This window comes from Pholis gunnellus, assembly GCF_910591455.1.
Source record: "Pholis gunnellus genome assembly, chromosome: 23".
NCBI classification, from domain to species: Eukaryota; Metazoa; Chordata; class Actinopteri; order Perciformes; family Pholidae; genus Pholis; species Pholis gunnellus.
Window position 1 is genome coordinate 4,405,937 of NC_136550.1, and position 140,125 is coordinate 4,546,061.

Below are 140,125 nucleotides of genomic sequence, written 5' to 3' on the forward strand. Positions count from 1 at the left end.
TGAGCACTACTATAATAATCTACAGCACCATATACATTAATGCAGCAAAAATAATAATCATATATAATAGAAAAACACTGACATGTTAATGCACAATGAGTACACATTTGATACTTTAAGCACATTTAGCAGATAATATTTGCATATTTTAGCACTTTTACCCAAATATATGAGTACTTCCTCCACCAGAATCATGCAGTAATACTGTCACCGTTATGATTCATCCCCTCCGTTTGATTTGCAGTGACTGGATGAATTATTGATCACATTTCTGCCTGTTTTACCATCACACAGACTGTGGGTGGGAGCCGCTGCTGCTGCTGTGAGGATGTGAGGATGGGAAACAGGAAGTGAACGTCACTGACACAGGAATGGGACTGAAAAAAGAAAACACCATCATGATGAGGAGAATGTCAAATCCACTCGTGTAAAGGAAACACAAATCCCCCCGTTTCAACCCGACAAAAGGATGAACTGTCGTGTCCGAGCTGTAATTGATGCATCACGAAGGTAACGTGCGTTCTTCTGCTTTAACGGTTATGACGGTTAGATGTGTGTTTCACCGCCCGAGGCCGTGTATCCATCCGATGCCGTGCAGTTTGAGTGATATTTAAATGCAGATTTACCGTAAACTTTACATATTTTGTGGCTATAACTTGTCTTTTTGTGGTTCTCAGGCCTTTGGCTGCTTGTCGAAGGGACACTGAGGCTACACAAACCAACGTTGCATGCTAAACGGTCCTATTTTAACCGTTAAATGTAACAGTCGGCTAACGGCTGTGCGCGTGCTGCAGAGGACTAATCTTGTTGCCATGCTGACTGTGTCGTGGTTGTTTTCCATCATTAGATGATCACACTAGTCTCGTGCATGTGAACTCTCCTCCACAAAATCATCCTCAACACATTCATATTTATTGTGGGATTTTTTGTAACAATGAGACTTTAAAGCAACACTTAACATAAGTTTTTATATATATATATATATATATAATGCAATTTACAATCTTAAGTTAATTCTGAGGCAAAAAGGTAGTTATTTAAAGTGAATTTAGTTGGTTTTCTTTGTCTTTTATGATAGTACGCTGAATATCTGGACATTTTCTTGGATTAATGAAGCAAATTTAAATGTTATATAATATATAAATTGTATAAAATGTTTGAGACCAAACAATTGATTGAGAAAATGTGTTTATTTCATGTTTATTTGTAACGGGACGAGTATATTCACACCTGCCACATGGCGCAGCACGTTGTCGCATGTCTTTAGACTGCGAAACAATACAAAAGTTAGTTTTAACTCTGGTATTTTGTGCATTAAATAAAACTACATTTAGATATGAAGTTACTTCTGCTGAGGTCTGATAAGAAAATGACGATTGACTCTCAGAGGCCTTTGAGTCAATGCGATGAGTTATGACCCTAAACGTGACGTATCCACTTTTATATTCATTTTATTAAATTTCACACAGCCCCGTCCTCTAACCAGGCCCGTACCTGTCGACAAGATGTCACACTTAAAGTAGTTAAATGTTAAACTTAAGTTAATGTTTCCCCACTTTTACCTCTTGGCTCCATCACTGTTCAGTCATTCCGTTTACGTTTGAACCACTTGTGTCCTGTGTTGGCCTCACACAGACGGGTCAAACCGAAGGCCCTCCTCATTTGATTTGCTCTGATTGTTGATTTAATCAGCGCTGCTGATTGTGTTAACGTCTGTCTGGAGTGTTTCGTTTCGGTTAAGCACGACCGTAAGAGTTTAATTCACAGACGGGACGGGCGAGACGCCTCATTTAATTGTTTACCTCCTTCCCCTCCGTGAGGTCACGTAAAGCGCTTGTCTTGACAACAATTACAGCATGATGAGATACCTTTCACTCCATAATGGATATTATCAATAACCTGTTATAGATTTACGTCAGACTCCTTTTAATTCTGGGATTCATCCACTGCTGTCCACACACACACACAGACACACACTGAAGGTTTACTTGAATGGCTGCATTTCTGTCACTGCATGGCTGCAGGCCTGACATGTATTATTCATATTTCAGCATTCATTTTGTAAATGTAGGAGCTTCCCCTGTCTTCTGTGGGGCTTGTTGTGTTTTATTATTTTAATATGTTTTACTTCAGTGTCTCCCCCTCTTAGAGACAGCAGCATATATTGACTGATATTCAGTTTTCCCTGTGTGTTGTTTTCTCAGACTGACACCACCACATGGCTGCACAGCTCCAGGAGTTAGTCAGGGCCCACGTGTTGCTAATTGTGATGACTGAGCGCTCCCTGTAGCGTTGGAGCTGGTGTACGCTGGATGTTTTTGATCCATGTATCGATCGCCACGTTGTCTTCTACAGGAGGAGGTGTGAGCCTGTCGGTTAGAGGGAGGGCAATAAAAAAACCCTGCTGAGTCACGTCCCGGCAACGGTCGCCTGGGCAACACCTCCATAGTGACCAGCCGGAGGAAGATAACGGCCCTCGTTGTTCAACTTTAGTTGCGTAACATCAGCGGTCCCCGCAACGTTTGGTTCACCTCGCTGTTGATTATGCTGCCGTTATCGACCGCCACACACACACACACACATGCAGAGACGCAGACAAACACACACACACACGCACACATACACACACACAGCTTATCCACGTCCTCTATCCACGGAATCTGACTGGTCGGATAGTAGCTCCTCAATAATCAACATAATTAGTGTTTTGATTACTGTTGCAAACATGTGAAGGGAAACATGAATAAGTGTACTGCAGGCTTTTCATAATTATAGCTTTCTGTTCAGAGAAGCAGCACAAAAGACGACGAGTCTAATTAAAGCAGCCATCGTTAAGAGGCTCAGAAGCTTCATATCAGAGCTGTCTGTCTGCAGGAGCGAGTCCTAAAACCTGGACGTGTTTAGTATTTTTGCCCCTCCGGTTCCCTCGTCTCAAAGTCAATGTTTTTTGGAGGTTAAATGCCTGAAATAAGGTCTGTGGGTAACGCACGCTTTAGAGATTTTAACGTCTACAACATAAAATACATTCCCACTTGTGGATTTTGCCTCTCTAACATGCTGAACAATCGTCCGCCTTCAGCTTAGTTGTGTCAGTGTAAAGTCATGCTGCTGTGGTGCAGTTTGTTCACAGCGCAACGTTAGCTGTTTACTTCTGCCGACTGCAATAACACTTTGAAAAATCCTAAAAGTGGTGTTCATTTGTGACGATTGTCTTGAAGAGAACATTTTTGCCGTGATTTAAGAATCAGGAGGGGCTTAAAGATAACCTTTCTCCAAATCATGATGACTGCACGATTCTTCAGTGCAACTAGAAGTCAAAGGGCAACCTAGACGACCCCGGCCTCCAGATCCACTCTGCAAACGAGCTGAATTAGATTTCCTGGCTGCTGCCGATCTGATATCGCTCAAAGAGAAGTCCTGTCTCTTGGTGAATCACGGGGAGAGTTTCTCTTCCCCCTCTTTGCCTCACATTAGAGAGAGTTTGCGCCAAAGAGGATTAACGGTGTTCGGAGAGGCCTTTTGTTCATGAGAGCTTGTGGCGTTGCCGTCATAACAAAGTGTCTGGATTTATTTGTTAGAGGAGAGCGACTTTCACCGCAACACCCTATACATCTGAATTAGAGCTTGAACTCTGAATTGTTTCACGTTTCTTTGAGAAATCCACTTCCTAAATCAGTCTAGCTGACTCCAACGTTTCTTATTCTTCACTTCCTTTTCATCGTGCTGCAGGAGAAAGAACAAGTATGAAGTCTAATCCATTCAGGTCGATATGAAGGGAGTTTATAAATCCTCCATTGCTCTATATCTTCAGAGATATGGAGCCGCCCGTCAGACCGTAAAGGATTAGTGAAGATCAGTCAGGCGGCGGCACATTAAATGTCTATCTGTCTCCTAAACTCTCCTCCTCTTTGTTACTTTGAGACGGATATTCTATAAATATCTTCAGGTTATCTTCTCATTTTCATGACATTGTGCTCGGGCAGGATCCGTTCAGGTCACACATTCCGGTGTAGTTTCCACCTCCTCCACAGGGGGGCGGTGTTTGAGCACAGCTGAGGTGCTGTGTTGACTCCGCTCTGCTCTGTAACCATCCTCCCATGCTGAAAACACATCTTCAAACTTTATGAATAATCTAAAAAGAAAGGAACAAATTAAGAAACAAAGAAGTATAAAAAGCTGTAAAGCTCATTCCTGGTTATATGCACTACTTCCCTAACGGGAATTCAGATATTTTTAGATTTTATTGTGTTGAAATAACTTTTATAGCATTTTTTAAATTGCAGACAAACTCCCTGAACTGTGACCAGTTTACCTCATTATATTCTCTTTTTAATTAGTACCAGATTACTTAGTTTTTTAAAGGAAAAGTCGAGAAACGTATTCAGAAATCGCGTTTCAAAAGGAAAGGGCGTCAGTGTCATAGCTGAGAGATCGACTGTCATGTCGGCTGCTGGGCTCCGTAGCCCACTAGTGATGACTCACAGCTGGACTGTGTTCTCGTTCCGCTCCTTGGATCTCTGCTGAAGTGGTCCAGATGTTTGTTCTCGATCACTCCACCTCCTCGCTGACGGTTCATCTTAAACTCTGATGGATGTCCTGAGTCCCTTCCCTCTCATTCCGTCCACACCTCGTTCCCTTTTGTGTGTTACTTCATCTCCCATCACCGGTTATAAAACAATACTGTGACAATTTCTCTTGTAAGAAAATAGACAAAACTTGCTCTTTTGGTTTCCCAGTGAAGACACCAGTTGCCTGATTCTCCAAATATAACTGGACAGATATTGTGACGGATGATTGTTTGTTTGTCTTGAGAGAAAGCTCTGGAAGCCGGTTCTGTTTTGGTGTTTTTTTTGCCGGACCATAAATGTATGTACGACTATAACCTCTCCATCACGGCCTCACCGAGCGCCCGTCTGTCAGTGCGCACGTTACCATCCCACCCTGACCCACTCCACCTGGCAGACTCTCTAATCCAGCATCCTCACAACACGGTGTGTGTGTGTGTGTGTGTGTGTGTATCTCCACCACTCCCCTCCTTCCCTCCCTCCCTCCTTATCATCCAGGGCACCGGTGTGTTGCTAAATGGAGTCGGAGCAGCTGTACCACAGAGGCTACTGCAGGAACAGCTACAACAGCATCGCCAGCGCCAGCAGCGACGAGGAGCTGCTGGATGGAGCCGGCGCCATCATGGACTTCCACACCACCGAGGACGACAACCTGCTGGATGGGGACGCTGCCTCCCCAGGTAGGGAGAACAGGACACCTCCAAATCCCCCTACCCCCCACCCCCTCCCACCCCCCAAGCTGTTTGATTGGTCCTGGACCTTTGTGCGCTTCCTCTGCGTGACCCGGGGCCTGACGAAAACAAACCCGATAGGACCTTTCCTTGAACTCTCAGTGAGCTTCCCACCGATTCTCCCCGTTGCCGCGTCTTCACCGCCGATGTCGGGACGCATCAAGTGTGTGTTCGCTCGTGTGTGTGTGTTGCTGTCGCTCTGCCATCTGCCCCCCCACCACCTCCCCACCTTTCCACCCCATCATCTCCATCCACACCCATCAGCTGCTCTACGTGCCGTCTTGTCACACCCTGCAGACGCCGTCATGAATGGTTATAAAACTATTAAATATTTAAATGGAAGATGAATATGGCTGTAAACAGCCAAAGGCTCTTTGCATTGTCCAGTTAAACACCAATTAATGAATTGCTTTATAACCATTTTTAAGGCTCTCTAAGGACAGTTTGTTTTTGAGTATTTTAAGTTGTTTTTATGTTTTGCACACCTCACTTTTCTTGTCTTAAGTTCTGCAACAATGACTAAACGTTTGCTCTGCTCCTGGTTCCTGTTGATTCTCCTGTTTCCATCCACTAGCTTGAACCTGGTCACCTTTGTACTCTCCACTCTATGTGTGCTTTGGCTTTGCTCCTTGTTCCTCCTCTTCCTTTGTCTCTTGGCTTACGTGGATTGGTCTCTCCTGTCAGGTGGCAATGACATTCATTCATTCATTCATAGTTAGACGGCTACTACGAGTGATCTCTGCCGTGCCTTCATCCTCCCCTGGCTGCCATCCATGCTCCATGATTACAGTCATTCCTGTCATTCCACTGCAGTCACCTGTTTCTCATTCATTCACAAACTCCGTGGCGCTCTTTGACGGATACATCTGGCGTCCCATCGACATCCCATCTGCAGCTTCCTGTTTGTTGCTCCTCGTCTTGAGTCAAAAAACACTGGCTCGCGGCGGATTGGACAGAAAGCACAAAGGTTGTTGTCGGAGGAAATCGTTGATTTCCAAATGTTGAAGGAATCTGAACAGCTGTTAACCAGGTTGTAACAAAGGCCAGCAATCCTTTACAGCCACTGCTGTATCTGGCTCCACCTTTATTTGTGTGTGACACCCGTAGGTGCTCCGACATTCCCATGAACCAGTTTGGCTTCCAGCCCGTGTGAGCTCTAGCGTTTCAGGAAATCCCTGTAGGCCTGGGTGGTTTCTCCCTTGAAGCCGGTGTGCCTCCCGGGGCTATTTCTGTGTGCAGTAGTGAGGGAGTGGGTTAACTGGAGAGCTTGTAAAGCCCTCCTCCGGGTGAGCACGGGGTCTGGTGCTCCCGTGGAGTCTGTTTTCTAAAACTTCTTTTTGTTTGCTTGGAGGAAGGAAAGCTTTGGGAACTACGGGTCCTTGAACTGAAAGAGATTCAGTGTTCTGTTTCCTTTTTAACTCGCTGGATTACATAAACTCTGGAGAATTTTTCGGCTTCAAACTTCATGTTGTTTTTCCGCCGGTTTGACGTCCTGACTGGGACTTGTGGAGCAGTGACGGTAACACACTATGGCTGACCTCACCTGTGTCAGGAGCCCTGCTGAGAGGTAAGGGAGCACGGAGGTCTCACATATGACGGACTGCTTATAGTGAAGACAAAGTTACAGCGTGTGAAGAATCCGGGTCCCGTTCTTTAGGCCTGGAGGCTGCATTGTTTCATACGTTTACAAAACACCCTCTGTCTCGCTTTTGATTATTTAACCCTTGAAATCCGCTTCAGTTCAGATGGGTTGGAAAGTAGAAATTGAAGAAAGCATTTTTCACAGAAAGGGGGAAAAACCCAAAGTCTCAGTTTAGCATTATATTAGATAAAGAAAGCAGCAAAGTCAACTGATTGACTTCTATTTTCAGCTCTATTTCTCTATTATCCACAGCAGAACTTCCAGTACTTCTTACTTTACCCCCCCCCCCCCCCCCCCCCTGCACTTGCTCAGAATAGAATACTCCATTATAGAGCTTGCCCTATCAAGCACACACCCCTCTGGCCCGCCAGCATGGTCTCTCCCATCTGATCTCCCCTAGTAACCGACCGGACTGGTGTGCTCGTCTTTCCCTTTGAGTGTGTGTGTGTGTGTGGTGACATCATCAGTCAGCTGCTGCAGTGGAGGGAGAGTGAGAGAGAGAGAGAGAAAGAAAGGGAGGGGGAGGGAGAGGGAGAGAGAGGACACACACACACACACACTCTCTTTCTCTTCCACTCAAACACACACACACACACACTCACTCACAGCCCCTCTTGTCTTCCTCTGGTAAACATGGCAGCGGCGGCACAGTGCGTAGTGAAGCCTAGCTTAGCTTAGCTTAGCCTAGCCTCAGCTGTCAACATGGAGGAGGAGGACGCAGCGGCCGACCCCTATCTGCCCTACGACGGGGGAGGGGACACCATCCCCCTGCAGGAGATCCCTAAAAGAGGTACGCCACGTCCTCTCCTTCTTCTTCTTTTCCTCCCTCTTCCCCTCCGTTTCCCTCCTTTCCTCACGCTGCTGTGATGACGGAGGCCATCCTCCTCCTCCTCCTCCTCCTCCTCCTCCTTCTTGGACAGTGAGTGCATGTCGCCATACGGTGGCTTCACCATGTTATTGGCGTCTGAAATCAGGGTGCCAGTATGGATTTGAAAGCTATCGACTGCATGTTCCTTGGGAGCAAAACAGCCACCTGCCCAGCTCACCATTCACCTCTCTGTAGATGATCAACCAGCAGTGTGTGCATGTGTGTGGGTGTGTGTGCACGGCAGCCAGAGATAATGAGATAAAGAGGGAGTGTGAAGGCTTGTGCTCGGGCCTGTAAGCAGCAGCGACTGAAGGCAGACACCATGGGCATCCATTTTAATTCCCCCCCCACACACACACACAGACAGAGAGTGAGAGAGGCACAGTCAAGGCTTTGGAACGGGATGTTCAGTAGACGTAGGCCGTGTGTCGTTGAGGAGTCCGACACCTGTTGGCCAGATTCAGGCCGCCGCCGCCTTACATCACATCACCCATAACGAGGTCCTCGGGGGGGGTGACGGCGTGCTGTCATCATGTTGTGCCTGCTTGTTTCCCTCCCGTGTGGCCTTCTGGGGGTTTTCTTTCACTTGCCCGTGCGTAGGTTCCTACAGGCCTTGTTGGATTTCTTACGGTGAGCGAGCAGAGACAAAAGGCCCCCAGTGAGGCCACTTTGTCCAAAGGGATGTCCCTGAATCCAAGCTGCTCTCCTTGCAGACGCACAGCGTCCTCTCCTTTCTCGAAATCTTCGTCACAAGAGGACCACATCCAACCGCACATCCACCCCATTATATATATACCTCTACCTATTATTATATATGTTTCTGTGACAGTTTCCTGCTTTAATAACCCGTAAACCTCGTCATAGTGTTCGTACAATTCAAGGTCAGTTACCTTAAACACTGTGTCCTGGTCTCAACTGTCCTGAAACCATCACGTCATTATGTAAACAAACACAGGTGGGCTTTTTTTTTCAGACTTTGATTCCACCAGTCTGGTCAACAGGCCCGGCGTCTGTCTATAACCGGGGCTTGTCGGCCTGTAAGGAGGGTTGTCGGGGTCAGTTTATGAAGCCGATCACATGACTGCTGAGCAGACTAACCCGACTCCAACCGGGCTGATCCCAGGTCGGCCCAGCCAGCCGCCTTTCCTAAAGCTCTCTGATCAGATTTACTCAGCAGTAGTAGAGTAAACACAAAGGAACGCTGGAAACCTGGAATGTCTCCACCCCGCTAGACACAGAATCCACCCTCATTGATCACAGCGACACAGGAAGGCTGCGTCATCGTCGTCATTTAGAGAAGCGCCGTTCTTGACCTGCGTGTGCACTGACGTGGCTGTTTCTCCCTGATGAACAGAATCGCCGCGTCGCTGCTCTAATGGGGAAAGAAAGCGAAGCCTCATCTTCACACGTGTGTCTTTCTGTCAGTGCGGCGCGATGCTGGCTAAAGCGCTCGTAACGCAGTCGCTTTTTGGTGCTTTCTGTTTTCCTCGGCGTCACCCTGATGGGTGCCAGTAGTGAAGCATCATCAGGATGGTCTGATACCCTTTCCAAATAAGCCATTCTGATCCTAACATGTTGCAGTAGTTGCTTCAGTGTTATCGTTGTGCTGTGTCGTCTTCACAGTCTTTCACAGGTACAAATGTATTCAAACCAATGAAATCACACATTACAAGCACTCAGTTTGCAGCACGAATATGTTCATTGGCACCAGACTTTTGCAGAAATCTTAAGTTAAATGTTTTGGCACATATTTTTGTGTCTGTGTCAGCATTTCTGCTTCTACTTTACGTATAGTGCGCTTCCTAGTGGATATCCTGTTGGTTTGCCATCAAGTTCGTTCCACTTTCGACATCGAGAGGCTCACTTTATGATGGGTAGTGATTCTTTAAATAGAGAATGAGTGAATTCTGTCATGTACATGAAGGAATTTGTTACACACACACCTTAAAGGTTCCAAGAAGACCGTAGAGTCACTGCCGTCACCATGAAAATGGCAAAGAAATCAATATAAACTGCATTCTCTTCAGTCCATATCAACCCCATGTGATTATTCAGTAAACGGTTTAGATCCAGCACACTTTTATACCCTGTTCTGGTCTCTGTGCCCGCTTCCTTTGGACCAAGAGACCCTCCTAGCAGCTGGATGTACAAAGTCATGATGCTCATTAAGTAACCAGCCACGCTTCGAGTTTAAGACTTGGGAATTGGCCTTTTTTTTTTACAGTTTTCACCAGAAGTAATTGTGAAACTGAGATAGAGAAGTATCCAAGCATGCATTTTGAACCAACCAGCGAGGCAACTCTTGTCATTTTTGTTGCACAACATCCAATTCCGTTTTTACTTGCAACATGTTCAACTAAAATATGAATAAATAAATGTTTCCCTCAATAAACCAGAATCCAAAGCAGCCACAAGACATGTCGCACATTTCTTAAGGGAGTACGTTTATTCTGACTGAAGCGGCTCCCTCTCTTGTGCTTACTGTGCAGATGTGCAAACTGATGACTCGAAGGAAAGTCGGTCTTACAACCACGTAAACATTTCCTTTGAAATAGTTTGTTTGGGGTTTTGTTTTTTTGCCCACAGATGTCCAGTCTTTCTGTTGATATGTTCAAAAAAAGGTCAGATCTCAGTCCTGTCCGAAAATACAGACCTCCATATCAGACTTCCCTGCATCCCCTTCACACACACACACACACACACACACACACACACTATGCCTGGACATCTCTGCCAAGCCTGGCGCTCTCACTGCTGCTGACTGTTCAACAGTTGCGTACACACACTCCCTTCCTCCTCTCTGAACAGGATGCTCTCTCACCGAACTTATTTCTCCTCTCCGAACATCAAAGGCCCCCCGATAAGAGCTAATAAGCTGCACTTTCTTTTTCAAAGGCCGTGTCATGGCCCACATTGGTAGTGTGGGGAAACGGGGTTTATCTTCCGCTTATGTCTCAGTTATTGAGGATAAAAACAATGAAAACTAAGATGTATGTGATCTGATACAAAGCTCATTTATTATATATGGTAATACCTTTTGTGTTGTTGCTGCAGTGTAGTGATGCTGGGGGAGGATGCAGATGCATTGGTGTCATTGTATGATCTGTTTTAAGGGATTTTTAATGTTTATTTAAAGGGTTACCATCTATGAATGAGGCCTTGTTCGCCGGTCATGCCTCTCTGCTCCAGTTGTAGTTATGCTCAGGAGATTATAGATGCATTGTGGACTGGAATGTGTACGTTTGCTGCTCAAACGGCATTAGTATTAATCCCAGTGTGTCGTTACTCTCGGACACATTTCTGCTTCCACATCTCGCGTGAGAGCCGCTGAATGAGAGCACGTTGAAGGTGCTTTTGTTTCAGATCACACCGGTCACAAAATGACATGCAGGGAGCGGAATTAACATTTGAAGTTTTACCATTTTTTGTTTGCGTTCTCTACGCTTAAGTGGCTTTTTGGCAGGAAACCAACAAGGCATTCATTGGTTCCTTTCTTCTTCTTTTTTTACTCTACGGTTATCTTTATCTGATGGTTGAATTTCTACCCTCGGTCACATCCTCTGCTGTCAACATCAGTGTCTTATCACAGGATGCTGCAAAGCTCGGCAGCGACGCGCCGGACTGATGTGTAACGGACCGCGTCGAGACGGACCGTTACAAACCGACCGTGTAAGAGCGTTTGACGTCGGTTTCAAAGGGCGAACCGGAAATATTTGTTTAGGGAAACAAACATTTGTTTGTCTTCCGGTAATTTCAATTGCAGTTCTTCTAAGGATCACTCAACACTTTCACACAGCGACATAAGACTTGTTTTCTAGCTCGTATCTCTTGTTCCTGTGGTAAACGTTCTGCTATCTCTTGGTAAACGTCAAAATTGTACCTCATCCTCTGACGTCTGATCTCTCCAAGTGATAAACTGAACATGTATTCCCCCTTTTGAAGGTATAAATGTGTCGCATTACAGAAGCTTTAAATGATGCTTTTAACCATATTTGTACGAGTGGATACTTACTTTGTTCGGTGCGTTCACAGAGCAGCGTTTGTCACTATTGAGCTTCTGTTAACACATCGTAGTTACACCTGTTTTCATATTAAAGAATCTGATATTTCTGAATGTGCACAGACAGGAGAAACAAGTTGTGATGCGTCACGTAATCCTTCGGACAATTGCAGTATGTTCCGACTGTTGCTCTCTTGTTGTCTCCCTTTTGTCCGTGTTACACACTGAACTGCCTTTGTGTTGCAGATAAAGACGTCTCGCATATTTGCGTCGTCACAAGTGGGAGGATTTCAAATGTCAAATGATCAAACGTGTGCCAGTGCAAGTTAAAGTTGATGAGATGATGATGATTTTGGTTATCCCCTTGTTGTCTCAGAGCTATAACATAGATTTTCTAATCATGCAGCCAGGAAAGCCACGCACATCCTGTGAGGTTTTCCGGATAACGGGCAGAGATAATTCTCCTTTCTCCTCGCTCTGTTATATTGTGTGTGTGTGTGTGTGTGTGTGTGCTGATGTGAGTCTTATGTTTTGCTCACCCTTTTTATTGAATCTGTGCATCCCTCCAGCCGGACCAGATCCGATCAACCAGAGACATTCAGTGTCTCATGCTGTTGTTATGAGCGTTAGATAATAATCTATTTATAGTACCTGGACAGCGTGTGCATTGTGTGCTTTGTTGTTTCATGCGATAACGCAGCCTCCGCTGTGACTAATCGTACTCATGTCGAAGTCATTACTGAACTAACCCAATAACTTACGGGCAGTCACGCTGTCTGGCAGCCTAGAGGCCGATGATGAGACATCCAGGTTCTTTATTTAGGGCTTCAAGAAAAAGCCTGAACAGCTGTTAAGGTTGAGCAGCTTACTTCACCGCGAAGGCTCCTGCGTAGGTGTGTGGATAAAAGTTGCCCCCCCCCCGTACATTTCAGGGTATAGTTTACGCATCCAAATGTTCTGGCGGTGCAGATAAATGTCAACTCCCTCGTTGCTTTTCGTTCCACATGAGGTGATGGACTGCAGGCCTTGCAGGAGCTGTGTCGTTATCTCTCAGCAGTGACTGTGTGCTTTCTCTCATGTACTGTGTAGGATCGCGATAGCGCTACGTTGTTGTACCGTGAGCTCGCTCTCATCGCCCTTTCTTTTCCCCCCTCAGGGTCTAACTACGTCATGTCTAACGGGGGCGGGGCGCCCAGCACCACCACCCACCTGCTGGACTTCCTAGAGGAGCCCATCCCGGGTGTGGGGACCTACGACGACTTCCACACCATCGACTGGGTCCGTGAGAAGTGCAAGGACCGCGAGAGGCACCGGAAGGTGAGGAGGCCGAGGCCCGGCTGAAGATATTTCACCTCAACCGTCTCAGTCTGCTTCATACCAGCTAGTGTGTACGACGTGTCCAGTGTCCTCGTAGTTTCTGCCTTATTGCAGTTCTTAAAGCCACATTGGCGAAAAACAGATCCTCTGCTGAACAGGAAGTGATGTATAACACAGTTCCTGTGGCGCAACAGTTTGTTTGGGTTGCACAAATGGTGGGTAACTGGGTAGTTATGCAGCATCAGCAGTTCTAGATAAGGGGAATAGTTCAATCAACCTACAGAAGCTGCAACAATCAACAGAAAATCCAAAGATGCATCGTTCAATATCTACAAAATTAAGACATTTAGTTTTTCACTAGCATCTCTCGAGTGAATCAGAAAATAGACTGTCTGCTTCTTGCCCTTCATGTCCAGGTCACAACCTCTCTCTGTTTATCCAAATATTGACTCAACGTTGCAGCGTACGCGCTCTCCTGGAAATGATAGCTCTGAGAATTTGAATGTTATTTGAATACTCGAACACGGTTTTACCTGCTTTACAGGAATGTTATCGTTTTGTTGAAGCAACAGTGGAAACGCAGCCACGGGAGTAGATAACTGAATTGCTTATCATTGGGGAGGAGTTATAAACCTTTGACCTACTTGCATTACTTCCACTATAAGTCAAGATTATAAATGTAGTTTTCTGTGTTGTTTATGTATTGCATTTAGCTTTTATTTAACTGTTGTGTGTTTTTTAGATCAACAGCAAGAAGAAGGATTCGGCATGGGAGTTCACAAAGAGCCTGTACGACGCCTGGTCCGGTTGGCTGGTGGTGACGCTCACTGGCTTGGCCTCAGGTAACACACACATGCACACAAACAACACAAACACACTCCCGGTATCTCCTCTGCTGGTGACTCTCTCATATGCTTTGCCTCGGGCAGCTCGCGCTCAGTCTCTCTCTGTTTCTCCGTCTTTTGCCCTCATTATGTTATATTATATTAAAGAAATGGTAGCCTAGCAAGCTAACTCCTCCTCTTCTTCCACTTCCTCTCTCTCCTCCCTGCCTTCACCCCTTCACCCCTCCTTTCCTCCCTGGTTCCCTTCTCCCGTCGCCAGGTGCTTTGGCTGGCCTGATTGACATTGCTGCCGATTGGTTGAACGACCTGAAGGAGGGCGTGTGCCTGAGCGCCATGTGGTTCAACCACGAGCAGTGCTGCTGGACGTCCAACGAGACCACCTTCGCTGAGCGGGACAAGTGCCCCCAGTGGAAGAGCTGGGCTGAGCTAATACTGGGGCAGGCCGAGGTAGACTTAACACGTTAGGGACGTCATCGCCGCTACCGCAGCCTCAAAACGTCCTCCCGTGTTTACAGTCAAATGTACATTTACACGAGTTTGAAGGAGTTGACGCCTCTACTTCCTCTCCTCTCTGCAGGGCCCCGGCTCGTACATCATGAACTACTTCATGTACACCTACTGGGCTCTGTCCTTCGCCTTCCTGGCTGTCTGTCTGGTCAAGGTGTTCGCTCCCTACGCCTGCGGCTCGGGGATCCCTGAGGTGAGGAAAAAAAAAACTTTTTCAGGTACACTTGAAAGACGCTCGCAGCTGCATGCAGGGACCTTATTTACACCTCTTGTGGGGAAACTCCAACATCCAAGAGAGTTTGCTTTCAAGCAACATTTCAAACATTTCTTTTTTTTGACAGATATTCATTCGGTAAAATTTGTCTTTGTTAAGTCACACAGCCCCAAAATACTTTCAACCACAGAGCAAACTAATGAGGTTAGCAGGCTCTCTGTTTCAGAGTGAGGGAACGAGCTTGTGCACGTTATTGATGTTCTGCTTCTATCTCTCGGGGTTTTCTCATTTTCTCATGACCAATCAATTCGCTCTGGGTGACAGGAACTCAAAGTAGCACATGAAATAGAAAGCCTATAAATCTCTGCAGCTGCCTCCGTGAAAGCGGTCTAATTAGTCCCGTGTACTCTCTGGGGTCCTCGAGGCGTGTCTTCATTCGTATGGGGTTTCCCTTTAATGTCGTAAAGGGACTTCAAATTGTTCACTCAGTGGGCAGCAGGGAGATGTGACCGGTTTGGAGAAGAAAAAAAAAGCCGTTTTGAGTGGAAAATCCAACCTACCCTTGTAGCTAGACTTCATTTTGAATCTTTACCTCTTCCTCTACTCCCCAGATCAAAACCATCCTGAGTGGGTTCATCATCCGGGGCTACCTGGGCAAGTGGACCCTGTTGATCAAGACGATCACTCTGGTTCTGGCCGTGGCGTCCGGCCTCAGCCTGGGGAAGGAGGGCCCCCTGGTCCACGTGGCCTGCTGCTGTGGGAACATCTTCTCCTACCTGTTCCCCAAGTACAGCAAGAACGAGGCCAAGAAACGAGAGGTGGGAGAGAAGAAAATGAAGTCGATGTTTTTCAGCTGCGACATTAAATTGTCTGACAGTCTTTTGATTTTTTTCATTATTAAGATACATTGAGGTGCGTTTGTTTTGTTCTCTCAGGTTCTCTCGGCTGCGTCGGCGGCCGGGGTGTCCGTTGCTTTTGGAGCCCCGATTGGAGGAGTGCTCTTCAGCTTGGAGGAGGTACACTTCACGTCGACTGTTGAACTCACAGTAACGCTCACTCTAGATGGCAGGATGACGATTTAAAGTGATCATCTCTCTCTCGCTCTCTCTCTCTCTCGTCCAGGTGAGCTACTACTTCCCCCTCAAGACGCTGTGGCGCTCCTTCTTCGCCGCCCTGGTGGCGGCCTTCGTCCTGCGCTCCATCAACCCGTTTGGGAACAGCCGCCTGGTGCTGTTCTACGTGGAGTACCACACGCCGTGGTACCTGTTTGAGCTCATCCCTTTCATCCTCCTGGGAGTGTTCGGAGGCCTCTGGGGCGCCTTCTTCATCCGAGCCAACATCGCTTGGTGCCGGCGGCGCAAGTCGACGCGCTTCGGCAAGTATTTCATATTTAGGGATGTGTCAGCCAGCTCAGGTCTCGAAGATGACTAAGGATGTTGAAGTTCTCTCGCAAGCAGTCATTAGAAACACTTCAGGTGGTAAGAGAGGGACATATGGAGAGGATTTTATACACAGAATTCCCTTGTTTTGTTTCCATAGACCATCATTAGAAACATATTAGGGATCTCTTAATGCCTCTGAATGAAAATGCATCAGTATGTGATTGGAGGTCCAGGTTAAAGGCCCGGCATGCTTAACCGCCTCACACATTGTAACATGTTGCATTGTCCGTGTCTTTAGGCAAGTACCCGGTGTTGGAGGTGATCTTGGTGGCGGCCATCACGGCCATAGTTGCTTTCCCGAACCCGTACACCCGCCAGAACACCAGCGAGCTAATAAAGGAGCTGTTCACCGACTGCGGCCCGCTGGAGTCCTCGCAGCTCTGCCAGTACCGCAGCCAGATGAACGGCAGCAAGGCCTTCACCGACAACCCCAACAAGCCGGCAGGGCCCGGCGTCTACGCCGCCATGTGGCAGCTGTGCCTGGCGCTCATCTTCAAAATCATCATGACCATATTCACCTTTGGACTCAAGGTGATGCCTGGATGTTTGTTCCTAACGGGGGTGCCGCAGATGTCTTTATCAACACTAACGCCACTTCCTGTCTCTCGTCCGTAGGTGCCGTCGGGTTTGTTCATCCCCAGCATGGCCATCGGGGCGATCGCTGGGCGAATCGTCGGCATCGCCGTGGAGCAGCTGGCGTACTATCACCACGACTGGTTCATGTTCAGAGAGTGGTGCGAGGTGGGAGCCGACTGCGTCACTCCGGGGCTCTACGCCATGGTGGGGGCCGCGGCATGTCTGGGTGAGTCAGCGGATTACAAAGCGATGGTGTATACCAAAAGTGAGATTTCTTCAGCTCGAGGTGTGTTCATGTTCATGTCTTACTCTCTTCAGGCGGTGTGACCCGAATGACCGTCTCCCTGGTCGTCATCGTCTTCGAGCTGACCGGCGGGTTGGAGTACATCGTCCCCCTCATGGCCGCCGTCATGACCAGCAAATGGGTGGGCGACGCGTTCGGCCGCGAGGGGATCTACGAGGCCCACATCCGTCTGAACGGGTACCCGTTCCTGGACGCCAAGGAGGAATTCACGCACATCACGCTGGCCAGGGAGGTGATGAGGCCTCGACGCAGCGACCCGCCGTTAGCGGTGCTGACGCAGGACGACCTGACGGTGGAGGAGCTGCAGAGCACCATCAATGAAACCAGTTATAATGGTTTCCCTGTGATCGTGTCCAAGGAGTCCCAGAGGCTGGTGGGCTTCGCTCTGCGCAGGGACATCAATATCGCTATAGGTAAGTGAACTTCCTTCTCCGCACAGGAACGGTACTCGGTAAGGCGCAGCCTTTTTGATCCTGGTGTCTTTTTCTCGTCTACAGAAAATGCTCGTCGCAAGCAGGAGGGCATCATGCTGAACTCCAGGGTGTACTTCACCCAGCACGCGCCCACCCTGCCGGCCGACAGCCCCCGGCCCCTCAAACTGCGCTCCATCCTTGACATGAGTCCCTTCACGGTCACCGACCACACGCCCATGGAGATCGTGGTGGACATCTTCAGAAAGATGGGGCTGCGCCAGTGTCTGGTCACTCACAACGGGTAAGTAGGAAGTTAAAATCGTCCAAAGAGGAAGGGATGTGCTGTAAGAACGGAAGGTAAATCCTTCTCGCATCCTTTTTTTTTTCTTCTTCTGGTGCTGTTATGATTGACTCACCCGTCTGAGGTCGACAAACTTTCCACCGACATGTACACACTGACCGGTGTTGCATGGGCTCTAAAAACCCTGGATTTCCCCTGTAATCTGCATGGCCTGGCCTAACCGCTGTGCTGCACCTCCCTTACCCCCCCACACCGAGCAATAACTGAGCTGCCGAGACTAACTAACTACATAACAGGTGTCGCGTTGGGAAATATAGTTAATAACGTCTGTTGATGTGTGCTCTCATTCTGAGAAGTGATAAAGACACTAGTTGAGAACGGTTTCTACAAGACGTATTGTGTTCAATACTCCTTTATTCACAGATCACTGTGACAATCGGTTTGTTTTCATTTACGTCCTTATGTTGAACTATTGTTATTAACTTTTAAAGGCACACGTTATTCTATATTTTTACTTTCTGTCAATAAATCTGATTATACAACCAAAGAGGATAAGCTATATACATTTTTGATAGACAGACAACACTTACTAGGATTAATTAATTGCCGTCGTGTTTTATTTTCATCGGATTTATTGACAGTAAGAAAAATATCACGAGACGTATTTTTTAACAAGTTTCCATCCAAATTTTGTGCAATTTTTCAAACAAATTTCCAGAAAATCTGCAAAATAACACACAAATAAAAGTGCATCCTGTTGTGTGAGTATTGGGAATCCCGTGCATCGAGATAAATCGTTACATAATGACTTTAACCTTCAGATTAAAGACGTAATAGTTTAATAGATGAGTCATAAACGATCCATCACTATACATGCAAAGTTCATTTATAACACTACGTTTTGTTGTTTTTGTGTCAGTTGAGTTACATTTTGAGTTCTATTTCATTTACGTTAAGTTGCGACCTGTTATGTATGTTTGTGTGCTGCTGCTGTCTGTTCTCTCCCTGTCTCTCTTCTGTTTGTTGGTTTTCTTTATTTGTTGTTGTTGTTGTTTGTTTTTTTGGGCAGTTTACCGAGTAACGAGTGTGTGTTACAGGATTGTTTTGGGCATCATCACAAAGAAGAATATATTAGAGCATCTGGAGGAGCTCAAGCAGCACAAGGAGCCCCTGGTGACTAGCCCCACCCCTTTACACATGTGACCCCCCCCCCCCTCCCACACTTTCGCACCTGTCTCGTAGGCTCCGCCTCTTAAGAGGGCTGCATGAAACTGTTGACAGTTCCCGGCTACACATTTAGCCGTCCTCCTCCTCTTCTTCTCTCACCTGCTGTTTGCTCTCTGTTGTTCATGGGTTGGTTTGGTGTGGATTCACCTCTTAGTCGTCCATCGTAGAGAAACATCTGTAGCTAGACGCCCTCTGGCCTCCATCTTCATCGCCGGCTGCAGTCTTCACCAGTCATCCTATGTAGAAGTGCTTCCTTGTGTTTTTCCGGGTCCTGCAATGTCGGACCTCTCTGGGGGAACTGTCACCCGCGTCACTCCAGAGCCCCTTTCAGACATGTGCCTCGTTAACGGAACTATGCTGGCACATTCAACACTTTGACGTTAACGTTGCGACGGCGCTCTCTACCAGCATTGTTTCCCTGCTTCCATGTCTGAAACGGGCTCAGTAGAGTAGAGCAGCTTTGCAACTCATCCCCATTAAAGTGCATCTGTAGCTCCCGTAGCTTCTGCTGCTTAGTGTTGTGTGAGCTGCGTCATGCTAGCACCTTTTTAACAAGATGTCCACCAAACGTCTTTCTCATTAGCTGTGGTGTCGCTGTGATTTATCTTCCGTAGACTCCGCAGTAGATGTAACATGCACGTCTTGTAAGTTGTGCGTTTCCCCATCTTCCTCTCACACACCAGTCATTTCATTTTGAGAATTCACCCTCAATTTTCTACCTTCATTATTGACTGCTTTTTCTTCTTCTTTTGTGTTTTTGTTTTTAAACCCCCCCCCCCCCCCCCCCCCTCTCGGCCGCTCCGTTTCGCCCTGGTTCTCCACAGATTGGCGGCATCTGACTCGTCGCCTTTACACCCACTTGGCGAGTAGCTAGCGGACCACCGTTGTCTTCCTATCTTTAGAGGGTGTTTGTTTCTAGGAGGGAGGGAGAGGGAGCAGGCCTCTAGTGACGCCACTCATCCCCGTGTTTCCCCTCATCCTGTAGCGGTAGTGAGCGCTGTGGTGCAGTGACGTCCTGTTGACTGGTGCTGGTATAGTGATAACCTCAATGAAGTAATTACTAATCCCGGGCTTTAACCCGCCAGTGTTTCCTCTTCGCCAGCCGTGTCCTGTCCCCTTATCTTCTAATAGAAACGTTGATTTACCTTATTTATTCTGAAACACACACGCAGTTCACTCTCCAGGATTTGACCATATAAACCGCTCTGGACTCTGCTGGCTGACGAGGAATGTTGCGTTCACTGACCCTTCACAGTCTGATCTGCACCCGGCATCCCGAGCGCTTTACGACTGCTCTTGTTTATTTCTCTGTTTGTTTGTTTTTTTTAAAATAAGCGAGACAGTCGTAGATCTCAGCAGCTCACCCCGGGTCTGATCTGTGTGTCGTCTCCAGTGTGTTTTTGATTTCTCCTGTTGCTCCCGTAGCTGTAGCGCTAATGCCCCGTACAGGTCAACTCCTCTCCCTCAGACTTGGGTTCAAATGGGTTCTTTTCTCACTTTGTTTGCACTTTATTGTCTTGTTTTTAGGGTTCAAATGAAGCTGAAAGTCTAGTGAATACATGAACATATGACAGTGTTAAAACAAAGCCTCCTGAGCTTTTCGTTGGACCCAGCTCTGCTCCCCTCTGGCTCTGTAGCAGCTTCAGACGCTTCTCTTCACTTGACCTCAGACTACGTTTCCAGCTGCGTTCAAGAGCACAAGAATCCTGTTTAAACAGCTGGCGAAGTCAAAGCCATTTTACATTTACGCAGCCCGCGATGTGCTCTTGAATCGGCAGGATGAACGTTGAGTATTTAGAGACGTGTAACTGATGTGCTTTGATAGGAGAGGGAGAAGAAGAAGGAGGCGGCTCCGTCACACGAGTCAGAAATCTTGTTCCATAAGAAACACAAAAGTAGCAGATTGATAAGTTCTAATATCATTAAAAGCGGTACATCCTTAAAGATGAAACACCCGTCTCCACATCCATCCTCTTAAAAAGCTTTCTGACTCCTGTGACGAGGTCGTCTCCTCTTCTCCTTCTCAGAGGTTCTAACTCTTCTCCACGTCCTGTTCACTACTTCCTGTCTCCTTGTAGGATCGAGGTTTTCCTTCCTTGTCAGCCTTTTTGGACCGATATCATAGACCGGTTGTGGCAGCGTGTGAAACGGCACCCTTCCCTCCGGTAGTTTGGTGCCGTTTCAGACCTGCTCTCACTCCTTTTTTTTCCCCTTCTGGTTACTCACTCACTCCTCTCCTGCGGCTCACTTTTGTTTCCTCAGGGACTCGTGTTTTTGTTGGCTTTCCGATCGATCAATGTCCAGAAATGTATTTCATGATTCCAATAAATCCATTTTAAATCTCGCCATTTGACCCAAACTTGCCAACAAAAGCATGACGTTTTCTCTCCTTCACTCCAAAGCACCGGCACCTCCTCACTCCTCTAACCCTCCTCCTTTCTCTCGTTCCTCCCTCCCTCCTTTGTCTCCCTCTGCAGGCGGCTTCTTGGTATTATCACAAAAAAAGATATCCTCCGTCACATGGCTCAAATGGCAAACCTAGATCCCGAGTCCATCATGTTCAACTGATCCGCTCCTTCCAGGACGGCCGGGGGGGAGGAGGAGGGGACGACAGCGAGGAGGAGGTGCACCTCCTGGACGGCTCCAATCTCTGACATTCGGACCCCGTTTTGTCTTTTTAGTTTCCAGCTCTGTAGACCCTGGACAATGCGGACTGACTGTGGCCCCCAGAGACTTACCGGCCGTGCGCGATAGCAGACCTAATATGAGACTTTGTTATCGTGATCCTGGTCTGCTGAGGACACACGGAGTTCACGGGTTGACGGCAAACACATGAGGAATGCACTTTTTACACACAAACACACGCGTACAAAATCACACAAAAAAAACACACTTTTGCACTCGCAGACACCTCAGACATGCATGCGCTCTCTTCACATACACATAACCTGTAAAGAGACACCCATTTGCACTCTTCATGTGCCTCACCCTTGTCTCCGCTGAGGTCGTGGTAGACGTCGCCTGGCAGGGGTCAAAGGTCAGAATGAACCGCCGACGAGGGACGCGATGAGGGACCTTGAAACCTCCCAGGCGTCTGTTCAAGTAAACTCACTTTCCTCTTCCCCAGACCCGTCCGTCCTCCAGAGAAATACATTGTTTACCTGTGATTTAAGTGTGTGTGTGTGAGAACTTGTGTGTGTGTGTGTGTGTGTGTGTGTGTGTGTGTCACCTAGCGCCACTACATTCCAGCCAGGTTACCATTGGAACTGAGAGGACGTGCACCTGCTCCTCACCTCGTCCCTACAAAATGTGGCAGAAAGCCTCAAACGCATGGCTGCTTCTCCCGGTGCACGTTGGTCTAGATGGAAAGGCTTTAACAAGGGTGTGTGTGTGTGTGTATATGTGTGTGTGTGTGTTGGGGGTCAGAAATCGATGGGTACTGTATTTCAAGAAGAAAAATGTTCCCTGTCAGAAGGAAAAGAAACGGAAAAAGTAAGACCCTTGTGAGCATGTGATTTCCTTTCTGAGCCAGCTTCAGGTGTGTGTGTGTGTGTGTGTGTGTGTGTGTGCGTGCGTGTGCGTGTGTGCGTGCGTCATTCTTGTTGAGTCACTCAGTGTGAAGGCAGGTCGAGTGTGTACGTAAAGGAAACAAACAAAAAAAAGAAAAAGTGTCCGTTGAGTTCTTCTGTGTTCTCTGTTACAGGAAACTAAATATATCAACTTTAATTTTTCTCCTCAAAGTCTGACTCTTGCTATTCTTTAGACCTTTGATCGTGCTGTAATCAATGAAGTTTTTATGGCTTGAAGGAAAACAAAACTGGAAATCTGCACTGATTTGAGTGCGTGGTGGCGGTGACTTTTCTTCCTCTGAAGTCTGTCCACGTCTTCGGGTAATAACGTCTTTTTATTTTCAAGCAAGAATTAGTGTTTGTCATATATTATATTCCCCTTTTACTTTATCAGAGGAAACACTCCAGCTATCAAAAATGTTCCACTCACTGAAAAACAAAATGTAAAGAGATATTGTATCTTATCGCACGTTGATTAAATGGCATTTCCCAACAGTTGATAATGTTTGATTTGAGCCACAGTGTGAGCCGGATGAGTTGAAATAGACAATAATAACACTTTGCTTTAAAATGACAAGATACAGGAAATCAAATCCAATATAAGCGGTCACTAAATGTTCAAACAAAAACACATTGAGATTTTGAAAGGTTTGGATAAATACCCCAAATTAACGTCTCTTAAGTTGCTTGTTTTGCCTGCTATAATTCCTCACATTTTATATATTATAAATCAACATAAATAATTAAGAGTTGAAGACCCACAGACCAGTGGACCTTAATTAGAAGAGTGTTTTGGTCAGCTGCTGTTTCCGAGGTCAGGAATCATCTTTTGAGCTTTTGTGTAGAGCAACATGTGTGATGTCATATCCTGTCAATCATCTCACCACCACTGATGTAAAACAAACCTGGCAAAAAAACACCTGTATTTGAATCCCCCAAAACTGAAAAAGAAACACCTGCTACTCCCACATGCATTTCCCACTTTGTCCTCAGAACACGTAACGTGTCGCGGTCGTTTTTTTAGTGCAAACGATGAAGGAATTGAAGTGATGGAGAGATGATGAAGCGGGGACAAACGGTAGCACTTTACCTGTGAAGTGGCAGCAGTGTGTGTATATGTGTGTGTGTGTGTGTGTGAGTGAGAGGAAGGTCGGGTTCATCCTGTGTACTTGTTTCCGTCATGTTTCTACAGGCAGCAGAACATTTGTTAACCGGTGGTGTTGCCTAACATTGTGTTTCATACTGATCTCGATGTTTTCTCCTTTTCTTTCTTTAATTTATGGGTAGTGTCGATAGAGTTGTGCATTATTATGAAGAATCTTATGTATGATTACATTGATTGTTTGATTGTACATTTAAAACAAAAATATGTAAAGATTACATTTTTGGTTTAAAATTAAAAGGAACAAAACGTGGCACAGGGTGGTGGTCTTGGTGCTTAAAGGTGCAGTGTGTGTGTGGGGGGGGGGGGGGGTTGGCGACATCTAGTGGTGAGGTTGCAGATTGCAACGGAGACTTCTCCTGTGGGCCGAGCGTGTCAGAGCGTGTCCATTCTAGGCTACCGTAGAAAAATGGCGGACGTATGTGGACACAAACGGCTCATTCTAAGGTAACAAAAACACGATTCTTATCTTCACGTGATTACACACTAAAGAAAACACTTGTTAATATTCTATCTGCCAATAGATTCCTCTAAATACACACTGTACCTTAATTGTTTGCTTTTATTGGGTATTACAATTTTACAATACTGGTGGCAACAAGATATCCATATTTCCAAAATAATTTCCACTCAAGATCCACTTACTTGCTTGTTTCTGGAGCTTTTGACTGCATCGTGTGGTCTTCATCAGTAGATAGGTTTGCTGCTCTTTTCAAGGTCCAGAATAAAATGTCACGCTGAACATTTAAGCTCAGGATGAACGAGAAGTCTTGAACGTGACATAACTGACTAAACTTCATCTGCTGAGGAAGACCGTGTGATGCGCTCAAAAGCTCCGGAAAACGAGTGAGTGGAACTTTAGTGGAGTCTTGCATAAACTCTGCTTAAAAAATATTAACAAAACTATAATATGAGGAAACATTTGATCAAAATAATTAGTTAGCAAAGAATCGGACTGGTTTAGATTTTCGGTCCCACACATTTTATAGGAAAACTTCCTGAAAAAGTTCATATTTAAAGGAACAGTTGACATGAAGGCCAGTTTACCCATCATTCCCTCTGTTTTTAAAAGTGGGAGCATGGAGTTCAAAAGTAGTAGGCTTGTAGCATTCAGTATTTTTTAGGGGTTTTACCATTTTTTAAGAGACTAAAAGTAAAGAAAACTAGTTCTCCTGCTTTGAATTTGAAGATGTATTCTCTAATCTGCATTTCTCAAGTCCCACAACTTCATGTAAAAGCATTAGTTTACCACTGAAGTGCATCTTTAACGCAGATATCATCCTGCACCAGTAGGGGGCACCAAAGGTCTACCGTTCTTTCAAATCAACAAGCCTTCATTGTCTCAACTCCTTCCTGTTTGTTTGCAGTTCATAATCCTGTTTTTAAGGGAAATACTTCACACATTAAGGAAGAATGTTTTACTGTGGAGTCTGTTGTACGGTGTTTCTATAGTTTTGTCCACCTTTTGTTCTCATAAACACAATAGTTGTCTTCAGTCTCGCAGAAGCTCAACAGTGCCGTGCCTTCATTAGAGTTAACAGAGGCTTTACTGTTGGCACCCAGGAGTGGGAGTGAGTTAGGAGAGGTGACGGGGTCCGCCACTCCCCAAACACAGACCAGCTTTTGTAAAACTAAAACTCTTGAGTTTTCAGAGTCAGAGAGTCTGACTGCTGCTCGTCTTCTCCTCGTGTCCCGTTACAGAACATCAATCATTCATGATGTCTGAACCTGAGACTGGATTTATTGGCTTTAGTGAGCCACCGCTCCGAAGTGTTCGTGGAGTTAAAGAATCTTTGTTGATCTAATATTTCTTTCAACAACAGGCTGCATGTTGTGTAGTGTCACGGTCACGTTGTATCACAGCTGTTGTAGTGCCAGGTTTGAGTCTTTTAAGGAGACGTTTTACCCACATGTCCAAAGTAAGGATTGTACATCTTCAGGACACTTTTCAGAGGAGACATTTGAACCTTTTTCTCCTGCAAAAATCTTTACTCTCCGAGACGCAGATCTGTTTCCTGTCACCTTAGTGTCGCATGAGAAGAGACGAGCTGAAGTAATACTAGATGTACTTGTGTTTAAATCTGGGTGATACTAATATCTAAAAAACAAATAATTAACTGAGGTATAGCAGACATTTCTGACCAGGTTTTAAATGTGTGTGAGAGACTCAAACGGTGGAAACAATGTTTGTTTTTTAACACAGCACTTTCATTTTATTCCACTACAAAAAAAAAAAGAAGCCATCTCAAGCGGACCAGAAGAAGCAGAACAGCATCCAGTTCATCTCCTCCTCCAGCAGACTGGAGCCAAGCAAAGAAAGAAAGAGTCCTTTAGTGCCGCTTAGTCTGTCCACCTACACATGCAGCACAAACGCAACCGCACTGTGAAGCAAGACGATGATCGGGAGTTAAATAAACAAAGACCTAAAACTGCACATGGCGGAGAAAAAGAAAGCTACTAGAAGACAAAAGATCTGTTTTTTGTTTTTTTAAAACTGCTTAAGCTAGCTGAGAGCTAAATCACACCACAGTGGGTAATAATACTCAAAGGAAACAGACAGAAACTCTACCCAGAGGTGTGTTTGACCCAATCAGGAGATATACTGTACACACATAGATTTACCTGGCTTGCTTACTTACTTGTTGTTTTTTTTTGTTGTAGAAATACAGTAGGCCGTACAATCGTGAAATGGTGACCAAACTTTTAGTTTTTGCCAGTCCAGCATGCATCTCTCTGTGAGCAGGATGTTGCACAATAACAGTAGCTGGATGTGAGTTCTTGAGCGGATGAAGGAAGATTTCATGAAGAGCAGCTTGAGGCAGATTTCTGGTGTCATAATCATAAAAACCCGAGAACTGTTAAGAAACTAAAAGTTGAAGAATCATTTTCCCCGTTTGAGTCAAGTACCCTTAGTCTGAGCTATGAAATGTCCCTTTACAAACCGCTGCTTATTACATTATAATATTATTGATTACCTCTCGAGTACATTCAAGCATGATAGTCTGGAGTGAACGAGCTGCTCGAGGCTCTGAACACCGTATGATTTATTCTGAGCAGCCTGAAAAGGCTTTTGTTCCGCTTCGGAGAAAAAGATGAGTAAAAATGTGATTTTCTCTCCAAAATGTGAAATTAAAAATGTTTTGTTGACCTTTTTTGTTTTGTTGTTGTCTTCAAGTGGAAATGCATAGCAGGAGAAACTCGTGGCTCCTCCGGGGTCGGGTGGTCTCGTCACACGTGGCTCTCGTAGAACACCTGGCAGGGAGGGGCGGGGTTATTTGCTTCTGTCGGTTCGGGCGCAGCCTGCTCGACGTCCGGCTCCACCTCCACCTCCGCCTCCACCTCCACCACCGCCTCCTCCTCCGCCACCTCCTCGGGCTGCTGCTCCTCCTCGTGGTCGAGGGGGGCGAGCGGTGGCGGTGGGGAGGAGGAGGGAGGAGGTGAGCAGGGAGGAGGCGAGCAGGGAGGAGGCGGGGCCTCGATGCTGCAGTAGTTGCTGATGGCGAGCTGCGGGTGCACCGACACCTGGATGGCGATGTGCTGTGGCTGCTCCTGGACCGAGGAGTTGTCCGAGTCGGCGGCGGGGGACTCGCTGCGCTCCCTCCCCCGCTCCAGCTCCCTCTCCTGCAGGAGGGTGAAGACGTCCGGGCCCCCGATGGCCCGGCTCACCGTGTCGCGGAACCCCTCGGGCGCCTGCCTCACGAAGGTGTGCCTCATCTCCTCCACCCCCACCACCTCCAGGATCTCGTCCATGAAGGTGCGGCAGTTCATGATGAGCGGCGGCAGCGGGATGCTGCGCGCCAGCTCCTCGATGTACCGCGCGAACTCCATGGTCTTGAACTGCGTCACCTTGGCCAGCTCCAGCGTCTTGGCCGAGGTGATGATGGGGATGCGCTTGGCGATCTCGAAGGCCTTCTGCAGCTTCTCGGCGCCCTCGGTGCGGAAGAACTCGTTGATGGCTTTCTCCGTCTTCTTCAGGTGGCTGCTCATCATGCAGAGGCGCGTGATGTTCAGCGCCATGATGATGGTGAAGGTGACCAGGCAGACCACCATGTAGTACACGCCCATGTCGCCTTTGGTGATGACCACGCGCAGGGTCACCGTGCAGTTGGAGCTGCCGTGCACGTTGGACGCCATGCAGGTGTACTTCCCGCGGTCCGCGAACTCGATGCCGGTGATGTTGAGGATGCCGGTGTCCAGCAGCTCCCACTTCTCCCCTACAGAGAGAGACGGAGGAAGGCCATGAGTACGGAGAATCCCGAGTAAGATTAAAGGAACTAAAACCAATCCATTACTCTTGGTACCATGCGGTAAAAAAACAACTGCTGACCTGCTTTTAAAACCATTTGTATTCACAGCTGCTACATAAATAGATACACTACACTAAATACTAACTCGCTCAAAGTATAAATCCTCTGAACGCATCTGTTCCCCTGTGATTCAACAGTAAACTCTCTGCTGTGGCTCTGCAGCTGATCGTGCGCTTTATGAGGAACTTGCTTACTCGGATGTGCTTACGTTGGACTTCTTCTGCGCTGTTGTAACTTTACGGAGTCTGACGGCTCAAGAGAACACATTGTTTTGGTCACACGTATTTATTAACCGATGAAAAACCAACAAACGTCTTGTAGTGACTTAGTCATCAGCAACGCCAGTCAGTCGACACCTGTGGTTAGAGTTGTCTAGATCAAATGTGCGCTATAGTACGTTTATATTGTCAATGGTTCCAGTACCAGTGTGTGTGTGTGCAGTTTATACTGGCTGCGGTGTGTTTGGTGAGTATTCCAGTATTTGCTTTGGTTATCAGCTCTTATCAAAGTGATGAGGTAGTGATTTTGACCGATAAACCGATCGACCTATTAGGTGATTCAAATGAATAGTCCGACATGTTGGGGTTAGTTAGATAAGAAGATTGAGGCCGTTCTCGTGTCTGTCTGTTCAAAGATAAACCTGCAGATGGTTAGCTTAGCTTAGCACAGAGGCTAGAAACTGGGGAAACTGCAAATAGTAGTTTTTACACTTTGGTTTGTGAACGGAATAAACAAACTTTAAAGGGCCCGGTATGCACATTTTGGTACCTTCGAATGGAGCCATGCCAGCTGTTTCCCCTCGTTCAGTCTTTATGCTAAGCTAAGCTAACAGGGCTGCTGGCTGTAATGACTAAAGATGGACAGATTTCACAGAAGGCGTCTAAAATAAATCTGTAGTCTGGAAGAGGCCATGACAACATTTCTCTACAGCCTTCTACGCTGCTCGCACCATCAATTCCCCACATGGGCGGTCAGGAAATGCAGCCCGGCCGACAACAACAACCGTCCCGCCCGTCCGCCTTTTCCTGTGAGAGCGACATTTTCTCATTTTACCTCCGCCACTGGATCATGTGACGTGACTGATGTGCTGCCCAATACTTTGAGCTAGTTTGTAGACAAGACATCTGCAGAGGAAACCAGCGAGGGCAGGTTTGATAAGTACCGTTTACTGCTGTGGGTGAAAGTCTCCCCTTCCCTAATTCTGTTCCTGTGAGAGGCCCCGTGGTAGAGCAGACGCTGCTCTGGGTTTGTGGGTCATAACAACAACGCAGGTTTCAACAGGCCGGCTCAGGAGAAGCACCAGAAGCACTCTTCACTCTGCTTCTCTTCAGGTGAATCACAAGTATTCAAAACGAACATGAGGACTAAAGATTTTTAAGAAAAAGCAGCATATATCAGGCTGGAACCAGGACTAAAATCATCCCCGTACAAAAGGTCTTCAGTTCCTGTCTTTTCATATCTCTCTTCCCATTTGTCATTATCTTGATCCCTTGAATACACAGTATAATATCTCTTTCCCCTGCAACAGAAGATGGCTTCTCAGGACCTGACATGAATGTATAAGCTCCGATAGCTGCATTCGTGCCCCAGCACAATAACTGAAGACGCTCCACCAGGACTTTACCATGTTAATATGTCTTCTTTTGTCTTAAAAATGGACATACGAGGTGCACTGAAACACCTGCAAGTCTTGTTTTCCATGTCAGCTCGTCTCTTCCTGTGCATCACAGCATCGGGATGCACCACCGCCCTATTTTCCAGTGACGCAACCATATTTTCCACATTTATGTGAGCATCCTTCGCACATTATCTTCCTATTGTATACATTAGGTCTGACATCAAACAGACAATCTGTTTTCCTTACCACCTCTGAGACACTATTCCCTGAGGGAAACCAACCTTAGTGTGCATGTTACCGTGTACTGACTACTAACTAACTTGCTCCGATAGCACATAAATGTCTAATTCTTAACTCGCACAGTAAATAATAAACCCGTCTCACCGTTTATCTCCGTGTCCAGACGCTCTCCATGGGAGTTGAACCACTGAACACTGGGGAACGGCTCTCCAGTGACGTTGCAATCAATCACGGCGCAGCTCCCCTCGCGGGCAATTATCTGGTTGACTTTAGTGAACACAACCGGGACAAATCCGTCGTCTGTCCCGTTGATGTTCTCAGTGTGGTTTCCGTCCCCGTCCCCCGATAGTAAGGCCCCAGTGGTGCGGGAGGCCACGAGGGACGCCAGGACCAGAAGAACGTATCCACCGGCCCGGTGCATTTTCTCCGACTGTCGGTGTGTCATTCCTCCTGGGTCTCCATCCAGCTAACTGGCTATCTCTTGGTGGTAGAAGGCAGTTTGGTATTCAGCTCTGTGGCTCGAAACATCTCACTAGAAAACAAGAGCAAACAACCCGTTCACTTGATGCTCTGCAGCTGGATAAGCAACCGATAAGGAGGCTTTTATAACTAGTCGTAAATACAGGATTGCACCTCATCATCATTAATACCCATTTAGCCTATAAGTGAGAACAAGTCTCCAATTTACTTGTTTTGTGTAACCAAAAGGCCCAAATCCATAGACATTCAATTTGCAATGATATTAAAACAGAAGCAATAAGTCCTCACATGTTTTCCTTCTCAAGTTATTGTATTGATTACTGATTTAAGATAATTATCAAGCATAAATACCCTAAAAACTGTTGTTTTGCACACAGTTATTGCAATAATTCCCACCCCTTCCCTTTAAAGCTGCCAGGTATTAGACTACACCTCATTAAAAACAGCTTATATTTGAAGCATTGTCACCCACGTCTTAGTCAGCACAAAAACAAAAAACGGACTTTTATATTTGACCAACAAACAGATCATTCATAGTTGTCAAACATTAATATAATATATATATAAATCACGTTTTAGTCTAGATAACCTAGATAATACGTGTTCACACTGCAACATAACGGAGCTGTGTGTGTGGGCTCCGTCTACTTTCAGGTTCGTTTCGTTGCACAGACGAAAGATAGCATCGATAGCTATTTGGTGTAAGTAAATTGTTGTAAGGACTTATTAGTTTATAGTACATATTAGTCATATGTGAGATTGCTTTAAAGACTCCGTCGCCTCGAACGGCGCCGTTTAATAAATAGACATCACGAAACAAGGGCGTGGGACACGGCTATGTGCTGGATTTTATATCACGGGACCCTTATACAACAGAGGTTGCGCTTTTAATATTTAGCGACACAACTTAACATTCTTTAACGTTTAGCTACACGTAAAGATAAATATTACCACGGATATAGTGTATAAAATAGTCGGTATCATCGGTAGAGAGCGTTAAAAAAACACTGAATTTAACCCGAGAAACGCAGTAACGTCCTCAGCGCGAGACCAACGGTCCAGCAAACGGCCGGTTTAGTGTCGACGTTCGCGGCTCAACCGTCGACTAGAACCAGTTAAATGTCACAACATTCCGGTGGATTAATAACGGGTTACATACTCGCATCATGGTCCGTCGCCGTTAACGTTTAGTGGGGGGGGACACCAGACTCGATCCGTCGTTAGCTGTTGTTCCTCCGCATCTCCATCCTCCCCCTACCGCTAGTCCACCTCTGTGTAACCAGCAACGCGGCTGCGCTTCAGAACAGACCGGGGTGGCAACATCGCACAGTTGCTTGGGTTGCATTGCCAGGCTATTATACTATTACGACAGCTAATTAGAATCTCAAAACTATTCAGAAATAGTTCAACATCCATGTAAATACTACAGTAGAGTATATTTCAAGAGGAAATACTTGTAGTTTGCCCTCTGAACAGATAGTTAAAGGAGCTGTATTTAACATGCTGAACATTGATATAGCAGCAAACTGCTGACCAGTGACATGTTGAGAGCCGTTTAGAGGCAATCGAAATGCTCCCAATAACCTATAAAAGACGACTAAAGTTGTTTTCCTATCTAACAGGTTTAAAGCTAGATTAGTTTACTTTTTGGCCACTTGGAGGCAGCAGAACAAGCCGTAAACACAACGCTGAAACATTACGCACATTAAAACATTAATTCAGAGTCATGTTCCTGGCCAGCTGATCACTGTAAGTCCAATATTCACTTTGTGTTTAGTATGATTTACTGTTTAACTAAGTCCTGGGGGGTGATAATGTCCTTTGGGTTTGTCATCATGAGCAACCCCTATCCCACTACTAAATGCAATTTAAAGTCGCCCAAATCTCCAAGAGATTTTGGACCCTAAATCCTAAAAGGCTATTCCAAAGACTGAGGCTAACTGTGGCACTTTCGGGTTGTTATGTAACTTAATTTGTCACCCATCTGTATTCATGTTGTGTGTTTGTGCAGCCTGGCCTTGAGGCCCCCCTGGAGGATTTGGGGCCGCTTCCCAGTGTGCCATCGAACCACTACAAAGACAGAGGGGCTTGAAACGCTGCTCACATAAAAAGGTAAAAGTGCATTTCATTTTCAAAAAACGACAGAAACAACACAATTCCCTTTTGAAACAAAACCCATTCCTGGAAGAAATGAAGGCAGAAGAAAAGCACCTCTAAATAAGGGCTGAGTCGGGGTTATCGGGCCGCTTGTTAGTGTGCCAGAGTTGATAGCTCACTGACCTTGAAGCCACAGTTACAGTCTGAAATCGACACTCTGTACCAAGGCCTCAGCAAACAGTCAATAAATAAGTCAATAATGATCCGTCTATGTATGGAAATATAGAGGGAACGTTTGTGTGCTGCTGTTTATCAAACATTACATAATTTGCTTTCACTGTTCTTTCCATTTTATGAGATATTCTTCTTCTTCTCTTCACAGTTAATAAGTGTTGCAAAATCCAGATTTTTTTTTTTAAGCCAGCCCTTCCTTCACGGGTGAATGCTTCAGCTTTACACAAAGGGCCACAGATTAACACACCGGGGAGAAAGTCTGTACAAAGGAAAAGGAAACACACAGACTATTGTTGTCAGCAGGTACTGTTACAGTTCATGATCGCTAAACACGCAGGTTTGTTTTTCTTCAGGTCATCACGAAACAAAGAGGGTCAAACACCCCAAGATGAACGTCTACTTCAATCATAACTCCAGGAATGACCCTTGTGTCCGTCTCTCAATACAGTCATTCTTGATGTTAAGCATTGTTAAAAGCATCTAAAAGATGAATTAGTCGAGTGGAGTGCTTTTTGAAATGACACCTTTCATTAACACGCCTGTTGAGCGTCGATAGATTACAATAAAGCGACATTTGATCACTGAAATTGAACCGCTAAAAAGAAGAAAACATCATTACACTTGAACAAAAGAAGTTGCTGTACAATCTATCACTGATGTGGTGGGAGATTTAATTTGTTGTAACTGTAATAAACATTTTTAAGGGTTCCTGTGGAGCAGCAGTCACAAAAACACTCAAAAGACAATATGATTTTTTAAAAAGTTTACTCTTTTTGTAAATGTAAGACATAAAGACATCCTCCCTGTGTAGTGCAATTCACAGTATTTTTCTTCTTTTTGTAAAACTCATTGATCTAAGTACAGTACATCCAGTTCCTCCTCTTGACTATATAGACATAATCAGAGGTTACACAATATCAAAATATATTAAAGCTTAATAATATATTTGAAAATAGAATCCTTTCACAACAAATACAGCATCTTCTCGGGAAAACTACATCTTTGATCACAAAGCCTCTTTGATGAGAGACGAGAGTCTTCTGAAAGCCTGTTGAAGTGATCGTGAGAGATTAGTCATTATAGAGTGTGTGTGTGTGTGTGTGTGTGTGTGTGTGTGTGTGTGTGTGTGTGTATATATATATATATATATATATATGTATATATATATATATATATATATATATATGTATGTATGTATGTGTGTGTACCTCGTCCATCTGCTCTGGTGTGGAGAGAGAAAAGGCCGCTCTGACGTAGGGACAAGGGTCACTGCTGTTGATCATGAAGACACCTCCAGGAACCAGCAGTACCTTTTAAAACACACACGACTCAGGCTTTGTACAGAGCAAGGCTAGCTGTTTCCCCCTGCTTTCAGTCTTTGTGCTAAGCTAAGCTAATCCGCTGCTGTGCTGTAGCTACGTATGTAACCGACAAATACCAGAGTGGTATCAATCTTCTCATCTAACTCGTAGCAATGTCAAAACTATTCCTTTCAAATCTTTTCGGAAATATTGCAATTTAAAAATCCCTGATCTGCTGTTACGACAGAGAGGCCTGAGAGCAATTATTACAGCTTTGAATCATGGGAAGGATAAAACACTGACAAAGACTCTCTTCAAATCTGAAGTGTCGGTTTTTTTCTCCTCTGTTCGAGAGAGACTGGGGAGTCTTAAAAACTGCTGTGAGGAAACTGTGCAGAACCTTGGAAAAGCCTGATTGTACCCACTCATGTTTATCCTCGGCTAATCAGCTACCCACTAGCAGGGATTTACAAATGTGTGTGTGTGTGTGTGTGTGTGTGTGTGTGTGTGTGTGTGTGTGTGTGTGTGTGTGTGTGTGTGTGTGTGTGTGTGTGTGTGTGTGTGTGTGTGTGTGTGTGTGTGTGTGTGTGTGTGTGTGAAGGAAATCACTCCGTTGCTAAACCCACTCACAGTGCACACAATGGCCACTTTAAATACACCATCCTACACTCTATTCAGACACCAAAACCAGCCTGGTGCGAGACACAGAAAAGCATTCTGGGTACCTGCATATTCTTTGCATATTAGTAGTACAGTGTGTGTGTGTTAACCTTCAGTGGACAGAGTTAATTGGGTTTTGTTCCGTATTAAGCCACAAGAAGAGATTAATATGTGAGGCTTTAGACTGAAACACAATAAGGACACAACGTGTGCTGACCTCTTTCTCCAAAGCTCTCTGCATGATGAGCTGTTGGGTATCAGCTATGCCCTTCACTTTGATCCACAGGAACATACCTGCCGACGGGGTGTGCCACTCTGCTACATCTATTAACACACACACACACACACAAGGAGAAAAACAAGAAAAGCCTGGGTGTGTGCTTCCTGACACATCAGGATTTCCCTTCTGTGGTCTTTGTTGTCAGCTCATCTCTGAAAATGATCATCGCTGTAACTACATCTGGACTATTTAGGTAGTTTACACTTTCACAAATGTCGTGGTTGTTGTTCCATGTGACATAAATCAACACTTCAATGTGGAAATGACTTAACGTGTAGTTCCTATAATGGCCACTAAGTGCGTCTTTACAACAGTTATGTTTACATCAAGTGTGTGTTCCTTTCTTTTTACTTTCTTCACAAACCTTTGAGCCACTTGTCTGCAGAGCTGATCATGGCGTCGCGTTGTTTCCTGTAAAACTCAATCACCCTGTGAGAGGAAACAGAAACAGAGTGAATGACTTGTGTTATTGGCACTGTGGGCGTTAAGAAACGGATCTAGTTGCTTTTCTTTCACCAGTCAAACCAGTCATGCACGGATGCGACGTACCCGTCTATGTGCTGGAGGAAACCCTCTCGGCCCCAGCTGTGCAGCAACTGAGACACCATGAGCTGGACGGATGAAGCACGCAGGTTATGTAATGCAGTGACTGGCAAAGGCTGAAGAAGCCACATGATTTGACTGTAAAATGAGCCTTTCTATCAGCACAGTGCAGTTGGAGCACGACACACCTTTCTTTCTTGATAGAGCATAAATATTTGTCATTGAGTTATTGCCAACGTTTAGTCCAGATTAGAAGAGAAAGCAGCAGCGAGGATTGAAACACAGCAGATCTTTTTGCAGATCCTAATTAATCTCCCTCATCTTCCTCATTTAAAACTCCTCTGCAGCTGCTGCTCATCCAGACGCGCAGCAACGTCCTGTTTGGCTTCAGCCGTAGCGTGACGACACACACACACACACACACACACACACACACACACACACACACACACACACACACACACACACACACACCTTCTCGCTGGTGAGGCTATACAATCCTAGCGTGCCTGAGTGACGGGAACAGAAGCTGGAAAGACTCCAAAACTGCACCGCCCTGATGTGTGCTTACTGCTGCACGATGAAGTAATGCATAATAAACTTATGTTGCGTTTTTGGTTTTAGATGCCAAGTTGATGGAGGATTCACAGAAAGCGTCAAAGACGTTAGACAACAGTAGACAAGAGTTTAAAATGAATAAAAGTAAACGACAAAGTTACTCAACACAGGAACGCAAGATGTTGACGGAGCAGGATTAATGTTTCATTCACCTGCGTGAAGGTACTCGTGTGCATTGTCGAGGCCTGGATGTGCAGCTCCACCCGGTGCACCAGCGGTTTGGGACCGGTTACGAAACCGATCCTCAGCCTGGAAGGCACAGACACACATCAACATGCTGGTGCATTTCTGCATAATGTGGCTCAAAGTTAAGATTTACCTCAACTGGAGAAAAAAAAAGATGTGACCGGTGGGGAATTACACGAGCACATTAAACCGATAGACACAGACGCTCACCCTGAAGACAGGATCTTGGAGAAGGAGTCTGTCCTGATGACCCTCCCGTCAACGTCCAAGGAGAGAAACGTGGGAGCCCACGGCTGCCAAACAGTAACAATATTAATGAAAAATCGTGGATCAGTTTGGATCGTGAACGAGGTGAGTGAACTTTGTACCTTGTCAAACTGCAGGAAGTAGTAGGGGTCGTCCTCGATGATGAGCATGTCGTACTGCCTGGCCAGCTATTAAACAGACGGGAGGACGTTAGTGGAAACCAGCCTTGTAACAAGCTCTAATTAGCAGAGTCATAAATCATATGCAGTGTGTGCATCTAGGGCTGAGGGGGGGGAAGACAAACCTCGTACACTTCCTGCTTCCTCTGAGTGGTCATGGAGGCCCCGGTGGGGTTACCTCCATTGGGGATGGTGTAGAGGACCCTGGGGGCGGTGCTGCCGGGCTTTTGGACCTCTGAGGGGTCCCACCGAGACAGAACCTCCTTCAGGGCTGCGGGTATCATGCCGTGCTGATCGCTGGGAACGTTGATCAAGTTGCAACCGAGCGGCTGGAGCTACAGAGGAACGACGAAAGGGGAGAGGGTCACAGAAGGTTGAGCAACTGTACGTGTGTGTGTGTGTGTGTGTAAAAAGAAAGCGCTCTCACTGCTGCCAGTGTGCCTGAATACGTGGGTGCATCCAGCAGAACGTTGTCTCCGGGGTTCACCAGCATCTCAAACACCTAAAACATAAACAAAATCTGAAATCACTTTTAAAATCATGTTTATAAGCAATTAAACGATCCTTTTGTTTTTAACATTTGACCCTGGCTACACAAACAGCGTGAGGCAGTAAAGGGCAGCGTTGCAGCTGGTGGCACCTTGCAGAGTCCTTCCTGGCTCCCCGTGGTCACACACATGTCCGTCTGGGTCGGCGGGTTGTGGAGGTCCTTCTGCAGGCTCTTCATCCACGTCAGCAGCTCGGGTACTCTACACAGGAACGGAGATTACACTCACATCTCTCTCACTGAACTGAATCTGCAGGTGGAGCGAGTCACTCGAGGCTTTGGAGTTTACAGAGGTTGTAAAAAAAAAAAAAGAGATAACGGCTGTTTGCAGAATGATAACGATGTTTACAGATCGTAAAGCCCTCTGAGGCAAATTTGTGATTTTGGGGCGATGCAAAATAAATTGAACACACTTTTCTGGTGTAGCTAAGTGTCTCTGTACCGAGGGTTCCTGTGTTGATGCCTCACCCGTTAGAGGCAGAGTACTGCAGGGCCCTCTTCATCGTCGTCTCGTCGAAGGTGAGCGTCGCTCCGTTCTTCATCTTGAAGGATGCCGACTGGAAGGGGAAGGTGTTGGGGTTGGGCGCTCCTCCGGCCAGAGAGATCAGGGACGGAGGCGACCGCTGCTGCAGCTCGGCTTCACGCGGGTGGAGAAATAGATTAGATGGAGAAAAAAAAATCTAATACACGTTTAGGCAATTAATGTATTTATTAATTGTGTTTTAGCACTTCAATGACTGCTTCTCTGTGTGTGCAATCAAAATATGGCCCAGTTTTAGCCTCCTGTGCTCAATAAATTGACATGTGTTAGACATTATGCATCACTAAAGCCTGACATTAACCGACATGGTAATGGACTTCAGGTGCTCTGCAGAAAGCTGCATGCACCGCACCAGTGGTGTATAAAGTACCCAAAAGCCATACTTGAGTAAAAGTAAAGATACCTTACTGGAAAACGACTCCAGTAAAAGTGAAAGTCACCTATTAAAATACTACTTGAGTAAAAGTCTTAAAGTATCTCATATTTACTGTACTTAAATATCAAAAGTAGTTTTCTGATATTAAATGTACTTAAGTATTGAAAGTAAAAGTACAAGTACTTTACGGGTCAAAGCCCCCGTGCCGGTCAGTAGTGGGATCGCGCCTGAGAATAGACGCTGTAGTGCAGCCTGAGTAACACAGCGGGACCCAGTCTTTATACACTCTTTCTACTGTTCAACAAACAGCTGATACTACAACAACAACGTGTTTTCTTGTCTGTGCGTAATGATCGTCTCGTCTGTGTAATGAGACGACTGGAGTCATTATACTGGAGCACGGCAAAATAACACACGTGAAAGTGTTGTCTCAGTTAGTCATTTTTCTATTTTTTAAAATAGATTTTATTTTGTAGCGAGTAACGAAGGTTTCAGGGGAAATGTATCGGAGTCAAAGTATCAGTTTTCTTTGCAAAATGTAGTGAAGTAAAAGTAAAAGTCAACAGAAATATAAATAGTAAAGTAAAGTACAGATATCCAAAAAAACTACTTAAGTACAGTAACGAAGTATTTCTACTTCGTTACTATACACCACTGCACCGCACTAGTAATAAATAAATACTTACTCAGCACCCGGATAGGGGAGGTCTTTCTAGCTGCGCTCACAGCGGTGAGAAACCGAGCGTAATTCATGGTTCCTGCGAAATTATAAAAATGATAAACATTTAACCCTCACATATCGATTTATACACTGTGTTTTGTGTTTAGTATAAAACGTTGCAACTTAATAACTACAAACTTATAATGGTTTCCACGATGCACAATGATTGCGTTACTCAACTGTAATCCCTACTTTGAGAAGATAAGAGCAGCAGCACCGTTACGTTTGATTAATGTACAATAAGATGTGTTAAAGTGAGACACGTGCACACTACAACGAGCACGTTAACGTCAAGTATACTGAACGAATTACGGGTTTAACTCGACCACATTCAGCTGTGTAACTGACCTTGCGTATCTCGGCTGAAGCGCCCAAGTGGCTTCTGGGTAACGTATTTCTTGAAACTAGTGAAGTGTCGGTCGCGAACGAAACGGCTCTGAGAGCCGGCTCTTTGACGTGAACGACGGGAGCCGGCTCCTGATTGGAGCCGTTTTTTGTTGTTGTTTTTTTTCTCTCTCTCTCTCTCTCTCTCTCTCTCACTCTCGCTCTCTCAAGCCGCATTTGATTGGTCAATATGTGTGGTCCTGTGCCTGCGCTGAGCAGATGGGGGAGGGGCGGGAGTTACACAAACAGCACAGCACACAGCAAGCACACGAACAGAAAAAAAAACACATTTATAGCTAGCAATTCATTTACTTCGCTTATATTTTGTAAATGTTCTTGTTGGAGTCGATGTCACATAACTCGTTAGATTCATTCACAATAAAGAAAACTGATTAAAACCGCCGGTTATTTAATGTATTTGTTCTCCACTAGATGGCAGAGAATCGAATGTAACGGTTAAAAACGACCGGAAGTGACGAAGAGGATGAACTTCCGTGTTGTTTTCTTAGCTCAATCGAGCTAACTAGCTACTCAAGACAAACCGTATAACGAGAGCTTCGTTTAAAATCAGTTTCAGTTAAAAATTGCCTCAGATTTACAGTTTGTGTCACGTCTTTTTCTTTCAACGTGAATGTTTTTATTCGATGGGAGTTTTGTTCGGGCGTTGGGTGCATGCTAGAGACCGAGTGAGCGCTCTCTCGGCTAAATAAGGTAACGTAAAGCTAAATAAGGTAACGTAAAGCTAACGGCCGTGTTCACAATTAACCGTACGCCTGTATCATTTAAATGGAAAATAAATGAGCCGTTATGGCTTAGCTAACACAACAAATACAGAACATTTGCATGCACTTAAATCCACGTAAGTGTTTCCTTCTTTATCAACGCTGCATTAACTACATCCAGTGTTAAGATAACAGGTGTGTTTCTCTCCTCAGGTAAATAACGTTGAGATGTCTGCTGCCACGTGAAGCTGCAGACTGACGGTCCTGTTCTTGGCTTTTACATCCCCGGCGTCGTTTCAATGGGGAAAAGAAAAGACATGATTCACCCCAGGTTCCTTGGTGAGTATATTCCTCCATTAATGTTATAATGTTGAAGCTGTTTTATGTGTTGGTTCAACTTTATGGTCGTTTTGGAGGTTGTAGTTGCTGTTTTATTGTATTGCAGTTATGCTGAGAGGTGTTTCTAATATTTTGTCCACCCCGTATGTATCAGGTTAGAGGGTTGGCTGAATAACAAACACCTCTCACCTGTATAATACAGTTTAACATCATCACTAACTGCACACCAAACAGTTGAGTCAACACCTGTTTAAACAGCAGAATTACTGGTTATGTTGGATGCATGTAAATCTAAATGAGCTGTATCACATCATCTAGTGTGGCTGAAATTTAATTCAATTCAATGTGGCTTTATTGGCGTGACTATTATGCAAATTCCTGATCTCTGAGTGGGTGTGTGTCCTATACTGCTCTACATGCATTTGCTGCAATGGCAAATCAGTCTAAAATCATTATTTACTAGTTTATTGTATTCATGTGTTGCTTTCCTCTCGTCCTCTGCAGGTGAAGGCGGCTCCAGCCTGCACAGCGTTCACAAGCGGAAACACAAGAAGCACAAGAAGCACAAGAGGAAGCACCACAGCTTCCCCGAGCTCCCGGAGCCCGTCGTGCTTCCTCGTCCTCCTCCACAGCTCCGCCTCAAGATCAAACTGGGAGGCCAGACGCTGGGGACCAAGAGGTGAGGCGGGGCGCTGAGCGGGGGCCGGTTTGGTAGTGAACCTTCGTGTCGGCGCTCGTTTCCATCTAAACCAACAATCACTCGCTTCTGTTTCCCCGTCCGTGACAGCGTTCCCACCTTCACCGTGCATCCCGGTGTGGCTTGTCCTCCCTCTCCCTTGATGATTATTAATAATGTCGATGATGACGATGACGACGATGATGAGGACGATGAAGACGACGATGAGCCCTCTGTGCCTTTGGAGCAGTATCGGGCCTGGCTGGGTAAGTTACAATAGTTTAATACTGAGATACTTTACACTGGAGCTTGATGACAAGTTATATTCTGTTGTTGAGATTTTGATTCATGGGTCAAAATATTAGTGAATGCATAGTTGTCAAGCTGTTACATTGAAACAAAATAAGACCAAAAAGCCAGAGAAACAGGCATGCAGGACGTAGTTTGTCCTCATCAGGAGGAGTGTGCCCTTCTCCTGGTCTTAAAGGCTTCGTTACATCTAAAAGAAGCGAGTTTCTAAATGTAGTTGGAGCTGATGTGAACAATCCGTTATCTGCTCTCACCCCTCGTTCAGTTAATTTTCTTTACAGGTTGAGTCAGTTCATACTGAATTTATTATTTCCAACACAACCATCTGAGACAGAAAACTCTCTGTACCAGTCATGTCCACACGGAGGTCGGGGGTCAGGAAGTAACATTATTTAATAGTTGTACATATTTACATTAATGAAGACAACGTCCCCTGAATGCTAAATATAATTTCTAATGGATAAATGGATATTCTCCTTCATTCAAATCAAGAATGCAAGTTAACTTCATACTAGTGGTTTTTTTATGTAGCATGGTCGAGACAATGTTCTGGCCGTGGTTAAACGACACATTCATGTTTGTCCTGTATCAGATGAAGACAGTAACCTGGCCACATCCCCTATGCCAGACATAGACTCAGACTGCATGCTGAGGGTTCCTGTGGACGAGGAGGAGCGGTGGCTGGACGCTCTGGAGAAGGGAGAGCTCGACGACAACGGGGAGCTGAAGAAGGAGTTGGACGAGTCTCTGCTCACGGCCAGACAGGTGAGGAAGCAGGAAACGCGTACTTCCGTCCACCATAATGTAGCTGTAATCGTATATCCCTGAGTGTTTGTGCTTGTGTACATGTTCAGAAAGCCCTGCTACACAAGCAGCAGAGCCAGCCTCTCCTGGAGCTGCCCATGGGCTACAAGGAGAAAGAGATGACCGTAGAGATGATGCAGAAGCGGGAGGAACGAGCCCGGAAGAGGCGCCTGCAGGCGGCCAAGAAGGCGGAAGACAGCAAGAACCAGACGATAGAGAGACTGACGAAAACCAGCAAGGCCAAGATCAAGAGCATGCGAGAGAGGAAGTCCAAGCTGAATCAGTGTCCCATGATCCGGTACAGCGACTGCGTCCAGGGCATTGCCGTCTCCTTCCCCTCGGGGGTCACCCCGCCGGCGCCAACGGCTCCCCGTCCTCCACCGGCAGCCCCGGTGAACTGCGGGGTCAGCGGCTGCACCAACCTCAAGAAGTACTGCTGCTCAAAGACCGGGGTTCCTCTCTGCAGCCTCCAGTGTTACAAGAGGAACCTGCTGCTCGAACTTTAAAGGGACGAATAAATTACAAATGGACGCAAATGTAGTTCTGTTACTGCGCCGAGATGTGATGAAGGTGATGGAGGTGATGAAGGTGGGTACCGTCCACGTGGTCATATTGATAAAATGCACACTGTACAGATGTGTGTAATTTGGACTTTACATTGACGTATTCATAATAATGGTTTTCCAAGCAGAGACGCTGGCGACACAATTTAATTATGTACATTATTAAATGTTCAGAACTAGAAACCGTAGTACCAAAGACATTATAATTTCCATTTGTGCAGTGTCCGTTTGAAGACGACATCAAATTTATATTTTTGTCAAGTTGGGAGAAAGAGTACCATTATTTCCACTTCCTTGGTTTATTTATCATTTTGTCAATAATGTAAAATTATGTTTAGAGGCGCGTGAAGGTTGTTAAAGAATAAAAGAGAAACGGCTTTCCTTCTTTAATCTCAATTTTGTAACAAGTGACTCAAATTCCATACAAAACTGTACATCTTAAATTAGGTAACAAATGGTGACAATATCAATACAACCTTATTTGTCCGGTCTACATGGAGACTCGTGCTTAGTAAACTTTACAGCCGCTGACTGCTCTGAGCAGAGGTTTACACCAAAGTGTCTGAGGTATTCATGAACTGAGTGGCTTTCCGTCTACACACAGACTCTTGCACACATCTATGGTGAGCAATGAGGCCCAAAAAAAGCAGTTGCTATTTGCGACAACCATCGTAAAAATTCCCCACATTTGCGCTCGAGTTCTTTCAGGAAGCGCCTCAGTTTGATTTGTTTTCCTGAGAGTGGAACAGAAGAAGAAACGTTGTAGTGTGAGAGTCCATTGTCACAGATGTAGTAATCACAAGGCCAGGCCAAAGGAGAGTCTGAAGGCCATCTCTACTGGAACTTCTGCCACCGAGTCATGGAAACACACGTAGAACTCCTGAGGGACGGGCTCGAGCAGCATCCGTCTGGAAAAACAAGATTGGCACATGAGGAAAAAGGCTCAAACGGTGCAGTTTGTGGATAAAAAGCTGACGTACCCGATGACCCAGTAAGTCATGGTGGGAGCAGGCTTCCTCTGGTCGGTCCAGTTCTCAGGTTTACACTGAAACAGGACCCCGTGTTCCTTCACGGGACCCAGACCCCAACCACCGCCCTGAGGCCGGTCTGCAGCCCGACGGCCCTGCAGGAGAGAAAACAACACGCCTCAATCGGTTGATTCATTAAAAGCATCAACGTAGAGAAGGTTCTTTCTCCTTGAATGGTGACGGAGGAGAGTCGAGGCTTCTCAAAGCGTGTCCGACCTCAGGAACTAATTTAGATTATTTTTGAATCACATACTATACTATGACTTTAAAGGGAACATCGGAGTATCTCAAGGAGATTAACATTAATAAATACTGTTAGATGTAGTCCAAATGTCATTGTCCTATGTTGTCCATTTTTTTTTGCTGTCCCAATTGACATTGGCATCCCTCCTCGTTAGTATAGTGGACAGTATCTCCGCCTGTCACGCGGAAGACCGGGGTTCGATTCCCCGACGGGGAGAATTTATTGCACCAAGAAGCAACTTTACCACTAACCATGTTGTTTTTATCAGTTCTCTTGGTTGCAGAAGTAAAACTAGAAGACGTAGGAAATTCTAATTATTTCACCCTTGAGTCAAAGTGGACATTTGTGCTAAATTTGCTACATTTCCCTCATGGCGAGATTCTACTTTCTACATGACAATGGGGTAGACGTTCTTAGGGACAGATGGATATATAGACAACACTGAAACATTAAAAGAAACAAAAAAGAGCTAATGTAAAAAAGTGAGTTTTTAAAAGTGATTGATCAGGAAATTCAGTTTGCTCCCCTGATGTCCAGGGACAGTAACAGAAAAGCCTCTGTTTGCCACCTCTGGATTTAAAGGGAACATTGTAGGATCTCAGGGAGATTAATATTAATAAATACTGTTAGATGTAGTCCAAATGTCATTGTCCTATGTTGTCCATGCATTTGTTTTTTGCTGTCCCAAATTACATTGTCATCCCTCCTCGTTAGTATAGTGGACAGTATCTCCGCCTGTCACGCGGAAGACCGGGGTTCGATTCCCCGACGGGGAGAATTTATTGCCCGAGGAGCCACTGACGCTGTTATTCTTGATCACATTAGCATTTCTCATGGTTGCAGAAGTAAAGCTAAAACCACAAGACAAAAAAAGAAGGAAGTCAAACCTTATCTTCATGGCGATGATTAATGTGTTTGTAGGGTATGTTAATCTCCCTGAGATCCTACAATGTTCGTTCCATTCAAATCCAGAGGTGGCAAACAGAGGCTTTTCTGTCACCGTCCCTGGACTTTGGAATGACGTACCTGAGGACATCAGGGCAGCAAACTGAATTTCCTGATAAATCACTTTTAAAAACTCACTTTTTCAAATTAGCTCTTTTTTGTCTGTTTTAATGTTTCAGTGTTGTCTATATGTCCATCCGTCCCTAAGAACGTCTGCCTCATTGTCATGTGGAAAGTCAAATCTCGCCAATAGGGAAATTTTGCAAATTTAGCTCAAAGTTCAACTTGGACTCAAGGGTGAACTAATTAAGATTTCCTACGACTTGTAGTTTTAGTTTTAATTCTGCAACCAGGAGAACTGATAAAAACAACATGGTTAGTGGTAAAGTTGCTTCTTGGTGCAATGAATTCTCCCTGTCGGGGAATCGAACCCTGGTCTGTAGAAGTGCAATGGATTATAAAACTCACAGTTTAGATCATATCACGGTTTTTGAGTCACGGATCGGATAATTTTTCGGATCAGTAAAGAAAGGGGGGGGGGTCGACAAATATAACTTTGCTTTCCATTTATTCATTAAATAACTTCAAGAACACTTAAAGCAAAGAACTTAGGGCTATAGTCTTACATGAGACGTTTAGCATTAGGACTACACTTTTTTATGTTTTTGGGTTGTCTATATTTCCGCATGTCCCTACATATGTCCATCCCATTGTCATGAAGGTCATATCTCAGGAACGCCTTGAGTGAATTTTTCATTCAAATATTTCATTTACAATACTGTAAGACAAAGAAAAGCAACAAACCATCACAACTGTGAAGCTGGAAGAAGCTAATGTGGCATTTTAGCTTAAAACATAGTTTTGCTGCCAATTTTCTATCAATCAATTAATTAATTGAGTAATTGTTTAAACTCTAGTCCCATGTTGTAAGAGCCTAAATTTTGACTTTTTAATACATTTTTCTGACATACTGTACTATGACTTTTCTCAACATACTTTACTATGATGGTGGGGCGCTGGTCATAGAGTGGAGTGTATGAGGAGTGCGGAGGAGTCAGTGTCAGTGGGGTAGACGTTCTTAGGGACAGATGGACATATAGACAACACTGAAACATTAAAACAAACAAAAAAGAGCTAATTTAAAAAAGTGAGTTTTTAAAAGTGATTGATCAGGAAATTCAGTTTGCTGCCCTGATGTCCAGGGACAGTAACAGAAAAGTCTGTTTGCCACCTCTGGATTTAAAGGGAACATCGGAGTATCTCAAGGAGATTAACATTAATAAATACTGTTAGATGTAGTCCAAATGTCATTGTCCTATGTTGTCCATCCATTTTTTTTTTGCTGTCCCAATTGACATTGGCATCCCTCCTCGTTAGTATAGTGGACAGTATCTCCGCCTGTCACGCGGAAGACCGGGGTTCGATTCCCCGACGGGGAGAATTTATTGCACCAAGAAGCAACTTTACCACTAACCATGTTGTTTTTATCAGTTCTCTTGGTTGCAGAAGTAAAACTAGAAGACGTAGGAAATTCTAATTATTTCACCCTTGAGTCAAAGTGGACATTTGTGCTAAATTTGCTACATTTCCCTCATGGCGAGATTCTACTTTCTACATGACAATGGGGTAGACGTTCTTAGGGACAGATGGACAAAGGGACGGATGGATATATAGACAACAATGAAACATTAAAACAAACAAAAAAGAGCTAATTTTAAAAAGTGAGTTTTTAAAAGTGATTGATCAGGAAATTCAGTTTGCTGCCCTGATGTCCAGGGACAGTAACAGAAAAGTCTGTTTGCCACCTCTGGATTTAAAGGGAACATCGGAGTATCTCAAGGAGATTAACATTAATAAATACTGTTAGATGTAGTCCAAATGTCATTGTCCTATGTTGTCCATCCATTTTTTTTTTGCTGTCCCAATTGACATTGGCATCCCTCCTCGTTAGTATAGTGGACAGTATCTCCGCCTGTCACGCGGAAGACCGGGTTCGATTCCCCGACGGGGAGAATTTATTGCACCAAGAAGCAACTTTACCACTAACCATGTTGTTTTTATCAGTTCTCTTGGTTGCAGAAGTAAAACTAGAAGACGTAGGAAATTCTAATTATTTCACCCTTGAGTCAAAGTGGACATTTGTGCTAAATTTGCTAAATTTCCCTCATGGCGAGATTCTACTTTCTACATGACAATGGGGTAGACGTTCTTAGGGACAGATGGACAAAGGGACGGATGGATATATAGACAACAATGAAACATTAAAACAAACAAAAAAGAGCTAATTTAAAAAAGTGAGTTTTTAAAAGTGATTGATCAGGAAATTCAGTTTGCTCCCCTGATGTCCAGGGACAGTAACAGAAAAGTCTCTGTTTGCCACATCTGGATTTAAAGGGAACATCGGAGGATCTCAAGGAAGATTAACATTAATAAATACTGTTAGATGTAGTCCAAATGTCATTGTCCCATGTTGTCCATACATTTTTTTTTGCTGTCCCAATTTACATTGTCACGCGGAAGATCGGGGTTCGATTCCCCGACGGGGAGAATTTATTGCCCGAGGAGCCACTGAGGCTGTTATTCTTGAGTACATGGTTGCAGAAGTAAAGCTAAAACCACAAGAAATGTCAAACCTTATCTTCATGTGTTTGTAGGATATGTTAGGGATTTAAGTTGTAAATTGAATATCTTGGGTTTTGGTTTATATAGTTTATATAGATACTTGTATCTACTATCTATACTTTTATACTTGTAATCAGATGCAGATGAGGCTCTGAAAGACTATTTTGACTCTACTGTGGGAAGTATTCAGTGATGCCCATGGGGAGGACACTGACACTCTCACTCACTGCATAACAGACTACATCAACTTCTGTGTGGAGAACACCGTACCCACCAGGACTGTACGGTGTTTTTCCAACTGAAAACCTTGGATCACTCCTGAAATAAAGGCCCTCCTCAAGGAGAAGAAGAGGGATCAGTCATCCACCCCTCCCCCCATCCAGTCCTCCCTGTTGCTGCAACCTCCATTGTCTGCACCCCCTGCAGATTGCCAGGCCAAAAGTAAAACTAAAACCAAAGTAAAACTAAAACTACAAGACGTAGGAAATTCTAATTAGTTCACCCCCTGAGTCCAAGTGGACCTTTGAGCTAAATTTGCAAAATTTCCTGAATGGTGAAACACATTAATGACTGACATGAAGATAAGGTTCGACTTCCTTCTCTTGTCTTGTGGTTTTAGCTTTACTTCTGCAACCATGAGAAATGCTAATGTGATCAAGAATAACAGCGTCAGTGGCTCCTCGGGCAATAAATTCTCCCCGTCGGGGAATCGAACCCCGGTCTTCCGCGTGACAGGCGGAGATACTGTCCACTATACTAACGAGGAAGGATGACAATGTAAATTGGGACAGCAAAAAAAAAATGAATGGACAACATAGGACAATGACATTTGGACTACATCTAACATTATTTATTAATGTTAATCTCCTTGAGATCCTACAATGTTCCCTTCAAATCCAGAGGTGGCAAACTGAGGCTTTTCTGTCACCATCCCTGGACTTTGGAATGACGTACCTGAGGACATCAGGGCAGCAAACTGAGTTTCCTGATAAATCACTTTTAAAAACAAACTTTTTCAAAATAGCTTTTTTTGTTTGTTTCAATGTTTCTGTGTTGTCTATATGTCCATCCGTCCCTTTGTCCATCTGTCCCTAAGAACGTCTACCCCATTGTCATGTAGAAAGTCGAATCTCGCCATGAGGGAAATTTAGCATAATTGGCACAAAGGTCACAAGGGTCATTAGAATTTCCTACGTGTTGTAGTTTTACTTCTGCAACCAGGAGAACTGATAAAAGAAACATGGTTAGTGGTAAAGTTGCTTCTTTGTGAAATGAGTCCTCCCTGTCGGGGAATTGAACCCTGGTCTGTAGAAGTGCAATGGACCATAAAACTCACAGTTTGGATCGTATCACGTTTTTTGAGTCACGGATCGGATAATTTTTTTGGATCAGCAAAGAAAGGGGGGGGGGGGGGGGGGGGGGGGGGGGGTCAAAAAATATAACTTTGTTTTCCATTTATTCATTAAATAACTTCAAGAACACTGAATGCAAAGAACTTAAGTATTAGGACTACACTTTTTTATGTTTTTGGGTTGTTTATATGTCCGTCTGTCGCTACGTAAGTCCATCCCATTCTCATGAAGGTCATATCTCAGGAACGCCATGAGTGAATTTTTCATTCAAATATTTCATTTACAATACTGTAAGACAAAGAAAAGCAACAAACCATAACAACTGTGAAGCTGGAAGTAGCTAATGTGGCATTTTTGGCTAAAACGTAGTTTTGCTGCCAATTTTCTGTCAATCAATTAATTAATTGAGTAATTGTTTAAGCTCTAGTCCCATGTTGTCAGAGTCAAAACCAATGTGTAGACTAAACCTGAAGATAAGGTTTGACTTCCTTCTCTTGTCTATTGGTTTTAGCTTTACTTCTGCAACCATGAGAAAAGCTAACGTCATCAAGAATAACAGTGTCAGTAGCTCCTCTGGCAATAAATTCTCCCCGTCGGGGAATCGAACCCCGGTCTTCCGCGTGACAGGCGGAGATACTGTCCACTATACTAACGAGGAAGGACAATGTTCATACAAACTGCCATCATTTTCGTATGGACAGCATAGGACAATGACATTTGGACTACATCTAACAGTATTTATTAATGTTAATCTCCCTGAGATCCTACAATGTTCCATTCAAATCCAGAGGTGGCAAACAGAGGCTTTTCTGTCACCGTCCCTGGACTTTGGAATGACGTACCGGAGGACATCAGGGCAGCAAACTGAATACCCTGATAAATCACACAAATAGTTAGATGTAGTCCAAATGTCATTGTCTTATGTTGTCTATTCAAAGAATATGGCTGTCCCACTAGACAGTATCCTTCCTCGTTAGTATAGTGGACAGTATCTCCGCCTGTCACGCGGAAGACCGGGGTTCGATTCCCCGACGGGGAGAATTTATTGCCAGAGGAGCTACTGACGCTGTTATTCTTGAGCGCATATGTCATTTGTGATGGTTTGTTGCTTTTCTTTGTCTTACAGTATTGTAAATGAAATATTTGAATGAACAATTCACTCAAGGCGTTCCTGAAATATGACCTTCATGAGAATGGGATGGACATACGTAGCGACAGACGGACATATAAACAACGCAAAAACATAAAAAAGTGTAGTCCTAATATTCATCGTCTCATGTAAGACTATAGCCCTAAGTTATTTGCTTCAAGTGTTCTTGAAGTTATTTAATGAATAAATGGAAAACAAAGTTATATTTGTTGAGCCCCGTCTTTGCTGATCCGAAAAATGATCCGATCCGTGACTCAAAAACCGTGATACGATCCAAACTGTGAGTTTTATGATCCGTTGCACTTCTACAGATAAGGGATGAGGTTGAGACTATATTCATTTAACTCTGACTCACCCTGGCTGGCAGGCTCTGCTGGAATGCGGCCCGTATGGAGAGGCAGCAGTGGTGGAAGTTGCGGATGAGCTGTGGGTGGATGGAGCCGCTGAGCTGAGCCACCTCTCTGTGAGTCGGAGCGATGAAGATCCCCTGAACCGTTTCCATCAAGACATAGTGGAACAAGGTGTTCTCTGCACCTGAAGTCAGTCTGTCACAATAACAAAATGTAGGTTTTTAGTTCTAGCCAACATTAGTTATACATGCAGTTAGGATGAAAGAAAATTATTGTTGCCCATCACCCACTTCATGGTGTTGTACATCTCCTCTGTCTCCCTTTCAGTCAGGGTCTTCTTTAGGGTGCCTAGGTAGAATGGGTTTGGGTGCTTCATTCTGGCAATCTGATGTCAAAGCATGCAGAAAGCATAAGATAAAACATGACAATACCATCTATCCATCTTTCCACTTTCGCTTATCCGGGCCCGGGTCAGCAGGCTATGCAGCAACGCTTTCTTGCTCTTCCTGGGAAACCCTGAGGCGCTCCCAGGCCAGACGAGATATGTAATCTCTCTTTAGCGTGTTCTGGGTCTACTCCGGGGCCTCTTACCAGTTGGACGTGCCTGGAAAACTTCAAAAGTGAGACGTCCAGGAGGCATCATGATCAGATGCCCGAACCACCTCAGCACTCCCAACCCGGAGGGTACAATCCACCATTTTCCGGCAGAGAACCATGGCCTCAGACTTGGGAGGTACTGATTTTCATCCCGACCGCTTCACACTGGGCTGCAAACCGCCCCAATGCGTGCTGAATGTCATGTTCTGAAGGAGCCAATAGAACCACATCATCTGCAATAAGCAGGGATGCAATTCTGAGGTCCCCAAAACAGACACTGTCCTCCCCCAGGCGAAGCCTTGAAATCCTGTCCATGAAATTCACAAACAGGACTGGTGCCAAGGGACAGCCCTGGTAGAGGCCAGCGCACACTGGCAACGTGCTTGACTTTGTGCCAAGTATCTGGACACAGCTCTCACTTTGGTCATACCGTATGGCTCGTAGCTACGACCCAGGTACCCCGTATTCCCGCAGTACCCCCAAGAGGACTCCCAGAGGGACATGGTCGTAAGCCTTCTCCAAGTCCACAAAACACGTGTAGACTGGATGGGCAAACTCCCATGACCCCTCCAACAGACCTGCAAGGATAAAGAGCTGGTCCACTGTTCTAATTTGAGCACACTCTCCGGTCGCCCTTTTTTAAAAAACGGGTACCACCACCCCGGTCTGCCACTCCACAGGCACCGTCCCCGACCTCCATGCGACACTGAAGGGACATGTCAACCAAGACAGCCCAAAAATGTCCAGAGCCTTCAGCATCTCAGGGAGAATCTCATCCACCCCCAGGGCGCCTGGCCGCTGAAGAGCTTTTTGACCACCTCTACAACCTCTGCAAGCCATATGGATGGGTCTTCCCCCTGAGTCTTCAAGCTCTGCCTCCTCCACGGAGGACGTTTTGGTCGGGTTCAGGAGTCCCTCAGTGTTCTTTCCACCGCTCGACAATATCCCCAGTCCGGGTTCGCAGTTCTCCTCCCCTGCTGAACACAGCCTGAGACAAGCCCTGCTTTCCCTTTCTGAGTCGTCCAACGGTTTGCCAGAACAACCGAAAGTCCTACTCCATGGTGTCCACGAACTCCTCCCACACCCGGGTTTTTGCCTCGGCAACCGCCACAGCTGCAGCCCTTCTGGCTAACCGGTACCTGTCTGCTGTTTCCAGAGACCCATGGGCCAGCCAAGCCCCAAAGGCCTCCTTCTTCAACTTGACAGCCTCCTTTACCTCTGGGGTCTACCAGCGAGTTCTCTGGTTGCCGCCATGACAGGCACCGATTACCTTTTCGACCACAGCTTCTAGCAATGGAGGCCCTGAACATGGCCCACTCTGAATCCATGTCCACAGCCTCCCCCGGGATGCACGAGAAATTCTACCGGAGGTGGGGGTTAAAGACCTCGCGGACAGGGGCCTCAGCCAGACGTTCCCAGTTCACCTTGACCACACGCTGAGGTTTACCAGGTCTGTCCGGCAGCCTCCCCTGCCATCTGATCCAACCCACCACCAGGTGATCAGTTGACAGCTTTACTCCTCTCTTCACCCAAGTGTCCAAGACGTATGGCCGCAGATCTGATGATATGACCACAAAGTCAATCATAGAACTTTGGCCGAGGGTGTTCTGGTACCAAGTACACTTATGAACCGCCCTATGCTCGAACATGGTATTTGTTATGGCCAATCCATGACTAGCACAGAAGTCCAACAACAAAGCACCACTTGGGTTTAGATCAGACAGGCTGTTCCTCCTAATCACCCCACTCCAGGTTTCTCCATTGTTACACACAAGAGTGTTGAAGTCCCTCAGCAGAACTATCGAGTCCCCACTCTGCGCTCTTTCCAGAATGCAAACCAGAGACTCCATATAGGCCGGGTACTCCAAACTGTTGTTTGGTGCATATGTTTGGTGCATAAGCACAAACAACAGTCAGAGACCTATCCTCAGCAACTCGCATGGAGGCAACCCTCTCGTTCCCCGGGTAAAACTCCAACACAGCAGCGCTCAGCCGGAGGCTCACGAGTATCTCCACACCTTATTAAGTTTTCTAGATCACCTGCTAACTAACAGTTTAACAAAGAAAAGAACCAAACGGGACCAAATATTAGAATTGATAAAAGACTGCAAGTGTACCTTGAAGAGGCCTCCGCTGCCTCCACTCCCATCCGACCCTCCAGATCCCAGCGAGTCCCGACGCCCCCCCAGCTTCCTCCCTGAGTCTGGGGTGGAATGTGGACTGAGGCCTGGAGCCATTGAAGAAACAGACCCTGACCCAGCATCCATCTGTCCCTCACTCCCACTGTCAGACAGGCTCCTCTGGGGGCTGGACCTCCGGGCCTTCTCCCCAAACAGACTACGGCCTCTGGACCCGGAGGAGGAGCCTTTGACAGCCCCTGCTAGCTTGCTGAAGACGGAGGAGGAAGAGGCCAGGCTGTCGCGGGCTGTGGCAGCAGGGAGGAACCAGTCAGCACAGGACAGGCAGGGAGCAGGCGGAGCATTGAGACGCTCCTCAATACCTGCTTCCAACACCTCCAGTTGCAGCAGGGTGGCCTTCACCTGGATCCAGGATGTAAGAGAGTGTACCTTTATACTGTAGTGATCAACAGATTGTTATTTTCTTCTATAAGGAGAGGTTGTCATCTAGCACATTGACCTTCCTTGTTATTGTGGTGGGCAGTATTTCCGTTGATTGAGCAGAAGATCAGGGTTCGATTCCCTGACAGGGAGAATTCATTGCACTTTACCATTAATAAATATTGTTTAATGTAGTCCTAATGCTTTTATGTCATTGTCCTATGTTGTCCATATAAAAGACATGGCTGTCTTTTTGGACATTGTCCCTCCTCGTTAGTATAGTGGACAGTGTCTCCGCCTGAACAATAGAGGATCTTAGGGAGATTAACATTAATAAATATTGTCAGATGTAGTCAGAATGCTTGTATGTCATTGTCCTATGTTGTGCATATAAAATGGACAACATATTTATGTACAGTATCCCTCCTCGTTAGTATAGTGGACAGTATCTCCGCCTGTCACGCGGAAGACCGGGGTTCGATTCCCCGACGGGGAGAATTTATTGCTCCTGGAGCCACTGACGCTCTTATTCTTAGGCACATTAGCATTTCTCCTGGTTGCTGAAGTAAAGCTGAAGCTACAAGACAAAAGAAGTAGGACGTACTAGCTTTTGTTCAAGTAGAGGATCAGTGTGTTTGTATGGTATGTTAGGAATTTTCTGTAAAGTTCACTAAAGTTCACCTGATCTACGTAAACACAATCGGGTCCTGTAGAGCCCAAAGCTGCGGAAGCACAGCCACCTGCCTCCAACAGCACACACTGCATGAAGTGCCTCTGAGGTGGAGAGATAAAGACATACAAGCAAAGATAAACAACTAATACGATGAATAGATACTGGGCAATGACGACGAGAACAAAGTTAAAAACATCCACCAATCAGTGATTCGTCTCCTTACCAATCCCACTATGAGGAGGAAGTGACGTCCTTGAGGCTGGCTGTAGCCCGGCACTGTGCTGCTGCCGTTAGCTCTCTGCTGGGGAAACACCTCCCTCCAGATGACCAGCTGACCCACCCGCTGCTCGGACGCCAGCGGCAGCAGGCAGTAGTGCTGGCAGTACAGGCACACATCCAGCAGGTCCTCTTTAGGCAGGTGGTTGGCAATCAGGTAGGACTGAACGGTGAACATGTGGATGATGTAGTAAAAGCGTTAAAAAAACATTTTTCAAAATACAAAAATCTACTTCTTCTCTTCGTGTAAAGTTTGAATTTCTATTTTTACCGACACAGTTGCAGACCGAGGACGTTCATAACAGATTTTGGAACACCTTCACTGTAACAACACAGTGTGCTGCTCACTGCCCTCCTTCTGTCCTTGGTTAATATTTTAACAGAGTAATTAGGTTGATGAATTGTCACTGAGCCACAGAATAGGCTCCTCACGCTATCATGTTTGAAAGGTCGTGTTCTGTCACCTGGGTCTTCTATTGTTGTCTAGACAGTGTGGTACCATCAGGGGAGGATATAAATAGGATACGGCTGGCGGCACTGAGGCCTGTGTATGTTTCTCTTGATTGAGATTCCTACCTTGTAGAACAAACAGGAGCCAAGAATTACATACAGACGCCTCAGGCCAAAAAAGTCCTCGGACTGTGAAAGGACAAAGATAAAAATACAAGACAGTAAACATATACACGGAAGGAGGACATTGTTTTAAGATTGACCAATAAATTGTGAATGAATGTCTGTATGTCAATTGGTTGTCATCTGTATTATTTTAGGAATAAAACTTGATAACAGTGAACCAAAGAAATAAGAATACTTCACAAAGCTTGCCATGAGTGTAATTTGGAAACTGAAGTTGTTAAACGACCATCGACTTGACTTAACTAGCTCCTGCATCAATAATGCTGCTCTCTAATTGTAATAATCCTGCTCCCCTCCCCCCACACACACACGTCTAAAAATAGCCTAACCTTCTCCTCTCCCCTGCTGAGGCCAGAAGACAGAAAGCTGCTCAGCTGACATGTATCTTCGGGGGTCACAACGCAGCATGAACCACTGATGTGACTCTTTAGCCTAACAACACTTATTTGTAATTGGCTATTTTTTTGTAATTGTTCATCCCTAGCAGGTTTAAAAAAGTAAATCCATGCTTCAAGACAGCAGTACTGAAGTGTTTTCTCACCATTTCTCCAAAATCAGAAGACTCGAAATCAGAGAGAACTGTATCCACCTCCATCTGGGGACAGAGAAAATGAAATATAAGTTTAACAGCATTTAATTATTATCACGACAAAAATACTAAACGTTTCATTTTTTGTAGTGTTCTCAAGAGTCTTTGCTCCTGCATTCATTCAATATATTCATGGCCATGGACAATTTTCATTTTGTGTAATGTTCAACAGTGGACACTAGAGGGCGCCATAGCATCAATTGTTGAGGAAACGCGGACAAAATGATATTCAAATATCTGTTATTACTGTATTTACTTATGCTACAACACTAATATTGAACTATAAATAATATTCTTGTCCCAGTCTTTACACACACACACAAACACACACACACACAGGACAGAAACACACCTTGATTTCCGGAGGCAGCGTCAGCCATCGGACCGCCGGCAGCCCGTCAAGAAAAAGGGTCCCTGAGACATCGGGGGCCGGCGCCGAGGAGCCGTCCCTCAAGCGAGACGGCTGGATGAGCTGCTGGAAGAACAGGCAGAAGAAGTGGTCCAACCTGGGCGCATGGTCCACCTTACAGAACGCACTGCAGAGGACACGAAGAAGATTACAAAAATAGGCGTAATGACAACACATAGAACTAGAGAAGAATGATTACATTTCAAGAATAAAGAAATGGAAGAAGGGAAAGATATTTGAGAGCAAAGAAAAGGGAGTTAAAAGAGTGAGACAATGAAAGCTTTGTGTAAAATTCAGCTGGAAAACCTTTTGCTTTGAATTGGTGAAACACATTATCTTTTATTTTTCAGTAATATAAGTTTCAACCAGCTGTCTCGGCAGGAGCACAGGAAAGCAAAGAGCGACTCACTTGTCTAAGGAGCCGTACATCACTTTGAGAGTCCGGACCACGTCTCCCACCACCGTCTGCAAATACAGCAGTGGAACCCTGGAGGGAAACGGAAGAATGTCAAACACAGACGTGAATAAACTTCCAGCAGATCTTATCAAATATTTGGACTAACTGCCAGGAGCCGTGACGCAAAAACATTTATTAGTCAGTTGTTTTTTCTACGGGTGGGTGTTCCTCAAAAATCAATCTGTGAATCAATGACTCATCTCATGAACAACCACACGCTCCTTAAAAAAGGTATTCATCCTGCCAACAAAAAGGACGAAAAGAAGCGTGAACGTTGAAATTGTTTTTACAGATTGTGCTCTTAAATATGTTTCCTACTCGACAAATAATAGTTAATTCCTCGGGCACACGTCCTGCTCAGAGAATTTATCACCGCACCAACATCGGCACCTTGATCGTTAAAAATGATCTCTTGACAATTAGTTTTTTTCGGGTGTGTTTGATGCTGCCTCCCTCTACCTCTCAGCAGGAAGACCGATGACCAACAGGTTGTTGCTCTCCTTCCAGTAGCCCACGTGAACCAGCTGCTTCCCGAGCAGGAGAGAAGAACTGAAGGGGAGACAAAAGAACAAAGTGACAAATAGAACAAAACAATGAGGATATATGAGATATATGAGAAAATAAAACAATATTATAGCCATTTTCAGGAAGAACATAGTCTGATTTGATAAAGAACCAGTTGGAATCAAAGCATCTGGTTGGTTTAATAACTAAATTGGTGATTAAATCCTCCACAAGTAACGAAATAAAAGTTGCATTTCTATTCTATCTCCACGCTGCTTCTCCTACCTGAGTATCTGCCCTCCTGTGACGTTCTCCAGCATGTCACACAGAGTGAGGAAGATGCCTCTCACACCTTTCAGCTGACCGGACGCCTCAGACACGGGGTACTGGTACAAGATCTCCTCCTGCAGACATAAACACACATACAAATATCTGGTTAACTGTGTCATGACAATGATGTATTCAGCAGAAGGATACCACTCTGGTGAGTCTCTCAACAGAAAAATGTCTCATAAAAATGTGAAATATCTGCTGTCGGATGCTGCAGTCACCAAAACACATGAACCACTGGATGTTTATTCTGTCACCTCATCAGTGTTTCAGTTCTACCGTTCTTCTGGAAACTACTGCACGCACTTTTAAATAGCTTTCAACCAAACTACATTGTGATTAATCTTTATCCCCGGACGAAACACAAGCACTTCACAAGAGACGAGGGAGTGCTTCGGGCCGATTCAGTGAATCTTTGGTGGCATAAGTATTCGTCCCGGCATGCTGGAAACTTTAAAGGAAACAGGGCGGATAAGAGCCGCTGAGAGGATCAGAGGAGGTGGTGGGTGAGGGGATAAAAAACATTAATGAACGGGTCCTTGTGGGCTTGCCAACCAGGACAAAGAAACAAGACGAACGACCAACACGGTACAACACTTCAGTTACATCTCGTCTGTACACACACAAGCAAAAAAAAAAGGCTCGGATCACAAAATCCTCACACAGCCAAGACTCAAAAATACCACTGCGGAACCGCTCCAACTTCTGCTACCCAGCAATCAAAGGACTAAAAAAAAAATAAATCAAAGTCGACGTTCATACACGACACTGTCATTTAGAAAATAAATGACAGACAACCCAGCACTCTGCACCGCTGTTAAGCGCAAGAAAGAAAGAAAAAATCTGGCGGGCAGACACACAAACTGGAACTGCAGATCGTGAAGTACAACCATAAAGAAAATATTAACATGCCAATCGACGTCCACGGGGAAAATGTGGTTACAGTGGAGGAGGTGTCGGCCAGGAAATGAGTGTCATTTGCAAGAAAACACGCACTGTGGGATTAACACTTGAATACAAGTGAATATAAAAAAAAGATATGAAACAGGGCGCTGTGCATGGATCCAATACAGAAAGGATATATTATTTTGTTAATAAACTGCTGCACTACAGCCAAAGGGACGTGTGGATTCAGTCTAGAACAAGAGCATAAAGTTCACAGCGTTAAAGTGACAGAACATTTATTGACGGGAGGTTTGCTCGGGGCAGAGCGCCCTAACTTCTCCCCGGTCTCTCTGTTTTTTCGGTCAGTGGCACCCGCAGGCGTTGGGAGTCCAGAGCAGTAGTTTACTGAGAGACTCTGACTCACGTCAGATCAATTCAAGGGAAGCTTTCCATTCCTGGACGTGGGGATTTCCTGCACACCTCGGGTCATTCTTAACACTCAATTATCAGAACCCTTCAATGTTTCAAATACAGCTTTTTTTTTAACGGCTGCTCGGAGTCGGTGTGCTATTGACCACAAAGTCATGATCAGGTTTCCCAGAGACCCACTGTCTTTCCAAAGGGATGGAAAAACACGTGGCCATCCAGGGTTTAGATCTCAACAACAGTCAGTTCTATTTATGTTCAATTTAATGGCAATATTTAGCTTTTGTTTTTCCACTGTCAGCACTCACTGCACAAGAGGCTTGCTCCTTTCAAAGCTCCCTCCTCGTTGCTCTTTAATAACAGCCTGTTTCCACCAAGGACATTTTGACTGTCTAAATGCAAAGAAAGCAGTTACACTCTTGCTCCTGGTGTATCTGATCACTGACATCAAGTTACTTATTTACACGATGTTGTCTTTTGTTTAAAAACAAAAACTGAACGTCCCTGGGTGGGCTTGAACCACCAACCTTTCGGTTAACAGCCGAACGCGCTAACCAATTGCGCCACAGAGACGGGTCTGCAGCACCCTACTGGTGGGGATCAGTATAAACTTTTACAAATTATGACGTGCACTACAAGTGAAATTATAAATCATTTATAGCTTGCAGGAGCTTTGGCGTGGGGTTTCCAGCATTGAATGTTTGAATGATCAAATACACTCCACTTTTCCACAGCAAACACAGCGTTTTGTTTCAAAGCTCTTTGTTTTAAGTCCAACATTAACCATAAAGGAGTCAAAGAGGAGATTTATGATCTCGGACTGCATTTCTAGCGTTTTAAATGTCTCTCTCTCTACTGCTCGACATCTAACTTCAATCTCAATGGCACTATTGTTGTTGCTTTATTGCTGCAAGTAAAATGGCGTGCATTGGTCACTTTTTGATGTGTCAACCGAATAATAAGCAAGGACTTTGTGGGGCTTAAGACGCAGAAAGCAGTACGGTGAAGCCTGGACTTAATTTCCTGAGACGTTTGGTCAAAATGGCTAAGATGAGGTTTAAATACCCACACGTGTTTCATGACACGTTTTACACAAACTGACCTCTTCCTGCGGTGATGCCGAGTCCAGTTTCAGTGAGAGGTACATGACAACGTGCGGGATGTGTCCTATGGACATCTGAAGCTCGGCGGTGTCCTCTCCCCACAGCAGACGCACCAGCTGGCTGACTGGAGGAGACGAGGCCTTCGTCTTACGGTCCGATGAAGTGTCGCTCGCACTGCCGCCGTCGCCCTGAGCCGCCGTCTCCAACGTCAGCCTCACCTTGGAGGAGGAGAGGAGAAAAATAAGGACATTGCATCAGCCTGCCTACCAGTCCTTCTCAGAGTTCATTCATTTCTAAAAATCAGCCACTATGGAACCGCATGATTATACTTGGCAAGACATTTTAACAGTGCTCATGTGTGTGTCGTAGGAAAAGAGGTGTGCTCGTGTGCCAAAAACTTAAATCATTACACATTCATTCAGGAAAAGGCTGAAAAGCTGGACGGTGACTGTCAGAGAGAAAGTGACACCAGCAGCCAGACCTCACCGCAGCATAACAAAAAGCAGGGATCTGTGTGTGTGTGTGTGTGCTTGTCTGAGCGTGTTTGACTAATTATAACCAGACGTCTGCTACTCAAAGAAACAGTGGCAGGACAACGAGACAGCCCATCTTCTCTCGTTCATGCAGTATCAAATTTGTACTACTTTCCATACGCCACTTCCTAGAAAGTCACCGTAGTAGAGAAAGTGTGTCGGCAAACAAATTCTCACAAAAAAAAACTCACAAATTCAGATACTATACATCACAAATGACCCAGTATACTGCTACTGGAACTACATCCCACGCATTATTATTGTTTAAACTTGCACATAATTGATGCAAACACATTTCTCTAACAACAACAAAACAATGTACACTGTAGACACGCTACTGTGGGTATATCTATACACATTGTGCTGACTGGGCTGAAACCTGTCAGTGATTCAAGGATATCAGAACCAGAGTCCAGATGTGGAAAAACAGCAGCTATGCACGATCCACGTAACGAGGTCAGCATCTCTAATCTGAACCAGCAACCATCACTGCATTTGGGTTTGATGCAGGTTTTATTTCTAGAAGGAATAACGCCACGTAACCCTGACACAAGGGGAATGTCCAATAAAGACAACACAGTAGGTCTGAGGAGTTTTATGGAGACATTTAGGGGATAAAACAGCGGAACGAAGGCAGAACTGTGGAGGTCCAGGTCCTAACCCGAGCATTGTTCCGAGTCTGTCTCTAAACCTAAGAAAAGCCATTTGGTATGCTCCAAGAAATAAACGAGGTGTCGTGGTCATTACTTTCCAACAAACGTGGGTAGTCCTCGATCATACGGTGCCTACTAAATATGTTGAAGAGGAAAAAAGGGATCGTATTCCCCCGGTCAAAAAATGTTGAAACTGTATTTTTCTAATCCAGCGATCGCTCCCAGAACCCTCCAAGGTCTGTCAGCAGTAACCACAGGCCACCCGCCGCCCCGGCAGGCGCCTGCATCTGGGCTGTCCGCCATTTTAGCCGATTTTAAGGGGTATTATTAAAGAAGAGCAGCGCAGTGGCGGAACAACCATGTGATGTACCTTTCAAATCGGTGACTCTTGACTAGTTCACTCAAGAGGTAAATATTTTTGAATTCACGCAGGATGCGAGAAATGTCGATTAGATTTGAGCTGAGGCCTAACTTTGAGAAGTCCCTGGGTAAAGAGGCTGAGTGGGCTAACTGCAGCACTTTCTCTCATCATAAATAACAAGGATGTGGTTAGACTGGAGTGCGCTCCCACTGGAATTCCAGCCCGTTGATGTCAGTCATTATAGGTGGACACACGCACTCGAGCACACGAGTGAGGGAGTAACTGGGGCTTGTTTGGCTACGAGGGTTAGCAGAGGGCATGGTGGACTAACGTTGATACTAATATTTGTTCCTCAGAACATAATAAGTACCGTCTGCGTAACATCTGGGAGGGCTGGCACACAGACAAACTATCCTCCAACACACACAAAACAATCATTCTGTCACCAACACAACTCTATTTACAGTTTTCTGAGAGAGGAAACTTGTATTTTTCCCAAAAATAAATAAATCTTCCGTCGCTCTTTCCCTAGAATGTAATTTAGTTTTCGACTACATCTTCTAATCAGCTGAGCTTCCAAATCCCACAACAGCTTCCTGTGGCCCCCGGGAAAAAAAAAAAAAAGAGTCACACCACAGCCGCGTCTATCCGCCGTCCACCCAGACGCACTCTGTCATTTGCAAATTCCTGCTTTTTGATGGTCTGATTTTTTGGTGAAAATGCACGACTGAGGCACAGACTGTGGATTTATTTTTTTGTTACTTCTCAAAGGATCATTTCTCTAATGTTAAACAGCAGTGACTTATGCTTTCTATTCCCATTTTAGCAGCTTAGAAGAAGCCAAAGTAACTTAACCATCCTAGTTTGTGACGAGCCAGGATCCTAAAAGACGTAAATGCGGCATTACAAATAAAATAAAGGAGCTAAAAACCACTAACACTGACCTGTGTTGGTCCGGGGATGCAGGACAGAACCCTCTCGATGTTTTCAGACGTCACGTCCACATCGTCCACCGCTACAAGCACGTCACCTGAACACGCAGAAGAGACACATCAACAGCTCAACTACGTAAAATACGGAATAGCAAATAAGTAATGCAAATAAATAATCTTATTAGTGTATATTTAACCATGAACTTACATTAAATGTGGGTTTGTAAAATAAATTGAAGATTGATTGTATGACTTGCGATGTGCTGCTGACCCGTGCACCTGGCTGAGTAGACCCACTAAAAGGCCATTTAAGAGCTTCACCTGACCCCCGTCTCAGTAACAGAGCTATTTCAGGTATTTAACCACTTTAATTGTTCTTGCATGGAGCCGGGCTGCACAACAGCTTCTACTAAGCAGTAACTCATGTGGGCAGTCGCTTGAGGCGAGTTCCTCCGTCTGCTAGTGAAAGCTGTCCGATCGTTGGATAGAAGAAAAGAAATCACTTCAGAGAAACCCGGCGTTCAAACAGAAAGATTAGCATTTTTACAGAACCAGACCTGAGCTTAAGAGTTTCATTCACTCTACGAAACTGTGTGCTGAAAGTTACACTTAGACGGAATATACCTTTTTGTTTTATAGGGCTTCACGTGCCTTTTCAAAACTGTATAGAAAATACTGTGACATATTTAAGATGGCCACTGACACAAGTAAAGAAACTGATATTTTGTAGATTTGTATTGTAGTAAATACGAGCTAACTGTTGGATTTATAGTCTTACCGATCAGAATTTGGCCACATTTGATGGCCGGGCTGTTGGGTATTAGTCCATGAACAGTCAGTCTCTCCTCCTGGCTGACCACGGCAGTGTTTCCTCTGCTCCAGGACGGGCGATGCACCACCCCCAGCAGAGCTTCCAGCAGGCCTCCGCTGTCAGACAGAGGCGTTGAGGAACCTCCAAGACGTTTAGGGTTGAGGTAGACGCACACTTCCTTCAGCTGCTGCTGCTGAACCGTCACCCCCTGCCTTTGACCCGGCTGGTTCTTCAGGATGGATGCCGGAGGAGATGACGTTGAGTTGTCTTTACCTCCATCCTTCCCTCCTCCTCTGCGCTGAGATGGCCGGCGTTTCCTCCTCAGGATCCTGGCTAACCTCGTCAGCGCGGGCTCACCTTTCGTCCTCGACCCGCATCGCAGCTTCTTGTTTTGCTCGGTGATGATCTCGGCCTCCTCCTCGCTGAAGCGAACGTGATTGGTGGACACACCTTGGCTGGCGGCGGCTTGGGCCAACGCGGCCTCCTCCTCACCCTCACTCAGCTCCAGGTAGAAGAGCTCACCATTCTTCTGGATGTCATCAAGCCATTCTGGTTCCAGGTCACTGAGAGAACCAAGAGAGCATTGAAAGACATGTAGGGTCAAAGGTACAGTGGTATCAGACTAGGAAAAGAGGTGCACTGACAATCAACATAAAAATATGTGACGAGATATAGAATAGATAAGGCTGACATGTAAAATAAAGGCCTCTACTTGTTTGCCATCATATCCACATTAATAATAATTTCTGTCCTGAAAGGAATAAAATATTATCCATGTGTTTATAAGCCTACAGTAAAAACTATATGTTGTTTTTTTATAGCATAATCCCATGGTTGACCAAAGGGGTGGGACTAAAAAGGGAGATATTTTTGGTTTCTCTCTTTTTAAACCTGCGGTAGTGATATCCATAAATCTACTGAGGATGACGAGCAGCATACAATTATATAAGAAGGTTTACCTCCCAAATTGAGAACACTCCCAAAAGAGAGATGACAACTGAGTGGATGGGATGACACTGCCTGGCATTTAGAAGCACTTATATTTAAAAACAACGTATTAAATGTGTAGTAAACTGGATGAATCTAAAGTGTTTTATATCTAAAATGCACACCATCATAGTGACTGTTTTAAGTGTCAAGTTACAGCTCCTCCTCACAAACTGTTCCAGTTCGACTTTATCTCACGCACAACCTTCAGTAGCTCCACGTGGTCTCACATTACCACGTGCACGTGCGGAGAGGGTTTGTTTGTTTACTAGTCGCGCGGAGTCAAACTATCTTCTTACTCAAAGTAGTCGGAGCTGTTGACACTCGATGATGTGGATTCGCGGTCGGTGTCGTGCCCGTGCTCGCCACCATCCTCTTCCTCCCGACCGCTACAAAGAGTTTCTTCGGTACACGTGCGCGCGTTCGCAAAGGCCATTTTGTTCACGCGACGTGTTTTTTATTTGCGGAGGTCGTAGCTACAAGTTTAACTTTAAAAATAAAAGAAACGAACGGAGACGCTCGCTCGCCATGTTGGAAGAAGCGCCGATGAGCGCGCTGGGAGTGTGTGGTCACGTGACGAGTGAAGGGGCCAATCTGATTGGTGGACGGCGCAGTTGCCAATAACAACGCAGAAACTTTGGGTGACTCTTCTTGCTTACCTGGCGGCACGAGACTCTCGACCACGTTAAATAATGCAGCAACCACACAGACAACACCACATACCCGCTCATATTATAGTTACAGGGACATTTTATTAAATGTAACCGTTTGAAATAAACACCGACATGGTATTAATTAAATGAAATAAAGGACCCTTTAGTGCCTTCGTCCACTGAATTTCAAAATAAAAGCACATTTACACTTTTGTTTTGTTGCCCCCTTTCTCTCCACCTCCCTGCAGACTTGCACGAGGCTTTTTTTTTTTTTTTAAATCCCCTCCGGTATTTAGCAAACGTCTGCACCTCTGACCAAACAACAGCACGCTTTAAGATAACGGTACTCATACTTTACTGACCTGTAAAGGAGAACGCTGCGAATAGAGTCAAAATCCTCTAAGTTTTTAGAAAATGAACCTCCGTCTGCAGAAATGTTAAACATCATTTGTGTGTTTCATGTTTTCTCCGGGCCAACAAACACTGCAGTAACTTAAATTGTCCGTTTATACAATTTAAAACTCCAAGAGGGTCCAAAAAAAGAAATGCTTTTAAAAAACACAAGTTGTCCAAATAATTCCTCTCCTCTGCTCGCATGAAGCGTCCGAGTGTTTTTTCCAGGCACAGCCGAGTGGAATTTGTCCCAGCGGTCTTCTTGGCAGGTGGACTAAAAACACGCCTACTACCAACGAAAAAAGCTCAGCTGACAAACCCACACGTGTAGGCTACTTCTATTTCTAAAAGACTCAAGTGTGGGGGAATAACGTTTACTTCACCGCGTAATTTCCATCGGTTTTACAAACAATATGAACGGTTAGTTCATTTTAGCTACTTTGAAGTTGTTTATTCTATTGACCAGTAAGTAGAGAGCTCGATAGATAGAATAATAATGGTTTGATATTAACAGTATTGTACTACCACTCTGATCATACTCTCTCCCTCAGTGTCCCCGAGGAGACAATGAACGGTCATCAAAGACAGACAGCATATGAACTTAATCATGACTATCCGCCCACTTCACGCTCAGGAAAGAGTATCACCATCTCATCATCATGGTTAGCGAGACCAAACATTTTAGAAACACATTTCTCAAGTCAAAAACTATAGAAATGATCCCTGAAAGTATAGTCTTAACCTTATCACTGCTCTTGTCCTACTACTAGTATGACGAACACAAGCTTCTCTGTCATGGTGCTGATGTTTAACAATGGCCACCAGATGTTTTATACTGAGAACATGATCACAAATGATCACAAACAACATCCAAATAGGAGCTGACAACACCGAATAAAAGCCACACAATGCACATAAATCTATTTTTGTTGAGAAGATATAGCAACATTTAAAACACACAAGTATAACCGAAATATATCAATATACATAATATACATTTTAACACTGTTCTGATGACAGTACAGAGAACATCGTATACATGAGAACTGTTCCCATGATAAAAGCTTGTTGAAACTATTAAATGATCTATACAATATATTTATTTACCCACAATGCCCTCTGGTGGCATACCCTGGAGAGAATGTCCAAGCATTTAAGATGTTATTATTCAAGGTAAAAATGAAGTTTCTACAGCTGTAAGGTACACGTTGTGGGGGAGATGTATTTGTAATGTAGTATTAAAGTATTAAAGTATTAAAGTATTAATAGTATAGGTATTAAATTGCACAAAACTAATCAAGCAACATCTCTTTAATTTTGTTTAAAGTAAAGTCAGTGGTTCCACTTTTGAATGTTGCCGTAAGATGTTTAATAATGGAGTCAATGCAGGAAGTACCAATATCAGATTATAGAAATAAAAATACTGCATTCAAAATCATGAGTTAAAGTACTTGTACTTAGTTTAAAAAGTACTCCCTCAGTGCAGAATACCTCTTTCAGGGATTACGTCATTACCAAAACATCTCCCCACAACATTTATCCTACAGCTGGAGTAACCTTTTGGCTTTTAATTATTACTGATTCAAGAAATATTTAAGAAAATTCACAAGAGATTAAGTTCATTTTAGCTACTTTAGGGTTGTTTATTCTATTAACTAGCAACAACATAGAATAATAGATTAATAATATGGTAATTAATAAATGGAGTGGAGCAAAAAACAAAGTGTCTCCCACTGAAATGAAGTTTTAAAGTACCATACATTTAAAAATTTGGATGACAAACAATTGTGTACACAACTAATCCCCCTAAGTGATGCTAGATTTGATATTAACAGTATTGCAATACCACTCTGATCATACTCTATCCCTCAATGTCCCCGAGGAGACAATGAACGGTCATCAAAGACAGACAGCATATGAACTTAATCATGACTGTCTGCCCGCTTCACGCTCAGGAAAGAGTATCACCATCTCATCATCGTGGTTAGCGAGACCAAACAATTTAGAAACACATTTCTCAAGTCAAAAACTATAGAAATGATCCCTGAAAGTATAGTCTTAACCTTATCACTGCTCTTGTCCTACTACTAGTATGACAAACACGAGCTTCTCTGTCATGGTGCTGATGTTTAACAATGGCTACCAGATGTTTTATACTGAGAACATGATCACAAATGATCACAAACAACATCCAAATAGGAGCTGACAACACCGAATAAAAGCCACACAATGCACATAAACATATTTTTGTCAACAAGATATAGCAACATTTAAAACGCACAAGTATAACCGAAATATATCAATATACATAATATACATTTTAACATTGTTCTGTTGGCAGTACAAAAAACATCGTATACATGAGAACTGTTCCCATGATAAAAGCTTGTTGAAACTATTAAATGATCTATACAATATATTTATTTACCCACAATGCCCTCTGGTGGCATACCCTCGTCAGAGTCAGAGTGAGAGTAAAAACACACCCACTACCAACAAGAAGCTCAGCTGACAAACCTAAACACGTGTAACCTACTTCTATTTCTAGAAGACTCAAGCGTGGAGGAATAACGTTACTTCACCGCACAATCCCGACAAGTAATCACTCACAATAGCGTGATTTACATCAGTTTTACAAACAACATCCTAGAGAAAATGTCCAAGCATTTAAGATGTTATTATTCAAGCTATAAAAATAAGTTTCTACAGCTGTAAGATAAATGTTGTTGGGGAGATGTATTTGCAATGTAGTATTACTGCATTAATAGTATAAGATTTGATATTAACAATATTGCAATACCACTCTGATCATACTCTATCCCTCAGTGTCCCCGAGGAGACAATGAACGGTCATCAAAGACAGACAGCATATGAACTTAATCATGACTGTCCGCCCGCTTCACGCTCAGGAAAGAGTATCACCATCTCATCATCGTGGTTAGCGAGACCAAACATTTTAGAAACACATTTCTCAAGTCAAAAACTATAGAAATGATCCCTGAAAGTATAGTCTTAACCTTATCACTGCTCTTGTCCTACTACTAGTATGACGAACACGAGCTTCTCTGTCATGGTGCTGATGTTTAACAATGGCCACCAGATGCTTTATACTGAAAACATGATCACAAATGATCACAAATAACATCCAAATAGGAGCTGACAACACCGAATAAAAGCCACACAATGCACATAAATCTATTTTTGTTGAGAAGATATAGCAACATTTAAAACGCACAATTATAATCTAAATGAATCAATACACATAATATACATTTTAACACTGTTCTGATGACAGTACAGAGAACATCGTATACATGAGAACTGTTCCCATGATAAAAGCTTGTTGAAACTATTAAATGATCTATACAATATATTTATTTACCCACAATGCCCTCTGGTGGCATACCCTCCTCAGAGTCAAAGTGAGAGTGTAAAAACACACCCACTACCAACAAGAAGCTCAGCTGACAAACCTAAACACGTGTAGCCTTCTTCTATTTCTAGAAGACTCAAGCGTGGAGGAATAACATAACGTTACTTCAAAGTAATCACGCACAATAACGTGATTTACATCAGTTTTACAAACAATATCCTGGAGAGAATGTCCGAGCATTTAAGATGTTATTATTCAAGCTAAAAAGAAGTTTCTACAGCTGTAAGATACACGTTGTGGGGGAGATGTATTTGTAATCTAGTATTAAAGTATTAATAGTATAGGTATTAAATCGCACAAAACTAATCAAGCAACATGTCTTTAATTTTGTTTAAAGTAAAGTCAGTGGTTCCACTTTTGAATGTTGCCGTAAGATATTTAATAATGGAGTCAATGCAGGAAGTACCAATATCAGATTATAGAAATAAAAATACTGCATTCAAAATCATGAGTTAAAGTACTTATACTTAGTTTAAAAAGTACTCCCTCAGTGCAGAATACCTCTTTCAGGGATTACGTCATTACCAAAACATCTCCCCACAACATTTATCCTACAGCTGGAGTAACCTTTTGGCTTTTAATTATTACTGATTCAAGAAATATTTAAGAAAATTCACAAGAGATTAAGTTCATTTTAGCTACTTTAGGGTTGTTTATTCTATTAACTAGCAACAACATAGAATAATAGATTAATAATATGGTAATTAATAAATGGAGTGGAGCAAAAAACAAAGTGTCTCCCACTGAAATGAAGTTTTAAAGTACCATACATTTAAAAATTTGGATGACAAACAATTGTGTACACAACTAATCCCCCTAAGTGATGCTAGATTTGATATTAACAGTATTGCAATACCACTCTGATCATACTCAATCCCTCAATGTCCCCGAGGAGACAATGAACGGTCATCAAAGATAGACAGCATATGAACTTAATCATGACTGTCCACCCGCTTCACGCTCAGGAAAGAGTATCACCATCTCATCATCGTGGTTAGCGAGACCAAACAATTTAGAAACACATTTCTCAAGTCAAAAACTATAGAAATGATCCCTGAAAGTATAGTCTTAACCTTATCACTGCTCTTGTCCTACTACTAGTATGACGAACACGAGCTTCTCTGTCATGGTGCTGATGTTTAACAATGGCCACCAGATCTTTTATACTGAAAACATGATCACAAATGATCACAAACAACATCCAAATAGGAGCAGACAACACCGAATAAAAGCCACACAATGCACATACATTTATTTTCGTAAACAAGCTATAGCAACATTTAAAACACAACTATAACTTAACAGTATTTGCCACCGGAAATACATGTTAACCCTGTTCTGCTGACATTACAAAGAACAGCGTATACATGAGATTTGTTCCCATGATAAAAGCTTGTATAAACTATTAAATGAGCTACACAATATATTTATTTAGAATACCCACAATGCCCTTTGGTGGCATATCCCTCCTCAGAGCCTCTTATTGGCTGCTGTGATCCTGCATGGTAGCGTGTTAGCCTCACATGCTAACAACAACAAGGGGATAACCGTTGTTTTTAAAGCCTGTATTTTAGACAATCATCAATATATGTACATTAGCTAAATGCTGGTGCCACATTGAGCAAAGCAACTTAATACGAAACTAATTTCACATTGGAAGAGAAGAGGAAATTCAACTTTAACGTTAGGAAGTGCTAGCAAGTAACGCAGTCTTAGTGTGCACCACTGTTTGGCGTCCGACCTCAAACGAGCTTACACGATAGTTCCTTTACGTGACCAAATAAAGGCGGCACGAGGAAACAGTAAAGAAATCGTTGCACAACGTTTTCATGACTAATCAATACATACGGGACATATTTTAAAACGTTGTCTCACTATAACAACATATTTAAAATTATGAATATTTGCTTAATATGTTCAGTTAATTTTACGGTTTTTTTAAACAAAACAATTAACTGTTTTGGTAAATGACATGCTGGTAGCAGAGACACAAAGCCAATACCATATGGATTATTTTCAACCTTTTTGGATGAGTTTAGGTAGAAAAACAGAACAGGTTGTCTTAAAAAGCCCACCCGTGTTTAGGACATTAGTCTATTAAATTAGCCTATTCATTTTAAAATTAATAAGTGGCACCAGGTGGATTGGACCCAATAATGTGTTTATCACAAAGTTTCGCTGCAACGTTTTCGAAAAAGTGAAACTGAATCAGTCTATGAACAGAAAGAATGAAGAACCCGTGCCACGCGGTCATTCCTCAATTAGTATGACCACCAACACAGGTGCGCTAACTTAGCGTACATTTTCATAGCGTTAGCTGCTAGGTAGCAGTCCGCCACGACCGTGACGTAGCAAGCATTACGTAACTTAAACGACAACTGAACAACCGTCTGAACTCTAAGTATTGTATTGTCGCTTTAGCTTTAAATGCGACATACGTTTTTGAGTAGTTATACATATCAAATAATAATTAACGGCATTTACTCACCACCTGTTACTTGATTACGATAAAATGGCCGTCACTTAATCGAGCCCCATTGCGCATGCGCGATTGAGACAGGAAGAGAACGTTTACAAAGGTCAAGTTAAACTTGAAATTGTATTATTTTCATTCTGCGCTGTTTTTGTTAAGACAGTTAATTATTTGGTGTTACTTACAAAACGAGCTGAAGATGCAGTTTGGAGTGTAATAAATCACTATTATAAAATAATAATAACAACTATATTTGATGCAATTACTTTTAAATCGCAGTTTTTATTTATTATGGAACACAGACTAACTGTTCTTTATGGAGCTTCTCCTCCATGGAATATGCTCCATAACACACATGTTCTAATCCTTACATTTGGCCCGTTTCGTCTTTTCTTGTTTTATTGACACCGTTTGATTTTAATATATTTTTATAGTTGTTGTTTTTGTGTGGACCCCCAGGATGAACCCAGCACTTGTATGGAAGTTAATCAGGATCCAAATAATGAATAAAGACTGAATGAATAACAGCAGCATGTGGTATAGTAACTATGTATGTGTTACAGAACAGATTTCTGTCCAGAGTATTGACATGCGATGTCTGGCTGCCTGAATGGACCCTTACTGTTCCTCCAAATTCATCCTGTTGTCCCCGCCCCCCGCCACTTTGTTTACTCTGACGTCATTCGCATGCGCCGCTCACATGGAACACCGGAAGCGACACAATAGGCATGTTTTTGGCACTTGAATCACTAATACACTGACTTTAATGTGTCGTTTAGTGGCTTTCAGAAAGAAAACACACGAAGATGATCACACAATTTGCCGTTAGTCACAAATAACTATTTTTTTCTTTTCTTTTAGGTGATGCATCTGAGGTCAGTGTTGCAGAGGAGAGCAGCTCCAGACTGAGATGGCTCAGAGAGGATCAGATGTGTGTGAGCCGCAGCTGAATGGAGTCTCAGAGGAGATGGATCTGCTTCGAATAGACGTGGAGACTGATGTATGGGAAGACAGGCCAGGGAGAGAAGCTGTACCGTTTTCTGTAGGTTTGTTTACTAGTCCTTCATTTTTTAATACATCTCTTCAAGCTTGCATGGGTTTCCAGGGTAGCAGAGTAACTATTCATTATTTCATTAATTCATTATTTTGTTAATTACATAATTGTTAATTCAAATATACAAAGAACTAAAGTGTGCAGGTGCATCAAAAACCTGAATTTTAGATATAATCCTGTTTTTAGATCACTTTGACTGATACAATTCTGTGTGATTGCAGAAGGTAAAAGTGTAGTTTGTCTTAAAATACTGTAAATGTCTGCATTGCCTTTATAACAGAGGAACGTGTTGAGGAAGCAGCGACGCTGGGAGAGGCAGCTGGCAGCGAAGAAGAGCAAGAGGAAAGAAGAGAAGCAGAGGAGGAAGCTCAACCGTGAGCAGGAGTCAGGTACAGATCCAGTGAAGAGAATCAAACACTCATTTTGCTTTTGCGTGGAGATCGAAAGGGGAAAATAAATTACACTCCAGCGCCTCTATAACCAGAACACCTGTCTTTCCTGTGTTTGTTTTTTTGTCACACAGCTGCCAGCGCAGATAATCCTCAGTTTACCAAACGGGTCATGAAAGCGATCACCAAAGAACGTTTAGCCGAGGCTCAGTCCACAGGGCTCAAACTCTGTGTTGACCTGAGTATGACCGACAACATGTCTGACAAGGTAGGGGCCTCAAAACACCATCAATGACTCTCAAAAAAGCCTGTTTTTAAGAATGTTAGAGCACTAAACAACTGGTTCTGTTTCAAATAACAGTTGTACTGATCCCCACAGAGATGCATTCACCTGTCTGCATTCATTTAAAAACCTCTACTGTGCATGTTTGTGTGGTTCAGGAGGTAAGTCGCCTGGCTGGCCAGTTAAGAAGGCTGTATGGGTCCAACAAGAAGGCGACTCGGCCGTTTCACCTTCTCCTGACGGACCTGAGGGAGAACAGCCGGCTCTTCAGAGAGTGCCTTCGAATGAACGAAGGCTTCCTCAACTACGTGGTGATTATTGTTGTTCACGCTCTGAATTCTCTGCTGAATATTTCAAGGGACGGATAAAGCAGGAAATCCCTCTTAACGGTAGTTGTTTTGCCTCATTAAGAGCTTTAAAGTTAACCTGCAGACAAGTATTTTAAGTGCTTTTTTATTCTGAAACTGAATACATAAGATTTTATTCCCTTTTGCATGTTTATTTCAGATGGACATAACAGAAGAAAGCTGTCTGGACCTTTTTCCTCCAGAAACTGTCGTCTACCTCACACCGGATGCTGAACAAGGTTTGATGAACTTCTCAAATGTTATTATCATAACTATTATTATCATTTATTGCCGTTTTTTCCTTTTTTTCCTTTCTTTATTTCATGGTTTTTTTGGTTAGGGTGAGAGGGATATACAGTAGCTACTCTAAAGTTGTTTTCATACTTAATATTCTTTTCTTTTCTGAGAGATAACCTCTGTAGAGGGTTCACAACTCAACAAATAGAGTATGAAAAAAAAGATTTAATTTGAAATGCATCTTTTGGCCAGCAGGGGTCACATTCTGACCACATGTATGTGTCCATAAGTGATCACTACTATAAATACGACTATGAGCACTTTAGTAACTGATGTCTTTATACATAAACATAGTACAACAGAGAGGTGATGTAAGGTTCAATGAAAGCTAAATGAATACATGGAAAACTAGACCAAAATAAGCAAAGCTACACAATGCAACATATATTCACATCATGTCCACATTCAGTGTTCGGTTTCCTTTGATACAGTTTTTCAAATCTTTTTTTTATTCCAGCGTTAGAAACAGTGGACGCTGACAAGGTGTACGTCCTCGGTGGCCTTGTGGATGAAAGCATCCAGAAGGTATTCTACATGAAGACGGATTATAACCACACAACACAGACGTCACATCGCAGCAACTCATTACATTCGACTGATTAGATGCTAGTTTTCTTCTTCTTTTTTTTGAAATCGGTATACAACCCTCATTTCAGTTCAGGTCAAATAAAATCCATGAGCTGAGTTTTCGTCGGTGCACACGTGGGATATGTCATTTATTTTCTCCCGTGTCTCTTCTGCAGAAGCTGAGCTTCTTGAGAGCCAGAGAACTGAGCGTTCACACGGCGCGGCTGCCCATAGACGAGTACATGGTGAAGAAAAACAATGCCAAGAATTTCCACTCCAAGATCCTGGCTGTCAATCAAGGTGAGCAATTCTTTTTTGTTTTCCAGACACCTGAAGCAGTTCTGTGTTCATTAATGATCCAGTCTCTCTCTCTCTCTCTGTCCACAGTGTTTGACATCTTACTGACTTTCTGCAACACCGGCAGCTGGACAGAAGCCCTGCGGGCCTGGTTCCCCCAGGGGAAGGGTTATGTTGTTGCACCAGAGGATTGCTCACCACTTCCTGTCGCTCAGTCAGAAACCTAGCATGTGGATTGATTTTCATTCATGCTTTGTACAGAACTCTTTTTCCGTCCATTTCAAATACCTAAGGGGAGTTGCTACAATGTGATAAGTGCCTGTTTTTAAAAAATGGCAAACTTTTGTTCAACATTCCTTGGTGTTGTTTACATTGAAACAAAAAAAATTTCATATTTTGATGCTGGAGATGTTTATTAGTCCTCATCTGAATTCAAGAATTTTATAAAACGGAGGAACTTTTGTACTTTTTAACGTTCTCAGGAGTCTTTTTTTCTTTTTTTAGTTCATTAGTGAACGACAGCATTGTGAACAATGACATTTCTTTATGGTTGATGAATCCCTGAAGCTTAATCAGATACAAATCAAAGCCATAATTATCTTTACAGGGAGATTGCTTCTTTTGTTTTCTTTGTGCGTCCCTTCACAGAATGATGTCCTTGGATCACTATTTGTCTCATCAGTTTTCATTTTTGTGAAAGCTGCTTGTTAATTAAATGATTTAAAAGCAATGATGTCATTGTACATCAACTATTGTATATTTTGGATGTCTACTGTAATCCCTTGTTTTATCTTCTAGTATGTTTTACTGTGAAGCAGCGCCGTTGCACTTTTATAGATTTTTCAGTTTGCTGATGAACTTGCTAGACCAACACTTCTGCGGTTTATTTTTCAAAGGGTTTTGGTTAACGTGACGGTCACGGCCTGAAAGGAGGGAGACGGAGCTGGAGAACGACCTTCATGAAGGCATGTTTTCCAAAGAACGTTGGATTTTTCTCTGTACATGGCCCCAATTTACATTCCTCGTTGGCTAATTTGTTTGAAATCTGTGATCGCCTAATTAAAGGGGAGATTTTAATACCACAGATAGAACAGGAATATTGAGACCGACTTTTTTTTGGTGTTTTCATCCAAACCACAGAACCTCTTATACGTGTTATTTCACTTTGTTTCCAATACATTGACGGTTTCACAGCTGGTATTTTCAAAGCAAAGGTGGCGCAGGAGAGAAACCATTTTGAGGGTTTAATATGGAATTATTTAAATATCCATATTTTATTGTACAGGTTTAAAACATTACTATAGTTGAAAAGGTTTCCGGTGGGAAAGTATCTTCCACTGACGTCAGAAAGCTCTTCATCCACGGATGTTTGTTTTAGTTCTTGAGCCTGAAGGCTAATGATGCTTTCTTTAGCTGGAACAGATGTTAATGCTCTGCTTGTTGCGTGGGACAATGTCGGTAGTTTTTGTTTTTACTACTTGTCTTGTCAAACATTTAGTTCTTAAGAGTTTCGGATATTTATGTGTAAATATTAACACATCCCTAAATGACTGATACTTTGCACTGAATTCCTTCTATTCGCATTTGAAGAGGGGATTATTTCCCAATTCAAACTTAAGCACATAACATATCAGTCAGGATAAAGGGGAGGAACCAGAGGAAAAAAATAGATTATATCTTGAAAGTTGATATAGTATGTGACTGTGAAAACAGAGCCGGTCATCACATATTTTCTTATCAAAGCAACAGCTAATTGGGTTGTCAGAGCTCTGGTTTTCTCAGAGAAGAACTTGGCCCAGTGAGGAACAACGATAAATAATAACCGCTTTACTGTTCTCTGGAAATCTCCCACCATGCAGCTAACCCTTACATCAGTGGGTGACGGTGCCAATTACTGGATTCACTGATAATGGCTGAATAGTGCAGGCTGTATACTGTAGCGTCACTTGATTCACATCGTTTGAAGCGTGTGGTTTGTTTTAGCGTATGTTTTATGTCTGTTTTTTTTCGGCCATGCTAGCAGTGTAGCTCCAGGGATTGCCATAAAGTTGAAGCTGAAGCACAGCTTTGTTGCAAAAACCGCTAACTTCAACATCAAAGTACGGTACAAGAGGATCTACAGAGCAAACGCAGCTGTAAGAATTCAATGCAAGAAAGTCTCATTTTACTTTTAAAACATGTATTTGTTTATTTGCTATTGCTGGAGAAGGCCCACACAGTGTTACAAAGAAATGATGTTACATACTAGAATATTACAGATTTCATGCTACATACAGTCATCTGCTTTCAAAAAAGGTCATACAGTCAAACTTTCTACGCGGAGTCACACAGTTAAATACCTTCCGCACACAAAGTCTTCCAACTCTTGCTTACTTTCCATTTACTTCCATAACATAATCAAACACTTATCTTTCTAACGCTTAGACAATATAAATCCAGCATCAATGCATATATGGTATAACACGAACAGCAAAAATAAGTTATATAAATGACACAACCTGTGTGTTATTCTTTAAAGTGAAACAGCATGGCTCATAGTTGCAGAAAGGAGTTCAGTCTAAACAGCTTCAGCTGCAACGTGTTTTTTTTTAAATGTGTATCATGATATTATCCTCGATTTTTGGGACGTGCTTCACCCTGCTTAAGGACAAATTGGATCAGCTTCTTCACCCAGGAGGACCGAGGGTTCAGGCACACCTTCTCCCCGTTCGCCAGTCCAGCTCTGGTCAAAGGAACAAAAATGTATCGCAATTAGAGCCACGTAGAGACACCGACAACTTCCAGGAAGCTCTGGCAGGCAACCAAACATGTTCAGCTTATCTGTGAGCCAAAGTCCAATACAAGTGCCCATGATTGTTGTTTTTTTTTTTTACTTACATGACTTCTTGGACTGGGCAGTGGGGCCCCTCGGGGACGAGCTTGATGCTCCTCAGGTTGTCTGGAGGGATGATCCTCGACTCCACCTGGAGGCACCGGCAGTGTGTGTTGTAGTCTCTGCTGATCGGCGGCATTCCTGTCGTCAACATCGACAGTCAGTGAGATTTGTGCACTTGAAACCTTTGACACATACCACCTGGCTTCTCATTCTTGGCAGAGTTTTTCTAAATCACCCGTGAAAATTAACTTGAACTCCCCAAAAATGGCTTTGGTTGCTGTTTTATTTGAGGGGTCAGAACATGCAGATGTTTTCAATTTGCAACCTGTCATCCCATGGCAGTTGCCTCGTAATGATGGTGTTCGACTTGATGTGTGTGTGCCTACGTGTGTGTGTGTGTGCTCATTAATCCATGAATCAGATGCTGACAAGACACTTTCTAACGGAAGTCTTTCTTCACAACCACCAGCCTTGGCATCGTGACGCTGTTACAACGGGCACTTCCTCCTTTCTCTTCCAGTAATCTTCCTGTTCACTACAACTAAAATTCTCAAAGTCAGGGTGCGATAAAGTTCACTGAAGCGTTTGGCTGCGTTACCGTAATGTACAGCTATTGCATTCATTCACTTATAGGTAGAACATTAGTGAACGTCGTGCCTGCATCTTGTTTTGGTCTAATATTTGGTCATTCAAATATGACTAAATACATTTATTGCAGGACACAATTTCATACTATATTTCCATGTTATGGTACTTTGTTTCCTTCTGAAATTTAGTGGAGTTGAAGTATATTGTGCTTTTTACCGCTTTAAGATTAGTTACTATGCAGATTACGATTGTACATAATCATGTAATTAAATATGATGCATATTTATAGATAAAATGGTGACATTAGCTCTACCTCCCTCCATTCTTCCTACAGATTTATTTACACAACAATTATTTATTTTAGCAATATTCAATATTACAGAATATAACAATAACATACCAAACAAGATAATTCTGATAAACGAGTACTTTTACTTTTAATACTTAAGGTACCTATAGCTGATAATAGTATAGTACGTTTACTCGAGTAAAGTTTTGAATGCAGATTTTGTTTTTGTGATTTAGTCATTTTGTCACTAAAGGATCTGAATACTTCTTCCACCTCTGGTTACCTTATTTTGGTGAAATAATTCAACAATGTTCTTTTAGATCAGCGCGTACAATAAAACGACAAAAACAATAAAGCAGACACGATGTTCATGTGATGCAACAGAGCCACGTTTTACGTCTCTGCAAGTTGATTTTCATAAAACAAAGAAAAGAATAGAAACTGGTCTAGGCTTAAATGTCCCCGTTAAAGTATGGTTTCCAGGTTAATAATAATCTATTCTGGCACAACTCTGCAGGAAACAACCTCCAACAACTCATTCCAAACTCCTGAGGTGTAGTACGCTGCCATAGTAGTACGCTGCCACAAGACCAGTCACACAGAAACCATCCCATCATGTAATTGTGATCTTACCATCAGCGAGGACAAACAGGGTCCCGAAAATGAGCAGGATGCAGAGCTTCATCTTGTTTCAGCAGCTGTTTGCAGATAGATATCATACAGCTGTTGGGAGACTGCTTATATACATTCTGCTCTCCAATATTTATGTACACAGCGATCATGTGCTCTTCTTAAACCGTGTGTGTGTGAGTGTGTGTGTGGGGGGGGGGGGAATTATGGTTTCACTTTGGTGCATTCACATGTGCAGCAGAAGGTAGTCATGGGACGGTGAGCGAAGGGACAGACAAGAGGCCCCGTTGAGGTTAAAACGCGGCGTACTTGCGGTTGTCGGGCAGAGAAATGAGTCACACAGACGGAGCGTGCCTGTCTGGACGTGTCGGTCGACAGCTTCATTTCTGTTCTGCTCGTCACGGCTCTGCAGACAACTCTGTGTTCTCCCTCCGACTGTGAAAGAGGAAAATGATTAAAAATGATCAACGGACACTTTTCGGTAAACAAACACAGGCTGTGTGGCTGCTGCACATGACACTGTGAGGTCGTCGTGTTTTACTTGGGGGGCTTGTTCTGACCTATACAGCATAATGGACACACTATGTGAAGTAGATCATCAGTCGTGCTGTAGAAACACGACTCTAAATGAATTATAATGAACGTCTAAAGAGGCGACTGTTTGCTAAGACATTATAACTTTAGAAGGCCGTAGAGTGACGTTTAGCTCGTTGTGAAGTTATTACGTTTTGAAGCCCTAAAAAAAAAGAGTGAATAAATCAGCTTTATGTAGTTTGGTAGTTCAGGGGATGAGTTGTTGTTCTTGGCCTATTTTAAATGAGCATTGTGTGAAAATCCCCCCAATTTTTTCACAACTGCACATGAGAATGAAAATGAAAAACATTTCAGTTCAGTTTTTCATGTCATGTGTCATTTCTATTTTAGTTTACGATGTTCAAACTGTCATCTGGTATTTGTTTTTTTTAATGTTCAACACTTTCATTTCAGTTCCATCTCACAATAGGACCCATGATCACAATGTGTGTCACGCTGAATCGGGTAAACATAAAAGTAATTACTGTAAACTAGAGCATCCATTTGTTTGTAAAGATAAGTAAAAGAACACCGTTGTATAAGCTGTGCGAACACTCATTGGGGGACAATGAAATACATTCATTTTTATGAACATGATTGTTAAAAGATCTTATGTGGATTAAGATTAACTGCCATCCACACTCGGGATTACATGTATTTGTTCACCAAGTATCATGAGAAACATATAATATAATAAGTGATAAAGAAAACAGCTGAAATCCTCTTTTTGCCGACAAAGCGCTTTCTGACTTGACTTGAGAAATATTACTCCCTTATGATTGAAGGCATGTGTCTTTATCAGACGTCGGGACATAACTGTGGGATAAAAGTGGGTCATCAGGCGAAGCCTCAAGGGCACATGACCGTAAAAAAATGAAATATTACAGTATGACTCGGCAAAATTGTCATCTTTTGAAAAACAATCTTGGGGACTTTTAATGGGAATTGTACAACACAAAGCACAGAATGACTATAATATTCTACATACTGTGTACAGTGTATCGGTAGAATATAAATGCCGTAATAAATAAGACAATGACGATCCTTTTACAGTTTGTTCTGTCCTTAAAGATGGAGAATACTTGAATTTTACAACGCCGTCATGAGCTAAAAGTTTGTTTCTATTGATATAATGTGACTTTGTTATTCATCTTGATTTCAGACCAAAACCAGAAACCTGCTTGGGGGCAAATATGATTTATCAGCATTGTTCCAATAACAATTGCAACACAAGGTGTCAGTGATGATAGATTTGACGCTTTACTTCTCCTTCTTCCAAGAAAGCATGACAGCAAGACAGACAGACAGCAAGACAGACAGACACAAAAAGAGACAGCAAGAGTGACTGTCTGTCTGAAAGCGAGACAGACAGACATGAAAAACAGACAAGAAAACGACATTGTTGGTCATTCGGTGCACCACTTTGGTCCAGACTGAAATATCCCAACAAGTATGAACGGTTATAACATTTTGTAAGACATTCACGGTCCCCAGAGGATAAACCCTAGTGACGTTGCTGACCCCCTGATATCTCGTCTAGCACCATCAGCCAGTTAACATTTCTGGTTTTGTGTGGAATTTTTATTAACTAAATTCCATTGTTGTGATTTATGACCAAATACTGAACTAACAGCATTCCCATCTGCTTCAGCTGTATTTCATATTTATCGCCAATTGGCAATTGTTAGCTAAAGATAGTGAACTTGGTAAACATTACACCTGCTTAACATCAGCATGTAAGCGTTGTCTCTGTGTGCTGACGTTTGCATTAAGCTCAGTGAAGCCTCACAGAGCTGCCAGCACTGCTGTAGACTCGTGTTTAGTCTCTGCGTTTGTCCTTTAGATCTGCTGTTGACTGTGACGCCTCAATGTAGCTGGAAGCCTTCCCACGGGCTGCTTTGAAATGTTATTTAAAATAAAATGCCAAGATGTCTTTTTTTTTTTTTTTTTTACAATCCCATATATTTATTGCAGTTTTGCATTCCTTCATCTAGAGTGTCAAGAGTCAGTATTGTACATTGATATGTCAACCTTAAGAAAATACATACAGTATGATGTATACACACAGAAATACAAAAATATTTGTGATATAAAAAACATAGTTCATCATTTTTATCTTCTTTACTAATCTTCACATTATTAGCTGCCAGCTTGAAACACATTAAGTTTGACAGATGTAGATGTAGCAAATACAATGCAGTCACAGTAAAAAAATAACACTTCTCATTAATTGAGTCTTAAGGTATATTTGACGTCTCCTCAGTGTACATAACACCATAGTATACCTCAAACATGCACCCTGTTCACCCGGATGAATATTCTGGCTAAAGACACTTCCCTGACTTCACAAACTGTCTCCTAAATGTGCCAACGCTCAATTATGGCTGCTGGAGTATTACATATTTCACACTTTTACATCTTGCCGTCACTTTTAGCTCCCAGTGTGCAAAGCTATACGAAAACAAGTGATGTGAAACAAGTTCGCCTCTGCAGGAACAGCACCATCCTTTACTTTGGGAAGGTGTGCGAAATTACAAATTGGATGCTGATAAACAGTTTTATTATGATGATGTTGTGGCTACTTTGTTCAGCGCTGGGGCTGATGTTGTGGTTGTTTTGGGGCTGGTGGTGTTCATCTTATCAGCACGGAGCGCCAACTGCCTGTAGAGAAAGCATATCACGTTTAACCATTGATTGGAAAATGACATTCATCTGAAACAGTGGTTGGTTTACAGCCTTTTTTTTGGCTTGTGACCCCTTAAAAAGAGGCTATGTCTACTTGTGATATTTGGTAGTACACTAGAAAACTGCATTGCGGAAATGTTTTTTTTTTAAAGCTTAAAACTGCTTATTAGAAGCCTTTAGCTACTTAAGTAGTTGCAGGATAAATTGCCACTTCCTCCGTCTTCCATACGCACTGACAGTGATGTCACACTTATGTTGTTCAACCGTCCCGTGCACTTTATTTGGCAAGCTTTCTCGCATCTAATTACATCAGTTCACGCTGTGTTGAACAATCGGCGAATGAAAGTGCACCACGTGAAGAAGAAAAGCTTTGCACTTACTTTTGTTTTGCTCGCAGGATTAATTGGGCGAATTCTCCATTGGGGTCAAGACACCGTGAGCTCCTGTCTTTCAGTATGACACTGAAGGAGAAAGAAAAAAGCCTTAAATGAAAAACAACTCTATGAACGCACACTGCTATTGGAAAGTCAACAATTATCAACAATGAAGAATTAAAAAAAAAAAACGACCATGGGGTCTATTTGTTGTCATTACTGTCGATACTTACATGACTTCTTTCTTGCTGCAGTAAGGACGAGGCTCAATCACTTCTACACCAGCGATGCGCCTGCGCAACACGGCCTTGCTTGTTTTTACACATCGGCATTTCAGAATTGCTGGAAAAAAAATGAAGACAACAGTGTAAACAATCTATGGAAAGCTAAAGTTCACATTTCATATTTTACTGCTATTTTAAGACCAGCAAAAGAAACACAGAGAGGGAGATGTGTTTTGTCAAAGTTTACCTCAATAGAAGCCTAAATGCATAAATACAGCTTTTCATATTCAAAAAGAAATAGCACACTTACACTTTGAAGTGCAAATGGTAATGCAGGCCAGGAGAATGATGCACCGGATTGCAGGAGTCATCGTTGTCTTAAATGGTGGAGGTTAGCGAGTTATCTTCAAAGACGAATCCCTGTGGCTTTTCAGTCGGAAACTTTGTGAAAGCCTTTTTCTTTTTTGCGGTGATGTTCTCTTGTCAGATCTGATGAATCTCCCCCCTGCTGTGTATTCTTCTCTGACTGTGCAGGAATATGAGCCCCATGTTTTCTGCTCCTCCGTTTTATACCCTTGCAGTTGTGAGGACACGGTTTCCAGAGAAGTGGTTGAAAAAAATAAATCAGAAAGCCTTATTGCTTCACTTTGAAACAGATCCAGCTTTTGTCATGCGTCCATGCGTCCTCTGTATCAACTGTTGTCACGTTTCACTTCCTGCGTGTCATCTTCTTTGCAGGTTCTTACATGATTGGAACTCACTTTGCATGCCGCTCAACAGACACTTTTGAAAAACTGCCCTTGGGAAGAAATCTTTCTCTTTTCCTCGGAACTCAGAATGTTCATAACTGGGATTATTTTAAAACCACGTTGAAATAGTTTCTTTGGAGCGATAAGGCTTATTTCTTATGGGAATTTCATTCTAATTGCTCATTCATATTAATTGTTTTGTATATGCAGTTTATACTTATGTATCTGCCCATTCAAAATAAACCTGATCAAATATGTAGACGTAATTAGCCATGTCGGTTATATATTTGGCAATAGTTTTGAATTAATGCTGTTATAGTAATAGTGGAGACCATCTTTGACTACTGAGCAAACTCCATCTGCTGAGGAAGAGACTGCAAGATGTGATGGAAAGCTCTGGAAAAAGCTAGTAAATGGACCTCTTGTAAAGATACGTTCTTGTCTAACTTCTCCCTATTTTCCTTGGACCTACACTCGGGTACAACGTAACAGGTTGGAGCAATACCGAGTTATTGTGTGTTGCAACATGCTGTCATGTTGGGAAACACTCAAAACCTGACATGTCTTGACGTAAAAAAAAAAAAAAGAAGACTAACTGGCAGTAGAGTAAAGGGGGAGTGGCTGGACAGCGTTGTGTGTCGATGTGGGAATGTGAACGTGTGTTAATCATGTTGCAGTTCAGCCTAGAGTTCAGCTAGGAGTTAATCGTTCAAGTTGCTTTATCTTTGCTCTTCACGTGTCTTCAGAAGCCCCCAAGAATGTGATAATCAAAGTAGACGTGTAGCAAAATATCAAGATTTAGCTCCACCTCACACCTCGATAGGGATAATGATTGTAGAAGAAGAGTACAACACACAGCACAACCACAGCGAGTTAACATTTTGTCATTTGGATTTTTTTCCAATTTTATTTCAACACATGGGAAGCTCTGTAATGTTTAGAAACATAGTACCGGATATTTATTAAAATAAATCAAATATAAAATAACATGTTGCTACTTCCTTGGCTTCAGTAGTTTAAACACCACTACAAGTGTGCTACAAGAGTCAGAATAATATTACCAGACTAACATAAACCTAATGGTTGAGTTGTTTGTAAACTTCTCACAACAGGGGCCTTGTCCAAGTTCCCCCGAATTTGGCCCCATATATGCCCCTGTAGTCAGCCTATAAGTGCCCCCCCCCCCAAAGTGTTGCTGTATTTGGTCCACGTTCCCTCTAGTCAACCTGACTGCTCCCCAAATACAAATGTGGTCTGGCCAGGTGTCCTAAACTGCCACTGAGGTGTCTCCACTTCATTCTCCCTCCAGCTTTAAGTCAGCTCAATTATCTCAGTGAACAGATAAAGCATTGTCAGCGAGGAAACTTCTGCAACATTCCTTTGTCCAAGTATACAGGACTGTCTCAGAAAATTAGAATATTGTGATAATCCCCATATGTGTGATTTAGTTTACTGAACCAAGCTGAGTGTTTTTCAAGGCTCAGGAAACCCTTGCAGGTGTTTCGAGTTAATTAGACGATTCAAGTGATTAGTTGAATACCCTACTAGTATAGTTTTTCATGATATTCTAATATTTAGAGATAGGATATTTGAGTTTTCTTAAGCTGTAAGCCATAATCAGCAATATTAAAAGAATAAAAGGCTTGCAATATTTCAGTTGATTTGTAATGAATCCAGAATGCATGACATTTTTGTTTTTTTAATTGCATTACACAAAATAAAGAACTTTATCACAATATTCTAATTTTCTGAGACAGTCCTGTACGCTCGCATATTACACCACTGGTGCCAGACACCTCCAGGGTGAATTTAATTGCGCAATGCGTGCATAAGCCTGTATTGCTTCAGTAGAAGTGAAGTATGGATTGAGACCTGCCCATAAACGACAACACTGATGCCAGCTTGACGAGCTGAGAAACATTGGCAGCAGGAGCCCACACATGTAGAGTCCTCGTGTACAATATCAGGAGGATTTGTCTCACCAGAGACCAATTCCCTCCTGACCAGAAACACAGCGCATGCATCCAGTCTGGTGTTCAAACTCACCATCATTTCTTCTTCTCCACATTGGCTTCCTTTACCTCACATCCAGATGAAGGCCTCTAGGGAGTTATTTCCACCTCTGAGCCACGATCAAACCCTACACTCTGAAGCCATTAAAGCTGTTCCTGCCTCTGGACCTTTAAAAACACCCAAAAAACAATGAATATGGTCTTGGTTTTGAAAAATACGAAAAAATACGAAGACATTGTTGAATCTGGAAAAAGCATGTGTGTCAACTTGAAGAGGTACTTATTCATTTTTTTCTGAGCTTTACATGTGAACATGTAAACATAATAAAACACTAAAATACTGGTTAACCACACAAGACCACAACATTCATACAAAATGTAAAAAAACATCATGAACCATAATTTTTTCTGCCTTAGTGTTAATAAGTGGATATAATATGTTTATCATCGTCTGTACACATTTCACTGGGCTGTTAAAGTCCCGATATGAGTTTGTAAAGGTTCATTGCAGTGGCAGGCTGAAAGCTGCCGCTCCGTTGCAGTCAGTGCACCAGTTTAGTTTTTAGTCTAAGTAGGACATCTAATGGTTTGAACTGGTAATGCCGCAGGATGTTTGTGTTACTTCCTGTAGTCTCTTTTTTGTTTGTTCCATTTTGCTGTGACGTGAAATCACAACACAGAAACTATTGACAGATACTTTCCCTTCAGAGTTCATATTTCAATGAGGAGCTGAGTGACAGCTGCCATACTAGATATTGAGACTTTGGAGGTAAAATTGATACATATCGGCACCCATTTTTATAAGTTACGTAGAGCGTAAATTAAAGCACTACTCTAAAAAGTTTTTGTATGACTAAGATGTAACACTGAATACAATGATGAACACACAAACAGATATCACCCAACTCTGCTTTTTGGCCACTTTCCGCTCCGATTTTTCCCGTTTTATGGCTCATTTACTGCTTTTTTAATATTAACTCTTGTGGATTTATTTTTTTATCATGTGAAACCAAATGTGTGAAATGGTGCCATCATCACAATTACCGGAATTGTTACTATTTCTGTAATTAGGTGTGGCAAATGCAAATACTGAAACATGAGAACATATGTGAAAGAGAAAGTGAAACAAAAATAAACCGCAGATTCACCAGTGCCGTCCGAGGCACGGTCGCATATGAATAAGTGCTTTACATATCAGTTTTAAGATTTGAATTTACCTAAAATGGATGAATACCAGCATCCGTTGTTCTTTGAAGCGAAAGATCTGACAGACAGAGAGAAGGAGAAAGTCAGGAGGCACTTTCAGAAAAAAAGAGATTCAGGTGGAGGTGATTGTGGGTTGATTGAAAAAGCGGAAGGTAACACCTATAAAATCTGTTTCAAGGAAAAAGAAGGTAAGGAATCCCATTTACTTCAAAGGAATTATAGTTAGAATATACTTTGCAGTAAGTTTAAATGTCGGATTTTGTTGAGACCTTCAGCTTTGTTTTTTACAGACCAGGAAAGGGTTTTGCAGAGGAAGTTTCACACCATTTCCCTTCCTTGTGGGGAAGTAGGTCTGACGGTGAGCCGAACCATTTCACCACAGACCACCGAACAGCCATCCTCCAGTCACTCACAGGTGATTTAATATTGCTCTCTAGACACTTTAACTGACTCATTCATGATTGCAGGAAACACAAACGCCACAGCCAAATAATCTGGATGGACCAGTTTGGGGGGGAATTTCTGAGCAGAGTCAACATCTCATAAAAGAAAGTTGACATGATACATTTTTAGATATTATAAAATATCATCTATGTTTTTATCACTTACATTACTACAAATTAATTCATTTGTTTGATAATGTTTTTCTTCGACAGACATTCACAAAAGCAAACACAAAAGGCCTTGAGAAGATTTTCAAGCTAGATATTTTCCTCCTGTATTTCCTGAGAGATAACCAGAAAGCAAATAAAGTCTTACAGAAGCAACTCTCTTCTATTGGCTGCACGGTGGAGTTGGATTTTGTCGAAGAGGAGGCAGTGGTTAGGGGGGATATTGAGAAGGGCCCTGGAGGAGCCTTCGGTGCGGCAGAGAAATGGGAGATACAGGTGGATCGGGTCTTCATCGGTCTTACCGAGAGCTACCTCTGCTACACTGTGGTTGAGCCAAAAAAAGTCAAAATCCTACTGCAGGACCTCTCTTTTGTGACAGATGATATCAAAGTGTACAGAGAGAGCGGTTATGTTGTGGTTGTGGGAGAGGTTGAGGCTGTCAATGAGAGGATTTCAATCCTGGAAAAGAGCCTGCAAACCCGGAAGGAATTGCCAACTGCGGAGAAGCAGTTCAAACTGGTGGAAGAAGAGTTCTGTCGAGAAATGCGTGCGCATTGCCCAAAAGTAAAAATCCACATAGGACGCGCTATGATCACCTTGGACGGCCCTGACATGGAGGTGCAGTTAGGAGCTACGAAACTTGATGAACTAATCAAAAAGGTAAAGGAAAAGAGAGTTAAACTCTGCCCAGCTTTAATGGACTTTATAACGTCCAGTGATGTCATCTCTAAGTACGAGGCTCGCTTCCAGCAGAGACTCAGAAGTCCCGTTTCCCTAAAGGCGGGGTCCGACCTGGTCCTGTCCAGCTTGTCCTCTGATGCCCTGGACGAGGCCGAGGCAGCGATGAAGAGAGACCTTACTGTGGACGATGTGCCGCTGCAGGGATCTGCAGCTGTACCTCCAGACCTAAACATCGTGAAGGACATCCTCAACAAAGCCAAGAACAAGACCAACTCTCCAGATCTCAGAGTGGACGTCAGCTTCATCCCAGAAGTCGGTGGAACCGCAACCGCCAAAGTACGACTGGTGGGCTACAGGGAAAATGTGAACAAGCTCAAAGAGGTTCTGCATGACTACCAGATGAAGCAAGTCGAGACACAAGAGATGCTGAACCTACCGCATCCTGAACTGCTTGACTGTTTTCATAAATGTTTAAGCCTGATTGGCATGAAGCAGACCAAGGTGACCATAAAGACCTCCCCAGTCCCACACCCTTGTGTGCTCGTGTCTGGTCCCCGTTGTCTGGTCCAGGAGACCAAGCAGGCCCTAATCTCAGCTCTAGCCAGTCTGACGTCAGACACATTGGTTCTAGATGGACCAGGGGCTCAACGGTACTTCCAAGCAGAGGGTAGAGTGGGCAAGGAGCTGGTAGAGAGCTCCTGTCAGGTTCTAATCAGGGAACAGCAAAGTGTGTACTCTCCGATTGTGGAAACTAAACCACGAAGCATCAGCAGCCCCAACATCTTTGCCAGCAGCACCAGCCTCTTCCCCAGCAGCACCAGCCTCTTCCCCAGCAGCACCAGCCTCTTCCCCAGCAGCACCAGCCACTTCCCCAGCAGCCCCAACATCTTCCCCAGCAGCCCCAACATCTTCCCCAGCAGCACCAGCCACTTCCCCAGCAGCCCCAACATCTTCCCCAGCAGCACCAGCCTCTTCCCCAGCAGCACCAGCCTCTTCCCCAGCAGCACCAGCCTCTTCCCCAGCAGCACCAGCCACTTCCCCAGCAGCCCCAACATCTTCCCCAGCAGCACCAGCCTCTTCCCCAGCAGCACCATGAGTTTAGCACCCCAACCTATCTCCAGATTGCGCAGCAGTACTGTTGGGAGTATTGCAGTAAACCAGACAAGTCTGGAGATCCGGCTTGGCAGTTTGGAGGAAGAGCAGGTATGACAATTTCTGTTCTACTTTACTTTAATTCCTACAGGATTAATGCAGTCACTCACATTGTTTTTCTCCCCATCTTTCCACAGGTGAATGTGTTAGTGGTGCCCATGCTCAACGGGCAGCTAACTTCTACTAAAATTGGTGAATGCCTGTTGCGTAAAGCCGGAAATGCGATCAGGTCAAAGTTTGACTCGATGGCAGCGAATGTTACTCTCGCCCCTGGTGATGTTCTGCAGGTCGATGCACCGCCATCTCTGGGCTGCACCAAGCTCTTCTTCGTTGAGTGCTTGCCGTGGGATGGAGTCAGAGGGCGGAGTGTGCAGGTAAAGTGAAACATCAGAAGTTTTGAACACACTATGGGTGAGGGCAAAAGATGAGTTCAAATCCAAGGTTCACCTACTGACATAAAACCAATGGGAGATGTTAAAACCCAATGAGTGGCTTAAAAACTTTACTTTTAGTCGAAGTTTAACTCCACAAATCTTCTCTATGTTAGCTTACGTCACACATTTTAGAAAGCAATGTACAATGCAGTGGTATCTTTTGAAAACACAAAAGGAAATGTCTGATTTTTGTTTTCCAGGTGCTTAGCGATGGGCTGAAGAGGTGTTTGGACCTTTGTGTACAGCAGGGCTTGTGCTCAGTGGCCTTCCCTGTTATCGGACCTGGAATTCTTTTCAAATACCCGCTGAGAGAAGCCATTCAAGTGCTGACTGACAACATTCGCCAGTTTGGATTAACTGCATCCTCTGGGTCTCTCTCCACCATCCACATCGTCATTAAACCAGACTACCCTGACTCTGAGGAGGTGACTATCAACACTCAACAACTGGTTCGTACTATGCGTGCATTTATGATTAATTGATTGAAGTGCTTAATGCTGCCGCTTTTATTTACAGTGCTACCATGAGGTCTACAGGCACCTCAGCTTAAATATGAATCAGGGAGGCCAAGGTAAACTGCTTAGAATACTAATTCCACCATTTACATTTACAGTTTAAATATCAGACATACAGTACATATGTGGAACATATTGTGGCCGTTCTTCCTCTTAGCGATCTTCAGGTCCCTCACCAGTGACCTCGATGACATCACGATGACAGTGGGAGGCGGGGTTAAACTGCAGCTGGTATTCGGTGACATCACTAATGAGACGACAGACGCTGTGGTGAACACGACCGACTTCATTCATTTTCAGAACGGTGAGTGATAACCGAGGACAGGGCTGGGCAGTATATCAACATTGTATTGATATTGTGATATCAGACCAGATATCGTCTCAGATGATAAAATGACAGAAGTGTTTTCTTTTACGGGTTTTAAAAGCTGCATTGAAGTAAATTTATGTTATTATCTGTACTTAATAGACAGTAGCTGTTCTTCACCCACTTAGGCATTATATCCACATTACTGATGATTATCAAACATCTCACTATGTAAATTGTAAATTGCAAAGTACTGGCTTCTGACTTTTTTATAAAGTCAGAAATGTGTACTCACCGGTCACAGAAGACCGCTGTCACAGCCTCCATGTCCAGTTCTGTAGTCCTCGTGGAGCCGGTTTCTCTTCAGGTGTGTCTGTCGACATAAAGCTAATATGACAGATAATGCCAAAGAGATACACAACAGCTTGAATAAGTCACGGAAAGCAACCTGACACTGCTAGCAACCAGTTTTTTAATATAGTGCTTAGCCAAGAAGGGCTTTGGCAATGTTAGATTTTTGTCACTTAAAGTTAGCTTGCTCCATAATACTGTGATATCTACCGGCAACTTGAGTAAATTCAATGTACAGTTTACAATGTACTTAAGTTACATTCCACCACTGATTAGAAATACGATCTTTATTCTACAGATGGTGTGTGCAAAGACATCTTAACTGTAGCTGGACCAGCGGTGGAGGCTGATCTCAGAACAGGTGAGAAAAGAGGAGCAGCTAGACATTTACAAGCAACACACACACTTACAGCTCCTTACTCATCTCGTCTGTTGTGTCTTGTGTAGCAAAATGGATCCGAGGAGACGTCTTTGTTTCCCAGTCTGGATCGTTCCCCTGTTCAGCCATTTTTCATGTCTGTGGTGAAAAGGACGTAGTCCTCATTGAACAACTGATGTGTCGCATCGTTGATTATTGTGAAACGTATCAGGTCAAGTCTGTCGCCATTCCTGCCATCTGTGCTGGTGAGTATTTTGAAAGACGTTATAGATTTTTAATTAAAAGAACACACTAAATGTAAATGTCTGTCCGTTTCAAAAATGAAATTATTTTGCAGGAGTTGGTGGGTTGGACCCTGGTGTCGTGGCAGGTGCCATCCTCCGAGGGGTCGTGACGGCCACTTCGTCCACTCCTCTTCACTGTCTCACTAACATCCGCATCGTCCTGATTAAAATTAAAGTCTTCTTGGCCTTTAAAGAGGAAGCAATGCAAATGTTTCCCACTCCTGTAATCAACAGAGGTGATTCACAAACAGCCTTCTTCTTTTGTGGTTGCTTAGAAATCTGTCGTTTTTTAATCATAATTTTGTTAGAATTTCCACTGACTGCTATCGTTTGACCCACCCTGCAGTGTCAGTACCTCAGTTGCCTCGTGTACAACAACAGCCTCCTTTGTCTAAGAGCGCAGATCCAAGCACCCTCTTCACCAGCTCTGCAAGTCAGCAGTCCGCCTTCTGGTTCCTGGGTCTCTCCAGAAAGGATGTTGACGATGCCATGACAAAGCTGACGCATCTCTATCACGCTCAGTGCTCCACTAAAACCTTCGAGAAGGAGGAGCTGGCAGGCCTCACCCAGGACAACATGAAGGATCTGAAGCAGCTGGTGGACACCGAGGGTCTGTACATGCAGAAGGACCAGTCCGGCCGGGGCACCTTGACAGTGAGCGGGTTAAAAGATGGGGTCAACATGGTGATGCAGATGATTAACGCCTCCCTGCATGGCAGCCTCAGAAGAGAGGTGAGATTCAGGGAGGAGGATGATCTGTTCGCCCGTGTGGCTTGGTGCCTCCTGGGACATGGCGGTAACTGGGAGAGACTCCCCAAGACAGCCAATCACAACCTGGAAAACAATCATGTGGCAGGAGGGATAGTGGACGCACAGAATGTTCAGTGGTCCGTGGATCTACGGAGGACGGAGGCCACAAGTCAATTAACTAGACAGACGGCAAAGCTGAAACGACTTGAGCATCTCTCAGGTGAGATATTCCTTTTGATTTGGTTGCAACTGAGAAAATATTGCAGTGTTATACATTTATTTAAAGAAACAACGAACATTTACTTTGATCATTTTTCTAACTTTTTTGTCAGACTTCTCTTTCCCTCTGTACTGGGACAACATGGCCGCCAGTGAAGCTTTCAAGAAGGTTGCACTGCAGCCGTCCTCGGCAGAGTACCGAACAGTGAAGGAGGCCTTCAAACGAACGGTCCAGAAGACTGTGATGAAGGTGGGCAGCTCAATAGCTTCCATCTATATGAATGGAGCTTTTACTTAAACATTTTATTTCCATATAGTCTAATGAACACAATGCATTTGAAAAGTTATTTATATCCTTCCAAGGTCACTTTTGCAGCTCATTATTTTCTTGTTTTTGACAGATCGAGCGCTTGCAGGATGTCCATCTGCGACGCGTCTATGAAGCGCAGAAGCAGCACATCTCTGATAAGAACAAACACCAGGGTGGAGCGGGGGAAAAGCTTCTGTACCACGGGACGACTCAGGACAATTGTGACTCCATCATGAAAACTGGGTTCAACAGGAGCTTTGCTGGACAGAACGGTAAAGATCTGCTCGTCGTCTTTGCTTCAGCAGACTAGGATCAGAATGTGGCTGCTTACATGTCCTCCACTTCTTTCTATTCATTCAGAGCAAATCACTGCTGTTGCATCACTTCCTACTGTATGACGCAGATAACCTGTTTATAGGAGTTTAAAGGAGAACATGTTTGTTAACCTATGGACTAATTATTAGTTGGTGACAGAGTAGGGTTTTAGCAAACATTTTGGTGTACAGTTGGAATTTTCTGCGGAAGATCTGGACTCATGAACTCAGTGTCTCTAAAAATCCTGGCTAGATTATTGATTAAAAGCAGTTACAGTGACACTTATTTCTGCGACAAACTTCTCCTCTGAGACGGTCGTTCAGAGATTGTCCTTCAAAGTCCTTCTCCTCACTCATAAAGCCCTCCACAATCAGGCAACCTCCTACCTCACCGACCTGCTTCCGAACCAAGTAGTTTGCCTTAAACAAACCAACCATCTATAGACATGGCGCTTTTGTTTTTAGGTATGAGGACTTGTTAATTGTCTATTTCCTCTTATTTTCAGCGACCGCACTCGGTCACGGAACCTACTTTGCCGTGGACGCCAGCTACTCAGCCCAGCCCACCTACTCCAAGCCAGCTGCTGACGGTTCCCAGTTAATGTTTGTGGCGCGAGTCCTGACCGGCGTCTACACTCAGGGTAACAGCAGCATGAGGTTTCCTCCTGCTCGCAGTGGCCAGCAGTCCAGCGACCGCTACGACAGTGTGGTGGACAACACAGCCAACCCCAGCATGTATGTAGTGTTCCATGATAACCAAGCATACCCAGACTACCTCATCACCTTCAAGTGACTATGAGGGAAAAGTGATGCATTTTACACTGTGCAAGTTAGATAAGTGTCTGCAGAATGAAGTAAAAGATAAGCTTTGATTTTTAGATATTTTTGTGTATGTTTTGAATTTGTTTTTGGAAATCATTGCTTTAGTGGTAAGATTGATATAGTTCAGAGTCATTGATGGTTGCTCTTTAATTGTATAATTTTAGTCTTTGCTGCACAGGAAGTAAAGATGGAATGATGCCAACCAATTATGAGCACTGACTCACATAGACACACATCTGAGGAATATATTGTCACAAACGAATGCAGTTATTAATCTTTTATTTGGTTGATATTTGCATATGTTCTTGTACAAAGAAAAATGGGAAGAAACAGAATTTATAGCTTGATATTAAAAAGGTGTAAAGAGCAGAAACTGTAATAGTTACATAGTGGGAGTACATCTTGAAAATTAAGTTGAAGCTGCATTAATCCATATTTTATTTATTAAATGAAACAAAGCATCACATGGGTTGCTCATATCTCATATCCACAAAAATTATCTGTCAGCTTGTTTTTGTGTAATTCTGCCTCTAATGGACAACAATGGATTAATGGAGCTAAATCACAGGCTGTGTCTGAAATCCCTCACTATTTACTCCATAGTGCATTTACTTACTGCCTTTTTATTTGAGTGTCTGAATTCTGAGTGTGAAATTTCTGCACCAATTAATCAATGGAACATGGATCATTTATTATTGTCAGAAATCTCTGTTTACCACTTCACTGTAGAGTAACATATGGAAGGTCTTTATTGTCCTTATCAGGAGTATTGAATGATTAAATGAGGGAGTGATGTCAAACACAGCTGTACTCACGGTGTACTGGTGTATTTTTGAGTTAAAATTAATAAACTAAAAAGAAAGAAAGTAGTAATCATCAATGTACTTTTTTCCACCACAAATAAAGAGAATATCAATTAAGCGTTTGGATTGATTCTTTGCAGTATTTGGCATCTAGTAACTGAGACTTCTCTTGTGATTATACACAAAAGAAAATATAACAATAGAGCCCCCCAAATGCTACACACTGTTCCTTTTAACTGCCAAAATATTCAATATGCTTGCACTTTAAAAAAAAAATCTGTATTTTGTAGATCAAAGATCTTTTTTCTTATGACTAAAACTTATTCCCATCCTTATCATAAATGCTGAAGCTACACCAGTTAAGCTGTTGTAAACCTACCGTTACGTAACTATGTTATAGGTTTATATCTTTTAAGTGAGTCGAATGTCGTCTGGCGTCAGTGATCCTTCAGGGCGCGATGGTGACGGACGCCGTGCCGTAGACCTGCCTGAGAGCAGGACAGTCCAGAGAAGCGATCACCCTGCTGCTGCCGGCCCTCTGCGGGATGAAAAACTCGCTCCAGGTCAGAGAGGAGCCTCCTGGGATCAGACTGAAACCAGCAGAGTGAAGAGTTAGAGGCCACATGGACGGCGCAGATTTTTGGTGTCATATCATAGATAGTCAAGACATCAAAAATATTGTGTCAAGAAGCAGTAAGACTTAATTATAAGGGTACAAAAACATGGCTGATATGCATAGATATGAACAGATGAATGAAAGCTGTGACGTTAAAATAAGATGGTGCTTTTATGTGAAAACGTGACTGGTTTTCACTTCAGCTGCAGGTTTGTGTGGCTAACACATTAAACGAGAAAAGGACAAAGATTACACCTGATTCTTCTGGGCTGAACTCACCTGTAATACTTGGACATGGGCAGCATGATCCCGGGTCCCTCCATACGAATGTAGACGCCCTCCAGGCTGTAGGTGAAGGGGTTCGTAAACTGCACAGTCGCCGTCATCTCTTCATTCACTTTACCGCCGTCGGACACCTTAAGAAAAAACAAAAACATTACAAATCCATTTGCAAAAAGGTTTTAAAGCGGAAAGAAAGTAGAAACTTTTTGCACGATATATAATGCAAGATGCCAACGGATTAAGATTTGTTTTTACGTGTAGACAGAACAAAAGCAACAGACCGTGACGGTGAGTTTGGGATTGTGCAGGGTGACGACTTTCATGGCCGTGACGATCTGGCCGGTCTCCTTGACCTTCCCGGTGGCGATGAAGTGGAGGTTGGCCTGTTCCACGAGATTCTTCATGTATTTCTTTGACTCGACCGTCACCGACTCCTTCACACCTGGAGAACACAAAAACACAACTCTGCTCTCTCTGCATTGACCTTTAATGTTTGTTTTTTTATAATCCGAGAGACGACTGAACTCTATTGAGTGCTTTCATGTGTTCAATTATGATACTTTTACTGCTTACATATTCTTGATCATTTATTTGATCCGTGGTTGCTGAATGAATATAATGAAAAAGTCTATTTTTGCTGGTGAGAAATAAATAATTCCTTTCTCACTTTTGTTGGGGTCAATCGTCACCGTGGGATTCCTGAACAGGAACTCGGAGCTGGTGACTCCGGTGTAATACACCACGCTCCCGCTGATGTAGGCGTCCACGGTGCGGCTCTGGTCGCTGCGGTTTATGAACTCCAGGCTCAGCTCGAAGTCGTCGCCCACGCTGACCTCCAGGGTGGGCAGGACCAGGTCCACGTCAGCCTCAGGGAGGTCGGACTTCTCTCGCTGACAGCCGTACTCCTCCGCTTTTTCCAGGACGGTCCGCTCCTCTGTGCTGCCTAGATTGGAGGATCGAAACACATTAGTTTGTTTGCACATTTCTTTAATTTAAAAGGATAACATCAATGCGTTTATCAACAGGTTTTGCCTTCCTGGATATCTGCAAAATGCCAGCCTATTTGGAGATATCTGGTCCTCCAGTAACAATATGGCTTAGGCTTAAAGCAGTCTAAATCCTTGTTGCCAAATTCATGCCAAATTTGTGGGGAAAAAGCACCAGAACTGGCCCGGGTATTCTTGGCCTTTTTTAGAGAACTCTCGCCCAAACCAGACCAGAATGATGCCAACTGGGACTGATTTCCAGTCCAAGATGTCCACGCCTCAAAAACCGAGCCAAATCTGGCAGCGACGCAGGGGCACATGGCCGGATGTCTGGTGCCAGAACACAGCCGACTGCGCCACCACCATCCCAAATTAACTTACCTGGCATTTCTGCACGGTATGAAAATTGAATCATAAATTTGCCTCAGAGGGTTTTACAATATGTACAACATAGAACGTCGTCAGTCCTTGGAGACTCGCAAGGAAAAACTCCCCCCCCCAAAACTTCAACAGGTAATAAAAAAGTAAGAAACATGAGGGAGAGCAACTGAGGGAGGATCCCTCTCGCAGGATGGACAGAAGTGCAATAGACGTCATGTGTACAGAATGAACATAATCCAATTGCAACATATTCAATCCATATATGATACATATAATGAGAGTAGTAATAGTAGTAGTAGCACTAATAATAGCAGAAATAATAATAGAAAAATGAATACTACAGCAGCAGCAGTGGATGTAATAGAATGATAATGATACTAAAAGCAGTAATAGTAGCAGAACAAAATAATGTGACTACAAATTTGAGATTACTCTTACTATAAATTTATAGTCACAGAATTATATAGAAAATATTTGTATATAAAACTTGTTTTTATCTAAATCAGAAGCTGAGGCTGCAGCAGAGAAAAACATTCTCAAAACACTGATTTGTCTCTCGATTCTGACCTTCAGGAAACTTGTATTGGTCGGTGATGTCTCGACTGGTCATGTCTCCTGGAGTCTTGGTCAAAACCTTGCGGCCTATATGAGTCCGGTTCACCTTGACTGGCTCCATGGCCCCGTCTTTACTCCGGGTGTAAAACACCACATCGCTGTTGACCTGTCGGGACACACACAGAAACACTGGCGCTCAGCAACTACAGACAAAATAAGAAACTTTTTTTACAGAACAATCCCACTGAAATAATGTAATTTAAAGACTCACCTCAGCAAACACAAAGGCAGCATCAAATGGGAAGCATATCTGCCCATGTTTTATGGCCTTGACTGACGCAGGACCACATCTGTACATGCCTTTAAGGATAATGGAGAATAAGATTCATAATCTGTGATTTCTGGGAATAATTGGTTTAGCAAATAATATAACTCTTAATAACCCATAACCTGTTTTTATAAAGCCAGCAATTATTTTATATTATTATTATTATTACTTACCATCGCTGGTCTCCTGTGGTGTTGCATCCACAATCTGCCAGCCTCCAAAGCCAGTTGGGAGGTCTGGTCTGGACATGTAGCTCTCATTCCAGCAGTGATAGTTCCTGATAGAAACATTATTTCAAATATCACTACAGACATTAATATTAAACAAGTCCTGTTTTGTTATTATCTAAACTTGTGTGTTACTAATGGAGGCCTTTAAATAGAAAGGAAAACAGAAGAAAAGCTAGAGATATCTTGAGGTTTGGCTCTGTGGATGGCACTAAGAGTAGAGCGCTCAGCATGTAAGGGGTTCATCTTCTGAGGAGCATGAACATGCTGAAAGAAATCCCATAGCAAACTGGTGATTGTTTTTTATATTCCCTTTAAGCACGTGGACATTTTGGCCTGATGCTGACGTTAAAGAGAAAGTCAGGGAGTCACCGAAACCAGTAGGATTCATCCCCTGAGGACCATAAATATTCATAACAAATGTTATGGCAGTCTAAGTCTCACCGCTAGTTGCTGAGGTCAAAGGTCAATATCTCTGCATTATGGCGAGCCGCATAGAAGATGTTTTACCAGACAGAGTCTCTGGTGCGGCCGCGGTCAATCCTGCCGTCGTCATCCAGGATGATGTCGGTCCTCAGGTTTCCATCGTTGTCGTGAGCGGAGAAGTAGTTGGTGACGACCCGCGATGGGATTCCCAGACAGCGCAGGACTGGAGGCAAAAAAATGTATAAGCAAAGACAGAAATCGAGGAGCGGATACACTAAAATAGAAGTCATGATTAGAGCATTTTCTCCTTCTGCTACTTGGATCCAGTAAAGAGCTCACAGGTGTTGAAGACGGCGGCGTAGACCCAGCACTGAGCGTAGCAGACGGGCATCTTGCTGCTGGCGTAGGTGAGCAGGATGTCCGTGCTGCCGGTCCAGGAAGTGGGCGCCACTCCGTAGGTGTAGTCGCCGCTCCAGTTCCCCACCAGCACGCCATCGTCATCACGAGAGTTCAGCTGAGTGCGACAGCGAGCGGATTTCAGACATTTATTATTTATTATTATTTTGAAAATGCTGGGATTGTCTGAAGAGGCTATTCTGCTCAAGTCTAGCAGATAAAGGACAACTATTTAATGAGAGAAAACACTGAGATAACAGCTCGTCATATTTCAAGCTGGTGTCTACATTTAAGCGCAGGATATTATTCACGATATCAGCAATATTGTATGTTTTACTGCACAGTAATGTTCTGTGTGTATTGATGCATCATTTAACTGCATATCTCATGTATCTGTAAACCCGTTTCCTGTGTTTTAGTGGATGTCCATGAATAGGTTCTCACCATAGCAGAAGCCTTTCTGGTCACCCTGATGGGGTCTCCTCTGTTGGGGATGGGCATGTCAGCCCGGTCCATGATGTACAGACAGGCGTCCAGGACTCCGTAGTTGAACTAGGAAAAAAGAATTAAGTCCAAAAATAATTAGGAGATTCAGTCCTGAAGTCTTCTTTAAGTGTTTATTTCTTTTTCTTCTACCTGTCCATAGTTCCAGTTTCTCTCAGCGACGTCGTCGTTGGCGCCGTGGTAGATGATCCCCATCTCAGTCATCACACACTCCTGCCTCTCATTCTCATCATCCAGAAACACAGCATCGTCTGAGGGAAAACAAAACGTTTTTTCATGGCCTGGAAAGTGAGACAAAAGCCAATAAAATGTGGTCAAGAAGCCTAAACTGACCCGACGCCCAGGGGTTGAAGAGGATGTAGAGGTCTCGGCTGTTGTCCCGTCTGGTCCTGCGGATGCCGAAGGGCGTCATCACGGCGATGTACATGTGGTACTTCCCCACAATGCAGTTTGCCGTGGGAGTGATGCCCATGGTGACCGTGTTGGCGGCGGTGGCTGTGATGCGGCCTTCCCAGGAGCTTTGACGCTCCTTGCTGGTGAAGACAGGCACATAGGTGCCCTTGCTGTACTGAGGGCTGGAGCCTGAAAGAACAGGGACATGTATGCAAAGGACAAGACGTCACATGCGAGAATGTGAACCGGACAGACCACAAGATCCAGAATTAAAACCATTATAATTACAGTATGCTCAGCTCACCGATGACAAACTCCACAGCGAACTTGTCTGTAGCGGGTGTGTAGGGACGGTTGAACTCGATCTTGACCTGGAACTCTTGTCCTCGACGGACGATGAGATTGTCGGAGTTGAACAACATGGTGTGGTGCTGCATCTTGTTGCTCTCCTCCGGCCTCCTCATCATGTCCACGCCCATAATGTCCAGATACTCTGAATGGACACAGAGAGGAAGAGACAGACGGAGCGTCTCAAAAACATGTAGATGGGAATCATTGTTTTCTGGCAGTAGGTTGAGACTTTTTGTTAAATCCTATCTTCCGACGCTCTCGGTTGTGAGTTTCAACAGTAAACCACAGTGACGTGTGTGTGACTCATCCTTATAAACACTCATTCGTGATTGTTTGCAGTCATATCACAAAATTCCAGTCACTGCATTCATAAACTTCTGTCACATCTGGATATCTGTCACCGAGCAGCTTTCTCACAATAACACAGGGTGGAGAGTAGCGACAAGCTGCAGGAAGTGAGCAGAATTTATCCTATTTGGACATCATTCATGTGTCAATCATGTGCAAAAACTACAGGAAACTGTGTCAATGTCGGGGAAAAAGACTTTATCTTCTCAAACCAAGAGGCGACATCTGTCTTCTGCCCTTAAAAGGAGAAGTCTTAGTATGCGAGACACCCCAGGAAAAGAATGTATGGTCAATTTTGAGATTTTGGGCTATTTTGCGTCTTCTTTCAGGCGAGTGGAAAGAAAACAATAATACAAATTCTTTATACTTAAAACATAAAATGTCACAACACTTGTAATACAAAAAAATAGATGTCTTAATGTAAGTAATCAACTGGGAAAGTTTCATTGTGATACCCATTAGTTAATGGTTTCAACCTATAACTTGCATATTGACTTTCATGACTCCTCTCGTGACGTGTCACAGTGCTCTTCCTCACCAGTCATGGGTGGAAATCCTCTCGGGCCCGGGAGACCAAAGGGCTCAAACTCCGGTATGTCCGTTGCCTCAGAGTTTGAGATGGAGAGGGGAACTGCGGTGCGGCCGCGGTTCGTCATCTTGGGAGGGGGTCCGCTGGGAGGAGGGGGGGCAATGGAGGAGGTCGGGGCGCCACCTTGATCAGACATGATGGCGATAGCTCAGGGTGGAGGATCCGTCGCAGGGCTGGAAGAGGAGAGAGCGGATGGAAAACACACATTTTTTTACTTACTTTTTGTGTGTTTGCAATAAATCTGACTTCACATTTAAAGTATGCCACTAGTTAGTGTCTCCAGAGGGTCGGCGAACTGTTTTAAAACCCATCTGCTGTGCATCTGTGGAAGAACTCCTGAGCTTTTATTCAAGAAGGACGTATTTAAATATTGGAAAGGCCATTATAGCAAAGTGAATGAAAATATTAAAGCTTGTGAATAATAAAATAACAAGTGTGGAAAACTTGTATACCACATGTGGTTTCCATGTGTGTGTTTGTGGGTTGGGTGGAGGGGAGTTTACGGTCGCTCCTCTTCCTGTAAGATGCTGGTAAAGAAAGACACTTTCAGTGTTTGGGGATTTATTTTCACTTCACAAATATTGTATTTGTATATTATTATGGACCTACTGATGGTGTTACTAGCAGTAGAGTAGTCTAAAAGTATTACCAATAATGATCAAAGTTGTATTATTGGTAGCAGTGAGAGAACTCTATACAGTATGTATCAAAATACAGACATCACTCCTACTCCTATTATACCAAATGAATATTTGGTGGGTTATTAGTCTCTTTAAGATAATTAATTGAATATATTTGGGTTTTGGACTGTTGATTGGACAAAAAAAAAAGGATATTTAAGAATTTACCTTGAAAATTGTCAATATTATTTGACATACAAGACCAAACAATTCATCACTTAGTTGAGAAAAACACTTCACAATATGAATGATTTGCATGTAAACAATAGTGCGTACATGTGCGTAAATGTAGCACTTATTATTATTATTATTATTATTATTATACGTGTGTGTGCCTAAAGGCATCATTACAACCCCTCCCCATTTATTATTATTTTCTTTGTGTCTTCCTATTTCTTATTTAGTATTTGTTTGTTTTTTTTAAATTGAATTTTACACATTTATTTATTTTCATAATGTTTTGCTCGATAATTAAAATAATTGTTAGGTGCGGCCCTAGAAGTGTTGAATGTGATATTGATTAAAAACACAGAAACGTTGCCGCTGACTTACAGCACTTCTACAGTACAAGTGACAATAGCAGGTAAAAAGAAGACCGTTAAAGTCTCCCAAGCAAGTTATTTCTAAAACCAAAGGAATCATATTAAGTTGAAAACAATCCACAAACTGACCACGATAAAAACCTGGGTGTGAACGCATCAAACTGATGTCAACAAAGAACCCTCAGTTTACTCAGAATGACTCATTAAATCCAGAAACAGAACTAAAATGACATCAACCCTTCAGCCAGCATGGGGTCCACATACGACACCCAGCAGCATGAACTCACTGCCATGACGGTTTATGTAAGCATGATGTAACCTTTAAATACACAACAGCTGTTTTCATAAGGTGCGAGCAGAAAGTACGCCAGGTTTGTGTTACAGACACCTGCCCGAGAGCGAGGCTCACTGTTGCGCAATGTGTCCGTGCGCTGGTCGAGGAGAGAGGTTTGGCTGCATGAGTCATCATTTAACACAGAGAAAGCTCTGTTTTCACCTCAAGCACAGAGAGACATGCTTATACCTTCTGCAGTCAGACAGACGGAAACAACTTTGAGGTACTTGTACTTCACTTGAGTATTTCTGTTTCATTCTATACTCCACAGAGGAAAATATTGTGTTTTTTTTCAGCTCTGGTTACTTTTCAGATTTATTTACGTGAAAACACACGATGAGCTTCTTCTAAAATGTAACGTACTATTAAAGCTCATTGTCACATTTGAGGTGTTTATGAGGTGTTAACAGTGATTTTCAGATGGTTTCATTAAAGTAAATACTTGAGGTCCAAAGAGGTAAAAACCAAAATAACTTAATCATCTTACGATCACTCAGATTTATCTTTCACTGGACAAAAACAACCTTAATATTGTTTTTAAGTAGTTTGAACTCGCTCCACCGCCGGCCAGCTGTGGGAAAAGTTAAATGTTGCTTGTAAATTGATTCATCAGTATCTGCAATATAATAATGGTATTCGTCACAGGAGCCATGCTTCTCCAGCACAAGTACTTTTACTTCTGTAAAGTACTTCTTCCACCACTCTTACATCACATCACATATAAAGTCCAAGGTTTAGCAATTGCTGATTTCACAGAACCACGCAAGTCCTAGATAACCTACGAGATTCACGCTAAATAACGTCAAGCAGATTCTGTATAAGCATTGGTGGAAGAAATACTTCCACAATTTAATTAAATGACATTACATCACTTTACCAGTTCTGAGACACGTTTCATATACATGCACACACGTGTTTTTAACACTGTGAGAAACATCCACTCACATGTTAACCAGCAGGACTGAGCCTTTTTGTGCTCACCATTAAACTCTCTGCCCAGACCGTACTTTCCCCGGCAAAAGAGTTAATGAACCAGGTTTTGCATGTATCATAAACGTTTTGGACACAAACCTTTTTGTTCTATTGTTAGTGTTACCACTACAGTAACTATAATATTCAGCTAAAAGCCTCTTGACTCTTCAGTCCACTGTCACTACTGCTAGTAATCAGGTAGTAACATCTGGATTGTTAGGACCTAAAGCAGCCATTCCATTCAAATTAAATGACAGAAAAGTGCATCAATATTAAAATAATCCGAATAATGCACAATAGGTTTTGTTTGAGTTAAGATTGTACAACAACAAACGCGGAATGTTTTAAAAGACTTTCACATGTGGCATCATTTAGTTGCATCTTCACATCTGGAAGGTATAAACAAAACAAAATGACCAAGCTGCTGAGGAATGTTTTTTGGTGCGATTAGATTGTTGCACCCCAGCGAAGTTCTTAAAAACGAATGCAAACTTTGTGTCTGTAAAGTTTAAAGTTTACGTACGTGAGTGGACTCACCTCAGATGAAGTTGGAGAGAGAAGCTGCTGTTGGTTGGAGTCGGTCTGCTGCTGCTGCTGCTCCTTCTTGGGAAACTTCTGCTTTTATACCCTACAGGGGAAAGGAAGAGCCATCCGTGTGTGTGTGTGTGTGTGTGTGTGTGTGTGTGTGTGTGTGTGTGTGTGTGTGTGTGTGCAATACCTCCGCAGGGAAATAGTTCTGTTGAGGGTGTAACAGTCAGTCCAACTTCGGAGCAGGATGTGGAATCTACCATCTCTGTGCAAACCACAGCTGGATGAAGCTCAGACACTGATGTTTGAGCTCTGCAGCCTTCTGATTGGTCACCGTTTGTTATACGTGTAGGTTTAATGTGACAAAGACAACTATCTCCATCATATTACTGGTGATAAAGAGGACACACATCTTTATTTTGTTGCATTTTCATTAGCCATGCCAGCGGTACTGCATGGATTACCATGACATTTTGCACATTCATGGTCCCCACTTGTGTACCTCTCTGGTTCAGGATGCTGACACTAACCTTAAGGTGGCCTGTGGCAACCGAAATTTGACCCAAGCTTGCAGCCCCACTTAAAGATTCGCTCTTTAAAATAAAAAAACGCAATTAAATAAAAAAAAAAGTACCATCCAAATTCAGAGCAACACATTTCCTCAACTCTCTACATTTGAAAATAATCTTTAGTGACATTTAAGCACTTTGTTTATTTAAGCACAATGCATTTTCTTCAATATTTCTTATTTCGGAAATTAGCTTATTGAGGCCTAACAAACTTGATTTATACATTTCTTCCATTTGCAAAGTCAATATTTGGAAGAGTTTAAAACTTTTTTCGTTTACATACATGTTTGCTTGTTAGCGGGCCTCTTCTGCACGGCCTAGTTTTAGTTCTGCCTGAATGTCTTGGCCTGTTGTTTCTTGGCTGCAAACTGTGGATCTAATTTAAAAAAAAAAAAAAAAAAAAGAACAGGGACAAACATTACTCCATAGCACTACCAGTGGTCAAGAACTCTGATGTAGTTGTTGGCTCACAGTTGGTCTTCTGGTGCCGTCGGCACACAGCCAGATGTGCCAACACCAATCGGCTCAAATCTGTCTGTAGGTGTTAAACTACAACAACTACTGCTTACTGTTGCGTTGTATTAAATCCTTTACTGTTAGTACTACTATTACTGCTGCTGGTACTACCCCGTATATTACTGTTACACTACCGACCTCCTCTCACTGCTGTTGTTGCTACTTCACTGTTGTACTTCCTCTGATACTACTACTTTACTTCTAAGAACTCGTTCTGCTTTTATTCTACTCCACACTGGTACTGACACACGTGTGTTGAAGTGTATTAAAGAGGAAGAAATGAGCCACCGCATTACGTGTGCACAAGACGTCCTTTTCATTCGTTCATTTAATCATCTGCTGCTGCCATGAGAATGAATTTCCATCAGTACTACCCCAAAACATTAGCATAAAATAAAAGTTTAATTTAAATCTAAAGCGCAAAAGTTGCAAGCTTCTAATGTCGTGAAATGATTGGATGCACAAGCTTTACTTTAAAACTGATTTGAAGTCAGCGACAGATGTGGAAGCAGCTAAAAAAGTACCCACAGAATAAAATTACAGACGAACCACTGTACTGTATGTTTCTGTGTTTCCCCGTTTACACCACTTATCTTCTTGATTGACCAGTAAATTCCAGGGGCAAACTAATCAGCAGATACCAATGCAAATTAGAACCACTGTGAGCTTCAGTGTTGCTGGTGGAATTCTTTTGGGGCTGTGTTTTATTCATGATATGGAGTCTGTTAGATGGCTCATATTTGGAGGGAAGTGCTGCTGCTGCTGCTGCTGCTGCTGCTGCAGGGAGTCCAATAAAAAGTAATTCATTTGACATTCACAAAAAGCAGCACACACGTGCAAAGACATCCATCATGGTAATATTCACCCAACACTTTACAGACCTCAAAACGACTCTACTGGGGTTAATGGCGCCAAATCAAATCAATAGGTCTGATTCAGTCCTTTCCATGAACAGGGTTTGTTTTTATTAACCCAGACCGGTGCTGAGGGAAAGGGTGAATCATTAAGGACGTGATCTAATGTACTGTTGTGTGTTTTCATGGGAGTGGACATGAGAACATGTTGTACCATGTATGCAGCCAGGGAACACACCACACAGCCAAGCTGCAGTGGCACCAGGCAGACGGGATGAAAGGGCATTTTATATGAATTTATGATGGTTTACGACGGTAGAAGTTTGATCGAACGCTCCAGAACAATTGCTAAATGGAGCTTGTTGGTGAGATTATTGTGACCTCCTGTTTCCAAGGTCAAGAATAGACTTTTTATATCATAATATTTGTGAAATGCTGCTTGTGATGCTCTGAAGTGTTCAGTGTTTATGTGACATTTTGATCCCAAAGTTAGTTCTGCATGTTGAAATGAAATTTGGTGAAAACAATCTTTCACAAATATCATAATTTGCACTTTGTATTAAACTAACTTGTCCGCGGTCCGCTCACTCTTGTCCTTTGCATACATTCGACAGCCTCACTCGAGGCAGACTTAGCTCCGTCTCACTCTGCAGGGTAAAGGAAACAGAAGTGCCACACGTTTACCACAGGGCAGCGTCTCACAGCTATGAGCTCTGCAGCTCTCATTATGAAGCCTGCATGTGTGCCTCAGCATGCATACACATGTTCTCTCTATGTGCATACGTGGATTCATCTTTGCAACCGTGTGCAACATGCACCTGTGCATTGGCGCGTGTCATGCGAGCACGTGCACTTCAATGTGTCAGAGGAGCCATTGTTTGACTTCCTGTCGTCTTGAATGAGAGCGCGTTACAAAACCACAGGTTGTTCGCGTGACACGACGAGTCTTCCAGTTTCCGAGTTCAGTCTGTGGTGGCACCTATCTTCATTTCAAATTCACTGCGAGGGTGTTCCTGTTTTCTTTCACAATGACGGCAAATACACTCTTCCTGTAAAAAGAGGAAGAGGAAGCACAAGAGGAAGAGCGCAAACGTAGTGGTGATGGACACGACAGATGAGAACTGTGGTCCAGTCATCGTCACGAACGGTGGTGAGTTTAACGTAGAGCTCTTACACTCTTTGTCTGCTTAAGTGTTATACAATTAAAATAAGCTTGTATAGAGGCACCTTAGTGTGTGAAGTGAATAATACAAAAAGACTTTCTGACAGCAAATGCAGTTTCATGTTTAGGTATTTTATGATTATTGAATAAGATGAATCAGTAAGTACACAATCTAATTATGGTCATTGAAGTAAAACAATAAAAATATGGTTTAAAGTGCCGTTTTAAGTGTGAAGCAGAGACTAGATGACTGATCACTGTCACACTTCTGTGCTTTGTGTCATTCAGCCTATCCGGTACGGTGCACAGAGGAAGTACTTCTGCCTTTCATCACAGATGAGAGTCAGCAGGCGGCCATGGACGCACGGCTCCCTCCCGACGCGCACGGCGTCCCCTCGGCTCTCCCGGAGCTCAGGCTGGTCCTCCTGGGCAGGAAAGGAGCAGGCAAGAGCGCGGCAGGCAACACCATCCTGGGGCCAGCGGGAGGCTTCGAGAGCGGGAAGCCCACGGAGGAGTGCGTGAAACGGCGAGCCGATGTGGCAGGGAGGAGAGTCACGGTGGTGGACACGCCGGGTTGGGAGTGGTACTACCCGCTCAACAGCACCCCGAACTGGGTGAGAAGAGAGACTTTACGGAGTGTGTCGCTTTGCCCTTCAGGGCCCCACGCCGTGCTCCTGGTGGTGCGATCCTGCGCCTCGGTGACGGAGGACTACATCAGTGAGATCGAGGAGCACCTGGAGCCGCTGGGAAAAGGAGTCTGGGAGCACACCATGCTGCTGTTCACCAGGGGGGACGAGCTAGGCCTGGGGTCCATGGAGCAGCGCATCGTGACGAGCGGCCCGGGACTCCAGAGACTCCTCCAGAAGTGCGGGAACAGATACCATGTCGTGAATAACTGGAGCAAAGGAGATGGGACGCAGGTCAGAGAGCTGATAAGGAAGCTGGAGGAGATGGTGGAGGGCAAGAAGGATGGAAGCGGCCATTTAGAGATGGAGAACACGGTGCTGGTGGGTCTGGAAGCAGACGGCAAGAGGAGAGCGAGGGAGAGGAGGAAGAAACAGAGGCAGATGGAGGCGCAGATGCAGAGAGGGACCATCAAAGCTGCCCTAACGAGTGAGTTCAGTCTCTTCAATTGGTAAAAGTCCTCTCAAATACACAAAACCATATCACAATCAGACAGTGAAAACCTGCTGAATGTATTCTTATTAGAAAATATAAATGAATGCTTGAAGCTGCACTAATAAGTAGTTTTATATGTGGATCAGTGGATGAAATGACTGGGTGTGAAATGCGTCTACCTTCACGTCAAACTCATCGTTTTGGGTTTTTCGCGGCCAACAAACGCTCAGGGTCATTTCCAGCAGAAGCAGGCAGCTGTTTTCAGAAAAATAAAAAATGCTGAATAAACCCAATGTACACCATCTGTCCAGCACCAAGCAACAGACAACAAAGCGGTGAAAAAAGTGGAGCATTTAGCAGCTAAACAGACAGATATTTCCTTCAGGAGTTGGTGGAGAACAAATGCTAAAAGTAGTGTGAATATTGTACCAGAAATCATCAGTTTGCAATAAATATTAAGTCTGAAAGTAATGTGTAGGTAACTTGTTTGCTGACATATAAGCAAATAAAACTTCTAAAGCCAACAAGCTAGTGGCTGTGTGTATGTTGGCTTGTTTTCATGTTTTTCTGGCCCCTAGCTGCTAAACTTCTTTCATTTTTAATTTGTATGAGCACACACAAAATATGTGTCATCACTAATATGTACCCGTCTCCCTTCCAGGCGATGGTCTCCAGGGCTCCGAGTTAGACGCCCACCAGTCGTTCTCCAGGGCTCCCCGGCGTCTACCCGAGGTCAGACTGGTTCTCCTGGGCGAGCGTGAGACAGGAAAGAGCTCTGCGGGAAACACCATCCTGGGCGAAGCGGTCTTCTTCCAGGCCGGGGCGGTGACGGAGGAGTGCGTCCGTCAGCAAGCGGAGGTGGGCATGCGGCTGGTGACGGTGGTGGACACTCCGGGCTGGGAGGGAGGCGTAGCGGGTGCCACACCCGAGAGGGTGAAGAGGGAGATCGTCAGTAGCGTGGCCTTGTGTCCTCCGGGGCCCCACGCGCTCCTGCTGACCCTGAGGGTGGACACACTGGTGCAGGCCGCGCACGTGAGGGAACATCTGGAGCTCCTCGGAGACGGTGTGTGGAGACACACGATACTGCTGTTCACGCACGGGGATCAGCTTCGAGAGGGGGTGGACATCGAGCAGCACGTCCAGGGCGGGGGCAGGGACCTCCGGTGGCTGCTGGACAAGTGCAGGGGCCGGTACCACGTCATAAGCAGCGCAGACGGAGGAGGAAGAGGAAACGGAGGCTCCAGCGAGGTGACGGAGCTCCTGCAGAAGGTGGAAAAGACGGCGGCGATGAACAGGTGCGAGGCTTTCTCCGGCCTGGTGCAGGAGGTCAGGGATCTGAGCCGGCACAGGAACGAGAAGTTCAACCAGCGCCTGAAGGACATGGGAGACAAAATGTTTCGTCAGGAGGACGAGTTGAAAAACATGCGGGAGAGGGAGATGAAAAGGATCAGGTGGTTTTTTGACAGGAAGAAAAAGGTGAAGTCCCCCGGGAAGGCCGACGTTCAAAGGGAAGAGGAGGAGGAAGAGGACAGGAGGCTGGGCGACAGGAAGAATGATATTGGGGAGCTGGAGGAGAGGATGCGATGGCTGACGGAGGATAAGGAGAGAGAAATTCAGGATCTGAGCATAGAAAATGAGAGAGTCGGCGCGGCGCTAAACCAGAGTCGAGGAGAAAGGCACACGGCGACGCTCAACCTGGAGCTAAAAGAGAGAGAGATCGAGGAACTGACGGAAAGAATTGACGAGCAGCAACAGAAGCTGCTCGACCTTGAACGTGCCGTTGTAGAAAATGAACATGAGAGAAAACAGAGGGAGGATGCCATTAAAGCGAGGAAACAAGAGTGGATGAGTGAGGTTAAGAAACTGGAAGAAAACACAGAGTTGCAGGAAAAAGAGAAAGCAGAGTGGATGGAAAAAGTTGCTTCTTTAAAAGCAGAAATGGACGAGATGAAAAGACAACACGATGATGTTCTCGAGAGAAAAGAACAAGAAAAAAAGAGGAAGGTGGCAGAGACGGAAGAAATACTAAAACGAGAGATGGAAATAAAACTACTTGAAAAAGATAAAGAGCGAGAAGAAATGAGAGAGAAGGCATCAGAGGAAAAGCAGATAACTCTCAACAACGCAAAACAATATGAAAAAGATATGCAGAGGAGAGTTGAAGAAATAAAATTACAACATGATAAAGAGATGGAGAGAAAAATGCACGAGACAGAGACGGAGATAAAAGCCATAAGACTGCAACATCAGGAAGAGATGGCCAGAGAAATCTGTGAAACAGAAAAAATAGTGGAGACAATGAAAGTTCAACATCAAGAAGGAATTGATCGGAGGTTGAAAGACAATAAAGAAGATATAGAAAGAGTCAAACAGCAGCATCACAAAGAAATAAAGGACACACAACAAGAACAACTCAGAGAGATTGCTGAGCTGAAAGAGCAGTTTGAAAAAGAAACAGAGGAACAAATGCAAGCAAAAAAGAGAGAGATAGCAGAGTTAGAGCAAAGGTGTCTCGTCCAAACAGAAGGAAAAATGCTGGAAAATGAAAAAGAGAAGGAAATGATTCATCTTAATCACAAGAAAGACATGACACAGAAGATGCAAGAGAAAGAAAACGAGCTAGAAGTGTTAAAACTGCATTTTCAGGACAAAATGGCAAGAAACATGAAAGAAATGGAGGAACTAATGCAGACGAGGAGTGCTGTACACCAGGAGGAAATAGATAGAACAGTGAAAGAGAAGGAGGAAGATGTGGAGAGGGCCCAACAACAGTACGGTGATAAAATAAGGGACATGGAGCAAGAAAGACAAAGAGAGATACAAGAGCTGAAACAACAGTTTGCAGAAGAAACTGAGAAACAATTGCAGGAAAGACACAGAGAGATAAGAGAGTTGGAGCAAAAGCACGCAGCCCACACAGAAGAAAAGGTGCTAGAAAATGAAAAAGAGAAGGAAGTGATGAAAGAAAATCACGAGAGATACGTTTTGCAAAAAGTGAAGGAGAGAGACGGACTAATAGAGGAGTTAAAACGTCAGCACATGAATGAAGTCAAAGACATAATGCAAGAAAGTGACCAGAAGGAAAGGCTTGTTATGAATCTCAAGAAAGAGATGGAGCACAGACTGGAGGAAAAGGAAAAAGAAACAGAGGAGATGAAAGTGAACGTGAGAGGAATGAAGGAAAAGCTGCAACAAAAGGAAGAGAAAGAAATAGATCATTTAAATTTCAGGCAAGACGTGGAGCAAAGACTGGAGGAGAGAGAGAGAGAAACAGAAATGATAAAAGCACATTCAAAAGAACTTGAGCAACAATTGCGGCAGACAGAGGAAAGAGAGAAAGATCACTTCAATCACAAGAAACAGGTGGAGCAAAAACTCAAAGAACAAGAAAGAGTGATGGAACAATTGAATCAGCATATAAAGGACATTGACGAAATCCTGCAGAGGAAAGACGAAGAGAGAGGAGAAATTATACTGAATCAAAAGAAACAGGCAGAGCAGCGACTGCAGGACAGAGGACGAGAGATGGAGGAGATGAAACTCGAGCTTTTAAACGACACAGAGAGAAAACTGAAAGAAAAGGAAACCGAGATTGAAAGTGTCAAACAACAGGCCGACTCCGGGGAGAGAAGATGGAGGGAAGAGCAGAGGAAGAAGGACGAGACGGGAGAAAACGAGTTAAAGCGGCTGTTGGAAATCATTGACAATGAAACAAAAGGAAGAGCACACGCACAATGTCTTCTTGCAGAGAGGGACGGTGAGATTGATGAGGCCAGAAAGACATGTGCAAACTACTTGGAAGAAATTGAAGAGCTGAAAGAGAGCCATAAAAACCAAACCGCCAGTATCGTGGAGATACAGCAGCGTCACACCGAGCAGGAGAGGAAAAAAGATGTGGAAATGATGGAAAAACTTCAGGAGAAAGAAGAAGAGCTGAGGCTGAGAGACAGAGGAAACGAGAGAGAGATCATCCAGCTGAGGCTGACAATCGAGCAGACGAAGTCCGAGCTGAAGGAGCTCACGGACAAGATGGAAAAGGCGACGACGAGCATGATCCAGGAGTACGACAGGGAGATCGCGAGATGGAACGAGAGGGCGGAATCCATCGCGAAGGAGAGGGATCGCGCGACAAGTCGCTCAGAGGAAGCCTCGGAGAAATACGAGGAAAGCCGGCGGAGAGTCGAGGAGCTGCAGGAGCAAAACGAGAAGATGAGACAGGAGGCAGAGCTCCTCAAAGTAAAGTGCGAGGAGCTGCAGAGGGAGAGCGAAGAAGAAGTTAGGAAACATCTCAGGGGATATGAAGAGCAGGCGCAAGGTATTCTTAAAGAGAGAGACGTGGAGGTCGGAGGATTGAAGGAGGAAAATAACAAACTGCAAGTAGAGATAGAGAGGATGAAAGAGGGCCAAGGAACTGAAATGAGAGAGCTCACAACAAAGGATGAGGAATTCTTGAAAAGGGAAAATAAAGTAGCAGAAAGGGAGCAGCTTGTGAGCAGAAGAGGAAATGAACTTGACGCACAGGAGACAGAGCTGGTTGAAAAAGAGGTAAAGTTGGAAAGTAAGGAAGAGGAACTTAGCAAATGGGAAGCAAGTCTGGAAAAGCAACAGAAAGAGCAGGAGGAAACGGACAAACGCGAGCAAGAAGTGAGCGTGAGAGCACAACATGTAGAGAAAAGGGAAAGGGAGCTAGAGAGCTTGCTCGGCGCTCTGGAGGGCCGACAGAAAGAGCTGAATTATCACGGGCAAGATCTCCAGGAGAAGGTGAAAGGGCTGAAAGACCAAGGGAAGGAGCTGAAAGACAGGGAGCACTACTTAAGAAATGAAGAGCAGGAGCTGCTCAGCTGGAAGTCAGAGTTGCAGATGCAGAACGAGCACGTGAACTCCACGACGCAGCAGCTGGATGAGATGGGGAGAGACCTGGCTCTGCTGAAGGAAGAGCTTCACGACAAAGAGAGAAACCTAAAGGTGTCGCTGAGGAAACTGGGCAAGTGGGAACGGGATCTCAAAGAACGAGAGGAAGGGTTGCACAAAAGAGAGAGGGGGGGTTTGGAGAATGGACAGCGCGATGTTGACGACAATGTGGGAGACCGTGAGAGGGATCCTTTCGATCAGACGGCTGCAGCTGAGAGCTCAGAGGACGACTTGCCCTTAATGTACCGGGAGGTCAGCGAGAGGAGGGAAACGGGAAGAGAGTCAGATAGAGGAGGCAAGGAAAGAGAGGATCAGAGGATGGAAACAGCATCGTCAGCTGCAGAGAGAAATAACTGTCACCTTGAAACACTAAAGGAGATAGAGACGGCTGAGGGAAAGGAAGGGAGGAGAGGGGGAGGAGGCGAGACGAGGAGGCAAAAGGCCAGAGAGGTCAATCAAGATTTCACCTTTTTATCAGCAAGTCAGGGTCACGGAAGCTCGAACCTTCCTGGGTCGGACTTGAGGGTGGTGGTGTTAGGGGAGTCCTGGTCGTCTCGCTGCCCCGCCGGAGTCACCCTCCTGTGCGGGGAGGCGTCCGAACCGGACGCGTCTACGTTCAGGCCCTGGAGAGGTCAGGTCGCCGGACGCCGACTCACCGTCGCAGAACCGCTGGGCCTGAGGTGGCGAGACGGACCCGACCCGACCGACGCGGCGCAGAGGACAAGCGTCCTCGACGGCGTCTCCTGGTGTCGCCCGGGACCACACGTGGTCCTCCTGCTCATGCCGGCCTACCTGACCTGCACGCAGAGGTACAGGAGAGCAGTCGAGGAGCACATGGGCTTGCTCGGGGAAGGCGTTTGGCGGCGCACGCTGGTGCTGCTCACGTGGGGGGAAACGTTAGGGGAGAGCGCCGAGCAGCACATCCTGAGGAACGGGGAGCTGACGGGGCTCGTGGAGCGATGCGGGGGAAGGTACCATGTGCTGAGCAACAAGAGAAGCAACGCTTCGATCGAGGGGTTGTTAGAGAAGATGGAGGATGTGGTGGCTGACACTGTATGAATCTATCATATGAAAAATAGGGTCTTATCTTGTTATGTGAATATATTTGAATAAACTAAAAATGTGGTGCAAGAAGTACTCAAGATTCTTTATTTACAGTCTGTCAAACTACAAATATCACGAAGAAAATGTTTTCATTTAGGAGAGTTGTTCCTAACTTGGAGGTTGAGTAAATCTGAAGGGTTTTCAGATGATTAATGGGGCAGAAGAGAACATTTCTGCAACACAAATCTGTCTTCATTTTTTTGACATTTCTCTAGTTTTTCCCAATTTATTTATTGAAATGTTTGATAATTTAGAGGTGAATCACTTTTCTTACATGTAACAAAACTCCCCAACTAGACACTGCTTTTTTCTGTAAGGGGTCACAAGCCGCTGGTTTAATCATGAAATTGTGTTTTATAAGCGCATCATGTGTTTTTTATGTGTAATCCTAATCTGAAAGGTAACCAGCTGTCAAATAAATATAGTAGAGTGAAAAGTATAATGATTCCCTCTGAAATGTAGTGGAGTAGAAGTATAAAGCAGCAGAAATACTCTCGTAAAGAAGAAGTACTTTAAAATAGTACTTATGTACAGTACATTAGAATAACTGAATTTAAGACCCTGCTTTCTGAATGATTCATATAAATCACTTATTTAATGCTTTAAAAAAAAATCATATAAAATTCTGCATGTGCTGCAAAATCCAGCTGGATTTCTCCGGCGGACCTCAGCTGACCTGCACTCAGGAAAAGAAAGACTTCCATCCTCTCTCCACAAGATGGAGACCTCGTGTCAGCGTAGAGACGACTCTCTGAGCGCCACAGTAGTTGAAAGTCAATGATGACAAGGAGTTGATGGTGAAAGTATAGTGAAGCTAGTCAAGTGGTGGTGGGGGTTTAACCGTGTTTTACAATTTTCTGTGTAAATGGCTACTTTTAAAAGGAAAGCGTACACAAAGCCTGACTAGCGGGCCCGCGCTCCATCCTGACTGGAGGCATTTCAGGAGAACCAAACCGTCTCGCAATTATAACCCCGGGGAGCCTCCCGCACGCTGAGAGGACCCCTGCTTTGACAAGTAAATTATGACTCTTGATGAGAGGAGTACGGCTTTCTCAGAATGCAATTTTTGACAGCCGGGGAAAAATGCGGGTGGATACATACAACAACTTCCATCATCCGCGGGGCCAGAAGCAACAGCCGAAAACACTCGTGTGCAATCATCAGGCTAATAATTATGGAGTGTGAGTGCTGGTCTGTATCTAACATGGCAGCAATGTTTTTTTAATCTGTCCTTTCAATGCGAGCCGCCTTTAGAGGCGAGATGAGAAGGTGTTGTGTCAAGATGGATCCCCTGCTTCTTTGATTATCCCTGCAGGGTGTGACTGTTTTCAAAGCGTCTGGGGAGAAATTAAGGAGGAAAAAAAAAAAATTGCAGTTGACGCAGACATAATTTTCGTACATTTTAGCATAATGTTTTAAACATATCCAACACAAAATGTATTAGAAGACGCCCGTTTTCATTTCTAAATCCTTAGACTTGCCATCGCATAGCTCATTTATAGTATCACAACACTTGATTTATTGATTATAAGCTTGGATTGATTACAGAGTGCATGATGGGTTTCTGCTAAATTCAAAAGGCATGGTTATTAGTGGTTTGGTTTTAAATGTTTTAGACTGTTTGAAGTTTTAACCTCGGCAACGCTGCAAGACAAAAAACTTTTTGAGTGCAAGAAATGCATGTTGCACAGCCAAATGACGACAGATCGGTATACCCAGTCCTGACATACAATATATAGCAAAGAAAGCGTTATTCTAAATTGTAGAGGGATCAAAAATTCCAAATATCTCGTCTGTACAGCAAATATGAAGCTACAGCGAGCAGCCGGTTAGCGTAGCTTAGCAAAGTGACCTCTGCAAAAAATGCTACGTAAAACCATAGATTGTTGTTTTTACACGATGGTTTTTATACATAAATGTTAATTAGTGAGCTGTAGAGGAGCTGCGTTTTGTTTCCTTTGGACAGAGCGACCTTGCCGCTTCCCCATTTCCAGTCTTTGTGCTAAGCTAGGCTAACAGGCTGTAGATTCATGTTTAATAAATAATGGGCATGTTTTGAGAGTGGCATCAAACAAATAATTGGACATTTTGGGGAATACACTTACTAGTTTTCTTGCTGAGAGTTGGATTAGATTGATACCACTCTTGTGGGTTAGCTAGATATAAAGCCATGCAGCCGGTTAGCATTGCCTAGCATACAAGATCGGGAAACAGCTAGCATGATTCTGTCGAAAGTAACAAAATACACCTAACAGCGACTCTGAGGCCCAATGATTCACACATAACTCATTCTGCACAAAACACAGTGGCTTTGTTAACTGGCTCTATAAGAGTATTTCCTAAAATGTCTTTAAAATGATGCATTAGTCACTCAGGATATAGTATATTTTTAGTTCACGAGTGTCGCCTAAAAATACATGGTGTCCTAATGTTTGAATGTTTTGCTTGTTGTTGGAACAAGAAATTACAGGTTATGCAGATGGTTTTTTTTAAGCACTGCCATGTCTATTTAATAAAAACACATTCCTTAACCTGAGCTGAATGAACTGAATATCAAAAAGTTTATTAACGCTGAGGTCAGAGAGCTTTAGGCGCGAGGATTTAACAAGTATACGCATGTAAAATGTGTTTTTTTTAGGTAAACTTTGATCCCAACAGCCATCATTCAAGGCCATTCAGGAAACAAAAATCACCACATCTGAGAGTTCAGAGGTGAATCCTTGCTCCACATCAGCAGACAGTGAATGATGAAACCACTCTTGGGCACTCATTTCGGTTTTAGCCGACGTTAGTTCAGATTAAGGCAACATGGTAACCCTAATTTATCTTTATTTGGAGCCTTTTAAGGTCCTGAATGAGGCTTTTTGGGAAATATGGATGGGAGCACATTAACATGCTCTACAATAGACAGGAACAGCACAGTCAATCATGTCTACAAATGTTGGAAACTGAATTACTGGGCTGTGTTAAAACTGAAGTTAATGGTTGGACTGATATTTCTATTAAGGTCTGTGCACTCTCATTTGAATAATGGTGCTTCCAACATTGTTTTTTCTTTTCAGTACTTGACCCAGGAGGGAAATAAATGTGATTCCGCTTTAACACCTCCATTAATATTCAAGTGGCTTTAATACTCAAGGTTTATTTCTGACATGCCGTAATTAGCGTGGCAGCGGTGCTAGTTAATGATAAATCACGTTCTGATTGTGCGTTTGGATGTTGCTGGAAAAAACAACAACTATTGGTCTCATTCCAACAACACAACATACATAGCTATTACGAGGAAGGAATACCTAGAAGTCAGCATTTACAAAGAAACAAGAATAATTGTGTCATTAAATACATCATTATTTTGTTAACTGCGTTTCAAAATGACTCATTGTAACATGAGTTTCAATCAAAGTGTATTTCGCTTTGGATGAAACCGTTTATTTTTCTCACTGTGTTGATTTTGATCGTTTATGACTATTAAAAGACAACCTGCACTATCAATTCTGTCTTAAATGTTTAAAGTTTTTGTAGTTTTCCCTTTCTAATACAGTACAGCTCATAAGGGGTTTATAAGTAGTTTACTAAAGCTTTATAAATCAGTTATAAGACATTAAAAAGAATATGTTTGGGCTGCCAGGCTGAGGAAAATCTATCTCCAGCATGACCCATACTTTGTCTGTTTAGCCATCTGTTTAACTCACCAATAAGGCCCCTACAATTAACTAATTTGACCACTTTACAGTATAACTTCATGTTAATAAGTTGTTGAAAAAGGATCTTTGTTCAGATGTGGTCAAATAGACCATTTTAAAAAGGGACTACCTGATGAATTTAGAACATTACCATTTAACAACTCCATTTTTTTGCAGAGGTCACCGCTCAGGAAATAGCAGGCGAAGGCCGAAGTGGCATCTGGTGTGTTGGACAGGTAGAGGTATCTGCACGATCGTGGCTGTAAAGGTCAATGCTGGTCCCTCGAGGGCGAGGATTTATATTGAACCTGATGGACCACGCGGAGTTCCAGATCTGGCCCCACCTCGGCCGCCTCCCCAGGGGGTACATTTAGAGAACGTTAGCCTTTCAGAATTAGATAACTCGCTCTGACCAGTTACATAAACCACCCGTGGCCCCACACAGGCCTCCTGAAATCTGTACCCAAAATAGTTTTAGCGCCAGGGAGGGCCACAAGAGCACAAAATGTTCCTGCTGTGGTAAAGATGTGGCCGGATGTCTGCAAGAACAGACGCTTAAACTTCCGATTTTGATGTGTGAGTTTTTAAATAACCGAGAGTTGAAGATTTTCACTATTGAACTATTTTTTGATAGTCCTCTCTACGTGCTCTACTTTCTCGCCTCTCCCTGCCCACTGCTCTCCCAAAGAGGGAGGGGGAGAAAGAGCGAGGAAGAGGAGACGAGGCTGCAGATGATGAATCCCCCTCTGGACTGCATTCTTTCCAGCCGAGTGCATCCAGTGGGCCGGAGCCAGGTCCTGGAATCTAGCTAATGAGACACACCCCCCCGAGGGCCCTGCCGCGTCCTATTGGCTGAGAGGCTGGCAGCGGACGAGACAATTGGCTGATGGACTCCTGTGCAAGCAGCTGTCAGAGCGTGTTGCAAATCAAAACTCGCAGTGTTCTTATCCAGCATGGCACACAGTAAAGAAGCTAAATGAGCGGAGTGAAATGTATACTCAAGCTAACATTTGCTAAATTATAAGAGAAAATAAACACAAGTTGAATCTGAAGATTTTTGTTTTTTTAACAAACATTTGATGTGGCCACATGTGCAGATGATGGATTTTAAAATTATTACTCATACTGTGTCTGATGCAATTTAATACAAAGATTTAACTCTGTATCCACAACAGGTTTACTGTATTGGATCTTTCATATTTGAAGCTTCCCTTTTATGGGAATAAAGTTACGATAATAAGTTACGATCCATCCACAGGGAACCATGTTTCCGGGATTTATTCCTTCTTTTTTCAAGGTCGATAGATGTTATTTATTCAGTGAGATATCTGAGGAGGGCCTTTGACAATGAATGCGACATGTTGTGTATCTTGCAGCATAAATAAAATATAGTATTTCTTAAGAAGAGCAAAAGGCGGAACCTCTCATCTGGAATGTTCTACAAATATGTTAGTTGCACTTTGACCGGGATAAACTTGCCGTGACCCAATCTGGACATTTAGTGCAGAGAGGAATATATTCATGAGCCTTAACCGATGTTTTAAATGTTTATATAAATCGGGGGAATTGTGTCTGAAATGCTATTCTGCCCGAAGGAGGACAAGGTGCAAGGCAAGTTCAAGACGTTAGAGAAGTACCGCAGTCAAGAAAACGGATGTGAACAAGTCGAAACCAGCCGCTTTTTCAGCCCATCTTTGACATTTTGCGTCTCTGCCTCAGCGGCGTCCTCGGAGCTGTGAGGCGAGTTCATCTGCAGGTCAGGACGCAAAGGGGAAGGGGAGGAAGACCGTTTCAGGTCGGAAGTCAGCGTCCTCTGATCAGCTCATGGTAGCAGATGCCTGAAGGCTGAAGAAGGGCAGAAAAAAAAAAAAAAGAGAGGGAGAGAGCAATGGGAGGAGGAAGAGGGAATGGCTACAACCAGGAGGGAAATAGACGATGTGACCTCAGAATGTGGGGTAGAAAGCATGGATGGATTCTGGGACAATTTGTCCCTGGGCATGGACATATAAGAGGCCTCCAAGACCTTCTACATCGGAGCAAGACATCCACACTGAAGGAGACACTAGACGACTTGGCTGTTGTCTGTTTGTAGTTGTTCTGTGTCTTTGTGGTTGTTTGGCGTTTCTTTGAGGTCATTATGTGTCTCCGTTGACGTTTTGAGTCGTTCTGCGTGTCTTCGTGTTCTTCTTGCGTCCCTCTGGAGTCGTTTCTGGTCTAACTTTGATGAACATTGACGACCACAAAGCCCGTTCGATAATAAAGAAAGAGGAACATGTTGAGGCTACAGGCTGCAGGATAGTGCAGATCTGGGGTCAGCTGCGAGAGACAGAAAGCTGCAGTGTATTTTTAATCCGCACCGTCGGAGCAACATGTCTTTCAGTGTCGAACTCCATCGAGTAGAACACACTCGCATCCATGACCACTGCTGTCAGCTTCTCTCTCCCTCCCTCCCTCCCTCTCCCCCTCGTTTTAAAGTTTGTCAATTCGCATCACTTCAAGCTCCGTTTGCGTTGCCCCTTCAAAATGTGCGGCGTCAGGCTTTCCTCATCATTCGGACAGCCATAGAGTCAAGTGTGTGCCATTTTATTCGCCTAATTAATCAAAGCTGGACCACACAATAACATATGAGATGTGGTCTGAGCGCCCAGCAGCAGGGGTCAGAAGTTCACGGAGGACGAGCGCTCTCTGGCGGTAAACACAACGTCCCATCTGTACAACACGCCCTGTGCTCATTATTTAACGCATGCAGATGTAAACTCTGTACAGATGCACACATGCGTGAATGCACAGCCTCGGGCAATGTTTATTGTCCTGTGTTTTGCATCATGCCTTAATTGTTTAGATGTATGATTTTTTTCCCCCTGCTCTTTGCATTATTTCGTCCTGTGTACATACACACAGAAGTACGGAACTCCCAGCAGATCCTAGATCACCTGATCTGAGCTACATTACATAAATCAAACTAGCATGGAATTACATGGCTGTGCAAACGTATTACGCACACACACACACACACAGACACACACCAACACACTCTCTAGCTCGATTACGACAACTGCCACAATTGAACCTCGTCTGAATTCCCTACTTTCATAATCTCTTGATAGAAAAGACCAATAGCTCTAATGTTATAGGGAAAAATGTCCCGAGTTTATCCAGCATAATCTCAAACATCAGGACACACACACACACACACACACACACAGAAGCGTGTGGAATATTCTATCGGAATACACTTACACTCTATACCAGTCACTGGCCGTCCAGGCTGCAGCTCTGGGTGGAAAAAGCTAAATCAGAGAGCCGTCTGGCACCTTGTTACTGTTTTCTTTCACCTTTCCTCAGGGTTTATATGCACGGAGCGGTTGTTCCATTTCAGGTTTATCTCGATTACCCTTATGAAAGTTTGATGGGCCGGCAGAGAGAGGGAGTCACAGCTCCAGATGGAGGTGAGGAGCAGATTAAAGATTAATTGTGTGTGTGTGTGTGTGTGTGTGTGAGAGTGTGTGTGTGTGTGTAATGAAGTCAATCTTGCAAGAAGTGTTTACTTCTGCTTAGGTCAAGAGTGTCGTGTGTGTGTGTACATAATTCTAGTGTCTAGAGAAATAAATATACAAGGGGAAGCCAAAATACCCAGAAGGACTTATGTTAGATTTTACAGCTTGATTATTTTTCAAAGATTGTACGTAAAAACAAACCTTTTTTTTTTTAGCTTTGAAAGAGGCATTTTCTGAACATAAAATGTGGCATCTAATAGAAGTCAAATGACGCAATCTGGCATAGTTTGATGAAATACTTTTCAAAGTGTCTTTTCTCTCGATTCTGCAGCAAACGGCTTCGCTCCGTCTTGATTTCAAGGCCACAACCCGAATCAAAACCTTTGCAGCGAAACTTGGAAACACTGAAAATACAGAAAGATGATCTGATTAGTTGTTTTTGTCATCCTTTTTTATCCCACATCAACACCAGCTTCTATCTGCAGAGAGCCAAAGGACGCCTTCGGGTCAGATGATTTATCTGCGTGGTCACAACATAGCACGGAGACATTTTTGCCTCTTTCCCTCGTGTTGCTGCTGCAGTCCAACATGATCAGGCCTCTATACAGGCTGAACCTCCGCGGCCTCAGCAGGCACCGGACCTCCCCACCAGATAAAAACGTCACTTTTCTTTATTCCTCAAAGACCAGGAGGCTTTTCTTCGAGCAGAAAGGTCTACTGTTCAACTAAGTTCATGACTTGAATTACAGCATACCAAGTAGGATTTAATCAGTTTTTTTCTTTGGGGCAAAACAGTGACCTCGCTGTAGTCCTCATCAGGGGCTTATTATAACGTTATTATTGGCTTGTTTCTTTAACTCTACTGGTTCTCTAATTACTTGGCATGAATATATATATGCATGGTAGTTTATACGGGCTGAGGTGCTTTGGCCTGATGTTGGTTTTGTTTAGTACCCACATTAATTCTTCGACAATGACCTTTCCGTGATGACTTGAAAAAACATTGAAAGAGGTCTTCTATTTTGTAAATGCTGCCGAGCGTAATTTGAAGGCACCAAACATGTTTCAGTCAAAAATTAAATAAAAACCCATTTCTCACATTTCAAATAAAACCCTTTCTTCATGTTTGGATCCGTACAAGGCCACTGTAAGGAGGGCACGACGGGTCATATTTAACACGACTAGTACACGACTTCATGATAAAAGAAGCGATCCTGTAATGTTGATATCACTGCTTCAATATTTGCCGCAGCCAGTGCGTCTTAATTCACGCTGCTCCTCTCAATGAGCTGAAAGAATTTCAAAACAAGACCCTGAACCTCCACGTTGAAACTGAAAGGAACGTGGCCTATCCTGTATTTTCTGCTACTCTCCACTGGGGAGGCTCGTTACGCACCCATCCTACCTCCAACCACAAGAATGCGACATTTAAAACGAACATTTCAGCAGCTCAGCTTAATTGTGGACCTTTATACGTACCATTGAATGGACACAAATCTTAGTTCTTTGAAGAGAAAGCATGCGGGTCACAACATTTTTTATGTATTTCAACTACTTTTTAAGTAGCCGGCTGTATTTGTTTGTTTACTGTCCCTCTTCATAGATTCAATAAAGCATAAAAAAACAAACATGTTTGGTACCAAGGATGCAGTGCTCCGTGACAGCATACAATATCGGCCCGCTGCCGGAAAAGTGACATAAAGGGTAAACAAAAAGAGACAGTCAACGTAACAGCAGCCGGTTAAGTATGTCTTTGTTTATGTGACGCGTTAAAGCCCGCAGCCTGCAGAAGAAGAAGAAGAAGTGGTCGCTGCAGCATTGCTCTGACTCACATTGTGCCCAGAGCCATTAATGCATATGCACATTCTAATCTGTCAAATTAGTTCAGCTGTGTGTGTGTGTGTGTGTGAGTCACATGTACCAGATTAGTCAATTTCATTCATATGTGAGCCGGAGCTGTACTATTTTCGTTTCAATATACTTTTAATTTACATCTTACACAGAGATTTGTCTTGGTGGTAGAACCTGTTGCTTATAAAAGTTGCACAAAAGCCTATGTCATCACGTCCGTATACAGAGGGAGGTGAAGATGTTCACCTGTATAGTTACAACATACAGCGTGTGTGTGTGTGTGTGTGTGTATATAGTGTGTTCTGCTGCAAAGCCCCCAGAGCGAGGTAAATCGCTCAACCTCTGCAAGTAAGTAGGCCCACATCATAAAAAATGCATACAGCGGCATATGGTGTGCCAAGCTAAGTTAGAGGCAATGGAGCTACAGCCCATACACACACACACACACACACACACACACACACACACACAAATCCATATCCATTACTGCCATTTCTATTTTTTTTAAAGGCCGAGGTCAATAGTTCACATCACACAGGAGAAGCCCCTCAACATCTGCTTCTGTTGCCATGGCAACTGGCTGCTGCCGCCTGACAGATGTAGAGAGAAGGAATAAGAGCGAGAGAGAGAGCGAGCGAGAGCGAGAGAGAGAGAGAGAGAGAGAGAGAGAGAGAGAGAGGCTTTATTTTTTTTTATGCTGCAGGTGCATTTTGACGCTAACTGAAGAGCAGTGACGCCCACTTTTTAGAAGCACCGCAGGTCCCGGGTCCTTAATCCTCTCACACAACCGGACTATTACAAGTGTTTTCCCAACACATCGGAGCGCATCTTGCTCACCTGTTCCAGGAGGGGGGGGGGGGTGTCCAGAGGTGTCCGCTGTGCAGAACTGTACATTATGGAACCACAGAATAGTTGTTTATGCTAACGCTCAAGAAATGTATTCATGTGTGATGCAGCATTCTAGGATATTCCACAATAGCTATATAGGTAACTTTATATCTCAAGCTGATCAGTGCAATTTAGAGAACAAGTGGCAAACATTACAACGTCCATAAGAACGTATACGTACAAGGTCTCACTCAACTGCATGTAAGGTAGCCTACACAGCCTTAACCATTACCACATCATCGGTTATAAGCCACGGTTAGCTGTAAAGAGTTGTTTTTGTACTAGTTTTTAACCTGCTTTGTTGATATTTTGTGTCATTGTAATGTAACAACATGTAGTGTGCTAGCGTCAAACATTCGTAGCTTGTTCAGTGATAGTAACTGTGACGCTCTTCGTGTCCCTCTACCGTCAGTTTTGCACGAGCCGGTGCGTGCCGTAACGCAGTTCGGCTGCAGGTCCTTTGACATTGCGATAGAACAATATAGAACAAATATAAACGATAAAATATAAACGATGGACGTCATTCTCGCACATGCTCTGCAGAGAAACACTTATTCCCGAATACTCTCTAGAATAATTCCTTAACTTGCAATAGATTAAAGCAAAAACATATACAGTGGTTTGACATCTAATAACTTCTACATTTATGCTGAGATGATGCCGTACAGGACCATTTATTTATACAAAAAACAGGCAGCATTAATGAAAAATAAGAAACTCATTGCATATCGTCAAGATACTGGATGCATGGAGCTCGTGTAGCTTATCTGTGCAATTTTAAATGCAACTTCAAAGAGTTTTTTTTTTCTATTTCAACATCCTTGACCTCGATTCAAACCTTGCACACCAGTGACGTCTGAGGAACACAATAGAAGTAACACATTTAGGAAATATACTTAATTAGTCATGAACTTAATGTAACCTAATAATGTTTGAGTTCTGCCTCGACACGCGTTAACCTCCGTTTAACCGCTTCACTGTAAGGCACACACTCACCTTCTGGCTGTTTAAAGGGGAAAACACACACACGCACGCACGCACGCACGCACGCACGCACGCACGCACTGCTAATGCAGCCGAAAGGGCTACTGTTGTGTATGCACCACTGGAAAGCCAATTCAATTAAAAAATATCCAGTGGACATAAAATAGAAAGTACTATAGGAGGGGATGATATAACAACTGTGCTATAGGCCTAATGAGACTCCTGCATACACACAACATCATAATGTATCTACTGTATATATTCATGTTATTGTTTAACTCTGTTGAATCCCTTTTACTTGTTTGAAAATAAATATCAGCATATCTCCACTGGCAAACAAATTGAGCTATTACACAAATTAATACTTAAATTAGCCGTGTGGAGTTTTTGTTTTTTTCTTGCCCTCACAAACTGCGTTCGAATTTAAAATTAATTTCCCTAAATCTGTTTTCAAATTAACAAGAGCGTTAATGCAGGTCTATTGGAAAAATATTTTTCTCACCATCACGTTAATTTAATTGCATGTTTAATCGTACGCACTGGAGATTGGAATAATAACAATAATAATAATAATAATAATAATAATAATAATAATAATAATAATGATGATGATGATAAAAAAAAGGCACCAATTAACGTGCTCATTTTGCGGTTCTGATTGTGTGATGAATTATTCATGAAATCAGAGTGAACAAGAAGGAGAATGAAGGGATCAGCTTGCCCACTGAGGAGGGATTGTTTAAAGAGTCGCTGCTGAGACGACACACAGTCAGCCTGCTGCTGCTCGGTGGATACAGCTGCACAAACCAGGTACCTTTTACTCTTACAAATATCTAATATATCTACTTTATACTCATGCCATTATCATGTTGTGTATTTTTGCGTTGTGTTTTTCAAAATAAAAATATTTTTGAATCAAAAAAAGTATCTGAAAAATGTACATGATGATATGTTGAAAAATACCGTAATTTGCTTTGAAAGAAATTGTAGAAAATATTAAATGTAGCAAAATTACATATTTTATTGAATGTTATTTGTTAAACAATTGTTAACCTTTTTAGAAGCTATTTAAATTAAGTGGGATTTACATTACATTTTCCTTCACATGCACACAAAAAGGGTGATAAAATTAAAAGGGTTGAAAAGATATTGATTATTCCCACTTTTAAATCAACTTCATCGTACAGAAAAACTTGAAGTGATTGACAACTCCCTCAACAGATCCTCCCTGAAACCGACGGACTCAGGGACCCAGAATCCTCAGCGTGAGCCGGGTCCCTGTGTGCGGTGCATTCACAGTTCACAGGCATCTCGACCTAAATGCGATGTGACGGGAGAACCTTTACTGAAACAAACGGGAATATAGTATCAGGGAAGGCTGACCGAGCTGTGAACCGGGGCCCTAACACAGAGCAAATTAGCATCAGAAAAAACAGCTCCGCAGTTTTAAACATCGCTTATGTGGCAGCAAATGCATCAAGCGCCGTCAGGTCATTTCAGCCCCCCAGATGTTTGGCAAAACAGCGCGATGTTTGTCCCTCGAACTCTGACCCCCCGGGACTGGACCAGCTACCGAAGGTGCTGCAGTTTTGTGTCCTGCGGGAAAACATCCCCGAGGCCTGAGCTTTCAGTCCCACTATATCATCCATCATGAGATCTCTTTCTGGATGTCTTCGGCTTAACGGAGTGGTCTAATGATGGCACTCTGCCCAGCCAGCTGAAAACACAGAGGGGAGAGGCTGCCGTTCTATGGATGCAGTTTGATTTTGAGGCCACAAAAAAAATAAAAGGGCTTCTCCCTGCATCCCTGCTCTTCCAGTTTATGGATTCTGGTATTGCAAAATATTAACCTCTCAAACCCGTGACTGTGATGTGCAGCTGTCGTATCAAAAGCTTCCGTTTCTCTGACTTACCGACAGGTCGTCATAGAGCACCAGTCTGGACTGGTTTAGGTCAGATGCCGGTGGCAGCGTAAGACCACATTAACCAGGGTTAACTTTAAAACACACACAGTCAAACTGGCCTTCACAGTGAAGATGAAGCTTGATGAGTCAAGTCGAGACTTCGACTTATCAAAAGTCTAAATAATTCATGTGTGTACGATCAATGGGGAGTTTGTACGCATGAGCAGAGATGTGGTTCTATAACCAAAGTTCAGTCTTCCTACAGCACATAAAGAAAATTGCAAATCATTGCCCAAAAGTTGCCAAAAACCGTCATGTTTCCACAGTTCAATGTGGGCAGATCAAGACCGATCCAAGTCAGGAAGAAAAACAAATCAAAAAATAAAATAAATAGTTTTTTTACTGCGGTGTCCTTTCTTACCCATTGCACCATTTTACTGTGTATTAATGCATCCACACACACACATCTGAAGGAAAGTCATTATTAAATCATTAGAGGGATTGAATCCCTCTTTAACGCCCTCATAGTCTCTCAGCTTTCTAATCTAAAAAATATTGCAGAAGTAGAGCAAGAATCCCAGATATAGCACTAAAAGGAATACAGGTTTTTGTTATTTTTAGAGAACAAATTATAGAAATCAAAACCAAAAATAGGAAAAGAGACACAGATAAAGACAGATGGAGGTGAGAGATAGTCAGTCCCCCCCCTCCCCCCTTCACAGCCCATTAGGTCAGAGCAGAGCAGAGAGCGCAGCTCTTAGGCTGGCGGTGTAATATTGGCTGAGGGAAGGACCGCAGAGGTTTTTAAAAGCCTGTGTTGGCTGTGTGGGTGAGGTGAGATGTCATTTCCTCTCACTGCCTGAGAGCACCGTCACAGTGATATAAAAGCACGCAGCGCGTCAGCAGCCGCTGACGGGCAGCAGGTAGACGACAACGAGGACGAGGACGACGACGAAGGCGCAAATGGAGCGGTTACTGAGGGGAGCTCAGTTTATAACACCAACTGTGTTGAAAATACCAGTTTTCAAGCAATTACATCTTTTGTTTGAAATTAATGATAAAAGCTTTCGCATGAAGGTTTTTCCTGTGACCAATAAAATGAAACTATGTCTTCTTGCGACCCACCGTCTCTATTAGATTGAGTTGAAAAAAATAACATTACCCGATAATTCACAAGTGACAAATAAATTATGTATTTACTGCTAGTTCTATGAATACAAACAACAACAACTAATATACGTATCGACGGCTTAGACTTGTCTTTTTGGTTACTGTGGTCAACTGAAACCTTAAAGAGACATTTAACAGCAGCTAAAAACGGTTTGTTTTTTTACCAGCAGTGGTTCAACTTCTCCCCTTGTTGCAGTTCATCATGACATCAGGTGCATCAGAGCACAGCTCAGTCTGCATTATCTGTGACCTTGTGCTACATACTGTTAGCAAACATGTGCATCACGTTGTTTGTCTACTTCAATGTTGTCATGAAGTGCATCAACCTCAACTTTCTGTGAGTAAATTCATATTTAGCACCTGCGACGGGGTTTTCGTCTCCATATTCATGCGGATGCTGTTCAGTGTATTCTCTACTGTACCTCCGGCAAGTCTCTCTGAGCTACTGGTATTTGAGACGATAGAGAAGAGACAGAGGACAATGGTGCCCTTTAACACCAACTCTTTATCCTTTGCTTTTATGAAAACAACCAGGATCCTTTCAAATCGGTTTCCCTCTCTCTGCACATTTTGCGTTATCCGAGGTGAGAGGACACCTGGGAACCAGAGGAGCCAGACTCCGGTCCGGGGTGTGATTTAACCCCGATTTCTCATGCCCGGGCCTTCTTTTCACACTTTGATCGCAATTGTGAAGGCGACCCCCGGGGGTCAAGCATGTGGAGACATAACCCTCACCCAACTCGGGGAGGCAACACTGAGCATGCTGTACGGGTCACATCTCCCTCCCCGAGGGAGTGCACACACATAATAATAATGCACACGCAGGCCTGCACACTTTAACGCCAACGCTCAATGAGGACAGACAGATGTGAACGCATGAAGACGAATGAGATTAAATAAGATCATATAGGGGAGTGCATATAACACACACACACACGCACACACATGATTACAAGTACATCTGACACAGAGTATCTGAGCCATATGGCCCAACACCACATGCGGCAATTGATGATGTATATACAGTACGTGTGTGACATCAGAGAAACACACATCTGCTGTTGTAACAGATACCAAAAACTCTCTCACACACACACACACATACACAAGTTGTAGGAGCATAACGGCACACAGCACAGTAGGTGTCTGCATGCAGACTTGACTGGAAATGCAGGGAGAGCCCAAACATGCCAGACGGGATCAGAATCCGCTGCCCTGCCGCCGTCGAGACCCCGGGTTAGAGGAGCTGGACAGGAAGGGTGGCAGACCTTAGTGTCGGCACTGTGGGGGGATGCCAGGGGAAGTGAGGATCACACACACACACAGCCGGCAGACACACACACCTATAGTATGTACGAGGGCAGGAATAAACACGTGAGACTGGTTCTTCTTACTGCATCTGAGTCACTGTCACCGCGCTTATGCACCTGGTTTCTAGCAGCAGCAGGCAGCTGTTTGAAATAATAAAAAAAAAAAAACACTGTACACAACCTGTCTAGCACCAAGCAGCAGACAGACAACGTTAGCTAATAGCTGGTGAACATAGTGAAGCATTCAGCAGCTTTAAGAGCGAGATGTTTCCCTCAGGAGACGACGAAAAACAAAACAGAGCGAGACGGAGAGCGAATACGGGACGTGATTCATGCGTTTGACAGAAACACAACTCGGGGGAAAAAAATGCTGATGTCGCTTGGTGTCTGCTTGATGTGTAAATAAACAACAGTTTCCTAACATGAGTGCTGTATCTACTTTATAAAGGTGAACATCTGTCAGCGGTGGCAGTACAGATAGGCTCGTCTCCCCTGCAGGTAATGCAGCTTTTAGTGTGTGTTCAGCTGAGGTGCATTATGGGTCTTGCATCAGAAATGTACAAAACATCTGTTTAAAAATTGAAAGTCTTATTCTGTTGAAGGAGGAATTCTTCTGCATCCTATTGAAGTTATGAACCTTTTTCATAATGATTGATGTCAAAAATACTCTATAAGGCTATTCTTTCTCCCCGAATGTCAACATTTTGATCAACAATTTTTGCATTACAATATTAGAATAAAGCCCTTATTAAGTGCCTTATAAAAGCCTAACAGACAAAAAATGGAGGCGTTTTTCGACTCATTTTTACCCCAACAGCTACACACACACACACACACACACACACTACAAAGAACAGATATCAATGAATTATCCAATAATGTCTTCGAGTTGTGTTCACATGTGAATTATCACACGTCGAGTCTTCGGGGTTAGGTTTAGGTCTATTTCAGTTTCAGTTGAGCTTGATAAAACACTCGGCGTATCCAGCATCAATAATACAGCGATCAACATGCCATACGCAGGGTATGAGGCTACATCCTTTTAGTCTTGTCGGTCCAAATGGATTTCCATGTTTCTGCATGTAGCTGTCACACTGCTGAATTATTTAAGGCGGTAATTAGGCGCGTGTGGCTGCTGTGTGTGTCTGGAGAGCAAAAATAACGGTCAGAACATTGTTTATTATTCTCCCCCCCCTCTCCTCCTTATTGTGTTTATTTTGGCCTAATTCCAGCTCTCCGGTTCATAGAAAAGAGCAAAATACAAGCACTTAAATTGAATAGATGAAAAACCCCAGGCGAAAAACATCATTTACACTGGGTGCAGGTCTGTGTGTGTGTGTCTTTCGCTTCCTGTCCTATCATGTTTGTCTAAGCAGAGTGTGTGTACACATTATAAAGTGGCCGACTGTCCCGAAGCTGTTGTGGTATCATTGTCCCAAATGGCATTTGCATTTTAACGTCATGTTATCTCTACCAGCACCACATTTTTTGTTTATGATTATAATCTGGATGCGTGTCACAAGAACAATGGGTTCTGTGGAGCGTTGCCCTGCTGATGAACCGGGACGAGCCAATGCTCCGTGACCTGGATAGAGAGAGCAGAGCCCCGCCATGTTAGAAAGGGTCACGGCGTCAGTGGCAACACACAATTCGTTGTAAAAGGGGAAAGCGCGCACTACGCAGCTGCACGCACATGCGGCTCGCGCACACACGGGGACGGACTGGTTGTAGCGTGCGCGGTGGCGGTTGCGTTTACGCTCATGTGCGGGTTCGATAGCGCGAAGCGGCGATCGCTGCCGCTGCTGTTCCAGCGCAATCTCCTGACAGGGAAAGGAGCGGATGCATTGGAAACATGACCTCGTTAATGGTGTTGCTGAGTGGTTTTTTTTGCAGCTTTACACACAACCAGAGTGCGAGTTCACACAGCGGCTGAACCAGTAAACTCCGAGGTCACGGCCAAGTCCAGGAGGTCGGTGTAGGGGAAGAATGAAAAGACATCAAAGTAGTGTCACACCTTCCGTGGCCCGATGACTTTCAGCCATCTTTGATTGATATTACCCCTAAAAGGTTATAACAAGAGAAAAACATCAGATCGCTTAAGAAAGGATAGGTGTGTTAATTCATCTGTAGTTTTCTTTTCTAAAATGTTTTGAGTTCTTGGTCGGTTTGCTCATTTAGAGCAGTAATGCAGCTTTCTAAATTCATAAATTACTTATTATACTACGTTATTTAGAGAAAGTGACTGACTTTTGTATTTTTTTTAAGTTTAAATCTCGTTTTCGGCATAATAAAACAGGTCCTCGATGAATATCTTTCCTCATAATTTTGGTTGGCGAGGCATCGTGGAAGCTAGATTCTCATCTCACGTTCTCTTGAGAGATCAGGCAAATTCACAGGATTCACTCTCTAGATCTGGAGGTAGTAATAAAGTATGTCAAGTTCAAATAGTTACGTTTTCCAGGACGCTCATAGCTGCTCAGCACGCAACCAGCGCTAAACAGACTGTCCCTTGTAATAAGAGCAGCTCCACCACATTAAACCCAAAGCGTCTGTGTTATTTCAGCAACTGTTAAAGATTAGTGGACGTATTACAGTGAAGTGGAGCTTGATGATAGAGAAGAGCCAATAGCAGGCCTTGATGGAAGATGTTACAACACACAGATGGACTAAATCCCCTTCAGCTTTGAGGAGAAACGTGCTGCCTCTTCAGAGCTATCGCAACCTAGAAATAAATAAAACGGGACACGTTTGCTATAAGCTTGTTTGAGCTTTTACATACAAACAATATACACACACACACACACACACACTCTCTCTGTCTCTTTTCCCGTCTTTCATCCTTTCTCCTCCGCCTCCGACACGCTGACCTTTAAGGCCTCCCTCTTTCGCATTTTCTCACTATCTCAGTCCTTTTATCTCCTTCTCTCCTTCCCTCTGGTCGTTTCTTGCTGAACTGTGAGGATTGAAGGGATGTGGGAAGAAGAAAAAAAAGAAGCTCGGGATCATGGGAAGGTGTGATGGCGGGATGTCTCTCGGGACCTCGGGGATGAAAGAGCACGGCCCCGTGAAAGAAGAGGAGAGGTTGGAGAAAAAACCTTCCTTCCTTCCTCCTCTCTCAACGGTGATTGAAGGAGCAACACCTTCAATCATCGTTGAGAGACTCTAGATGTCCAGTGGCAGCAGCGGCTCAGCTGTTGGGTCATCGCCAGGTGCAAAAATATGTGCTTTCTGCCGTATGAGGAACCACATATACATTAATCTGGTCACAAGAGGCCTCAAACCTCCTCTGGTTTGACACTGATTATTCATGCGTGGCACAAAAATGTCTTTAAGATGCGTGATCTCAGGGCGCTTCAGCCTTTTCTCTACTCGCAATGAATTCATCTCACTGTCGTTTGATGTGATCATACCTATCAGTGGCAGAACCCTGCTGCTTCTTCTTATCCTCCTCCTCCTCCTCCTCCTCTAAACCCCCCGCCCGTCCATCACCTCAAACCCCGCCCTAAACAAGGCCCTGGTACAGCGCAGCGATACCGAGGGAGGTCGCCGTGCGGTCACTGCGCAAAGCCTGGTCGCATTGTGACTCCAAGCTGCAGAATGTGCCATGGTGCATTAGCGCGCTGCCGCCTGGCTGAGCATGAGGCAGAGAGAGAGAGAGAGAGAGAGAGAGAGAGAGAGAGAGAGAGAGAGAGAGAGAGAGAGAGAGAGAGAGAGAGAGAGAGAGAGAGAGAGAGAGAGAGAGAGAGAGAGAGAGAGAGAGCTAAGGGATGGAGTAAAAGGCAAAAGGATGGGGAAGCAAAAGAGGGAGGAGGACCGGAGGAGGATAAGAGGAGAGAGAGAGAGGAGGAGGACTGGAGGAGGATGAGAGGAGAGAGAGGGAGGAGGAGGAAAGTGAGAACATCAGCGCACTTACACTAGCAGAGTTCAGAGGCCCCGGGGGCACAGGGTCCCTGTGAGGTGGCTCATCAAATATGGAGGCAGATCAAGGTTGTGTGTTCGCTCCGGTATCGACTCCTCATCTTCTCCTTCTCTCCGTTTCTCTTCTCAATTCACTTTCTCACTTTTGTCTCTGCTTGACGCTGCTACTCAATGAAAACAACTTTTCCACGGCGCTGAACCACAAAAAGCTTATTACACACCAGGTTTTCTGTTCCTAAAAAGACAGCTGGATTTCAAACAAACTGAGGGTGTCCACCTGCACAAACTACTATCAATCAATGATAAAATGCCAATTTATCTTAAAGAATACGATAAAAATAGAAAGAAAAAAGGCTGTTCTCCATGTGCACTGTTAAATAAAAACAGATGGGATGTGATTGGATGATGTGACGGACCAATGGGAGAGGCCGTCGCGATGCTGTGGCGCATGATCTCACTTTCATCCTCGCCCTAAGCAGGTTTAAATAACTCCGATCGGCCCGTTGCTAATCTGCTCTGCACCAACTGGATGTGCTGTAACTAATGCATGCACACACACACACACACATACGGGTTTTACTGTATTATTTGAAAGCAGTGAGCGAGATAGATTTATTAAAAGCTGCGTCTACATTGAAAGCAATGAATTTGAGGGCTTTAAAACGCGACATGTGAACGGCTGGACCAACTATTCTCCTTTAAGTGATAGACCGCTCCAGCTTTGCGCAGCTTTTTTCAATTTTCAATATTTCTTTAACTGCTAAATGGTTTATTATTAACTTCCCTATTGAAAACTATGCTCTGTGTGTATCATGAAAACACAAAGTTGAATGTTAAAATGTCAGCAAAAGCATCACATTTTATGTTCCAGTCAGTGAGGAACAGCTGATGAAAATAAAATATGTTTTTAAAAGTCATTGGCATTATTAAGCACTCATATCCGTACTTGCTACCATCAAGTACTCAAACGTAAAGTACTTGTACTTGGTCTGAAAATATGTGTTCATATCAGTCCATCCCTAATGTGCTTTCATGTCGGAATAAATTCCCCTTAGCATGAAAAAGATTAACAAAAAAAAATGCATAAAAGAAAGCTTTTAAGATTAAGGAGCCTACACAAGCATACAGACTGAATATGACAGAACATGGACAATCAAACACACACACACACACACACACACACACTCACTCAATTGTCAGAAGAAAGAGGTCACGTCGGGGGTCGTCGTCCAGGGACTTGTGCTGAAAGTCAAACATGAAAGAGCTCTACCCCGAAGGCTCTGGACAACCTCCATGACATGTGACCGAGGTCAAAGGAAGCCGCAGCGGGGCCGTGCACTCACGATTAACCCATATACACTCACATACACACACACACACAAGGACCGTATACACATTCATGTGCACATATACACACACACACAAACGGTTTACTTGTACTCACTCTTTCTGCACACACACACACACACATGCGTGTGTCATCAAAGTAGCAGAGTGTGGCTGTGTTGTGATAAAGGCGAAGGCTCTGGGGGGGTTGGAGCTCACAGCAGAGAGTCAGGGGTCCACGGCACCGTCCTTGACCCTCCGCTGGACCTCGACAGCTTTGAGTGACGGAGAACGACAGATAATTAAACAACGTTAGTCACAAATAGAAGAACCCAATGGAAATGTACAGCTGCCTTGTTTGGCATGCTGTTTTAATTGCATTGGACATTAACTAAATAAAGGATTTCTAGATAAAGTACATTTATGTGAGCCTGGCTGATTTGTAATCTTTTGAATCCCCTTAATTCCCACTAGTCTCATTCGCTCAAGAAGTAAATACTGTAAACCCATACTATAGTATTTCTGCCGTGACACTCATTGATCTCCACAGGACAGATGTGCGTACACTCACTCAGGGTCAAGTGGTCAATAGCGGTGATCGGTGAGGCCCTGCTGCACGGCGAGCCCATCGATCCCTCGGCCCCGCAGAGACATGGAGAACATAACTCTTTAAATTCATATCGGCCTCCAGCGTGGCAGCAGGTCCGGGGTGCAGTGGAACAAACTGGCACTCCACAGTATTGGCAGGATTGATCTGCTTATCTCAGGCCAAGTGTGAGCTTCCAATCCTTAATGCACGGTCAATACGAACGCACTGAGGGGCTGTATATGAGGAGACAGCTGTGGACTCACTGCACGGGAGGATGGAAGTATCCATTTCTGTCGTGCCTGCAGCCACTCATCTGCCCTTATCTGTCACAAGCCATTACATTAACTCAGACCCAACAGGTGTTGCTGGATATGCCGGACACAGCAGCCAACAACTGCATGCTAATGAAGGCTGTATTCATGCAGGAGGTTTCTCCCACATTTCTATTTGAACACCTGCAGCCCGTTTGCTAAATTAGTCAAACGAGAGGTCACTTCTTTTGAATACACTTTAAAATGAAATTCCAACTTGCTGTTTGTGGACACCAAATAAACAGTATTGGAGGCGCTCAACCATGACTCAACAGTAATATCTGCCTTTGTTACTAAATATGCTGGTGGAAAGTCCCTATTAGAGAGCTATAGGGGCCTTTTCAGTGACGTGTTTAGGTGGAACAACTTTTTGGACGGATGCAAAACCGGAAAATGACATTATTTTACATAATATGCAATTTCACATTTCAAATATGAACACATTACCTGTTCTCCTCCAACTCTCTGGTAAGTATGCGCTGTCAATAGAGATCATGAAAGCTCGTTGTTGACCAGGTAGCATCAGCTCCGAATAACACACGTGTGGTTGGCAAAAACAAAAGCTGTTCAGCAATCAGCTCTTCTGCGCATGCGTGTTGTTGCTCTCCCCACAGTGGGCACTTCGTCCCCGCCTCAAAGTTGTGCATTCATCCATAATTATATTAATTTATAAATGACTCAGTACCACGAAAAACACACTTTTTTCCCCCTGATGCCGGCACGTGGCGCTAGCTTCGCCTCCGGGCTTTTTATTGAGACATAAAACAATTTTTTTTTAAAAGGATTAGGCCAAGTTATGCCTCAGTTTGAATATGACGGGCTATTATACAGTCTATGGCTATCAGTAATGCATCATACTATTTAAAATGAGAGATGAGAGTTGTTGCAAACCAGGGCTCGTTTCCTGGTTACCATGTTTCCACGGCAATCACGGAACCTGTCAACAAATCTGGAAAACGGAGACGTGGAGGATGTAAAAATTGGTAAATGAAAGGTTTACGTTTTTGTCTTTGGCTACAGCCTATAGAGCTAAACTTTGATACACCAGTCAAGCTACCGTGAACTGCTTTGAGCAGCATTTACAACCGTGGTGTCTCTGTGGTTTCATTTAGCAGGACACTTACGCACGGGCACATGTTTCCAGCTGTTGTCGTCGAGAGGCCAGAAAAGCTGGACGACAGCGTGGACAGACAGGTAGGCTCATTAACATTACAGTATGGTGACAGATACACTGTAGACGGTTGTCCACACCTGTGGCATAAAGAGTATAGTGCAGAAGGGAGTGTATTGATAGATTAAAGTATCTAAACATAAGCCACCACACATACTATAGCCACCACATGTGTACACAAATAAAGGTCAAAAGTGGAGTATATAGTATGTAGCTATCCCAGTAAGCCATGCCAGTGAGAAAGCGCACATAACTTGTGTTTCGTCCTCCAGGGTCTGTCGGAGCTCCACGTGGCCTGCCTTTACGGCCAGCTGGCTAAGGTGCGGCTCCTGGTGGAGTCCGGGCAGGTGTGGGTCGACCGCAGCGATCTCCAGGGTCGCCGGCCTGTTCACATGGTGCTGTCGTCCCGGAGCTCAGCCAACCCCTCCTCCTGCCTCACATACCTGCTGGAGCACGGGGCCGACGTCAACGCGTAAGGGCCTTCGATTTTGTGAACAGTTGCTCTGTGCATGTTTTTTTACTTTAGGCAGCTGCATTTTCTATTATGGGTTCGTTTATAGATTCTGTCAGCTGGTATCCAGTGGCATCACCAAAGTAAAGCGGGATAAAAAGAGAAGCTTAGAATAAAAACCGCAGAGAGCAACAGTGAAACTATGATTACAGTGAGATGATGGTGAAAGTTTATAGCTGCTGTTGGAAGGGATAATGATGGTAATGATGATAATTATGACAAAAGAAATGGTGATGATGATGATATCAGCAACAAGCTGAGTTTTTTCAACTATATTTATTTCTGTTATTATCAGTACCACAGATTCAGGGACGACCCCGCTGCACCTGGCCGCCTCCGAAGGCCTCCTGGACTGCACAAAGACCCTGATGCGGGCCGGAGCAGATGTGTTGGCCCAGGACGGCATGGGACACACTCCTCTGGATCTGGCCCGCATCTGGTGCCGCAGGAAGGTGGCAAGGTAACGAGCTGAAAGAACAGTTCGCACGGAAATGAAGGTTCTGTGAGGCCGTTTCGGTTACAATTGTCAAGACTTCTTGTGTGTTTCTGTGTAGGTATCTGAAAAACTGCATGTGGCAGGAGGACAAAAAGAAAGAAATGCAGGAGAGGAAGCTGGTCCAAACTTTGTACAGCGATCTCGTGGATGTGGTCAAAATGAATGATCTCAATAAAAAGGTTAGTTTGTATCTTGTGGAAATCCAATCATCCAACATAAATGAACCCCAAAACTGTGACAGAATCAGAGAAGCATTCACATCAAAACAGTTTTGGGGTATTCTGTTTATCAAATGTTACTTAATTATCTATAAAATGTATACTTCAACAGTGTGTAACATATCTAAGGAACTGATCACACCCTCTGCGTGTCCATTTTCAGACGCTTGTAGATGAGAAGACGGCAGAGTGGGCGAACAAAAAAGGTTTTCCCCTCCTAAAGGATTTATCCCCCAGAGTCTTGGCGAGTCAGTACCACACCCAGTGCCTCGCATCGGACCAGAACGCTTCTCATCCAGAACGAGCCAAGCAGCCATTGAAGCAGCAGACGGAAGGTCCTCCGGAGGACCAGAGCACCTCCACTAAGCAACCTCCAGCCTCATCCTCCAGACCCTGGACCGTCTTCACGGGCCTGCAGCCGGAGAAGCGAGAGCCGGACCTGCGGGACCAAGTCACGGTGTGGAGGGACGGCGGTGGCGGCAGGCGGCCTCAGTACACAACCAAGTGGGACGGCGAGGGTCACGCCGCCCCGGACGTGCCTCTGGATGTCCTCGAGAGGGTGTTGTTCCCCAGAGCCTTCCCATCCAGGATCGCCTCCCCTCGGTGCTTTGAGCCACAGGACATTGTGGAGGTCCAGCACAGAGGATACCCACAGGGGCGGAGCACCTCCCCCTGGACAGAGGTGGCCATGCACCTGGCTGAAGTGCTGGAGCCCGGACACTACTGATCATCGCACTCTTGAGACCTGGAATTAGTAGATGTGTGTAAGAAATGAATTAAAACTCTGCTGTTGAAATATGTCATGTATTTTTTTTTTACCTTGTGGGAAGCCCTGATGTTTTTTCTATATACAATTGAGGAAATTAACATTAAGTATTGCAATTCCAGGATTATACTTTAGTAAAGGTTCTGCCGCGCCAAGACAATGAAAAATGCCACATGAGCGGAGGGGTGAGTGAGGGGTGAGTGAGAGGTGAGAAAACCTCAGTGAACTGGGTCACCTGTCTCAGATGGATCCCTGCACTTTCACTGGTCCCCCCGGGGATCTGACTCGGGGATCCAGGTGAGGGCTTGTCAGCAGCATGGTTGTGACTGCGAGCTGTGGCCTGTCAGCTTGAGGTGTGTCTGTGTGCGTCGCAGTTTTGTCTTTTTCTTCCCTTTACTTCACACCTCAGTTGGGGGGGGGGGGGGGGGGGGGGGGGGGGGGGGGGGTCACCACAGCCTCAACCTGGTGTGAGCCAGCCACATGGGACTTAAATAACATAAAGCCATCCAACTATGGCTGTCTAACACACACACACACACACACACACACACACACACACACACACGAACGATGGTGTGGAGTTCAGGGTTGGACAAAAACAAAAAATCCATTGTACTGAAAAATATAAATTAAACATTAAATGGGTGAATTAAAGTGATTTAAGTGGAAATGACGAGGATGAGTCCATCTATTTTTGCCTTTATTTCCTTGAACACCAACCTGTGAAAAGAACCATTTATTCCGACAACATCTTTTATTAAACATTTGTGTGCATACCAGCCTACAAAGAACTGCACTCCGTAATTGGTAAAAAGAATTTTCGGCCTCTTTAATAGCGCTTTCATCAAACCACTTTGAGCAGCTTTTGTCCCCCGACACACGAACGCTTACCAGAGTCATCGCACAGGCTCGATCTTCACGAGTGTTTTCTAGTCGTCTGACGTCGGGTGAAAACTCAACGATCAATGTACAAAAATGCTGTTTGTTTTTACTGTGATTTATGTTAAACCAGTCCAGCCAGGTTGCAGACTACAGTGTCTGGTGATTAATGACTCCTCTGTAGAGACAAGAAACACAAACGTCTCAACGTAGCGGATCGTTTTGTGTGGACGCGTGTAAATGATCCGGACCGGGAGACGTCACTTTCATTTAAGGGCGTTTCAATTATAAAAGTAAGAGCTTTTTAAACCCCTTTACGTGGGTGTGATGCGACAGGGCATTTATATCACGTCTCGTAATTAAAACGTCTCCATCGATCTGAAGCCGTCAGACTGAACTCTCTGCTTTAAAGTCATCTTTAAAAGTTCTGTGGTCTCTGACCTTCTTCATCAAAGTGCTCACTAGTCGTACGTCGTCTAAATGACGGCAGATCTCGTAACCCCGAAAAGAAAAAAAAAATTATAATGACTCATCTGCCAAAGTCCCAACGGGTAGATGGTGGTTGACTTTGGACGTACGAAATTAAATACCA

General features: G+C 43.8%; 11 protein-coding genes and 1 long non-coding RNA gene across 18 annotated transcripts; 6 read left to right on the forward strand and 6 right to left on the reverse strand.

The window, feature by feature from the left end:
* Window positions 1–6,562: 6,562 nt before the first annotated feature.
* clcn3 (chloride channel 3) lies at window positions 6,563–23,930 on the forward strand. Of its 3 annotated transcripts, none has more exons than XM_079184526.1 (14): window positions 6,563–6,863; window positions 12,963–13,123; window positions 13,866–13,965; window positions 14,228–14,415; window positions 14,546–14,668; window positions 15,301–15,507; window positions 15,625–15,705; window positions 15,812–16,064; window positions 16,370–16,662; window positions 16,747–16,933; window positions 17,026–17,424; window positions 17,509–17,725; window positions 18,823–18,898; window positions 21,430–23,930. In XM_079184526.1, exons 2-14 carry the CDS (start codon window positions 12,977–12,979, stop codon window positions 21,604–21,606), a joined length of 2,448 nt encoding a protein of 815 aa, XP_079040652.1. In that variant the 5' UTR covers window positions 6,563–6,863; window positions 12,963–12,976; the 3' UTR covers window positions 21,607–23,930. The 3 variants fall into 3 exon arrangements, with proteins under 3 accessions (XP_079040652.1, XP_079040651.1, XP_079040653.1); XM_079184525.1 differs by lacking the exon at window positions 6,563–6,863 and adding an exon at window positions 7,580–7,728; XM_079184527.1 differs by lacking the exons at window positions 6,563–6,863; window positions 18,823–18,898 and adding an exon at window positions 7,580–7,728.
* A 1,939-nt stretch (window positions 23,931–25,869) lies between these two features.
* mfap3l (microfibril associated protein 3 like) lies at window positions 25,870–31,597 on the reverse strand. Its single transcript, XM_079185223.1, has 3 exons — window positions 31,488–31,597; window positions 29,993–30,380; window positions 25,870–27,897 (listed from the first exon to the last, which is right to left on the reverse strand). The coding sequence occupies exons 2-3, from the start codon at window positions 30,291–30,293 to the stop codon at window positions 26,912–26,914; spliced, it is 1,287 nt and encodes a 428-aa protein (XP_079041349.1). The 5' UTR covers window positions 30,294–30,380; window positions 31,488–31,597; the 3' UTR covers window positions 25,870–26,911.
* A 1,838-nt stretch (window positions 31,598–33,435) lies between these two features.
* aadat (aminoadipate aminotransferase) lies at window positions 33,436–39,370 on the reverse strand. 2 transcript variants are annotated; one of them, XM_079185110.1, is made up of 14 exons: window positions 39,206–39,370; window positions 38,823–38,894; window positions 37,688–37,856; window positions 37,313–37,421; window positions 37,100–37,174; window positions 36,798–37,007; window positions 36,616–36,681; window positions 36,458–36,540; window positions 36,214–36,310; window positions 35,450–35,511; window positions 35,265–35,329; window positions 34,838–34,944; window positions 33,868–33,969; window positions 33,436–33,707 (listed from the first exon to the last, which is right to left on the reverse strand). In XM_079185110.1, exons 2-14 carry the CDS (start codon window positions 38,887–38,889, stop codon window positions 33,666–33,668), a joined length of 1,254 nt encoding a protein of 417 aa, XP_079041236.1. In that variant the 5' UTR covers window positions 38,890–38,894; window positions 39,206–39,370; the 3' UTR covers window positions 33,436–33,665. The 2 variants fall into 2 exon arrangements, with proteins under 2 accessions (XP_079041236.1, XP_079041237.1); XM_079185111.1 differs by lacking the exon at window positions 39,206–39,370 and adding an exon at window positions 39,038–39,122.
* Window positions 36,530–43,034, forward strand: ino80b (INO80 complex subunit B). Of its 3 annotated transcripts, none has more exons than XM_079185113.1 (6): window positions 36,530–36,598; window positions 40,177–40,302; window positions 40,807–40,981; window positions 41,090–41,244; window positions 41,880–42,052; window positions 42,142–43,031. In XM_079185113.1, exons 2-6 carry the CDS (start codon window positions 40,263–40,265, stop codon window positions 42,595–42,597), a joined length of 999 nt encoding a protein of 332 aa, XP_079041239.1. In that variant the 5' UTR covers window positions 36,530–36,598; window positions 40,177–40,262; the 3' UTR covers window positions 42,598–43,031. The 3 variants fall into 3 exon arrangements, with proteins under 3 accessions (XP_079041239.1, XP_079041240.1, XP_079041238.1); XM_079185114.1 differs by lacking the exon at window positions 36,530–36,598 and adding an exon at window positions 39,733–39,952 and having other exon boundaries at window positions 41,916–42,052; window positions 42,142–43,034; XM_079185112.1 differs by lacking the exon at window positions 36,530–36,598 and adding an exon at window positions 39,733–39,952.
* intu (inturned planar cell polarity protein) lies at window positions 43,028–65,163 on the reverse strand (the record flags this gene model as incomplete). 2 transcript variants are annotated; one of them, XM_079185109.1, is made up of 17 exons in its annotated part: window positions 43,028–43,562; window positions 43,635–43,777; window positions 50,351–50,540; window positions 50,636–50,730; window positions 53,060–53,482; window positions 54,182–54,274; window positions 54,397–54,612; window positions 55,026–55,088; window positions 55,627–55,680; window positions 56,027–56,210; window positions 56,493–56,570; window positions 57,000–57,089; window positions 57,330–57,448; window positions 59,788–60,006; window positions 62,280–62,365; window positions 63,046–63,641; window positions 65,081–65,163. In XM_079185109.1, the coding sequence occupies 17 exons, from the start codon at window positions 65,161–65,163 to the stop codon at window positions 43,451–43,453; spliced, it is 2,844 nt and encodes a 947-aa protein (XP_079041235.1). In that variant the 3' UTR covers window positions 43,028–43,450. The 2 variants fall into 2 exon arrangements, with proteins under 2 accessions (XP_079041235.1, XP_079041234.1); XM_079185108.1 differs by lacking the exon at window positions 65,081–65,163 and adding an exon at window positions 64,365–64,501.
* A 6,730-nt stretch (window positions 65,164–71,893) lies between these two features.
* trmt10b (tRNA methyltransferase 10B) lies at window positions 71,894–75,299 on the forward strand. Its single transcript, XM_079184504.1, has 8 exons — window positions 71,894–72,059; window positions 72,352–72,460; window positions 72,595–72,728; window positions 72,902–73,054; window positions 73,251–73,329; window positions 73,845–73,912; window positions 74,131–74,254; window positions 74,342–75,299. Exons 1-8 carry the CDS (start codon window positions 71,928–71,930, stop codon window positions 74,476–74,478), a joined length of 936 nt encoding a protein of 311 aa, XP_079040630.1. The 5' UTR covers window positions 71,894–71,927; the 3' UTR covers window positions 74,479–75,299.
* A 1,126-nt stretch (window positions 75,300–76,425) lies between these two features.
* Window positions 76,426–78,756, reverse strand: cxcl19 (chemokine (C-X-C motif) ligand 19). Its single transcript, XM_079184464.1, has 3 exons — window positions 78,637–78,756; window positions 77,129–77,264; window positions 76,426–76,973 (listed from the first exon to the last, which is right to left on the reverse strand). The coding sequence occupies exons 1-3, from the start codon at window positions 78,686–78,688 to the stop codon at window positions 76,859–76,861; spliced, it is 303 nt and encodes a 100-aa protein (XP_079040590.1). The 5' UTR covers window positions 78,689–78,756; the 3' UTR covers window positions 76,426–76,858.
* Window positions 78,757–81,168: 2,412 nt separating this feature from the next.
* LOC306714892 lies at window positions 81,169–83,172 on the reverse strand. The gene is made up of 4 exons (XR_013767647.1): window positions 82,800–83,172; window positions 82,499–82,607; window positions 82,272–82,352; window positions 81,169–81,867 (listed from the first exon to the last, which is right to left on the reverse strand). It is a non-coding gene; the product is annotated as an uncharacterized lncRNA (long non-coding RNA).
* Window positions 83,173–86,406: 3,234 nt separating this feature from the next.
* LOC306714987 (protein mono-ADP-ribosyltransferase PARP14-like) lies at window positions 86,407–93,563 on the forward strand. The gene is made up of 14 exons (XM_079185199.1): window positions 86,407–86,644; window positions 86,747–86,871; window positions 87,113–88,951; window positions 89,038–89,274; window positions 89,535–89,759; window positions 89,851–89,905; window positions 90,007–90,153; window positions 90,806–90,868; window positions 90,955–91,131; window positions 91,224–91,406; window positions 91,517–92,140; window positions 92,253–92,389; window positions 92,541–92,721; window positions 93,270–93,563. The coding sequence occupies exons 1-14, from the start codon at window positions 86,473–86,475 to the stop codon at window positions 93,554–93,556; spliced, it is 4,452 nt and encodes a 1,483-aa protein (XP_079041325.1). The 5' UTR covers window positions 86,407–86,472; the 3' UTR covers window positions 93,557–93,563.
* Window positions 93,564–94,820: 1,257 nt separating this feature from the next.
* On the reverse strand, window positions 94,821–103,880 carry f13a1b (coagulation factor XIII, A1 polypeptide b). The gene is made up of 15 exons (XM_079185201.1): window positions 103,836–103,880; window positions 100,720–100,943; window positions 99,787–99,975; window positions 99,423–99,671; window positions 99,222–99,340; window positions 99,030–99,137; window positions 98,529–98,703; window positions 98,274–98,412; window positions 97,710–97,813; window positions 97,480–97,568; window positions 97,221–97,374; window positions 95,954–96,229; window positions 95,568–95,728; window positions 95,284–95,420; window positions 94,821–94,978 (listed from the first exon to the last, which is right to left on the reverse strand). The coding sequence occupies exons 2-15, from the start codon at window positions 100,904–100,906 to the stop codon at window positions 94,837–94,839; spliced, it is 2,229 nt and encodes a 742-aa protein (XP_079041327.1). The 5' UTR covers window positions 100,907–100,943; window positions 103,836–103,880; the 3' UTR covers window positions 94,821–94,836.
* A 2,986-nt stretch (window positions 103,881–106,866) lies between these two features.
* Window positions 106,867–114,016, forward strand: LOC306714546 (uncharacterized protein; the record flags this gene model as incomplete). Its single annotated transcript, XM_079184590.1, has 3 exons — window positions 106,867–106,915; window positions 107,216–108,040; window positions 108,708–114,016. The coding sequence occupies 3 exons, from the start codon at window positions 106,867–106,869 to the stop codon at window positions 114,014–114,016; spliced, it is 6,183 nt and encodes a 2,060-aa protein (XP_079040716.1).
* Window positions 114,017–136,626: 22,610 nt separating this feature from the next.
* On the forward strand, window positions 136,627–138,615 carry ankrd53 (ankyrin repeat domain 53; the record flags this gene model as incomplete). Its single annotated transcript, XM_079184591.1, has 5 exons — window positions 136,627–136,686; window positions 136,936–137,135; window positions 137,470–137,634; window positions 137,729–137,849; window positions 138,052–138,615. 5 exons carry the CDS (start codon window positions 136,627–136,629, stop codon window positions 138,613–138,615), a joined length of 1,110 nt encoding a protein of 369 aa, XP_079040717.1.
* Window positions 138,616–140,125: the final 1,510 nt, after the last annotated feature.

What these genes read in the sequence shown, in the direction of transcription:
- clcn3 (XM_079184525.1), top strand. Translation starts at nt 7,641, where the DNA reads ATGGAGGAGGAGGACGCAGCGGCCGACCCCTATCTGCCCTACGACGGG. An exon ending in ACCGCGAGAGGCACCGGAAG is followed by an intron (nt 13,124 to 13,865) that starts GTGAGGAGGCCG and finishes TGTGTTTTTTAG; the next exon opens with ATCAACAGCAAGAAGAAGGA. An exon ending in GCGGCTCGGGGATCCCTGAG is followed by an intron (nt 14,669 to 15,300) that starts GTGAGGAAAAAA and finishes TCTACTCCCCAG; the next exon opens with ATCAAAACCATCCTGAGTGG.
- mfap3l (XM_079185223.1), bottom strand. Translation starts at nt 30,293, where the DNA reads ATGACACACCGACAGTCGGAGAAAATGCACCGGGCCGGTGGATACGTT. An exon ending in TCTGGACACGGAGATAAACG is followed by an intron (nt 27,898 to 29,992) that starts GTGAGACGGGTT and finishes CTCTCTCTGTAG; the next exon opens with GGGAGAAGTGGGAGCTGCTG.
- aadat (XM_079185110.1), bottom strand. Translation starts at nt 38,889, where the DNA reads ATGAATTACGCTCGGTTTCTCACCGCTGTGAGCGCAGCTAGAAAGACC. An exon ending in GCCAGGAAGGACTCTGCAAG is followed by an intron (nt 37,175 to 37,312) that starts GTGCCACCAGCT and finishes TTTATGTTTTAG; the next exon opens with GTGTTTGAGATGCTGGTGAA. An exon ending in TCCAAGATCCTGTCTTCAGG is followed by an intron (nt 36,311 to 36,457) that starts GTGAGCGTCTGT and finishes TGTGCCTTCCAG; the next exon opens with GCTGAGGATCGGTTTCGTAA.
- ino80b (XM_079185113.1), top strand. Translation starts at nt 40,263, where the DNA reads ATGGGGAAAAGAAAAGACATGATTCACCCCAGGTTCCTTG. An exon ending in GATTCACCCCAGGTTCCTTG is followed by an intron (nt 40,303 to 40,806) that starts GTGAGTATATTC and finishes CGTCCTCTGCAG; the next exon opens with GTGAAGGCGGCTCCAGCCTG. An exon ending in CAGACGCTGGGGACCAAGAG is followed by an intron (nt 40,982 to 41,089) that starts GTGAGGCGGGGC and finishes CGTCCGTGACAG; the next exon opens with CGTTCCCACCTTCACCGTGC.
- trmt10b (XM_079184504.1), top strand. Translation starts at nt 71,928, where the DNA reads ATGGCTCAGAGAGGATCAGATGTGTGTGAGCCGCAGCTGAATGGAGTC. An exon ending in TGGATGAAAGCATCCAGAAG is followed by an intron (nt 73,913 to 74,130) that starts GTATTCTACATG and finishes TCTCTTCTGCAG; the next exon opens with AAGCTGAGCTTCTTGAGAGC. An exon ending in GATCCTGGCTGTCAATCAAG is followed by an intron (nt 74,255 to 74,341) that starts GTGAGCAATTCT and finishes CTCTGTCCACAG; the next exon opens with TGTTTGACATCTTACTGACT.
- cxcl19 (XM_079184464.1), bottom strand. Translation starts at nt 78,688, where the DNA reads ATGAAGCTCTGCATCCTGCTCATTTTCGGGACCCTGTTTGTCCTCGCT. An exon ending in CCTGTTTGTCCTCGCTGATG is followed by an intron (nt 77,265 to 78,636) that starts GTAAGATCACAA and finishes TGTTGACGACAG; the next exon opens with GAATGCCGCCGATCAGCAGA. An exon ending in TGCCCAGTCCAAGAAGTCAT is followed by an intron (nt 76,974 to 77,128) that starts GTAAGTAAAAAA and finishes TCCTTTGACCAG; the next exon opens with AGCTGGACTGGCGAACGGGG.
- LOC306714987 (XM_079185199.1), top strand. Translation starts at nt 86,473, where the DNA reads ATGGATGAATACCAGCATCCGTTGTTCTTTGAAGCGAAAGATCTGACA. An exon ending in CATCCTCCAGTCACTCACAG is followed by an intron (nt 86,872 to 87,112) that starts GTGATTTAATAT and finishes TTTCTTCGACAG; the next exon opens with ACATTCACAAAAGCAAACAC. An exon ending in TCCAGAAGACTGTGATGAAG is followed by an intron (nt 92,390 to 92,540) that starts GTGGGCAGCTCA and finishes TGTTTTTGACAG; the next exon opens with ATCGAGCGCTTGCAGGATGT.
- f13a1b (XM_079185201.1), bottom strand. Translation starts at nt 100,906, where the DNA reads ATGTCTGATCAAGGTGGCGCCCCGACCTCCTCCATTGCCCCCCCTCCT. An exon ending in ACCACAGGAGACCAGCGATG is followed by an intron (nt 97,569 to 97,709) that starts GTAAGTAATAAT and finishes TTATCCTTAAAG; the next exon opens with GCATGTACAGATGTGGTCCT. An exon ending in CCCATGTCCAAGTATTACAG is followed by an intron (nt 94,979 to 95,283) that starts GTGAGTTCAGCC and finishes TGCTGGTTTCAG; the next exon opens with TCTGATCCCAGGAGGCTCCT.